General features: G+C 47.2%; 2 protein-coding genes and 2 long non-coding RNA genes across 22 annotated transcripts; 2 read left to right on the forward strand and 2 right to left on the reverse strand.

Annotated features, from left to right (window-relative positions):
• Positions 1-523: 523 nt before the first annotated feature.
• Positions 524-11,358, forward strand: PCDH12 (protocadherin 12). Its single transcript, XM_065690900.1, has 4 exons — positions 524-3,600; positions 4,168-4,262; positions 5,439-5,590; positions 10,526-11,358. Exons 1-4 carry the CDS (start codon positions 730-732, stop codon positions 10,888-10,890), a joined length of 3,483 nt encoding a protein of 1,160 aa, XP_065546972.1. The 5' UTR covers positions 524-729; the 3' UTR covers positions 10,891-11,358.
• Positions 8,546-34,411, reverse strand: DELE1 (DAP3 binding cell death enhancer 1). Its single transcript, XM_065690901.1, has 12 exons — positions 34,069-34,411; positions 33,820-33,931; positions 33,522-33,642; positions 33,014-33,157; positions 22,741-22,796; positions 21,088-21,181; positions 20,225-20,367; positions 19,305-19,463; positions 18,324-18,416; positions 14,860-15,016; positions 14,255-14,519; positions 8,546-10,902 (listed from the first exon to the last, which is right to left on the reverse strand). The coding sequence occupies exons 1-11, from the start codon at positions 34,173-34,175 to the stop codon at positions 14,263-14,265; spliced, it is 1,443 nt and encodes a 480-aa protein (XP_065546973.1). The 5' UTR covers positions 34,176-34,411; the 3' UTR covers positions 8,546-10,902; positions 14,255-14,262.
• Positions 33,573-74,217, forward strand: LOC136020147 (uncharacterized). Of its 19 annotated transcripts, XR_010615222.1 has the most exons (17): positions 33,573-33,823; positions 38,481-38,548; positions 39,243-39,482; positions 39,605-39,958; positions 40,702-40,813; positions 41,365-42,852; positions 43,741-43,816; positions 44,740-45,004; positions 45,405-45,516; positions 54,434-54,556; positions 62,714-62,817; positions 67,672-67,813; positions 68,932-69,038; positions 70,132-71,004; positions 71,747-71,811; positions 72,029-72,206; positions 72,532-74,217. It is a non-coding gene; the product is annotated as an uncharacterized LOC136020147 (long non-coding RNA). The 19 variants fall into 19 exon arrangements; XR_010615223.1 differs by lacking the exon at positions 71,747-71,811; XR_010615218.1 differs by having other exon boundaries at positions 33,575-33,823; positions 70,132-71,811.
• Positions 67,905-72,145, reverse strand: LOC136020148 (uncharacterized). The gene is made up of 3 exons (XR_010615224.1): positions 71,976-72,145; positions 69,392-71,850; positions 67,905-67,982 (listed from the first exon to the last, which is right to left on the reverse strand). It is a non-coding gene; the product is annotated as an uncharacterized LOC136020148 (long non-coding RNA).
• Positions 74,218-142,843: the final 68,626 nt, after the last annotated feature.

Genomic DNA, 142,843 nt, shown 5'->3' on the forward strand with positions numbered 1-142,843 from the left:
TGTCCCGCTTGGCTCTGCCTTGATTTCCCCAGTGTCACTCCTCAGCCAGCGCTGATTTTGCACCACCAAATCCTTCTGTGCCTTATTTCACAGAATCCCAGACTGGTTTGGGCTGGAAGGGACCTTAAAGCTCATCCAGTTCCAACCCCTGCCACGGTCAGGGACACCTTCCACTAGAGCAGGTTGCCCCAAGCCCTGTCATTCTATGAGGTTAGAAATCTAACCGTGTAGGGAACAAGCTAATGCAGGAGCATCACCGGTCCTTGCAGGCATCTTCCTGCAGCACACGTGAGGCTTTGCAGATGGGACAGGGGCTCCGTGCAGGACTTGTGCCTTCTACAAAGTGTGCTTTGCAGGTGACAGCGGGCAGTGGTGGTGGTCCCTGCAGGCTGGAAGCTGAGGGCACCTCCACAGCCCTCTCCCAGCTGGGGAGCCCCCACCCCACGAGGCATTGTACCAGCCCGGTCCTCCCTTTTCCTGTAGGTGGGGTTTCCATAGGAAACACGGCTGGTCCAGGGCCCGGCCCCGGCCCGGCCGGACGCTGCTCCGGGCTGGAGCTGCGGCAGCGCTGGTCCCTCTGCTCCGGGCTGAGCCGTTCAGCCCGGGGAGCCGCTGGCTCTCGGCTGTCCCCGGTGATGGCGGGGAGGGGGACAAGCGCTGGGCTCGCTCACGACTTCCCCTCCTCTCCAACCTGTGGCTGGCGCCTGCGGGACGCGGCGATGGGAGAGGATGCTGAGCACCCGCGGCGGCCCTAAGGAGCGCCGGGGAATGCGGCGGGCGGCGGGGCAGCCCTCGGCAATGCGCCGCTTGGCCAGCAGCGTGCTCCTGCTGAGCCGCTGCGCTCTGCAGCTCCCGGCGCTGTGGTGGTACCTGTTCCTCTGCGCCGATGCCCAGGAGGTGGCCACGTTCACGGTGCAGTACCGGGTGTTCGAGGAGGTGCCGCCGGGCACCGTGATAGGGACCCTGGCCGAGCACTTTGAGGGGGGTGAGAGCGGCGACGCAGCGGACACCTTCCAGCTGATGGAGACCCCCGGGGGCTTCCCGCTGCTCGTGGGGAGCGGGGATGGGATGCTCAGCACGGCCGGGCGGGTGGACAGGGAGCTGCTGTGCCGGCACAGCGATCCCTGCTGGGTCTCGTTCGACGTCCTGGCCGCCCGGAACCTGGCGCTGGTCCACGTGGAGGTCCAAGTGCTGGACATCAACGACAACGCGCCGCGGTTCCCCACGCCCCAGCTGGAGCTGGAGATGTCGGAGAGCGCATCCCTGCGGACGCGGATCCCGCTGGATCGAGCTCTGGATGCCGATGCTGGCCCCAACGCCCGCTGCTCCTACGCGCTCTCCCCCAGCGAGCACTTTGCTCTGGAGGTTGTCTCCGGGTCCGACGGGACAAGGCATGCGGAGCTTGTTGTGGTCAAAGAGGTGGACCGGGAGCTGCACTCCTCCTTCGACCTCGTGCTGACAGCTGCTGATCATGGGGAGCCACCAAAATCAGGTACCGCTTTAATCAAAGTCATTGTCCTCGACTCCAATGATAACAGCCCCGTCTTTGCAGAGAGCTCTTTGACAGTCGAGGTTCGGGAGGATGCTTTGCCCGGGACCCTCCTTGTGACAGTCACAGCCACCGACCCCGACCAGGGTCCCAATGGGGAGATCGAGTACAGCCTGAGCAAGCACGCACCCCCGGAGGTGCTCAGTGCCTTCAGCATCGATGCCCGCACTGGCACCATCATCCTGAGGCACCCGCTGGACTATGAGGAAACCCAGGCCTATGAACTGGACGTGCAAGCCCGGGACCTGGGTGCCAACCCCATCCCAGCCCACTGCAAGGTGCTGGTCAAAGTCCTGGATGTCAATGACAACGCTCCCGATGTCCACGTCACCTGGGCTGCACGGGTGCCCGTGCTCTCCGAAGCCCTCCCCAAGGACAGCTTCGTGGCTCTGGTGACAGCCAGCGACCCCGATTCGGGGAACAACGGGCAAGTGCAGTGCTCCCTCAGTCACGGGTACGAGCACTTCAGGCTGAAGAGGACCAACAGCCACAGCTACGTGCTGATGACCAACGCCACTCTGGACAGGGAGCTGCGTGCCGAGTACAACCTGACGCTGGTGGTGCGAGACCAGGGTGAGCTCTCCCTGGCCGTGCTGAAGCACCTCACTATCTGCATCAGCGACGTCAATGACAATGCTCCCTCCTTCGACAAGGCCACCTACGAGGCTGCTGTTGCTGAGAACAGTGAAGCACCCACCTTGCTGCTCACTGTCCGTGCCACCGACCCCGACCTGGGTTTCAATGGGAAAATCACCTACAGCATCCCGGACTCCTCTGCCTCCAGTCTGGTCTCAATAGACCCCACCACTGGGGATGTTTTTGCCCTTCAGGCTTTCGATTATGAGCAGATGAGGAGCCTGGAGTTCCTGGTGACCGCAGAGGATGGTGGCCACCCCAGGCTGGCATCCAGCACCTCCATCAGCCTGGCTGTGCTCGACAGGAATGACAACGCGCCCATCATCACCGCACCAGCTCTGGTGGGGGGCACAGCCACGCTCTCCGTGCTGGTGAACGCAGACACAGGGTGCCTCTGGGTGGTCCCTGGGAATAGGAGCACCCAAGGGACTGCAGCGGTGACCAACGCAACGGTGGTGTCGTGTGCTGGCCCCCGTTTCCTCTTCACCATCGTGGCCAGGGATGTGGACTCGGGCACCAACGGGGCCCTCCGGTATGGGCTGGTGGGGGGGGAAGATGCGGGGCTCTTCATCCTGGACCCTCTCTTGGGGCAGCTCTTCCTCAACACCACCAACGCCAGCAGCCTCGCGGGCAGCGAGCGGGAGCTGCTGGTGCGGGTGAGCGATGGGGGGGACGTTCCCCTGCACAGCCTGGCCCGGCTCCGCTTGGTTTTCCGGAATCATGGAGCGTTCTCCAAGATCTCAGCGCAGGATCCCGGGTGGTCGAGCCCGCCTGTGGTGGTGGTGACCTGCATGGCCGCTCTCCTGGGAGGGTGCCTTCTCCTTTTGGCTCTGACCCTGTCTTTGCGTAAGAAGGAGAAGAAGGACGGCATGGCCTACAACTGCAGGGAGGCGGAGGATGCCCGCAGGCAGCAGCACCTCAAGAAGCCGCACAGGCAGATCCAGAAGGCAGACATCCACCTCGTCCCGCTGCTCCGGGGCCGGCCCCAGGATGCTGAGCCCCCCCGGCCCTGCCAGGACGATCCGCCTGGCACAGCCTCACCGGCGCCGGGGGCTCCCCTCCACCTCACCCCCACTCTGTACAGGACCCTGAGGAATCAGAGGGCCCAAAAAGACTTGGATGAGCAGCAGGAGAGCTTCGACCTGCCCATCCTGCAGCGCCGGCCCTGCCAGCCCCACCGGCAGAAGAATGCGGTGAAAGAGGAGGCACCTCTGCACAGCAAGAGCTTGGTGAAGCCACTGCAGGGGCCTGGGGCAGAGCCCCCACTGCCACCCAGCGAGCCCATGGGTGCTGGGGGCCCTGGGCAGCCCCAGCCCCACCAGCACATCCTCAGGAGCCTGGTCCGGCTGTCGCTGGTGGCGCTGGCAGAGCAGAGCCCCAATGGGGAGTTCGCGATGGAGTCACCCCCGGTGCAGGTAGGAGCTGCCCCGTGTGTTCACTCCCCCCCACACCCCAAATCCTTCCTTGCCCAGGTCTGGGGTGGTGAGAACATAGAATCCCAGAGTGGTTTGGGTTGGAAGGGACCTTAAAGCTCATCCAGTTCCAACCCCTGCCACGGGCAGGGACCCCTTCCCCTGGAGCAGCTTGCTCCAAGCCCCTGTGCCCAACCTGGCCTTGAGCACTGCCAGGGATGGGGCATGGAACGTGCAACCTGATGGCCTTTGGTTGTCTCCTGTCCCAGCAGTGGGGCTGGGCAGGTGAACGGGCACCCCAGCAGGGGCAGGGTCTCCCCACACCTCCCCTGGGTGCTGTGATGGGGAGAAGGGGACTCACCCACCCACCCACCTCCCCAGGGCAGGGCAGGGCTGGGCAGCGTGGGGGGGGCCAGGTGGGCTGCCCGGCCCCTTGTTTGTGCCGGTGAGGGGATGCGGAACCATCTGCAGGAGGAGGAAACGCTATAAAAAGGCTGGGGGGGGACGTCCTGGCAGGAAGCAGCTTGAGCGGCCACCGCCGGGGCTCAACAGCCTTTTCCTGCCTTGCAGCAAATCTCCCAGCTGCTGTCCCTGCTGCACCAGGGCCAGTTCCAGCCCAAAACCAACCACCGCGGAAACAAGTACACGGCCAAGAGCGGCAGCAGGTAAGGCTGCGCTCAGCCCTTCCCGTATCCGTGCCCCGTTCCCCTGTGATCTCTGCTGCCTCTGCTTCAGCCCTGCTGGCCCCAACTGCCTCCCAGGGCAGCAGATACACAGGGCAAAACCTCACCCTGGGTTTGCTGACCATAGGCCGGGGTCATCCTTCAGGGGATGAGCGCACTCCTCTGGTCCTGGCTCCCTGTTGGTATCCAGGGCTGCTCTTTGCCTCCTTCCTGGGGCACCTTTGGCAGCTCCTTCCTTGCGCACCTGAGCACCTCCATGGCTACAAACCACCTGCCCGTCCTTGCTAGGGGAGCACTGATGTGTTCAAGCATGATGGAAAGCTGAGCTCATGAGCACATCACTGAAGGCAGCACCATAAGGATGAGTTTCATCATTGCTCTGGGTACTTAGATACGCTGTTGCCTGTTGACATGATTTCAGGGCATCTATCTCAAGGCCAGGAGGTAACTGAGGGAGACACTGCCAGTAGGGATGGGAAGGACTGAGATATCCCAGCTGTGTGCTGAAGATGTTCCCAAAGACAAACTATGGCATTGTTATTAAATTAACGCTGTTGGCGTCTCTGGCTGAATGCTCTTGAGCACATGCTAGGGCTTCATCACTGACTTGCCATGTCCCTCCTGTCCCTACATGCCCAGTACATGCGCAGACACAGCTTTTCCATCTTCCTCATCACCACCTCCATCTGCTGAGGATGAAGAGGATGAAAAGGGAGGAAGAGCTGCACTGAGCTGTGGGGCTGTGATGCTCCTCACCTGGAGCCTGAATTCAGGTCCTCTGAGCTCACAGGGAAGAGCCAGCAGCTCCCTGTTTGCTTGGGATATCCCTGCAGAAGGATAAAACCCCTCTGGGACAAGATGTGAAGCACCCAGCACCTACCCAGGGCCCATTTTGCAGAGGGCCTGTGGCAATCCTGACCCCAGCGCTTTTGTTCATGTGTTTGTTTCTGAAAAAAGCCCATAACCCCAAACCAAGCAGCCCCAAACCTCGTTAACTGGTGGGGACGGAGGTGATCATTCCTTCTGCGCGAACGATGCACGGGGGGGACGCCCTCACCCCACCTTGGGTGGCCTCGTGGGGGGCAAAGACAGCCCCGTTCAAAGCAACCCCCGGGGCAGTGCTGGGGGTGGGCTGTGACGGGCGCTGTGTCCCCGCAGGGCGGCGGGGCTGGACGCTGACTGCCTGAGCACCAAGGACAGCGGGCACGGAGAGAGCGAGGCCGAGGACCGCGACTCCGAGAGCGGCTTCGAGCTCTCGGTGCAGCAGCTGGTGGGAGAGGAGCTGGAGACGCTGCTGGAGCCGCAGGCGGGTGAGGAGGCGCCGCCGGGGCTGGGGCTCAGGACACGCGTGGAGCCAGGCTGAGGGCACTGGGGCTGGAGACCTCAGAGCAGCTTCCAGTGCCTGAGGGGGGTGCAAGGATGGGGGCGAGGGACTCTTCATCAGGGCCTGCAGCGACGGGGCAAGGGGAATGGCTTGAACCTGCCCGAGGGGAGACTGAGATGAGCTCTCAGGCAGAAGCTCTTCCCTGTGAGGGTGCTGAGGCGCTGGCACAGGGTGCCCAGAGAAGCTGTGGCTGCCCCATCCCTGGCAGTGCTCAAGGCCAGGTTGGACACAGGGGCTTGGAGCAAGCTGCTCCAGTGGAAGGGGTCCCTGCCCGTGGCAGGGGTTGGAACTGGATGAGCTTTAAGCTCCCTTTCAACCCAAACCAGTGTGGGATTCTGTGAATCACTTATGCTTTTGGTACCAGGTAATTTACAGCAAAGGCACTTGCTGAACTTCACCTTGGGTTTCATGAATTTAATCCCTCTTGATAGATCTTACCTCCTGCGCATGTATCATGAATAGGGATGCTGCGGAGGGACTCTTCATTAGGGACTGTAATGATAGGACAAGGGGTAACGGGTTAAAACTTAAACAGGGGAAGTTTAGATTGGATATAGGAAGAAGTTCTTTACTGTGAGGGTGGTGAGGCACAGGAATGGGTTGCCCAGGGAGGTTGTGAGTGCTCCATCCCTGGCAGTGTTCAAGGCCAGGTTGGACAGAGCCTTGGGTGACATGGTTCAGTGTGAGGTGTCCCTGTCCATGGCAGGGGGTTGGAACTGGATGATCTTAAGGTACTTTCCAACCCAAACCGTTCTATGATTCTATCAGCTCCTTTCCAGCTGATTTGTGAGGCTGATCTCTGTTGCAAGGGGGTGAAGTGCAGCTTATGCACCTTGTGAACTGCTTCCTTCACTCACCTGAGCCCCTTTGTTTCATGGTCTGCTGGTCCATGCAGAGTGAGAAAGGTGAAGCTGCCCTTGTCAAGCCCCTCGAGTTGTTACATGCCCTTTGAGCCCCATCAGGCTCCTGTTTCCGTCCAGGTTTGCCTCCTGTCACTGGCCCATTACTACTTTTAGTGTATCTTTATTGAGATGCGGTGACCAGAACTGAGCACAATGTTCAGGATACATCTACACCGGTGGTATAAGGAGGTCTTGTTGTTTCTGCTTCATTCCTATCCTGCTTGAGCCCCATGTTGTTACCAAACTGTTTGTGTAACTCACAAATCCCTCTTCTGCGTGGTGGGAGAGTCATCAACACACGGTGTGCTGTTCCATGTGGCAATAATCCAACAGCTGGTGCCACAGGAACCCACCAGCCACTTTTTGCTATGGCACTCAGTACTACTAGGTCCTTCAGCAGCCCTCTGCTTTTACGACGCTGGGTGTTCCAGTGGCATTGGGTGTTTTAGTGGCCTCAACACCAGCGCCATCCACTTCTCCACATCATTTATCATTGTGTTGAATGGATACTCTGGGACTCTCCTAATGACCTCCCTTTGAGGGAAACATTTATTCCTACCCTTGCTTTGAACACGTATTAGCCTGTAATAGAAGCTGGCTGTTAACGTAGAGACAGCTCAGGTCCCTGTGAGCCTGGCTGGTGCAAGCCCAGGTGTCCTCTGTCAACCAGGACTCTTCATCCACCTCTTCCAGAGATGCCAACAAATCTGCAACTCCCGCACCTTGCAAACGTCGCTTCAGCTCTGGTCTGAAGAGCACTCAGCACTCTGCTGCGTCTTGCATGTAACGATTGCTGTGATTCTGCCTGCGCCACATTCACCTTCACGCGCTTAAAAGCTCCTGTCACAGTTTTTACCTTCCCTTCCTCTGATCCCGTATTCATCTGAAGCAGTAGTTAACCAACAGCAGCTAATAAAGCAAGCAATTTCATATCTGAGTTCCTCTGGCACTCTGGGGTGAATCCCATCTGGGCCTGACATTTTCTACATGTTCCTTTTATTGATTTGTTCTAAAAATCTCTTCCACTGGCATTTCAATTTGAAGGAGTTGGGCTGACTCATGTCCTGTAGCAGGAATTTCATTGTGGAGCCTCTGTGCTCCTCCACAGCAACAGGAGCTCATTGAGCTTTGCTGCTGTGGTTGTTTTGATGGCAGAGCTGGGCATTTTCTGTGCTCTTCATAGGAGAACCATGCTGCTGCTCTCTTGTTGGCCTTCCTGCTCTTTTATTCTAACAAGGAGCAAATGAAGGAATGACTGGGTCAAGTAAGAGCTACCAGCTTCCTTGGATTTAAACGTCCTGTAGGCAAAAGCAGGGAGCAAACAGCTGCCCTGCTCCATCCCCACCACGGGTGTATTGACGTACATCAGTCCCACTAAAGGGACTGGTGGATCTGCTCAGCAGATGTGGACGGATCCAGTACTGCCCAGACAGGTAGCATCCCACCAAATCTGTGCTCCAGGGAGGCATATCCATGAGCTGGCAACTCCCATGCTTTTTGGATTTGATAGAAAAAACCTTTGTGACAAATTGCTGGACTTTCACTGACCACCAGTGCTGAGGCTGTGCCCTGTGGCTTCCTGCCCGTGCAGTAGTGCTGGACATGACAGAAGCCCTGGGTTAGTGGTGAAGAACCTTAACCATGAGCCCAGATGTTCCCAAAAAGGCAACAGAGCGCAGACGATGGAGCTGCAGGATTCCTTCCTCCTCTCCCAAACATAAACAGCGAAGTGGACTTGCATCCTGAGAGAGGGAGGAAGGAAGCATTGCTTGCGCTCTGGAGGACCAGAGCAGCTGGCTGAGGCTGTCTGGGCCTTTGTGCTATTCTCAATGGGGGGAACTGCACGAGTCATCTGTCCCAGCCAGCTCTTGGCTTGTTTATGCTGCAAAGCATCATGCTGTGGGGTGAACTCTCAGCACTCAGTACCATCTATTACCACCTATCCCCTACCAGTGAAACAGAGTGTTCACAGCAGCAGATGAGACAGAGAACTTTATTGATTATGAAAACAACCCCTGCCCACAAAACACCACTAAAGTAAGGCAGTAAAGTTATTGGTCTTAACATACCTAATGACAAGGTTTCATGGTCGCAGGACCGTGAGTCCTGACTCTTCCCGCAGTGAGCAGTCTACTGCTGTGCCCTGCACCAAAATATTCCAGGAACTCAGTGGCTTCTTGCAGACTGAGAGAACTGAGGGCATTTTAGAGGAAAACCATGGGAATTCAGCTTGGGAGATCTCTTACGGAACAGTCACTGCGACTGAAAGAAAACAGTGAGATTGCAGAAAGAAATCCTGGAGTTAAGCAACACAAAAGAATTCGGGGGCTTCAGCTGAAACACAATCTAAGCAATGCATCTCTCCTTCCTGGGTCTGAATCCCAGCTCTCACCCCCATCCTGCCCCAGGACACAGTTGTTTTTCAGAGAAAAAAGACTAATGACATAGTTGGCTGAGGAAGGACACTTGTCTCAGTGATTGAGCAGACCCAGACCAAGGACCACACGTCCCACGCTGTGGAGGGTATTGATTATCTTCTGGAAGCAGCACGATAAGTGCATCAGGATGGGGCCCCTCGTTTCAGAGGTCACTTTGTAAGCCAGAGCCACACAATTATTATCATGACACCTCCTGATTTGGACTGCTGTGCTTTGCAGACACCAATGCCTTGTTCTGCTGATCTTTGACTGTCTCACAAGCCTGGAGGTCACTTCAAACCTCCCAGGGGTTCCAGGTTACACGTTGGAAATGCAGCAGTGTGGGGCTGGAAGGTAGCATCTGTGCACTGTGTCACGGAGTCTTGTTTACCAACTGCAAAGCTTTACCTTAAAAACAAGAACCCCCATTTCCTTCCCTGCTGTCTGATGAGGAAGCTATTCCAGGCTCACCCTGCTATGGGGTCCTTCCTTTAATTTCCCAGTATATGTTTATTAATGGACAGTAATAATCACTTCTTCTTTTGCCAACACTATTTTAAGCATAGAGATTTCCTTTGTTGGTGCTTAACTCCTCAAAATACTGATAGGTTACAGTCAGGTCCCTGGTGAGCTTCTGTTTCCTTAGGCTAAGCAACCCCTACCTCTTGTGGTCTCAATCACGTAAGCCTGAGCTCATTCCTGTTTTCATCTCAACAGTTTTCTCTGTGCTTCAGCCATTGCAGATCCTCCTTCCTAAGGATGGATAATCAGATTTCTATGTAATACTCCTAACCAGGTCTTGCCAGACCTATTAACAATACCAGGGCTGTGTCTTCTTGCCAATAGGGAATATCTTGACCAACACACTATGATTCTGGGGCAGAATCACATTACTGGTACACTAATGAGACTGCAGCCACCACCCACGCCAGCTCCCACTGCTCCCCATCTGTTTCCAATTGAGGAACGACTACTTTATAGCTCAGTTTTCTGTTCCTAGTCTTCAGTCATCCAGCTGTGCATTTTATAATCCAGAATTTCATTCTACTTCTGTTACTGTTTTCACAATAACCCGTTTCTTTTCAGTCTCAGTATGCTTGCTTAGCAGCAAATCCCCACCCTAGAGTGGCCCTTCAGGGAAGCCCACAACTGACCTTCTCTCTGGCCAACACCTCCCCCTTGAAAGCTTTCTGTTGTTGTCCCCCCTTTAGCCAGTTCTAACCTCACTCTGCTAACCATTTAGTGAAGTGTCACTTGAGGCTGCAACAAATGAGAAAGCAAAGTAATCCTAATGGTTATTATATTAAAAAAAAAGAAACAAAAATCCAGTAGATAGAAACCAGTTCTGGTTGGTTTGGGTTTTTTTAGCTGCTGGTCTGAATGATGCTGCTGGTAGCTTATCTCTGGACCTGTTCACAATCAGTCTTCCCACAGCTGGTTTCAGGAAGTCTCCTTATTTTGCATTATTATTCCCACCCCTTTTCTCCCATGGTCTCCTCTACTCCACGTCTCACCAGCAGTTCTTGTTCTCACTCCCTGCAGAGCTGGCCCTCAAGAGGCTGACGGCTGCTGACCCAGCATGGGTGGCTCGGCTCTCCTTGCCACTCACCAGCAGTTACAAGGACAACGTCTTCTCCCCTGACTCTCTGCATTCACAGCAGGATGAGGAAGCTGTAAGGGAGGAGAAACCAAGGACCTTTGAGACCTTTGGCAAAGGTGCTGGGGCTGACTCGAATGCTGCTGGGACAAGGCTGGCCAGCACCTTCCTTTCAGAAATGAGCACCCTCTTTGAAATGATTTTGTCCCAGAAGGTCCAAGTCCACAATGAAACAGGCTCGGGGCTTCTGCGGCAGCTGTCGGCACGTGGGAAGAGCCTTGGACTGGAAGATGATGCTCCTGTTCTGTAGGCAGCTTGGTGGCTGTGACAAGGAGATAAAGATTAGATTCTTTCTGCATGTGGGGTGCACATGTGGGCTTTGACTGTGTCACTGTATTACCTGTGTCTACACTGATCACAACAGGCATATTTCTTCCTTTGCTTCACCCCATCGAATTTCTCTACAACTGATTTCACCTTGTTTAGTTCCCTTCTGTCATTTCCAGCTTTCCTCCCCTTTCATCCTCATTTTACACCTTACCATCACATTCAAGTCACACAACAGCAGGAAGACCCTTTCCTCCCAGGGCAGGCTGACTGAGGGGATGGGCTTGTTAGTTTAACCACAAGCACAACCCAGTCAGCTACATCCATGTGATCACAGACTGTGCACCATGGACGATGAAATATTGCAGTCCTGGACTCTGCAGCATGCTGCAGAGTTGGGCTCCAGGATCTCAGTTTTTATTTAAATAAAATGGTTGGTTTTTAAACACTACCACCTCTGGAGCAAGGTGCCGTGTATCTGACATGATGATGTATCTGCAGAAAGCCTGCTACGGCAGCTCAGAAAGAGGAGATCTGCCTCTTGTCTCCCACTGATGTTTTCAGCTTTTGTGGTTCTACAAGTGTGAACTTGGCATTCTGTAAAATGCCCCAAAATCGGCACTGGCATCTCTCCTATGGCTGCGCAAGGTGCCTACAGCTTCTTTCTCCGTGCTCTCTTTTGAGGCCATTGGATTGCGGAGCAAAGTCCTTGCCCAGAAGCAGACAACAGACGGCTGGAGTCTGCCAAAGGTAACCTGGGAAAACGGAAGCGTGCAAATGCTGTTTTGGAATAGTCAAGTCACAAGTTTCAACCATACTACAGGTTTTCACTTTGATCTATGTGTATGTGAGCTATAAGACAGATTTAGGCTAATAGAATGTGTAGGAAAACTAAGGTACAGGTATTTGTAACAACAGAAGGAGCACGCAGGTCTTGTTAACTATGGGGATTTGTACTTGCAGAGGTTGGAAAGACAACATAAGCATCTGGAGTGCATCTGCAGGCTTACACAGCAGTGCATGGATGGCAGGTAAGTGCTTCTGGATCACGCACACATGGCACTCTCTTCCGTACCACAGTCTGTGCCTTCCAACTAGGATACAAACCACCAGAACACATCTGGGGTGTGCTGGCAAAGCAGCTGCACAAGTGAGAGGAGTCAAGCTACAACAACGAGGGTAAGCCATGGCAGCAGCACACAACAGCATTGCTTGCAGAGTGACTACAAAAGGGAGGCTGAGAAGAGCTTTCCTCCACCACAGCGCAGGGCCAGCAGTGCTTTATACACACTACTTGCTTCCTTCACCAGCTCTGCATTGAAAATACTGCCCTGGCTTCTCTACAGATGCTGCAGTTCACAACACAGGTTTATTCAAAGCTGATCTGCTTGTGGTAGGGATGCTACATCAGGTGTCTTTGGGTGGTATTTTTGGCTTTTGTTTTACTGTTAAATTTAAAAAGAATAGGAAGCACGACACAACAGATGTGATCCTGGAGCATCTCAACTGTCCTACCTGTGTTTCTTTCCATGCAGCTAGAGGTGACAGTCCCTTTCTTTTAGTGTGGACAAATATAAGCCACAGCAGCAGACAACCATACAGATAATTTAAAGAAGAGGAAAGGGGAAAGTTATCCTTTCCTGTTGCTCTTGGGACCAAATGACAAAAGCAACAGAGTAAGATTTCCCCAGGTAGACTTTTAATATCCCAAATACCCACTGTTGTATTTAGAGACTCCAAAATGATTTACAGATCACCCCATCTTTGGCAATAAACTACACTGATGGGTTTGCCCCAGCCTGCTTATGCTGCTGCGCTGCTAACAGAAATACCTTGCTGTTCTGTTTCACAAACAGAACAGTGCACCAAAACAATGACAGTGAGCCAAATCCTAACTGAGAGGCAGCTGTGCAAACCACAAGGGAGGCAGATCTGTGACTGTGAGGAGCTGGAGCCCTGTGGGATTCCTCTGCATCTTGGGAACACACACAGAGGACAAACACACTGCACAACCTCACATATTCCTCTGGAAATTTACTTTGATGTGCCTATTAAAGGACAATCTTTACACAAAAATACACTATAATAAGCAGGCTAAAAAGGAGACAAATTCCTCTCTCTCGGTTCAATTTCCTGATTCTGCAAACTATTTTCAACCCCCTACACAACCCTTACCCTGTCCTGACCAATGCGTAAGCATGCTTGGATTATCACAGAATAGGAAATCCACCCGAGGAATTTCCTGCTAATTGTGTCCTGCTTGATAAAGGAAATGGTCTAAGAAAGTTTGGTCTGAGCAGAAAGAGAGACCAGACTAGAAGAACAATCAGATGTGTTGAGCTCTGGCTGTGCCCCTCCCTCCCTTTGCTGAATGGAGACCACAGCAAGTTCAGGATGGGGCCATTGCCTTTGTTTTTCACAGCCTGATCTACACAAAGCACCAGAGCACCGTGGCTACAGGAAGCTGGACAGTTTGTACAGATGCCCTTGAACCAGTTTAAACTGGTGTGGACAAATGTCTTTTTCCGGATTCAGCTGCCCCAGCGGAAGGAATTATCATACCAGCTGCTTGCCACTGTCTGCCTGACAGTGGTGGCTGCCCGCTGGGAGCATCCCTTATCCACTCCAGTGAAAATGAGCTGGCGTGCTTAGCAAACACACACAATATAAATTCTGAAGCAAACCTTGCTTGTTGTGACTCAAAGGGGTGTACCCATGGGAACAGCTCACTGCCAGAGCTGAAGGAATAAGAACTGGGGACCAAAGGACACTGAGAACAGTGCAGGACGGCTGAGGACAGCCAGTACACTCACCAGTACAGGTGGATCCATAAGCCATATCCCATGAAATCCTGTGCCCTAATAATAATTCACTCTTGCTTGCACACGTCTGAAAGCAAATTAAACTGCCACAATGGCAATATAGAGAGAATCCCAGACTATAGGAATAGCTAGCCTTGAAGTGAGATCAAATTGCCTCAGAGGGTGCAGGCCAGGCCCATCACAAAGTTAGCTGCCAGCAACACCATATGGTGGCTTGTAAATCTCACTGGGGGACTACGTGCAATATTCACAGGGCTACTGGAATGCCAGCCCTAGACCACAACACTGTGGGATGGTGGAGCTCTACACAGAAGTGTAAGAGCATAAAAAATGTCCTTGTATTGGAAGGTAGAGAGACAAAATTGTGGAGTAAGAATATCACAAGGTTTATTCTCAAAACCCTGTCATTTAAAATTGCCTCCTGCTCCATTAACAGCCTTCTCTTTCCACTCACTGCTAGACTGCTTTCAGCTCCACACAGACTAAGAAGGGCTGCCTTCCCTTCTGCCTGCTTGTTTCACTTACCTACTGCACTAGTAACAGCAGTGGTAGGGCTCCAAGCACTGCAACTCCAGTGGCCTTGCCCTGTTTCCGAGGGCACGGCTCCATCCTGCACCACTGAGCATCATCATGTGGAGTCCGTCCGCGCTCCATGAGTGGGGCAGGGTTAGGGCAGATAGTCTTGGCTGGGTGGTGTGGTGGCCTACATGCACAGGCTCAATAGCCCAGAAACTGGGGCTAGAGGAAGAGGCTCTCATTCCAGAAGGGAATGGATGCTTTGTTTGCACATCTGAAAGTACATTAAACCGAGATATTAATGACACATCATTCTATGGGAATGGTTTCTCCATAGAAACTTAGAATATCAGGTTGGGAACCCAAGGATCACCTAGTTCAACTCTTCTAGGCAAAGCATGACCTAGACTAGATGTCCCAGCATGCTCCACTTCAGCTCAACTTGGAAATAGCTGGTAAGAAGAAGAATGAACTGAAATTGTTCCCTTCCCTTCAGCAGAGGACTCCTTTTTGCCATGGTTCTCTGCTACCCTTCCTCTGGCAGTATTGGCCCTTTTTATGGGTCACTTCCCCATGCAGTCCCGCACACCCTTGTCCCCTGCTGCCCCTGGTACCTTCCACCTCCTCTTGTAATACTTGAAGTCTCTCCTGAGCACTCCTGTTCCCTGCAGCAGCTGACTGCTGGTAGTGTCTCATTGCTTCCGCCAGGTTCTGCTGCACTCCAAGGCCCTTCTCATAGCAAACACCCACGTGGTACCTGCTTTGGGCATCCTAGCCACAGAGATAGCACAGCAATCAGCCCCACACGATGGAGAAGTGATGACAGCACATGAAAAGAGAACAGAGAGTCTTTAACACCTTCTTTAAAGTTTACTCCTTTATCCCTCAGACCGTATCTTCAGTAATTTAGTCCCTTCTCTGAGCACACAGTGAAGCAGAATTTCTTACCATCTCTCTCTGACTCCACTCCTTCCTATCCCTTTCCAAAGGGGTTTAATGATTTCCCTTCCACATCCAGGTCTGTGTCACAGGAACAAAGGAACAGCTGCCTCTGCAGAGCATCCCGATTGTCTCAGGGGTCAGAGCTAAGGGGACATGAGCAGCCTTGACTGCACCCACATCCTGATCACACCCAAACTCTGAGCACACCCTGCGGACAGCCCAACTACAGTTCACACTGAAGTCTTGTACAAACATAACAAATGCCACAGAGGTACTTGCTGCCAAGGGTTGAAAGATTCCCCTTGGTAGTAACAGGTCAGCAGTGCACAATAGTGCATTACTGTCTGGCTCAGCCCCACCTGATTATATTCCAGAAGAAATCTCAAGCAGCAGAAATGAAGTCAAGTAAATAAGTGCTAGAGAAAAAGCACCTAAAACTACTAAAGACATGTAACTGCTGAGAAGGAACTAGAAAGTAGAGGATGTCACTGCAAGTGTGTCAGTGAAGCCAAACCCAAACCTGTGATATGTTTACATATTGGCTGTGCACTTCATCTTTGAGACCCAGTGGGAGAAAAAGGATTTCAGATAGCATGAAAGCAAGATGATGGTCCTGAAGACACTGAAAAGGCAGCATGGGCTAGTGGTCACAGAGACCTTTTCCAGCAAAAAGCCAGCAACAGAACTTAAAGTATGTGACTGCCAGAAACATGATCTAAGCAAGGCTTTGCAAATAAAGAAGGAAAAAAAGCAAGTAGCAAGTTTTAATAAAGCCATGAGAAATGAACATATTGCAAGTGTTGCTGTCTGAGATGGAGCTCGTAGAGGCAAGCGGAGAACTCAGTGAGTGGGTGCTTTGCAAAATGTTGCAAGTCTCAGCTTATGACAGCCATAAACTTCTCCAGAGATGAGATAAACACGTTGAAGGATTGGCACTTCAGATGTGACAAGAGACAGGGTGAAATAAGAAGCATTCCAGTAGCCGTCTCTCAGATGACGAACACCTCTAAGAAGAGACCACAAGGAGAAGAGATCCCCAGATTAGCATGGCATAAGTGACTGTGATATCCTTTGACATCTGAAGGTCAGACTCAGTTCTACAACCCTTTTCAATATGTTTTTCTATATTCTATGGTTGCACACATAGAATAAGGGAGGATAAGAAGTGGTAAGCAAAGTAGAACGCAGCTCTCTGAAGCGCTGTTGTGTTCGGAAGAACACTTGTCAGAGCTCTCAGCTCTGAGAACAACAACCTGAAAGAGAAACACTGAACCCACAACTTCTTGTGCTTGTTTTCCCTCTCTGGAGTCATAGCTGAATGGTGCTGTCCTTGCTTCACCCATATCCAGTGTTCTTTTACCCAGCTAAACATAAACTCCTACTCCAGGGTAACAGGAAAAGAATGTACTCAGGAACTATGCTCCCAGCAGAATGTGTGGGGGGGCTGATGCATAAGCGTGTCACCAAAGATGAGGCTGTGGTACATCCACAGCCAGCATCCATTGGGAAGCAGAGACAGGGAAAGACGACTGGGTTCTGAGAACCATCATGGCTGTGATCAAAACATTGACTTACTGAGGGATACCCCTGGGACCTGCAGTTACCTGCTAGATTTCTGTTTTATTACAAGGCCTTCAGTAAATGACACTTATTGTTATATTGAGCAGCATCCACATCTGAGGTCAGGCTGGAAGAAAGGTGTCAATGATGCAGATTATGAGAGATCTTTAGCAGATTTGGAATTAAATCTTGTTATCACGGTATTTGAGCTGCTGTGGCTCGTCAGGCCTAGTGCATTCTGAAAAGTGGGTGAAAACTGATGTGGCAAAGTTTGCAAGTGACGTAATGTCACTCAGAGTGCTCAAACTTACTGTCAAGAATTAATCAGAGAAGATCTCACACAACTTAAGAGTGGACAACACAGTCACAGAGGAAAACTTACTGTTGACAAATGCCAAGTAGTGCTTATAGAAAGAAATTTGTGAGTCACTGTGATAGTTCCCTGAAACCATCAAATCACCGCTCAGTGGCAGGCAAAAGGGCCAATAATATTAGGAATCATCAGAAGGCTATGCAGAACAAAGCAGAGGATCTCATTATGTCAGATCCCTGGCATACCTCCATTCTGAGTCCAGCTTTAGTCCAAGCATCTTAAAATGGTCGAAGAAGACCAAAGAAAAAATAGGAAGACTGACAAGCACAATGAAACAGCTTAACTACATGGAGAGACAAACTAAACTAGCACTCTGCAGCCTGCAAAAGAAATGACTTGGAGAAAATATACTAAAGGGCGACAGAACCACAAGTATTAGCCAGAAGAAAGAATAGCTGTTCATTATTTTCCATTGCACAAAAGCTCTGGGAACTGAAGTTAAAATGACCAATTCTTCAGAAAAACCTAGCTATTACAATGCAGTGCAAGCTGAAAACGAGTGAACAATGTTGCAGTGCTGTAAAGAAACAGAATTATGAGACGCAGAAACCTGGCTGCAAGACGTGGGATGTCATTCTGCTGCTCCCCTAAGTGCTGGTGCAGGTTCAAGAGCAGGATTATGCCAAGACTGTGCCACTGCCCATCAAAAAAAGAAGCCACCAGGGGAAAGTGCAAGCGAGAAAATGATCTGGGATCTCTACAACACGAGGTGTGAAGAGAAACTGCAGCAATGAGGGAAGGCTGAATGGAGATTCAAGTATGTTAAAGGCTCCTGCAAAGAAACAGCAATAGTCTTTTCATCCTCTCTGCAGAAGGCAAGAAATAACGGGCCAATTTTGAAGAACAGCTTTGAGATAGACACAGCAAAGTTCTCCAAACGATACAATAGTGCAAGAATTTGACTGAAGAGGGTGTAGATGCTCCATAACGGGAAACCTGTAAAATTATGCTGGATGAATACAAGCACTGGTGCTGTAAGAACTACTCCAACCCAGTAAGACTGTTCTTAAATTCATGTTTTGTAGGGTCTGCGCCCCAGGGCCTCCTTCCTCTGTAAGATGCACCAAGGCTCCACACTGTCTTTTCAGACTGTGTAAGATCTTGACACTTGCTCCCATTTCCAAGAAGCCCTGAAATCTGCCATCTGTAACCTGCAGTGATCCTAAACTGAGAACAATCATAGCTTGTAGAGGGATTACTTACACCGTTCTTCGCTGCCAGCAGCAAGTACTTCAGACCTCTCTTTTCCTTAGGTTGCAGCCCCCTCATGTAGAATACTCCAAGATAAGCCTGTGCCTGCAACAAAGCCACATGGCAGAAATCAGATGGGATTTCCCCCCTTCATTTTCTTTTACTGATTTTGCAAGTTGCTCAAATGCTGGGTTACTGTGGCAAGATGAGTGTGCCAAGTACCCTGCTTGCTGCAGAGCCTGGGGAGAGAAAAGGTGACTGTCCTAGAAAGAACCAGTCTGACATGGTCAACACAAAAAATCACACTGTATGTACAGAACTGCACTACAGGTGCAGTTAACATCACCTTAAGACCCAGAATCTAATTTCAAACTGTACTGTGGAAGTCAGAGCCAGAGAACAGCTCCTACTCGTGAGCTGTCCGTAAGAGACAGCAGATGCACTTCCTGGAACAGTGTGCTACATGAGGTACAGTCACTGCCAGAACGACTGGCGTTCGCCACACAAGATGGCACATGCCTAAATGCATCTCCTAAAGAGTGGGAAAGGAGGGCAGGCATATCCATGCAGATGAATCATCTTGACAAGTCACAGACACAAAATGAGGACCTGTTCTTATTTAAAGCATCTCATGGAAGTTCCTCCACCCAAGCAACCTGTATTCTCAGAACTGAGAGGAGCTGAAACACAGAGCTACATTTGCAACTGTAGGTCAGTCTTCCTAAGGCACTCGTATGATCTAGGTGTCTGATCTAAGAGCCCCATTAAAAAGCTCAACAGCAAAACAACCAACACAGCTGACACAGTGGGTACCTAACTGCCCCCATGTGTAGGCAGGGCTGTCTTCCATACTCTACTAGAAGTGTAAATATATTGGAAGGATTTTGTTTCCACTCCCACAGATGCTGCTTTCTAGGATGTCTAGGTTTAAATCCTTTAAACAGGGATCTCTGCTGGCTCTCTCCTATGAACTCCCATACTGTAGACACTAACCTCTGTAATGCCAGCCATTGCTGCTTGCTCCAGGAAAGTCACTGCCTTCTGATGCCTGTCCCACTCGTTTTCAGGTCTGTGGCGTAAGAGGTATCTCGCATAGCGGTACTGTGCCATGGGGTGACGGCTGCTGGCTGCGTGGTAGTAATATAAAGCTGCCTGGAAAAAGATAAACATACTTGTGTGTTTATCAGGTAATACATGCCCTCAAACATGACATGACTCCCCTCTGGCCAGGACGAGCTTAACCTCTCTGTCTAGATCTATCACCAGCTGGACACACTTACCCCAGCAGCTCTCCCACACTTCCCTGCTGAAGAGCATAAGATTGTTCAAGTGAGACAGCGAACTGCAACTATCTGAGAGCCCTCTAACCACACTGCCTTCTCTAGTCAAAACTCCCCGTGTTGAAGAGGCTGGCACTGGGTCAATAATACTCAAGCTTACTGTGTGCTAAGGGGGATCTGCACAATTACTCGAAACAAGGCTCTTTTGCAGATCTTCCCAGCTACAAAAGATGCTGAGTACAAGCAGCATGCACTAGGTGGCAGGCTCTAGTTAAGGTACCCAAAAACGAAGGCTCAAGATGTAAAAATCCCTCAGATGTGGAGTGGTGTTTTAAATACAGCAACATGACAGGTTTCTCCTTGGTACTCTTCTGGGTGTTAGTGGCATAGGCTGAGTACCTATGAGAAGACCTCAGCAGCTATGAGAAAGGAGATTTCAGGAGCACATCTCTGAGGGGATCTGTGATGCTGAAGCCAGCACTGCAAACCTATACTCTGTATTATTTCCAGCATTTTCTAACAGACTTCAGAGGCTGTCAAACCCATGCAAAAGGAGAAGAGTGCCTGCGTACCCAACAGAGACCACTCTCCTGGTCTGTGCCGCACATACACAACCCTACAAACCGTGGATACCTTTTCCAAGTCCTTTTCCGTGCCTCTGCCATGTTCGTAACACAGACCCACATTGAACTGGGCTTTGCTGTAGCCTCGATCTGCTGCCAGTTTGAAGCAGGTATAGGCTATCCTGGAATGGCCAGCTCTCATGCTTTCAATCCCTGAGAAGAGCACCATGTGAAAACAGGGGAAAAGAACATGCACAGAATGAAGCCTCACATGCAGCAACCTTCCCCACAGCTACTTGGTCTTCCTTTGCCCATGCCAAGTGCTCCTGGCCATGTCCAGCTGGCTCAGCCACCCTCATGCCACAAAACCAAAATTTCCGTAAGAAAAATGGCAGCATTGCCTTTCAGGAATTTTTCTAGGCTCACTGCAACAGAGGATAATGGGCTAACACAATGTATGGTTTGCACAGAAGCAGCTCACTTTTCACTGCTGCTGCTACTGGTGTGTATATAGGGCAGAGCCTTTTTTCTTAGGTCACTGCATCTTCCTTCTTCTCTTCTTAAGAGTTGCAATTCTGCAATTGCTTTTTCAGCTTGCCAGGGAGCCTGAGATCTCAGACAATAAAAAAGGATAAAAGGAGATGACATCTCATGTTGCAAAAAAGACAGAGATGGCTTAATTTCCAACTACAGATGTCAGGACAACAGTGCAGGCTTCAACCAAGCCTGGATTTAAATATGCTGACATAAATCAGGTGGCAGGACAGGACAAAGGGCAATAAATCTCTCAAAGCACAGTTGAGTTTGCTGAAAGGAGGCTTCAGCTTGGGTATAAGCCATCTCTGCCTTCACAGAAGACCTGCAACAATCTGGAGGTCCTCCAAAAAGAGAAATGTGTAGTTTAAGGACACAACAAATCCAAGTCCACATTACCGAGGATATTCAATGCAATGGAAATGTCAATCCGGAAAATCTGCTGCAACTGGAAAGCAGCTTCCTCCAAATGCCCTCGCTGGGCTGGGTCACCCTGAGGAGTTAAAGCAGCAAGCTGTTAAGACAGCAAAACCATACAAACCCTGTAGGAGATTCTTTCTTAGAAACAAGCAGTCAGACACATTGGTACTGCACTGTAGTTATCAAGAGGGTGATGTAATCTGCTGTCATGTGTCCACAAAAAAACCCTCCGCGTCCTACACAGCCATCTAGTTAGGGAAGCTGTATGGACACTGCTTACCTCCCCTCTGGCCAGGGAGCTTGGCTTAGCCTCTCAGACATCATCAGACCTGTTAGAATTCAGCAAATACCTGATATCACTCCTAACTCCCCTCTTCAAAAGTAATGCTAACCCTTGTTTGCTCTCCCACATCATGTCAACAGCACAAACAGGCACCAATATATCTGTATATGCTTTAAACAATTCAAGCTGAGCCCACACTGTCAGCTTACCAACCACTGCACACGCCTAATGAAACCCTGCACAGCAGAGACAATGTCTTTTCTTTCTCAGTAACGAACAGTATTTTCTACCTCAGCACAGCTCCCGGAGGTGGGAGGAGGATTAGCCTGGCTGGAGCTTCCCAGCTTGCGTACAAAGGTAGTGCCATCGAGCGGCAGCAGCGCACACTACACACGTGCTGAGGTGCCTCCGCGCTCAGGATGTCACGCAGCAAAAATGCCCCTTGTCACCCAACAGCTTTACTGCTCACCCAGCACTCAGAGTTGCTCACAAGAGGACAAGACATGGACCAACTCCCCTCCCCTCTCAACACCTGCCCCACGACCTACGAATGAGCTACAGACTCTTCCTAAGGCCCTGCAGAAGTGGCACCTCCCAGGATGGGCAGCTCGATGGCCACCCCCTCAACAGATCAAGCAAATGCCTTTGTGGGGTGGGAGCAGAGTCACTGCGCATCTAAGTGAGGAACTCTGTTAAACACTGGATTTGCTCCCTGCTCTGTTCACTGTGTCCTTGAGCAATAGCTCAGCTGACTGATTTGTAAAATAAGGATTGTCTGTACCCAAGACTGTGAATTGCAAGGAATTAGCAGGTTTAATCACAGCAGGAACAATAACATAATTTATGGCCTTGTGACTCTCAAGCTGATGCACCCTCTTCAAGCCCGAAGTGTTTTCCTCTCTATAACAGACAACAGCCAACAGCCAGTACTGATTTGCAGCTTTCGGCAGAGTGACACTACCTTCTCCAGTCATGGGTTGTCTGGTAAAAACCAAAATAGCAACCACATGTAATCACCTACTGAAAGACTGCATCAAAATGCAAATACACAGGAACAGACTGGTGCTGTTGGAAAGGGGTTTTCCATTTTGTTTCAGCTCTTCTCTACTAGCAGCCCTGTTACACAGACAACTTAAAAGGATGGGGATGCCAGTTTGTAGCTCCTGGAACTTTGCTCTGGCTAAAGCAGAGGGCAGCATATCACATCCTCCTTTCTCCTGGCCGCCAGCTGCACAGGGCAGAAAACACTGAGTGGATTGCTCAGGCTGTGCTGTGGGTCACACTGAGATGGCTTTCTGTAGGGAAGGGGTCTCAGATACAGACAGAGGGTGTGAAAAATCAAAGTATACCTTTGCACAGTGGAGAACTGGCCCCAGACTGGAGCTCTCAGGGATGTGGAACTCTCCTGCATTAAAAAACAAACAGAAAGAACATCAACAAAAAAAAAAGAGCAGGGTTAAGCAATGCTGTACCTTTGCCTCTTCCTCCTCTCCCCATCCTCTCTATTCCACAGCTCTTTCCTAGAGGACTGATCACCCACTCAGTCAGGGGCACTAAGAACAGAAGGAACACCAACGAATTTGACCTTTGTACCAAAGCAACCCAGTGCTACATGATTACAGTCCTATAGCCTGCAGCAATAATACACCTCCTCCAGAAAGGCCCCATTCTTTTGAAGCCACCAAAAGGTAGAAAATCTCCTGCTTCCCCTCAAAGATTATTCCAGGAACTTGCAATTGCTGCTTAAAGCTCTGTGCTTCATTTCAAATTAAAATACAACTGGTTTTCACTACCAGGCACTGGCTTTTCTAGGCTTTTTTTGCTTTTACTAAAAAGACCATCCTCCTTTCGAAAGCCCTGATACGACTAATCAATCCCTCTTGATTCTTTCTGGGATTCTAAACAGAGCCTGCCCTGTCCATGTCTTTCAACTGAAGTACATTTCTGCCAAACTTGATGAATTTTACGACTTTCTGCCACTATTCCTGGAATTTTTGACATTGTTACTGAAGTGTGAACCCTCTCCCCAGTGTCACAGGAAGAGTAAAACTGCCTCCTTATTCACGTTCATACCTGCCTAGTTTGCATCTATCAGAACTGTGCTCCAATTCCCATTGCTCAGGGCATCGTACCCGTAGGTGCTTTGCCTCCCTAGCTCCTCTTCCAGGTAATTTCTTTCCAGGTACAGTTCTGCTTGTGCAAGCAGATAATCAGATTCTGGATGCACCGGATGCAGGCTTGGGTTATCACCTCAATGTTCCCCACTTGCTCATCGCTGCCCTCTCAGATATGGTAGCACAGCCACGTGTTCAATCGCTATCTGACCAGTCTCAGATAGAATTATCTAACGAAAACATCTCCAGTAAGAGCTAAGCCATCTTGCTCTTAACAGAATTGGGCTGGAAGTGATTACACAGGCATTTACATCAGCTACTGTAAGAGGATGGTGACCTCCAGCAAAGAGGACAAACAGGCGAGAGCTGACTGAGGCCAATTATTTTTAACCTGAATCACCATAAGGAGCTGGATCCCACCAGGCACCTAACACCAGGTGCTGAAGCCTGGACCACTTCAAGCCAGTGCTGCTAACACAAGAAGTACCTATGCTCTCCCCAGGTTTCCCTCTCAAGCTGTGTGGATGTAGAGCAGGGACCAAATACGAATAAAAACCCATTATCAGTCCTTTCAGGGGCCTGACCCCTTAATGCCTGGCACTAAACGGCTACACAAGCACTTGTGCTGGCAGAAACAAATGTGCAACAGGCAGGGTTGCTTCTTGCAGTGCCTGCACCTTCTTACAATGCACACGAAGCTGTGGCCTATGTTCCAACTGCAGTCTCATTATTCCCAGATAAACAATTCCCCTTTGGCTGTATTAAAATGTATGTTATCTGAACAAGCCCCACTCACCCAACAAGCAAGGTCGCTATGGCAAGCATGATTTCTATTCATAATTCCACCAAAAGTAATGTAATCTGTGAATTTATTAGTTATGCTTTACATTTATTTTCAGACCAGGCATACAATTATCTGCTCCTTCTCACTGAAGGCTCTACCTCTTGCTCAGTTATCTCCCTCATGATGTAATTTGTGTTCTTTTGCTATAGGTACAACAGCAAATTCCACGAATTTGTTTCAACAACATTAGTACATTCATGCTTTCAAGAAACTTTACTTTTGGCACAGACACCTTCTTCTAAATCAGAGACTCCTCAGTTACTGAGAAAACATGGTGTAATTTGGACAAACCCCATGAACAATAAACAGAAACTCATTCTAAATTCCATCAGCCTGTGGAACTGTCTCATCTCCCTCTACCAGTGGAACCTCCTCCTCACCTTAATTCCAGTGATCTCCCCACATTATGAGTTACCAATCCCAAAGCGCATAATCATTTAAAAGAAAACACAGGGACCAACTGGTCCTGGCACCCAGTCCCATCTCCTGAAGGAGCAGATTAGTGAATTTGCTCAGAATTCACCTTTGAGGCTGAGCAAGCCACAAATCAAACCTCTTCATGGATATTGTGATATGTAACCCTTGCTTGTTTCAGAGCAGCTGCCTCAATGCCAGACACAATATAAACACAATGCTTAGGTTCCTTCAGTAGGAAAGAGAAATAAAAGCACCCCCCCCAACAGCAAAGAATCTCACTGCACTTCAGCAGAGTGCAACAACTAGCTTAGACTATAGAATCACCCTAGAATCCCAGACTGGTTTGTGTTGAAGGGACCTTAAAGCTCATCCAGCTCCAACCCCTGCCACTGCCAGGGACCCCTTCCACTGGAGCAGCTTGCTCCAAGCCCCTGTGTCCAACCTGGCCTTGAACACTGAAAGGGATGGGGCAGCCACAGCTTCTCTGGGCACCCTGTGCCAGAGCCTCAGCACCCTCGTAGTGGTGAAAATTAATCTACAACCTAACGTTAGTTAATACCAGTTCACCCAACTGTTTATTTCTTATTTCTCTAAGAATGCTCAAGCTTCAACACTTCATAGGAACCAGTCCTTGAACAAATTCATTGCTATACTGCACCCACAGAACCACGTTCAATTATCCTTAATACTGTATGTTCAAAGCACACAAAAGCTGGGAATACCACAGTTGGAATTTTCAGTGCAACTTTATTTCTACTTCTTCAAACAGATGCTAGGATCTCACATGACTACACATCCTTTTTTCCATGCAATCTTACAGCTTTCAGTGTACTGGATGCCCAATGCGCACATATTCAGCAGCTAATAAATATTTTGTATTTCCCCACTGTTCATCCTGGACTAATCAAATGTTGCTCAAAGCTAGCTCCAAATGAGGAATTAATAATCTTCTCATAGCCAGTCTAGATTGCTCATCCCAAAACATCCAAACACTTCACAAGAAGGAATTCGCAACAAGAGCTGGACTAAATCCAGGATTTCTGCCTCACGGAAAATTTTAGTGTTTCCAATTGGTTTTCATTGTGCTTTGAAATGAAAACACACTTGTGCAATGTCTGTAATCTCAGAATTGAAATAATGAATTTTACAGTTCTGCCAGGGGTAAAATACAACTCCCCAGGGCAGCATTCAGCTGCTGTAACACCGAGACTGGCTGTAATCACCTGTTTGCTCACTATGTGCCTTTAACTTCTGGCAAAAAAGCTTTGAGAGAGGCAGAAATTGCATGAAAAAATAGGATATGCTCATGCAGACAAGGACTTGCTGATAGTCATATCCAGGATGCTATTTAAAGCAACTTTTAAATGAATTTCCCAAAGTTTGCTCTTTTTTTTTCACACTAAAAGTAATAGATTCTATCATATTGTGTTATGTTAAAACTGGAACAGCTCATCTGCAATGCTGGGATGTTTGGATCCATCACAAAGATCTTTGCCACTTGAGGTAATGAAGTAGCTGACAGCAACAGCAGATTGTCACTGTATATGTAGACCAGCACAAGCAAGCCGGGAAATTAACTGAAACACTGAAAGAAAGGGTGAGGACATGGAATTCTCTCCAGAAGGTCCTTTTGCCATTGCTGGCAACAGCAAACTGGAGAAGTGAAGGTACATTCTGCTCCATTCCCAGCTCTGGAGGTCTGTTCTTTAATGGCAAGACTTTGCTATCAGATTCCCCTGCATCATCTGCCAGGTGTCTGTCCTTCCCTCCCTTCTGCTCACGCCAGCTTCTTGCTGCATTCTGATTTAGCCAGTCTTATTCTCTTTTGGTTGCTAAACACCAGCAAAAAGAAATCCTAAACCTTAGGCAGCTTTTTCTGTAGAAAGCAAAACACACTGTGAGAGAAAGGAACTCCACTTTAAAACTTCCCTTTAAAACTTTCCATGGGAAGATTCCCAGCACTTCCCACATTACACAACCATGGATTTTTTGAGGCTCTTCAGTGACCATTACTGAATCTTTTCACCCTGACTTTCCTCAACAAATTACCACCAAATGGATGCACAGAATAATGTGAGAATGTAACCTGAGGACTTATGTATTGAGCAAAATCAAATTATTTCTGACATATATTATCTCTGACAACTGACAGCTGTAGATGCTTGGGCGGAAAGGGTAAGGAACAGGGATTATAAAGTCACGCTCTTCCTGGCAGAACTTTCCAGCAATCAGCTGTTCTGCAATCTTCTGAGCAGGTTTTGGCTGGACCAATTAAATCGAATTGGAATCTGTAATTTTACCTAATCATTTCTTGGAACCCATTTATACTTCTGGCCTGGAACAATGAGTTCCACAATTTACCTGTGTACTGGCCAAATGTGTGCCATCTTTTGCCTCTTTTCAGACTTGCTACCTGACTCTTTCTGTGCTACCTATTAATATGTGTAATATGAAAAATATTGCCCCATTTTACCTTCCCACAACACTTTTACTTTCACAGAGCACTAGCACACCCTCTGCCACTTCTTTTTTAAGAAGAGTCTGACTCTATTTGTGTGTCATTGTCTCCTTGTCATCATTTTCTATGCCATTGTTGCTACTGTTTTTAAGACACTGTCTTTTCCTTAAGCATTCAAGATGTGGCTGCATCACAGACTCACTCAAACCTACAATACTGTCTTTCCTCAGTTCCTTCCTTTACAATAATTAACATTTAATTGGCCTCACTGCTGCTGAGCATTGACTTAACCTTATCAAAAACGTATCCATGGTGTCTTTAAATGTTCCCTCTGCAATATAATTATTAACTTGACACTCCTCATTCTGTATGTGTATTTAGAGCTACACTCCCCTGCGTATCCTAATTTAACCTACCTTGGGATTAGCCTGGGTTTAGTTCTCGTGCAATTTTTTGCTCTGCCTTTCAGATTTGACTGTCCTGAATAATTTTGTACCATTTGCTCCTTCTGTCTCCTCACTCATCACCTCTTTTTTTCCAAATCACTGCTGACTGCTGACCAGGTTTAACCAGTTCTGTTCCAGTTACGGTTCTCCATTGTGAAAACTATTTCGTGTATTTACCAGCCCAAGAGTAGCCCCCCTGTCTTCCCTCTCATCAGCTTTATTTCTCCAGGTAGCTTGATTTTAGGTCCTGGCTGAAAGATTTTCAGAAAGCTAAAAGCTGGATAATCTTGCTCCACATTCCTCTTGACTTCTCCAAAGAACTCATAATCGATTTACAGCTCTCTTAAGTCTCTGCAATGGAGCAAGATGGCCTGAGAAATGGCTTCCTAAATCCTTCCAAGACCTTTGATTCTTTGATATAGCACGCTCATCCAGGTATCTGACATTTCTATTCTACAACACAGTTTCTATCAACTTAGAATTACCTTTTTTGCAGTTCTGTGCCTCAAACAACCCCCCCCCCCTCCTTTTTAAAAGCCAGTGTCCAATTTGTCAGTGTTCATTCTTTTGGCTGTACAACAGATTTAAGCACTAGATTACATATCATCATTAGAGGCTCAATGATTTCATTGCTTCTGAAGAACATCTGAACAAAGAGCACATGGCCTTAGTGACTTGTCACTGTTCAATTTATCAGTTTGCCTAAAAGCTCTTCCTATTGACTCTCAGTAGGAAACTGCTTGTCAGACACAGACACACGTTCACTCCTGAACGTTCAGCTGTGCCAGCTGAAGGCATCACTGTCTCCCCTTATTCCCACCACTTCTCCCAGAAGTCCACGTCCAGTAATCTGCCAGTGAAGCAGTGTGTTTGAGTGCTTCTTAATATGCTCCAGGCAAAAGCAGATGGGTTAAACAGTCTAATTGGCAGTTTAGGTAAATTAACCTGGCTGTTTTCCTGGAGCTAATTAGAAAACATGGAAACAAAATGCTCCATTTGCCAACTGATGGGAATGGTAACCTCTGGCAGGCGATGGGTTTGATAAGCAGTAGTGGGCAGTAGCTTAAAACACCACAAAAGAAAGCCAAAGATCTGGAAGAAAGCCTAGAATGGGGAACCCCTCTGACCTTTTCTGCAGCATCTTACATTATGTAGCCAGTGTCTGTGGGCTGGCTCTTTTACGTGCCTCATTTACACCATGATCATATGTTGTCCCCCTTTCACAGAATCACAGAATCCCAAGGGTTGGAAGGGACCTAAAAAGATCATCTAGTCCAACCCCCCTGCAAGAGCAGGGTAACCTACAGTACATCACACAGGAACTTGTCCAGGCGGGCCTTGAATATCTCCAGTGTAGGAGACTCCACAACCCCCCTGGGCAACCTGTTCCAGTGCTCTGTCACTCTTACAGTAAAGAAGTTCTTCCTGATGTTAACGTGGAACTTCCTATGATCCAGTTTACACCCATTGCCCCTTGTCCTATCACTGGATATCACTGAAAAAAGCCTAGCTCCATCATCCCGACACCTACCCTTTACATATTTGTAAACATTGATGAGGTCACCCCTCAGTCTCCTCTTCTCCAAGCTAAAGAGACCCAGCTCCCTCAGCCTCTCCTCATAAGGGAGATGTTCCACTCCCTTAATCATCTTTGTGGCTCTGCGCTGGACTCCTTCAAGCAATTCCCTGTCCTTCTTGAATTGAGGGGCCCAGAACTGGACACAATATTCCAGATGCGGCCTCACCAAGGCTGAGTAGAGGGGGAGGAGAACCTCTCTTGACCTACTAACCACTCCCTTTCTAATGCACCCTAAGATGCCATTTGCCTTCTTGGCCACAAGAGCACATTGCTGGCTCATGGTCATCCTCCTATCCACCAGGACCCCCAGGTCCCTTTCTCGTTCACTACTTTCCACCAGGTCAACCCCCAACCTGTACTGGTACATGGGGTTGTTCTTCCCCAGATGCAAGACTCTACACTTGCCCTTGTTAAATTTCATCAAGTTTCTCCCCGCCCAACTCTCCAGCCTGTCCAGGTCTCGCTGAATGGCAGCACAGTCCTCTGGTGTGTCAGCCACTCCTCCCAGTTTTGTGTCATCAGCAAACTTGCTGAGGGTGCACTCAGTTCCCTCATCCAGGTCATTGATGAAAATATTAAACAGCACCGGTCCCAGCACCGACCCCTGAGGAACTCCACTAGTCACAGACCTCCAGCTAGATTCTGCGCCATTGACCACAACTCTCTGCCTTCTTCCTTTCAACCAGTTCTCGATCCACCTCACTACTTGATCGTCAAGCCCACACTTCCTTAGCTTATCTATGAGGATGCTGTGGGAGACAGTATCAAATGCCTTACTGAAATCAAGAAAAACTACATCTACCGCTCTACCATCATCCCTCCACCTAGTCACTTCCTCATAGAAGGCTATAAGGTTGGTCATACATGACTTCCCCCTCATAAAACCATGTTGGCTGTTCTTAATGACCCCCTCATCCTTGATATGCCTAGTGATGGAGTCAAGAATAAGTTGTTCCATCACCTTTCCAGGGATGGAGGTAAGGCTGACCGGTCTATAATTACCCGGGTCCTCCTTCTTGCCCTTCTTATAGATTGGTGTGACCTTTGCCATCCGCCAATCCTCAGGCACCTCGCCCGTTTCCCACGACTTACCAAAGATGATGGAAAGTGGCCTAGCAATGACCTCCGCCAGCTCCCTCAGCACCCGTGGGTGCATTCCATCCGGACCCATCGATTTACAGATGTCCAGATTGCATAGCTGATCCCTAACCCAATCCTCATCTACCAAAGCAAACTCCTCCTTTGTCCTGACTCCTTCTGGGGCTATAGAAATCCGGGGCCCTCGGGGAGAGTCTGCAGGAGTAAAGACAGAGGCAAAGAAGGCATTCAGCACCTCTGCCTTCTTTATATCCTCTGTCTCCAGGGCACCCACTTCGTTCAGCAGTGGGCCTATATTGCCTCTTGTGTTAGTTTTATTTGCTATGTATTTGAAGAAGCCCTTTCTATTGTCTTTAACCCGACTAGCAAGATTGAGTTCCAAGGAGGCCTTAGCTGTCCTAATTGCCTCCCTACATCCTCTAACAACTGTCCTATATTCCTCCCAAGCGGCCAGCCCCTCCTTCCATAATCCATAGATTCTCCTTTTCCACTTGAGTTTGCCCAGCAGCTCCTTGTTTAACCACGCCGGTCTCCTAGATCCCTTACTTGACTTCCTACTCATTGGGACGCTCCGATCCTGAGCTTGGAAGAAGCGGTCCTTGAATGCTAACCAACTATCTTGAGCCCCTTTACCGCCTAGTACACTTTCCCATGAGACTTCCCTTAGCAGTTGACTGAAGAGGCCAAAGTTGGCCCTTCGGAAATCCAGAACTGTGGCTTTGCTAGGTATTCTATTCCTCCCACACAGGATCCTAAACTCCACCATCTCATGGTCACTGCAGCCAAGGCTGCCATTGACCGTCACCACTTCGACCAAACCCTCCTTGTTGGCGAGTACTAAATCTAGCAGCGCTGCTCCCCTAGTTGGTACGTCCACCATTTGCATTAAGAAATTATCCTCAATGCACTCGAGGAACCTCCTAGACTGTGAATGACTGGCTGTGTGAGTCTTCCAGCAAATATTGGGGTAATTAAAGTCCCCCACGACGACTAAGGCATGTAGTCGCGAGGCTACTTCCAGTTGCCTGTAGAAAGCCTCATCAACTCCTTCGTCCTGATCAGGAGGTCTGTAATAGACCCCCACAACTGTATCACCCGTGCCAGTCAGCCCCTTGATTCGTACCCACAGACATTCCACTTGCTCCTCATCCGACCCCGGACAGAACTCAATACATTCTAGTTGCTCTCTCACGTAAAAAGCCACTCCACCACCTCGCTTTGCTGACCTATCTTTCCTAAAAAGGACATAGCCATCCATGACCACATTCCAGTCATGTGAACTGTCCCACCATGTCTCTGTAATCGCCACTAGATCATAACCTTTAGCCCGCACACAGACTTCTAACTCCTCCTGTTTATTCCCCATGCTGCGTGCATTGGTGTACAGGCATTTCAGGGAGCCAGTCCTAGTACCCTTTTTCCCCTGCGGGACAGGGTCTAAAGAGCTATCCTTTCCCACAAGTGAAACAAGAGATTGATCGTCCTCCTTAGCCCGCCATCCTTCAATCCCTAGCATGTTCCTCTTGGGCTTGTCCCCAACAGGCCCAGTTAAATCCCCTCCCCCCTTCCTAACTAGTTTAAAGCCCTGTCAATAAGCCCTGCTAACTCCTGCCCCAAAACCCTTTTTCTTCTCTGGGACTGGTGTATCCCGCCTGTCACCAGCAAACCAGGTGTCCCATACAGCAGCCCGTGACTGAAAAACCCAAACCCCTGCCTTTGGCACCAGTCACGTAGCCATACATTAACCTGCAGAGTCTTCTTATATATCCCTTCACCCTCGCTTGCAACAGGTATGGAGGCAAACACCACTTGCGCTCCAGACCCTTTAACCAGCCGTCCCAGGGCCCTGTAGTCTCCCTTCATCGCCCTTACGTTCCTCGTAATAATTTCGTCACTGCCAACCTGAAAAACCAGCAGCGGGTAGTAGTCAGACGGCTGCACCAGTTCAGAGAGCTTCTTTTTAACATCTCTAATCCGAGCCCCAGGCAGGCAGCAGACCTCCCTGTGGGGTGGATCCGGTCGACAAATGGGCCCTTCTGTTCCCTACTGGCTCCAGCTTCTAAGAGTTTTCCTGAAGCCATTATTAGTGTTTCTTCACTTAGTGAGTAGCCCATCTGATTTTCCTTGATATGACTTTAAATTTAATATGTAGGACTTGCTTTCCCAGGTTGAGACTCTCTATTTTTATAAAACTCATTTTAAGAAGAATGTCTTTGATACCTCCTTCCACTGTGTTATCTACAGGATAAGTGCTCAGAAATACATTGTCATCTTCCAGGAAGAGAATAATTCGTTTAGTTTCACACCATGTGCAAGGTCTCCCAGATCAATGGTGCCGTATTCTCCTGAATCCTTGTGGCTGCAAACATCTGTCCACAATAAGAGAACAGCAGCTGGATGTTGTAATCAGGTCACTAAGGCAGAGCAGTACTGGTAAGGCTCATGTCACCTGCAGTTACAGCACATTCCTCCCTGCCTTCAGGAGATATTTTTCCTTCTGTCTCTGGACTCCTGATTCATGTCTCTGAAGTTTTGTCTTTCCACTCTCACCTATGTCCTTAAGGGTCAATAAATGGCTCTACACTTTTTTGGCTCCTAGCTCTGCCTTGGGAAATCTCAAAACTGAGATGTCCTTTCGCCACAAGTATCCTGCCCATTGCACATACCTACTTCAGCCCAGGGCTGGCTCTCTCCTTGCCCTGAGGGGATGCCTGAGGACACATTCTCTGGTACAACCTCTGGACTTGGTTTCTGCAGGAAGCAGGACCCCAGCTGTTCAGTGGAACAGCTGGTTGAGGCTTCAGTCACCACTGTAACACAGAACACAAAAGCAATGTCTGCTTTAGGAGACAACACTGCACTATGTATCATCTACCTAGCATCCTTCTCTGCTCTGACCACAAAGCCAAGCAGGAGGGAACTTCATGAAGCAGACTCAGAAGAGAAAATAAAGGTAACGGCATGCAGGATGCAAAGTGGGACTGAATCAAATTGCTAAGAAACAGCGAGATTCCCCTGACAGACACCAGCCCGCATTCCTTCCCCCGAGAGCTTGAAAGCTGGCTCTCAGCTTCTCCCCGCAGCTCTCTTCTAGCCCGTTAAGGTACCACGAGGCAGGAGCCCTGCCCGGCAGCAGGGCCCTCCCACAACCCTCCTCACGCCGACGCCGCGAACCTGTCTGTTGGGAGGGCAGCGAGGAGAGCGGCAGAGCCCTGTGCTCCCTCCTGGCGTCCGGCAGGGACCTCAGCCAGGCGATCTGCCTGAGCAGCTGCAGGAGCAGCGCACCGAGTGCCCCCTGAGGAAAAGCAGACACAAGTCAAGGACAACATCCCCGCTCCCTCCCTCCGTCCCGTTTCCATGGGCAGCTTGTCCACAGCTCTGTGTCGGCGTGCCCGCTGCTCCCACCCCTCTCACAACACGAGGTCGTGTGGTGCCAGCGCTCCCAGCACAGGCCGGGCCCGCCGCTCCTCACCCAGGTGACTGCCTCCAGCACGGAGTAGCGGGGCACCAGGCCGGGCAGGCTCTGCCGCCTTCCTCCTCGCGCTCGGCCATCCCGGGGCCGTCCATCCTCACAGCCGGGCGCCCTACGACAACCAGGAAGCACGGTGAAGGCCGCGGGCGGCCCTCGGCACCCCTCGCAGCGCGCTGGGCGCAGGGGTCACGCCGCTGTCGCTGCGGGCCCGCACCGCGGGCGGGCAGTGCGGGGCCCGGCCGCACTCACCGCTCGGTGCCCGGGCCGGGGCCGTCGGGCGGGGGCGCGGCGCAGGCAGGGCGGGCGGGGGGCGGCCAGCAGCGGCTCAGGCCGCGGCCCAACAGCAGCCGCCACATCCCGCCCGCGGGACCATAGAGCGGGCGCGTTGCCGAGCGACAGCAGCTTCGGCCATAGAGAGTACGCAGCTACTGAGGGTATCGGCTGGTCCCGGCGGGGCAGCGGCGGTCCAGCACCGGGCGGCGCAACACCGGGCGGCGCAACACCGGGCAGCGGGGCCGAGCGGGGCCCACACGGGCAAAGAGCAGAGAAGCGGCTTCGGGCGGCCCGAGCCCGGCCGCCGGGTGGGGATAGAGCGGCGCCGCATCACGGAGACGAGCTAGAGCGGCGCCCGGCGGAGCGCGGGGATGGTGCGGCGGCCCCTGCGCTCCGGGCGGGCCGGGCTGGGAGGGGGCCGAGCAGCGGCCGGGGGAGCCCTGTGTGACGGGGGTACCGGTCGTGCTGCAGGTGCGGAGCCCCGAGGGGAGCCCTGGGGTGAGGGCAGACAGCGCGGGGCCAAGCCGGTGCTGTGTGCCTGAGCCGGGGAATACCGGATAAACGGTGCATTTTCCTGACCGAGAGCAGCTTCCAGCAGCGGCGTGCGTGGACACTGGGGTGATGGGTTGAGGAGAGGGACTTGGGGGTGTTGGTGAATGAGCAGCTCCCCATGACCCGGCTTCAGTGTGCGCTTGAGCCCAGAACCCCCCCGTGTGCTGGGCTGCACCCCCAGAGCGTGAGCAGCAGCCGAGGAAGGGGATCCTGCCCCTCTGCTGTGCTCTGGGGAGACCCCCCCTGCAGTCCTGATCCAGCTCTGGGGCAGCAGCACAAGAGGGACGTGGAGCTGTTGGAGCGAGGCCAGGGGAGGCCATGGAGCCGCTGCGAGGGCTGGAGCAGCTCTGCTCTGGAGCCAGGCTGAGAGAGCTGGGCTGGGGCAGCCTGGAGAAGAGAAGGCTCCTGAAGGGGAGACCTGAGAGCAGCTCCAGTGCCTAAAGGGGCTGCAGGAAACCTGGAGAGGGGCTTGGGACAAGGGCCTGTAGGGACAGGCCAAGGGGAATGGCTTGAACCTGCCCGAGGGGAGACTGAGATGAGCTCTTAGGCAGAAGCTCTTCCCTGTGAGGGTGCTGAGGCGCTGGCACAGGGTGCCCAGAGAAGCTGTGGCTGCCCCATCCCTGGCAGTGCTCAAGGCCAGGTTGGACACAGGGGCTTGGAGCAAGCTGCTCTAGTGGAAGGGGTCCCTGCCCGTGGCAGGGTTGGAGCTGGATGAGCTTTAAGGTCCCTTCAACACAAACCAGGCTGGGATTCTGTGATTCTGTGAATTAGACAAGAAGAAATTGTGTACTGCAAATTCCTTACAGCAAGGAAGTGATTTTAGTTTTTATCAGAAATTCACTCAGTTAATCTTCCTGTAATCACTGATGTGATTAATTATAGATGGGAAATAGGTGTAAGTGGGAAATATTTGTGAACGGGAATGTGTAAAATATGCATTAAGATGCAGTTGCAGTTTGAGCTGTGTATGAACTTGCCCCCACCCGTCGGTGGTGATCGGTGTTAACCCTGTGACTGCCTGTACTCCCAGAGGCCTCCCTTGGCTGTATGTATGTCCGTGTGTTTCAGTGGCGTTGCAACAGGAGATGGCAGAGTTCCCAACCCAGAGCATGCATGCCAGCATGAGAAAAGGATAGACTTCATATTCTCCTTTCCCTGGTGGTTTCCTTCAGAAGTATGACTATTGCCGGCCCTGTGCTCATTCCAGCTGAACAGTGTGAATTTCTTGGTCATTTCTTCGTTCCACCAGCACAGAAATCCTTGGTCATTCCGGCAGTTCGTTTCTCTTTGCAGAATACGGTATTCTCTTTGCTGGTAATTCCTGTTAGGAACTCGTAGTTCTAGTTCAGTATTATGTATGTTTTATGCTTGAATGGCTGCAAGTTTGGCTCCAAGTGTGGCTTTCCAGGAGATCTGTAATCATTCTCTTTCATCAGACTGAGTGCTTGCTTCAAACTGCCAGATTTCTTTTGGTTTTCCATAGCTTTTATTTTGTTGTAGTGTCATATGGGACACAAATCCTTTATCCTTTTCACCCCAGATTTGGCTTAATACCTTAATTACAAAGTCATTTAGTTGTCTCTTTTAGTAAATGTGTCTCTAATTGTCTCGTGTTAGTAGCCTGGTATTTGCTAAGCTACTACAGTTTGTTTGGGGATGAAAATGACATGCAAAATAGAAATATCAGCATCTCCACTCTATAATCTTGCCTTAATTTTCTTGCTCATCAAGTTGATATCAGTAATTAATACTCCAAAAACTAACACTGCATTTGTTGGTATTGGTTCATCCAGGATCTTCTCAGCTAATCACTGTATTTTTAATGCTGTTTAGTCCTGATTTCCTTCCAGGGCCCCAGCCGTTTGGTGCGTGAAACTCTGTCTTTTCTGCAACTGGCAAGTCAGTAGCAGAGCTAATCCGGTTTGATTCATATCATGAGGGTGCCACAGGAGTTGAGCAACATCTGTTGAACCACTGCTGCACATTTGTGTCTTTGGAGAAGAACCAAATGCAGATGAGATGGGAGGGGATTTCTGGGACATGAGGAAGATGACTGTCCAGAGCAAGACAAGTTGAGATAGCAAAGATCAGAGATCTTCGTTGTGGATCTAGGCTGTTGTGGAGTAACGTGACTGAGGGAGTAAATGTCACAGAGAGAAACCACTTGAGCTATGCAGGCAGGAGGACAGTAAGTTCTGCACAAGGGCTGCTTGTTGTGGCATTCCAGCTTGGCTAGTTTGTGTCCTATCAGCTTGCAGTCAGAGGGTGGAAAGGATGTTGAGAAGGAAGAAGCGATAAGCCATGAGGAGTTACTGCAGGTGCAGAGGGCCTTGCTACAGCTTTTCTGACCAGGCAGATACTGGATTGGGAGCATCCCTGAGGAGAAAGATTCTTCCCTGTGAGAGTGCTGAGGCACTGGCACAGGGTGCCCAAAGAAGCTGTGGCTGCCCCATCCCTGGCAGAGTTCAAGGCCTTTGGATGGGGCTTGGAGCAAGCTGCTCTAGTGTAAGGTGTTGCTGCCCATGGCAGGGGATTGGAACTGGAAGAGTTTTAAGGTTCCTTCCAACACAAACCTTTCTATGATTCTATAAATCCATGACTATTGGTGGTGGGATTTTGCTCTGTGCACCAAGGGTGCTGGGGAAGTTGCCGATGTCATTGCAGGGCCACTTTGGAAGGTTGCAGTAATCAGGAGAGGATGGTGATGACAAAAAATGTCAAACCTCACACACTCATTCATTATTCAAGGGTAAGAAGGATTGGAGAACTATGAAACCCTCTTATTTAGCGTGTGCCTCTGGGAGGTGGTGGCACACCTTCTCCTGGAAACTTTTAAGTGTGTGAAGGACAAGAAGGCGACTGGGAAGAGCCAGAGTGGATTTGACAAGGGCAATCATCCCTAACCAGCCTGATTGCCTTCTGTGATGAGACTGGCTCGGACAACAAGGGGAGAGCAGTGGGTGGTGTTTACCTTGTTGTTAGCAAGGCCTTTGACATGTTCTCCTATAGTATCACCTCACTAAACTGGTGAGGTATGGATTGGGTAAATGGACTATAAATTGGATGGAAAATTGCCTGGGTTGTTGGGCTCAGATGATGGTGATCAGTGGGCTGGCACACAGAATGTACGAGAAGAGGCTGAGAAAACTGTTATCACACAATAATTTTAGGAAAACAAATACTTTGTGCCTTAGGGGAATAAATACTGTGTTGCTTAAGAAATAAATTTACTTTGGTGGAAAGAGAAAATCAGACTGGTTGTAGAAAGCAAGTTATAAAAAAACATAAATGACTTGAGAATGTATATAACCTTCTAGAGCTTTGAAAAGCTTGCAGTAGAAGGCACTCTGTTATTCACTGGTTTAAACACCCATTAATGCCAGTCCCCCTGAAAATCCAGACAAAATCAACATATTTTCCAGTTCTTGATTATTGCTTTGAGGCACATAGGCCCCTGGAACTTTGTTCCCTGGGCGCTGGAGCTGTTGCCTCTTGTCTCATAGTGGTCTTTTGGTAACTTCAGTTTTCATCTGTGATTTTCTGTGTCTTGAACAAAGTCACTTGGTGGAACCTGAAAGCTTTGACACACAGCAGGGTTTTTAATAAAGCCATAAATTTATGGCTACAAAACTCAGTGTACAACTTTGATGAAGTAGACTTGAAACACTTGTAATTACAGATGATCCAGTTTCACAGCTCGCAGACAAAAGAAAATGTGTTTGTTTTACTTTATTATATTACTTCTAATGCGTTCATACAAACCCAAATGTGCAAATACACACTTTGTCAATACTGCCAACTGCAATTTATGAAGTTTTATAAATTTTTTCCGCTAGGTCACTGTATTGGGAAACAGACAACAAATGCAGGATCAATGCTAAAGATGGGAAAGCTGAATTTCCAAGTAAGCAATCTTGTAATTTCTCTTAATAAGTTCATAAGGGGCATTTTTAAGGAGGTCTTAATTAATCATAGGCCTAAACCCTCTCTTAATGGGGTTGTATTTTTCTAACAAGGAAGTAAGAAAAAAGAGGTATTTGCGCATAAGCTGTAGCTCGAGCTGCCCTTTCACTCTCCCCTGACTGCTGCAAAGCCCCTCAGTCAGTCATTGTAATCCAGATCTGGAACTGGGAGTGTGTTTTGGGGATATATCTTGTTGCTTTGTGATGAAGGCCCTGGGAGAATCTCTTGGTGTTGACAGCCCCTGACAGTAAATGTCACATGAATTCGGAGGGAGCTCAGGGCCTTCTGGTGACTGCTATGAGAAGAGACATGGTGACAGAAAACCTGATTGATGAGCCATGCCACAAATAGAGGGAGCACTGAGTGGTGATTGCCTATAATTGAATGGTCCATGGAAGTTATTTCTGGGGTTCCTATGAGTGGTGACATGCACTCCAGAAGTGTTTGCACAGGGAAGGACTGCAGATTTTAACCCTGGTACTCAGCAGCTCCTTGTTAATGCAGCATTAACAGACTTTAAAACTTTAACGGGCTGCTTTAGCTTCATGCCCAGCATAGTAATGAACCAGTCGACAATCAGAGATGGTCACTCAAGCAATTACCTTTACAAATGTTCCTTTGCCTCCTCTTTTTAGTGCTTTCTCCTCATGGCTCAGCTCTGTGATCTGACAACATGGAGACGTTGATTATCAAGGTTCTTCCTGACTCTGACAGTGCACTCTTCTGACATGGGCTTGTCGCAGCCATGTTAAACTGATGCTCCTGGCATTAAATGGGAATGGGAGATGTAGTAGCCCACTTACCCAGCAAAACATCTGCTCACACTGACCAATTAAATTGGCTTCTCTCTCATTAAAACCCTTGTGCAGACTCTGGTATGTCACAGATCTTTAAAATCTCCATTATGAATTCCACTTTCTTTTGGGTATTTTTAGCTTATACTTGAAGAAATGATTATTGTCTCTTGCACTTAAACATATCAATTTTGGCTCCACAGACATCTCCTCTGGGCCACATTCAAAGACCTGAGCTGACTCCAACTGCTGAATCTGTAGGGAGGTTTTCAGCACAGCCTGAAGCACTTGGACATTGGAGCCGGGCAAGAAGGAAGAGGGAGAGAAATTCAAGCCCTCTTCGCTTCCCTTTGGTAAATCAGGAGCACATCCCTTACAGATTTACGTGGTTGTGCCAATTTAATGTGATTTCTTCTGAGGGCCAGGAATCACTCAAGGAAGGCTGACAGGTTTTATCAACAGAATGGAAACTGAAGTGATAAGGTGAGAGTTACTGACCTGATAACTAACAAACAGAAAACTTCAGCGTCCCTCAAGCTAAATATTGCACTCAGCAGGTAAGTAAAAGATGGCAACAGCTGTGGTCTTGTCACTGAGTGAGAGTGTGGTTTAGTGTAGAGGAGCAGGAGGTGAACTGTGACAACAAACACATTCAGTTTGCTACAGACTATTTCCCTCTATTACTTTTAATGAGAGCTAAACTCCAAAATGCACAATGGGACAATAATATTTTAGATAGAAGGAACTCTTTGTACAGCTCTTAAATTCTAGACACCCGGTTGCAATTAAAATCGTTGCTTGTGTATTATTAATAGCTCACCAGTAGTTTAAGGCTGTTATCAGGTATGGGACCAATTGGTGCTGGCCACTGCACAGCTGAATGAAGAGTAGTGCTGTCCTTGAAGGAGCTGAGTTAACAACCTGAACCCACAGTGCTCAGAGGAGTTTGAAAAATGAGAGGAACGTGGACAGGAGCTGTGTTGAATGCAGCACTGTGGAAGCTGGCAAAGCAACATGGCTGGGTTGCTGTAGTCAGATGTTAGTGAATGCTGCCTAAGTGGGGTTTCATTTAGTTAAATTCTGAAATTGCAGTGTGGGAAGGGCAGATTGGAAAGGAAGCAGAGACCTCTAATAAATGCCGATTTACAAGTAATGGGCACAAAAAGTACTGCAAGTATGGTAGTCCATTGTTCTTGCTTTTTCCCCTTATATTTTTTCTTTTCCTGAGAACATGCTGGGGTTGTATATGAAACCTAGTTGTCACAAGTCTCACACATCCCTTGAAATTCCTGTCTGACAGAATATGAAGGCTGCAGCAGCTGAACAAAAAGGCGCACGACAGAGCTCTTGTATGATGTCCGTCTCCCCTTTCTGGCACCTGGCCTGCTCAGTACAATTGGGAAAGACAAATGGCAAGTGATTGCTTCCTATTCAACTTCTGCAAGCTAATTTTGTTTTTCACATGGCAGCAGTTTTGTACTCACCACGTTTGTCATTCTGCCATGTATTTTTTCTTCGCCCTGTTACAGTTCCTTTCCTGTTACAGTTCCTTTCCTTTATAAGGTAAAGGCACCAGAACTACGTTTGGTATTTGAGAAGCAGACGCACCATGAATTCATAGAGTGGCAAAGTCATACTTTTCTCTCCTAAGAATCCTGAACTTTTGCTTTTCTTTTTCTGCCTGCTGTTGAGTGCCGAGGTGATATATTCATAGAACTAGCTATTAGAATGTCAGGATGCATTTTCTAAATTGTGCAAACCAGTTCAGAGCCCATCATTCTGTGTGTAAAGTGAGTGTTGCTTTTTGTGGATAGGTAGATTATAGCTGTCAGGGCTGAAATTTATCTCCCACTTTATCATGAGGCTTACTCAATGTCATGAGATCTTTAAGGTTTGGTAGTAAATATTATCCTAATTAATTGATGTTTTCTCAGAAATCTTCACTGTTCCACCTACTTTCCAGGTCATTTCTGAACACAGTGAACACCATGGACCTTAATCCCCATGGGATTCCACTGATGATCATCCTCTACTGTGAAAACTCATTCTACAGTCTAATCTTTTTTTTCCCCAGTATTATTTAACTCTGTGAGGGCCTTACCTGCAGTCCCTGGCTTTTTAGTTTATTTAAAAGCCTTTGATGAGACCTTCAGTGCCTGAAGTTTCTGGAAGCTTGGTGTGAGCTGGAAATGCAAGGGAAATTTCTCAGCTGGATCTCTGTTATTTACATGCTTTTGACTCCTTCAGAGAATTCCAGCAGATTTAGGAGGCTTAGATTCCTTTCACAAAAGTCATGTTTACTTTTCCTTAATGTGTTACTTTTATGCATGTATTCAGTCATTCTCTTCTTTACTAGAGCTTCAGCTAATACGACCAGTATGGACATTAGACTTAGTGGTCTGTGGGTTCTTGAATCACCACTGGATTTCTTTTTAAAAACTGATTTGTTATTAGTTACCTTCCAGCCCTTTGATAATCGCAGCAATTTTCAGCAAAAGGTTACATACTGAGGGGATTAGCTCAGATGATTCATATTTGACATTCTGTAAAGATCTTGCATGAATCTCATCCACTGATACGTTGTTATTCAGTTTGTCTGGTTGTAATCTACACTTAACAACCTTGAATTAAGACAAGCCTGTTGTGAATGTCTTATAAACAGGGTCCTGGCCTCAGAATTTCTCTGGGGCTCTCCAGGTGAAGAGAGATGTAAAAAGAAGAGTTTGTAATCTTTTGCGATGGCATTATCTTTTCTGAGTGCTTCTCTCATACGTGGCTCTTGCAAGCTTCATGCTCTTGATGTGTTCCAAGAAGTATTTCTTGGTGTTTTTCTATTTCTTTAGCAAATAGCTTCTAAATTCTTTCTCCAGTCTATGTTATTGTGCTTTTACATTTAGTCTGCCAGGATTTATGTTCTTTTTAGTTTTCCTTTTTCAGACACCACTTCAGCTTTTTGCAGCGTACGTTTTAACTTCCAACAGCCTCCCTGATCCTGCTGTTTTATGCTTTTTGTTTTTCTCTCAAGTCTTTTTTGACAGGTTATATGCATTTGCTTTGAGCCTCCAATATAGAATCCTAAAATAGTCTACCTGCCATCTGAAAACATTTTACCTTTCTGGCTGCCACCCTGAGTGTTTGGTTTTTTTAAACAAATTTCCCCATTTTTGAATTCCCATTCTCTGGAATCAAGCACAACCACTGCATTTGCCAACATTTCTTCATTTCAGAATATGTAGTCATGAATAAGATAAAAGGATTAAGGGTCTGAGCCTAGCCCAGTCTCTAGGAAGCCTGGAGATATTAGTCATTAACTTTTCACTGATGTTAATGTCACTAATTTCATTAACTGAGAAAAAGGGAAGGAAATGGCTTTGCCATGGCTGGAGATGGTGGGAATTCCTGCCCTGGAACATCAGCTGCTTTCTCCAACCTACAACTGAGAAAATGACAGGTAATTGGAAAATAAAGCAGTCTGGGCTGATTTGTGCCACTGCAGTTTGATGCTAACTAGGTGGGGTGGTTCGGGCAGAGCCCATCTACACTGTGCTGGTCGGAACCAGAGTGCAAAAGTCGAGTCACAGGGACAGTGTCCAGTTCCCACATTAACAGATGCAGGATTGATCCAATGTACCAAGAAATCCAGCAGGACAGTGTGTGAATGCAAGTAGCTCTTCCTGTGATAATGTCCAGAGCATCAAGAGCTTAGACTACTTCATTATTTCAGTCTGCATATAACAAAATCTTGGATAAGGTCTGACCAAAAAAGGACTAAGACCACAGTTAGTAGAGCCTGCTTTGGCAGCTGAAAGTACCTGTAAAGCCAGAGTGAACCAAATGATGCTGGCTACAGTGCAACTGCTGCCTAGCATTGACTGCTTAGCAACAGGGAGAGTGATATGGATGCAGATGAATTGAGTGTTTTCTGAGCAAGCTGGGTAGGAACAGAAGTAATTAGCTGCTAGCTGATGAAAAGGCATGCTTAATTATTAGTATAATTATAGATATAATAGACCAGGAATTATTCAGTAAAAGTAAGAAAGCCAATATGTTACAAAGAAGGTAATCAGAATGGGAGAGAAAATGACAGCGGTGTGAATTCTGGAGAAGAAATGTAATGGATTAAGGTGATAAATCTGGAGTCTTTTGGGTTTCCACTCTCTGAGAGAACCGAGTTTAACAATGGTGTAGGGGTCTACAGAGCTAACAAGGTGTGTGGCTTGTATTATTTCTGATTTTATATAATGTTGATTTATCTGATTGTATGCCAGTGAAATTGAGCTGTATTTTCATAAATCTCCAAACCTGCACAACTTCACAAAGATCTTTGTTCTCCTTCCAGCAATCCTGGAAGCACAACCATTTAATTTGATGGATCCTGTCAGAAGCTCAGCTATAGCTGATTCTGCTCAATATTGGTAATTGATTATAATTATTTGAAAAGGCAGCATTGCTTTCCCTTGGCACCCTGAGAAGTAGTTGTGACTAAGAAGCGGACATGCTAGCCAGCTGCCCTGCCTGGCCAAAGCATCTTAAATTGTTTTCAGTGCCTGCTGGGGAGATGGCTGGAGATAACAGGCTGAACTGTACTAACAGAGATGTTAGCAAGATGATGGATAATCACTGAAATGAATAATTTGGGGAAGGTTTTAAGTACATCTCTTCCAATATCAGAACGGATGTAGTTAGTGCTGGTCCTGCTTTTGTGCCAGGGCTTGGACTGGATGCTAACAGCAGCAGTAGTGATCTGACATCTTCTATAAGGATCTGGAATGGAGAGGTCCAAGATATATACAATTTTGTCTAAAGTTGTAGTGGTTTCTATGCAGTGGAATGGGTGACTCTGGCACCAACAGCTGTAATCTAGACTCTTGAATCTGAGAGTGGTGGTGCCAAATGATTACAAACCCTTTTGCCCACTGCACTGGTTGAAAAAGAAAATCAAGATAGAAAGATTTTACTGAATTACTGTTTGAGGACTAATTATTAAAATGGTTTTTGATTAATGAGTTGTGAGGGAAGCTGGTTTGGCAAATAGCATTTTGATAAGGTATTTGCAAGACAGATAGTCTTAAGATGGCACGATGAACGTAAAACACTCTAACCTTAATGATGATGTTAATGCAGAAATGATGTAAATGTGCATGAGCAATTACTGTATGAAGTCACTGGGGTACATCAGGACAAATTGAGTACAGACAAACTCTAATCAGCACAGAATCATTGCAAAGTGAAGCTGGAAGCAATCTCAGGTAATCAGTTGTTCCATCTCCTTCTTTCATAACAGAATCAGATCTGCTCATAACATTATTGGCTTCTTTCTCTTCCATTTTTGTTGCAGACTTTTATCTCCTCCAAGACTGTTACTGCACCGATCCCGACTCTGTCAGGCCTGCTATTGCATCTCTCCGTGGTCTTCTCTTTTGAGCATCTCCTATTCTAAGTCTCTTGATTCAGGACATGTTTTCCAGATCTCTTAACTGTTACAGTTTTTCTTGCTGCCTGTCAGCCTTTCTTGAGGAGCAGTACCAAAGACCGGATGTTCCTCTGCACTGAGGCGTTACTAATACGGAGTACAGCAAAAGGACAGGCAAGATGTCTTGCAGGTAATTCTTCTATTAATGTTTCAGTGTGGTGTTTTCTCTTTGCTCAGGACAATAACCCCGTTCAGCTTGTGATCTATTAGAACCTTCAGATCTATTTTTTTCCCAGACTGCTTTCTGCCCTGCTTTCTGTCCTCTATTTGTGCGTTTTACTCCTGCCTAAGTTAAAACACTACGCTTTGTACAATTGAAGTGATTCCTGTATTTATAGACAGCTTGTCCAAGTTGTCAAAAATTTGTAATACTGCTATCCCAAATGTATTTGTAGCCACTCTTTTCAGATTTAAGCTTGGCAGATTTAATAAACACACAAACCATTCCTTCATCCAGGCTATCAATAAAATATTGAATGGAACTTATGAACAGCTGAGTAACCATTTAATTTGTCCTCTACATTTCACAGTGAACCATTGGAAACTACTCTCAGAGTGTGGATTTCAGCCCGATTTGTGTCATGACTTCAGCCAGGGCATTCTTGCACTCATCAATGTTGTGTGGGCCTCAGTGACATTGAGGTATGTGATATCTGCTGCTGCTTCTTTATCTGCAAAGTGTCATCCATTGGAGAATGGAATTAGATTGAGTCAGCTTGTTTTGTTCATGAGGGATTCATGTTGACAAGTACTCATTTCCTTAGTTTCTGTGTGCTTAGAAATCATTTGTGTTCTTTTGGTGTTTTTCTTTTCCTGGGTGTTAAATCTTTTGATATCTTCATTATTCTGTTGGGCATTAAGATGACTGCTGGTGGTTCCAGTTGTTTGAAAGTGTAAGGACTTTGTGGACAGTTGTGAAGGCAACAGAAACAAACCTTTCAGTAGGAGAAACCCTGGATCAAATGTGACCTTCCTGTGACAAAGCACAGAGACACAAAAGGTTCTCAGCAGAGTGGTGGAAGGAATATTTTAACAAAAAGAAGTGATTTTATTTCAGTCTGAGAACTTAGGATGCAAATCAGATGTATTTAAAAAACAGATTTCAGGCCAGCTTGAGAGAATTCTGAACAGTTTGAACTACAAGTCTGAGCAGTCTTGTAGGAATGTGGCCAGGGTTATGTGGAAGAAGTTGGGGAAACCTCAATTTTGGGCTGCACTGACTTCATAATAGATGGGTAGTGAATGTTTAAGAAAGTAGGAATAGAGATTAGACTAAATTTCATAACCTTTTAACCCAGAATGCCTGGATCTCCTCAGCAAAGGGTTTTCTGAACTCTAATATATGCTCACTGTTGACACGGGCTTATCCACAGAACAGAATGACCTTTGCACAGCTCAATGAGAAGTGCGTGAATGCTAAGTTTTAGGATCTCCTGTTCACTGTGCCCGTGTGACTCTGAGGTTGATCTTGCCAAAACAAGGTATTAGACTTTGTCTTGTAGCCCGTCTGCTGGAGTGTTTGATACTGCGTGTATAGGAAGTGTATGTACATTTATATAAACACTCCAGTGTGTGAGTCAAGAAAAAAAGAGTATACATTGCATTGGTATGAACGATTTGCTGTTTTTCAGAAACCTTGATTTCACAGAATCTCAAACTGGTTTGTGTTGGAAGGGACCTTAAAGCTCATCCAGTTCCAACCCCCTGCCACAGGCAGGGACACCTTCCACTAGAGCAGGTTGCTCAAAGCCCTGTCCTAAGTTTTGCCTCAATTAAGAATTCTAATGGGTGAAAATATACCACTCTTACCTATGCTGTGTGTTAACAAGCCTTTGGGTCAGTGCCACTTCCACTGTGCATTTTGTTATGTAGAATTATCACCATGGTTGTGCCTTGAACTGTTTGAAGATTGGACTGCTGGCAAATAAGGGAGCTCAAAAATGTCACCAAACTCCTAAATAGAGGCAGATGTATTATTCTATACTGGCTGCAGGGATTAAGTGTGAGCAAGGGGCCCTGGTATGACTCTTTCTTCTTTCATCCCTTTTTTTCACCATCTTCTGCCATATAGATTCCCTTCTACTTCCTGGTCCTTTACACTTAAGGAGCTGTGAACTACTCTAGGAGTCATTCGTGTGTGGATGCATTCTTGCTTTCTGTTATCCTTTGGTTTTGTATGTACCCTCCACAGGCAGGGGACGAAATGTTCTTGGTGATGAAGCAGAGACACATGTGTGTGTACCGAAGATGGTGTGCCAGGCAGTGCGGTACAGATTTTATAACACCCAGTGAGTCATTTCTTAATAGTGAGGAGTTCTGAGTATTAACTCTAGGTGACTTCCACCACAAGGCAGCTGTTAACACATTACTATGAATTTGTTGTGGGGGAAGAATAAAATTGCATAAGTAGCTACATTTTAAAGAGACAGAAATAATAATGACATTAAAATTGGCTGAAAAAGCCTGAGCTACTGTAACAATGGAATGTTTTAAAAATAAATGGGTAGCTAGGAAGGGGTGTAGGGAGACATGCTGCTTGGAGATCACAGAGGCACCTAAGCTTGACAGTTTCTATGACTGCATGAAACAGAGAAACACAGCCAAGCCTCCGCTCTCTCCCAGCATATTCTACTGCACAGCAATCAGGTTTAGTAACACATTGCTGAGAAAAAGACTCCCACTATTTAGTATTCATTATAGATGGCATTTTTCAGATTGCAGCTCAGCAGTGTAAACAAGTCACGCTGGAGGAAGAGTGGAGAACAGCATTTCTCCAAGCTCTGATTTATTTCTTGTTGATATTCACTAACTACACAAACTTATGGGAGCACCAATTTTTTGGAAGGGAAAGTAACTCTCAAACCGCCACCATTTTCCAGCTTTCGTACAGGAAGCCAACACAACAGGAGGCAAAACACAATTCCTGCAGTAGGACAGGCGTGTGGCTCCCTTGTGAGGCTGAAACATCTGGCAGATTTGTTTCTGAGAGTCGTGGGTCTGCAGGCCTGCCTGGATTCTGCCAGCTGCCTGCTTTAGATTCCATATATATTGCATTTTGTAAACCTTGTCTGTGTGAGGAGGGAGCCTGTCCCCATGTGCAGGGTGCTGCTCTGCTGGGACACCTACATCTATGAGCAAAAAGCTTCGTGGACTAACCAGTGTCCTAACAGGGACCAGCATCCTAAATATCATGGGGCTGACCAGCCTGTGTCACGTCCAACAACAGCCAGTGACATAGCACCCAGAGAGCTGTCCTGCCTGCATGCTTGCCCTGGCAGAGAGGTGCATGGCCCACACTGCATCCCGTGGGAGCTGGGCCCTCTTTTTTGGGAGTGAGGTGCCTTTTTTCCAGATGAGCTGAATGCCAGCCACCCGGAAAAGCGACACAGCTTTTCCATCATCCATGAGTCATTAATTCCTGTAAGCCACAAGGATACCAAGCACTGCAGCAGAGGTGGGAGCCGTGTGTAGGGAAATGCATAGGTGGGAGCCGTGTGTAGGGAAATGCACATGGGCTTTCACCCTGAGCTCCCCATGGTCTCCCCAGAGCTTGCCTAGCAGCAGAAAGATCTGGCATGCTGAAGAAAGGCTGCGTATGACGGCTCTGCTCCATCTGCACCGCCTGCATAGAGAGCCTGTAATAATACAAGACCTTTCAACTCCCATCTCTGAACGAGTGAGTTCACATCATCCTGCTGACACAGGTACAGTCTTACTTTTGAATGTGAATCCTCTTTTGGGAGTTGCTTCTCCACATTCCCTACCTGTCTTTTACCTGGCCCTGCTACAGCCTCCTCACAGACCCTTTTGAAGGCTCGGTGCTAGAGATTCCTCTGCCCACCTCACCCAGCATCCACTGCCATGGCAAGGGCCTCCCCATCCTTCCCCTTCCAGCTGGAGGTGTTAGATGTACTCTTTCCTCCAAAGCCTCCCTTCTTTGAAAACACCTTGGTGAATACCTGTATTTTTTCAGAGATTCATGACAGAGTATCTTAGGAGTATTTGATTTTTCCCCACAACTATTCACAGTAATACCTACCTTAAAAATGGGACCTATTCAAAAGTATGTGAGCTTCTTAAAAGGAAATTAAAAGCAGCTGCTATAAGGATGCGGAAGATGAGAAGCTGGATAAAACCACCCTATCTGAAGCTCAGAGCAATATATCACTGAGTGAAATAATTCTACAAGGGACCAAAACGCAATATTCTAGCAGCAGAATGGAAGAGAGTATTCGAAATTGGGGATTTCTGAGCAAATAAAGAAACTATTTAAATAAAAAAAAAAGGAAAGAAAAAAAGCATTAACTGTGAAGCTAAATCTGTAGGGCAGGCAAGGGAAGATTTTAAGGTGCAAACTCACTAAAGGAATAGTAAAAGTACTAGTAAAAATGTTTTCAGAGTTGCCAGGATAAGGTACTTTTAGCAGAGGTTTGATCAACAGATGACCAATCTCTACAGGGGTTATTGTAAGAGAGGAAAGTTGCTGTTGGAAAGTAAACTGAAGCTTTTTGTTGGTGCTCTCTGTGGTTGAGATAGGTTATTCTCCCGTGAGAGTCAAACTTATGGGGACAAGTGTAGGGAACTGTCTCAAATTAAATGACAATAAAATGCATTTTAGGACTAATTGATAAGATGGAAGAGTCAGAAATTGCCAAGACCATATGGTAATCACTCAAGAGCTCTGGAGGAAAACAAATATGCAATTATGGAGCTACTATAGTATGTGACCTGTCACTTAAATCAGTCTCTCTGCAGGAGGGATGGAAGATGGTAAATGTGACAACAATCCCACAGAAGGTCTCCAGGAGCAAAGTGGAGAATTGCAGACTGACACACTGCAGTCTGTACTCAGGAAGTGAGGAGAAATTATAATAACGATGGAACGGATAAACCCCAACATTTTAGCCTGGATTCCAGCAAACTGTCTTCACCAAAAGGGTTGTCAAGCACTGGAACAGGCTGCCCAGGGCAGTGGTGGAGTCACCATCCCTGGAAGTATTTACAAGATACGTAGATGAGGCCCTTAGTGACATGGTTTAGTGGTGGGCTTGGCAGTGCTGGGTTAATGGTTGGACTCGATCTTAAACGTCTTTTCCAGCCTAAATGATTCTGTGATTCTTTATCAGGGAAAGTTTTTCTAGTGAGAAACCACATTTCACAAACTTGATGGAGCTCCTGAAACAGTCTTGAAGATACAACTAGGGTGGGGAAGTTGGGGCTGTTCAGCCTGGAGAAGAGAAGGCTGCGTGGGGACCTAATAGCAGCTTCCAGTGTCTGAAGGGGGCCTATAGGGATGCTGGGGAGGGACTCTTCGTCAGGGACTGTAGTGACAGGACAAGGGGTAATGGGTTAAAACTTAAACAGGGGAAGTTTAGATTGGATATAAGGAGGAAATTCTTTCCTGTTAGGGCGGTGAGACACTGGAATGGGTTGCCCAGGGAGGTTGTGAGTGCTCCATCCCTGGCAGTGTTCAAGGCCAGGTTGGATGAAGCCTTGTGTGGGATGGTTTAGTGTGAGGTGTCCCTGTCCATGGCAGGGGGGTTGGAACTAGATGATCTTGAGGTCCTTTCCAACCCTAACTATTCTATGATTCTATGATTCTATGGCCTAGTCATAACAACATAAGAAAGACTCTAGTGGGCTGGCCCAGTGGTCCGTCTGCCTGCACTGTCCACCTATTGTTGCTGTGACCATGATTTTGTAAGTCTCACTCATATTCCCCTTGGTGCCTTCTCTCTGAATTGAGAAGCCCCTTTAAGTGTCTCTTCCAAAGCAACAACTAGAAATCAGTTTAATCTGGTTGATGGTTCTTTACAAAGCTTGTAATTGAACTGTAAAATCCTGTGCCATAGGATATTATGGATGCGCAAAGTTTACTTGTGCTCTGGGGGTAACAGGAGAAGTTAATGGAGAGAAGTTAAAGCATAACCTGTTAAATAGTAAAACCAATGATTGTGACTCAAAAAGTCCCAAGACACATATTGTTAGAAACCAGAATAATATTCCAGGAAGGCACCACTGCATACCTGGCATGTTCTTAAACTCCTTCCCCAGGCATCTCTATTGAAAACCAGATGCTGCAGTAGAGGAACCTTTGATCTGACCCAGTGCAGTTTGTGTGCTTCGTTATGTGCTGTCAAAAGCAAATGAAACATGGGTATGAATGTAAACACTTTTGATGGCACCGCTGAACGCTGAATAGTGAACGTTGAACTCATCTCCCTACTCTACAAGCAAACAATGAATTTTTATTTGAATGCTAATGAAGATCTCACCACGGTGCTGCTGGGTCTCATCTAGGAATATAAAAAGAAAAGCTGGATGGCGGAAATAAAGAAAGGATCTTTAGAAAGGGATGTAAATGTATTGCAAATATTGGTGTCATTAACCAGTCACAGGTCAAAAATATACTTGAAGCTACTAATGTAATATGAAGTAGATAAACAAGTAGGAAGAAGAAAGTTCTCTTACAATTAGTGCATTTGTTCTGAACTGAAAAGGAGAAATGTGTATTTCCTGTATCACTTTAACTCCAAATAAGCCAGAGTTTGTAGTCAAAAAGCAGATCTTCCTACAGCCATCTAATCTATTCCTGATCTCTTTCAGTTTTTGAGTCAGAGCTGAGGCAAGCTTCTTTTACAAATTGGTGTTGCAGTCTTCTAAAAGAGCTGTTCCTTGCCAGGAGAATATTACATAGAGTTCTGAGAAAAATGCGGGGAGTCAGCTTGTTTGAGAGCTAACTGATGCTTACTCACAACACTGATAAGCCTGACATTTACGGAAGAGTGCCACAATTCTCAGTCCAATGAAAAATCCCAAGAGGATGTTTTTTTTTTTCCTCAGTGATGCTTCACATTCTATTGACTCAGGATAAACTGGAGTTTTCTCAAGTGTTTTACTCAACGAAAATAATAATGTGGAATCTAACTCCTCCGCTTGAATTACGTGTAGATGTACTGGCTTTCCTTGGCATATTTATTAATGATTGTGGTATGTTTAATGATGCTCTACAAGATGTCAGTGCCTTACGTGTCATATTTCATTCCGGTAGCATATTAAAAGCACTTATGCAAGAGTTCTTGGTGCCTTGATTGCAATTACAAAAATCATGCTTGGAATAATGCCACTTTGCACTTCCATAGGAAAGCCAAAGCTTGTAGTAAATACCTGTTTAGGCTGTTAGTGGTGGTGTTGCATGTTGGTCTGTGCTTCGCCTTCCTGTAGCAACCATAATACCTGTCCATGCAGGATTCTTCAGGAATGGGCCCTGCCTGAAGAAGCCTGTCAGAAGGCTTTTGAATGTTCAAGTAGATTATGTCAAGCAGTTCCCTTTTGATCATTATTATAAAGATATGTTCAAATGATTCTGAAATATTAGCGATGCACAACTTTCATTGCAGACACTGTGATAATTAGCTCCCACCGTATCATATTCCTTATCTAGGAATTCTATTATTCTTTTAATTATCTTTTTGACCAACTCTCAACGTGCAAAGCTTATTTCTCTGTGGCTCATCTTTTAAAATAGACAAGAAACCCAAATAGTGGCTAAGAATTTTCTGACAAAATTGTTTTTCGGGGGGAGGGAAAATTCATCTATGAAAACTTGAACTTTTCACAGAAACATATGTTCCAGATGTCAGGAGTTGAAAAATCCATCACTTCAGGTGGTAGTTTCTTCCCAAATTTAATCATCACTGCTGTTAAAAAATGTGCGTTTCATTTCTGGTTTGAATCACTTTCATTTTTCAGCCCTTAGTCTTTCTTCTGTCTCTGCTAGATTAAAAAGTGCTGGTTGATATTTTCCCCTTGTGAAAGCATTTATGGAATCGGCCCACAATTGAGCTGTTTAAGTTTCCCAGTTACATGTTCTGCTCTCCTCATATACTTTTTTATAACTCTTTTCTGCCCCCAATCTAATCTTTCAACAGCTTTAAATGTGAACATCAGAATCAGATATAGTAGTGGTTTCAGTGATGCTGTACCCAGAGGTTGAACGGACTCCTTATTTCTAATCACTTCTCCCATTTTATCACACTTTTACATTGAGCATTTGTGGTGAGTTCCTTGACCATTAAGACCTCTGAAGTCATAACCATTGCACTCCAAGATAGAGTTTTCTGTTCTGTAAGAGCAGCCCCTATTCTCTTGTTGGTTCACTGACTACCTCTTCTTGAACTCACTCCTCTTGTACCTTGTATAATATTAAGTAGGGAACAGCCTCTCTCTTCTTTGATGTTCAGGATCTAATACTTCTAAAAGCAGTCACACTAGCTCCTATAAATTGGTTCTCTAACTCTTTTTTTCCTTTGTGCCATTATATCGATTTATTTATGAATAATAGAGGTCCCCATGTTTAGTATTTCCCCTCTCAACATGAAGCACTCAGTCTTTCTCTGGTGACTGATGGGATAACTTTACTCATGTATTTACATTCTTACTGCTGGAGAGGTTCAGTGTGTTGTCTTTTTCAGTAAGAATTTGAGTCTGACTAGATTCCTTACAACATTTTCTTTGATATTAAAAAAAAAATACTTTTATAATTTGAACTATCTTTTCTGTAGTTTGTGGCCACATATTATGGTATATTATCGGTTCTGTTGGGTTTGTTACTGGGATTTACTATTTTCTGCTATGGCAAGATGTGATTTTATTACCTGGGTTTTTTTTAATTGACACCCCCCCATTTTATATACATGTATTTATAGCTCTTACTTTGAGGGACACCTTTGTTTAGCTTCTTAGTCCAATGTCATTTTGATATAATAAGTCTTCACCTCTGAAATGTTGCTATCGCTATTCTAAGCTTTTTCTCTGAACTCGCTGGATACACAGAGTGTTTTTGTTTTACCAACCCTTAGCAATCTGTTTGCCTTAGCTCATGACAGATTTCCCCCAGCTCCCACTTAATTAAACACATCAGATATGTTTTCCTTGTGAAAAGTCTGATTTCACTTTTGACTTGTGATGGAGACCATCACCTCCAGATAGCATCTTCTTCCCCTCTGCCTAATTAGAGTTGTGTGTATAACTGGAAGGATTTCATAGAAACTGTCAACAGTACCCCGGGGCTAAATCTTCTAACCAGCAGTCTGACTTTGCCTTCCAGGATTCTTCACTTGCATTTCCCTTTAAAATCTGTGACATGCAATAAGACCTCATGCTCCTCTCCAGCACTTTCTAGCATCCACCTAGGTGTCTCTTGAAAGACCCCTTCATATTCTGCCTGTAAGTCAGCAAATCTGTCATCACATGTGTGGCTGCCGGTATGCTCCTGGTATTTAAATTCCCATCAGCACAGCAGACCAAAAGTTCTTGACTGAAAATGTATTTTCAGATATAGCCTTCCTAGAGTTGTCAGCTTGCTTTTCCTCAGCTGGAAGGCAGCTTCCTGCCATGTTAGTGGTATGCTGTGTGCTACACTAAACTACCCACTGCGAGAGGAGGCTGAGCCTCCTCAGAGGTGAGAGAAGAGCAAGCAGTCTGAGCTTGGTCTGGTCCCTTTTGTCCTTTTACACTGTTTTTGTGCCTTATGTTTGTTCTCTATTTGTTTCTCCAGATTAGAAGCTCTGGCCTCAGCCTGCTCTGGGTATGTGCTGTGAGAGCTATGTGGGCAATGAAGACAGTAGCTGAAGCAATTACTGAAGCATTAGTGATTACCCTGGAAACTCTCAGAAGGCAGGTGAGATCACTGAGTATTACAGAAAGGCAAACACAATTTACTTTTTTGAAAAACAGAAATTGGGGAATTAGAAGCCACTGTTCCAGCCGTAAGTCTGAAAAAAACCCCAATGATCAATTTAAAGCAAATAGAAGCTAAAAAGGAAAAAAGAAGGGGAAAAAAAGGCATAGATTTACCAAGAATTAATCGTGCAGTCTTACTCTAATTTCCTTCTTTGAGAAAATAATGTCTAGTAGATGAAGAGGAGGCAGCAGATGGGACATATTTTGCTTTAGGAAAGCTTTTGAAACTGTTCCACATGATTCTCTCAGAAGCAGACTAAAGAAATATGGTCTAGATCAGTGTGCCCAGTATTTCTGGCTGGGTGAGACACTTACCTTGTTTCTGTATAAGGGAGAGACCATCTGTTGCAGCCCTTCCTCTAATGCATAACTGTATTGTGCAAGCATAGAAAAGCCAGTGCTTCCTGGGCCAATGAGATTTATTGCATATGTGCAGACAGGATCATATACTGCCATGATCAGGGGCAGTGAATGTGCTCCCAGCAAAGGTGGCCCGCAGAGTTCTCAAAATAGCCCATTCAGTGGGCAGCCTTCCTCCCTGTGGACTCTAGTCTGGATCCAGAAAGGAGCGAGGGAGACCACAGGCAAATTTATTGTTGTACAGTTCATAGCTTGAGGTTCATCATTTAGAAGGTACATGATATTGCTGTAATGTGGGTGGTGATGGTGCACAGTCAGATTGGGAGGTTATTTCGACTGGAGTCCTGCTGGTGTATGTCCTGGGCCCAGTTCTATTCAGTTTTTTAATTAATGACCTATATGGATTAAAAAAGAACTCACACATAAAATATGTAGATAAAGCAAGATGCACTTGGAAGGTCAGGATCAGACTTGTGATGATCTTGAGAAACTGGAGAAAATGATCCAGAAATCAGCAGCATGAAACAGAAAGAACCAAGTGCTGTGTGGCATGTTTATGAAAGAGGGAGCAAATACCAAGATACAAAAATAGGTATAACTGACTGTCTGGAGCATGCCAGGAACAAGATATGGGAATTAGAGAAAATAAAAAATTAAACATGAATGAGCAATCACAGAAGACTCATACTGGGAGGTGTTAATGAAATGTATTATTAAACATGGGAGGAAATCTCATTTTCTGCACTGCTGTTGAGACCTTTGCTGGGCTTTTGTGTCCAGCCCTGGTGCTAGAGGGAGCTGGTGGTGTGAATGATGTGGGTACTGACCGCAGAGGAGTGAGTAGGAAAGACATTTTGAGAGTGGCATCACAGTGCTATAAATTGTCACAGTACCAGACTAGCAGATTTTTAGTGAGCTAGGTTTTGCAAGAAAGATAAGCTTTATAAATCAATGTGAGACTAGATTGCAAACTAGGTTTTAACATTCAAAAGCAATGAAGTATTTTTATAGTTTACTTTCCAAACTCACCAAATAAGCAACAGCACATGGTTCAAGAGAAATAAGAAAATTCTTGTAATTTAGAAAAATGGAAGGAACTGAAATCAATAACATTGAGGAAGGAAATAGCAAAGAATGGTTTCAGCAATGAAAGTCCCAGCTAAGCAGGCCTTGTGAAAAATGGGCAACGAGATCAATAAAAAATGTAGAAATATACCTATACAAATGCTGCAACTCTGAAGCCTAAAAGAGGTGAACTAGACTGTCTGATTTTAAAGGAAGTTATTGATATAATAAATGCCTCAGAAACTTGGCAGAAGGGTAGGCAAATGGTAATAATAGGGAACCAATTATTGAGGAAGGCTGGGAGGGGCTACATTAGTGGTGAAGCAGTGGAGAGTATGAGGAATTGTTCCTAAATGAAGTTTCTGCAGAGGACATTTTGGAACAAATCGATAAAATGAACAGTAAGAAAGCAGGAAGATAAGATGATACTCAATCTAGTTCTGAAAGACTTCAAACACTAGATTAAGAGAAAGCTAAATGTAGCATGAAAAGTGTCATTTAAGTTGACCACACTGCAAAAGGGATAGAAGTGGCAAATGTGTCTTCAGCCTTGAGAAGAAGGCCTCCAGGACAAATGTGGAGACCCACAGATCAGTAAATCTCACTCCCAAACTGGTAAGTGGGAAAAACCTACAATAATAAAGAAGAGAACCAGTAGACAATTTCATAAATGTGATTTATTTGGTAAAAGTCATTACAGTTCTTGCAGAAGGAGACCATGTCTCATAAATCTATTTGAACTCTTTGAAGATGTCATCAAGCTTGTAGGTAAGGCTGATCTAGTTGATAAAGTATGTACAGACTTCCAAACAAATGTCAATAAGTCTTTCTACAAAGACTCTTAAAGTAGTTAAGCTGAGGTAATAAGATGTCCTCTTGTAAGTAAAGAAGATGGAGACAACATGGGACAAGAAGTGGGAGAAAAAGGAAAAAGATCAGCTTTTCCAGTGAAAGGAGCTCTACAGTTTAGTCACGCAACTGTTTTGATTTAGGACCTATTTGATATCCTTCTAAATGATGTGGAAAGGGGGGTGAATATTGCAGTGGCAAGGTTTGTGGATGGCACCAAATTAACTGAGAGTATCAAATCTGACCCTGAGAAGAGAGGCAGATGGTTCTCATGGCAGTGAGGGACTATATCAGAAATGGCATGTGAAAGTCAATGCTAATAAATGCAAATTAGCTTGTCTGGGAATATACATATTCAATTATATGTTATACTTACTCAGTTACAGCTTGAATGTTATATTATTATCGCTCAGAAATAGAATTGTGGTAGGATAACTCTGTGAAAACACTGATGCAGTGACCACAGCAATACAAAATTCAAACTGAATGAGAGAAATTTTTAGGGAAGGGGAAAAAGGAAAAACGTGATTATGTGATTATGTCACTGTATAAATGTTTGGCAAACCCACGTATTGATTAATATGTGCAGTTCTGTTCATCCAGTCTTCAGAAAGAATAAAATAGAACTAAAAAGGATGGGTAGGAGTTGTTTGGCTCAGACATCTAAATTTAGGTTTCTACCTGTAGATGTCAATCTGTGAGGTAGATATCTAAACTCCAACACAAAATCAAAGCTTTTTAATGTGAACTTCACCCTGAGGAAGTGGATGAGGACAGAATGGTTTTCGTATCAGGACAGAAAAGATAGGCATGGGACAGACGTCTTGAGATCTCCTAGCTAGCTAGAAAACCATGAAGAGGGGGTGACTATTATTTTTAAGAACAGGAGATGTTAAGATACCCCATGAAATTATGAGGCATGAGGTCTAAACCAGAAAGTCATTACATTCTCATGGAACTTCTTATTAAATTGTAGAACTTATTGCCAGAGGCTGTTGTGTAGGTCAAAAGCATAAAGGAGTAAAGAATTTCTGGAAGGCTGATGGGAAGTCAGTGTCCTGCCAGACAATATTATGAAGGCTCATTCAGCTGTTTAGAGCCAGGCAGAAGTACAGTGGAAGGACTCCAAGGCAGCTAAGTAGGACAATACAGGCAATTTCTAGGCCAGAATGGAGACCATGAGTGAGAAACTGGTGTGCACCCCACCAGTGGGGTGATATTCTTGTGGTCAGTGGGCCACCAAGAAGAGAGAACCACAACTGGGATCTTGAGAGCTCAAAGTGTGGTATATTCCAACATAGACTGTGGGGGAAGGAGGGAAACTGGGGGAGACTGGTGATAGCCATACAACAGTAGCTGTTGGCATAGGTAATGCCCAGAATGTGGAAGTAAGGAGGAGTCTTTGCAGCTCATGATCTTCAGCACCTCAGAGGTGACTGAATGAAGAAAACCCAAGAAGCCATCAGCAGTACAGCTGTTCCCAGGCTGGTAACACTCCTGCCTGGCTTGAAATGTACATCCTAGAATTCATTTGCTAACTCTAGGCTTTACTAGAGCAATGCCTTAGTGGTTTTTGAAGACTTAAATTGCTAACAACCACATTCAGCCCAGTTCTGTCCAAACTCCCTGGCTTTACTGAGTCGTTACTGAGGTTGCAGATGGGAACCTGAATGATCAGTAATGACCCAAAAGTGGACAGTTTTAATGGTTTGTCTCAGAGGAGTAGCTATGCAGGGCTGTGGAGGGTAAGGCTGGAGAACACCTTGAGCTCTTCAGTATGGGGGAGAACTGAGTTATGAACATAGCTACCGCTGTAGGTAAGTATAGTGTAGTATAAACTCTGTATAGAGGTCCCAAACTTTCCACTTTCAGTCCTGCTTTCATTTTCCATTTTGTTTGGATATATTTTCATCATTCATTCTGTGCTTTAGGAAAATATTTGTTTCTGTTGTGTATTACTCTGCTGGCTGTTCCCAGGGTGTTTCCACCTGGCTCTGAAATGGTTGCAGGTATTTTCTGTGTGCTTTGGCAGCCATGAATTTGGCTCCACAGGCCTCAGAAGGACTCGGAGTTCTCTGCAAAGCAGTACAGCTCATCTGCAGGGTGCAAACACAGAGAATGATGATTTAATGAGATTGGTAGCACTACTTCAAAGCAGAATTGGAATCTAATGCAGCTGTCTTTACAATACACTTCAGTATTACATCAGAAATAATAGCATCAGAAGTGGAAACCTTTAAATGAGGGTAAATCTGATGGCAACTTTTGCATCCTTTATTGTAAAGCATGCTGAGCTGCGGTATACTAGAATCCATTAGTACTTTGGGGGTAAAGGGGCTCAAGATAGTTGGTTAGCATTCAAGGACCGCTTCTTCCAAGCTCAGGATCGGAGCGTCCCAATGAGTAGGAAGTCAAGTAAGGGATCTAGGAGACCGGCGTGGTTAAACAAGGAGCTGCTGGGCAAACTCAAGTGGAAAAGGAGAATCTATGGATTATGTAAGGAGGGGCTGGCCGCTTGGGAGGAATATAGGACAGTTGTTAGAGGATGTAGGGAGGCAATTAGGACAGCTAAGGCCTCCTTGGAACTCAATCTTGCTAGTCGGGTTAAAGACAATAGAAAGGGCTTCTTCAAATACATAGCAAATAAAACTAAAACAAGAGGCAATATAGGCCCACTGCTGAACGAAGTGGGTACCCTGGAGACAGAGGATATAAAGAAGGCAGAGGTGCTGAATGCCTTCTTTGCCTCTGTCTTTACTCCTGCAGACTCTCCCCGAGGGCCCCGGATTTCTATAGCCCCAGCAGGAGTCAGGACAAAGGAGGAGTTTGCTTTGGTAGATGAGGATTGGGTTAGGGATCAGCTATGCAATCTGGACATCTGTAAATCGATGGGTCCGGATGGAATGCACCCACGGGTGCTGAGGGAGCTGGCGGAGGTCATTGCTAGGCCACTCTCCATCATCTTTGGTAAGTCGTGGGAAACGGGCGAGGTGCCTGAGGATTGGCGGATGGCAAAGGTCACACCAATCTATAAGAAGGGCAAGAAGGAGGACCCGGGTAATTATAGACCGGTCAGCCTTACCTCCATCCCTGGAAAGATGATGGAACAACTTATTCTTGACTCCATCACTAGGCATATCAAGGATGAGGGGGTCATTAAGAACAGCCAACATGGTTTTATGAGGGGGAAGTCATGTATGACCAACCTTATAGCCTTCTATGAGGAAGTGACTAGGTGGAGGGATGATGGTAGAGCGGTAGATGTGGTTTTTCTTGATTTCAGTAAGGCATTTGATACTGTCTCCCACAGCATCCTCATAGATAAGCTGAGGAAGTGTGGGCTTGACGATCAAGTAGTGAGGTGGATCGAGAACTGGTTGAAAGGAAGAAGGCAGAGAGTTGTGGTCAATGGCGCAGAATCTAGCTGGAGGTCTGTGACTAGTGGAGTTCCTCAGGGGTCGGTGCTGGGACCGGTGCTGTTTAATATTTTCATCAATGACCTGGATGAGGGAACTGAGTGCACCCTCAGCAAGTTTGCTGATGACACAAAACTGGGAGGAGTGGCTGACACACCAGAGGACTGTGCTGCCATTCAGCGAGACCTGGACAGGCTGGAGAGTTGGGCGGGGAGAAACTTGATGAAATTTAACAAGGGCAAGTGTAGAGTCTTGCATCTGGGGAAGAACAACCCCATGTACCAGTACAGGTTGGGGGTTGACCTGCTGGAAAGTAGCGAAGGGGAAAGGGACCTGGGGGTCCTGGTAGATAGGAGGATGACCATGAGCCAGCAATGTGCTCTTGTGGCCAAGAAGGCAAATGGCATCTTAGGGTGCATTAGAAAGGGAGTGGTTAGTAGGTCAAGAGAGGTTCTCCTCCCCCTCTACTCAGCCTTGGTGAGGCCGCATCTGGAATATTGTGTCCAGTTCTGGGCCCCTCTGTTCAAGAAGGACAGGGAATTGCTTGAAGGAGTCCAGCGCAGAGCCACAAAGATGATTAAGGGAGTGGAACATCTCCCTTATGAGGAGAGGCTGAGGGAGCTGGGTCTCTTTAGCTTGCAAAAGAGGAGACTGAGGGGTGACCTCATCAATGTTTACAAATATGTGAAGGGTAGGTGTCAGGATGATGGAGCTAGGCTTTTTTCAGTGATATCCAGTGATAGGACAAGGGGCAATGGGTGTAAACTGGAACATAGGAAGTTCCACGTTAACATCAGGAAGAACTTCTTTACTGTAAGAGTGACAGAGCACTGGAACAGGTTGCCCAGGGGGGTTGTGGAGTCTCCTACACTGGAGATATTCAAGGCCCACCTGGACAAGTTCCTGTGTGATGTACTGTAGGTTACCCTGCTCTTGCAGGGGGGTTGGACTAGATGATCTTTTTAGGTCCCTTCCAACCCTTGGGATTCTGTGATTCTGTGATTCTGTGATATATTTATTTGTTTTTAAGTTGGGAACTATTCATTAGCTCCAAGTGAAACTTACTGTAAGAGTCATGCAAATCCTGGTGGGAATTGCTCTTGCAAATGGAAGAAGTACCGTCCTCTCCCAAAGCACCAAAGGCCTCTCACGTCTGTGATAGCAGCATCCCACTCCTGCAGGAAATTCCTGCTTTATTAAGCACCAAAACCAAAGACCATGACCACGATGAGTCTGCCCAGGAGCTGGGACAGAGAATAGGGCTGCCTAAAAAAACACATACGCCAAACCTTGGGTTATGCTTACCTAGGATCCACCTTGAGCCACTTTTGTATGTAGCTCCAACACAGTTGTACTGTTGCAACTGTGGGGCTGTCACAGGAGCTTCTTATACTGCCACAGCCTCTGAAAGGAAAAGATTTGTAATTACAGGCAAAAAAGAGAGTGCTCTGAGTAATCTCAGGGCTTTGGTATGCATATGTATGTTCTTCAGTCTCTGGATAGGGATGATCTCCTTTACATGAGTGCTTGTCACCACAGCAGGACTTTGAGCTTACTGCCTGATGCTGTGTTTGAATCCTGTGACCGCAGGACTGTTCCTAGCATTTCTTGCCTTTTCTGACCTAGAAAATATTTACGTATTTTTTAATAAATCAAAACTGCTATCCCTGGAAACATTTAATGAGGTGTTTTGGTGCCTGTCAGGGAGTTGCCAATGAAAATCAGGGTCAAAACAGTAGCATGGTTCTGGACTTAATTAGATAGGCTGCTTTTTGGGGGAGAAGTTAAAGAGTTAGACACTGGGGAATTGTCTGCATTGAGTTAAGAAGAAAACAGCTTTAAAATTTGTTTCTTCATTTCCTAGAAAATGAGTTTTCTACACGGTTTTGGATTGTTCTGGCAAATGTCTCTGTATTTTCATGATATGTTTCACAACATATTTGTTATGTCCAGACATAGAATGTTAGAATTAATCAAAACTGAAATATTTATGGAGAAAGCCATTTCACGTCCATCTCTGTCATGAGACTGGCTGCTCTGATAAGGATTAGAGGTTGTTACGCTAATGACTTAGACTTTTGTCTCGTTGCCAGAGCAGTTTCCCAATTTAGAACCTTTTCTTCTGATTAATATTTGTATTCCTCCCACAATTCCTCTTCTTATAGGAACTCGTACTGGGAATTATTCCAGACCTACATAATGTCTCTGAAATCTTTTTATCCCTCTGTTTGCTGATCAGTGGAAAGGATTTTAATGCCAGGTTAGGTAATCGAGATAAATCCTAACTTCATCTAACTTTATCCCTCGACCATGTCTTGGATATGCTAGAAACATTTTTTGTGATCCATAAATAAATTCACATAGGATTTTGATTAATCTTTTTTTTTTTTCTTTTCTGTTGTCAGTGAAGCCTCATTACATTAAATGGGAGATCAAACAGAGTGTATTACAACTTCCACTGTGTGCTGGTTTGTTTAGTGCATCACTTCTTTGCAGGTTGAAAACATCGGTAAGTTCCAAAGACATAGTTTTGTGCACAGCTGGGCATGTATAACATGTTTTGATAGTAGTCTGAAGCAGTAATGGCTTCTAGTATCTGATAATGCTTTCTAGCCCCATTCAGTTGTTTGAATTAGCTTACATAGTGGTGGAAAGTATACACTGATTTAATTCACTTCACTTCTAACTGCAACTTGTTACAAAGAAGAGGGAGTCAAGCATGTTTAAAGTAGCTCTCTTGCTGGCAGCTGAAGCCAGCAAAGGCGTAATGCCTGTGTGGTTTGGGAGAGGTAGGGCTCCTGCGCTCCTGAGTGCTGCTCCCTGAGATTCTGTGTGCCCATCTGGGTCATTTCACGGCCACAAGCCAGACGTTTCTCAGGCACAGTCACTGAGGGAAGTACATACCTAAGGAAAAGCTTCACAAAAACTACATCCTGGTTTGAAAACTGCCTGACCTGATATGTGGGCAGTAACAGAAAGCAGGGCTTGAATCCATGTCTATATCCTTTTTCATTTGACTTTGAATTCCAGCAAAAGGTTTCAAACTAAAACAGAAGTCAAAGTTTTCTTACCAAGAAGAAAGAGTGACAAGTCTGAACCTCAGAGCCATCAGGTTAAATGAGCCTGGGAAAGATGGTGCCTCCAGTTTGTTAAGAGAAGCAGACTCCATGTTACCCTTGACTGTCCTAACGATAGATGAGATGGAAAAAAGCCCTCTCTTGCTTTGACCCAGAGTTGCTCTTTCCTCTGATGGTTCATTGATTCCCTTTGCTTCCCTTCTCATTTAATAGATTTCTATAAGTTGGGCATTTACAGACCTGCTGCTATTAACATTCAATGTTAGTGGACCTGAGAGCTTCTCTGTCAACTATGCTGGAGCTTCTGAGCCTGCCGATTTAAAAATGTTCATTGCTGATAGATTCTAACATCTCTCTCAGTTACTAATAGACTGGAAAGTATTTCATCATCTTCAAACAATGAAGAGCAAATCATCCGTCTTTCCAAATACTAAAAGGCTGTTTGAACACTTCTGCATTTTCTGCATAATCCTTCACAATTCTCCTGTCTGCACTGAGCAGTGACCCCACACCATGGCTGGGATTTCTTTTGCAAACACAACTTTCTTGTGCTAAGCTCTGTCAGCCATGGATTTTATTCTGAGGCTGCTTTGTTTTGTGGCTCGTGGTTCTTATAGGTCAAGAGTTTGCCTGGCTATCGATTTACAGCTAGTTATATGTAGTACTAGTGTTTGACATTTCTGTCTTTGTTGTTCTTTGCTGACATCACCCCCAAACTTCAACCACGCCAGTCAGTTGCTTTAAGATTTCATGGTGAGTGTCTGACTCAGTTTGACATTTTTCACAGTTTTTAGTGTTGGGTAAAATGGCAAAGGGATTAGGGAGATGAGACCATTTCCCCAATGTTTTAAATGCGTATATATTTGTAGTATATGTTTAATAATGAATATATACTTTTTATATAAAACTCCCAATAGCAATGCCTTATAGCCCACTTTTGACAAGGTAGAGTCTTAATATTTGAATGAAGGGCTTGAAATTTAGGAAAGGACTAACCCTGGTGAAAGATGTGCATTTTTTCTTTTCCTTTGAAATCTGACATGTTCTGAGTCCCTCACCGTAACAGTCTGTGTATGTTCAGCTGTGACTTGCCTGCGTTCATGTATGTATTCCCCAGAGACCTTGTCCAACAAGTGCCACTCCTGGCTTCAGGAATGAGCAAGATTTTACCTGCACAGCAGAGGACATGGCAGACCTCAGAAGCAGGGCAGGTGGGAGGGCTTAAAGGGAAGGGAGGACGAGAAGCAAAAGTAGCTGGCCAGGCACTGGTAGGGCCAGGGAAAGTCTAGAGGATAGAGGTGGAAAGATAGGTGCTCCTTCAAGTGTGTTGTCTCTTAAGGACATGGAATGGATCTGAGCACCACACGGTGCCTCCTGTGCAGGTCTGGCAGCCGCATGTATTATTACATGGAATTACCTGCACAGCGTGTGTGTTCAGACTCAGTCTACTTAAGGTCTTTGTAAAGGATGACAATATCTTACTGTGACCAGTAACCACATTACTTGTTGGTACCAGGCACAGAAAGGGAGGAGGGTACCAGAATGCTGTCTTCTTCAGTAGTGGTATCTGAGGAAAAGCTCTGTCCTGGCAGGGCTACCTATGCTTCCTTTATCTGGAGAGGCATCCTGACTCAGTATCAGCAGGGCTGTAGGTAAGGCAGTAAAAGAGGGCTTACAGATTATGGCCTGATCACTGAAGTTCAGGTGCCAAATCTCTCTTTTTCTGAAGTTATTCATGCTCCCCAGACACTCGTATACCTTGTGCTTCACTACCATATGTCAGAGTTCCTCATTCCTTTGTCAAAGCTCTTATCTGTTGTTCACATCAGCCTCCGCACACCACTGTGCTGTCCCTGAATGGAGTATATGGGCAGAGAAACATGCAGAATACGTGCATGTAGTGATGTATGCATACAGCTTCTCCTACATTGACTAAGGAAGCCCTGCCGTAGGGCTGTATCCTCTCCCTCTGCTCACTTGTGTTTGTTTTGGACTATAAATTTCAGTGAGCACAGGCTATTAACTGACAATCCAGAAAATTATCTGGGAAAAGAATATATATTTATTTTATACTGTAAAGTTTTCCCATAGCACCCACTACAGGTCACAAGATGTGAGCAGAGAGAGTCCATGGCACTTTGATTTGTCTGAATAGGATGGCTTTGGTGTTCTTTGTACCTTAAAGCCCAGTGGCTTTCTTTTTTTATAACTATAGTTGCAGTACTTTAATCTGAAGGGCTTTTCCTTAGTGAACCTTTCTCTTGTACTCGCACCACTGTATCTCTTCATTTTCATTATTAGCAGATGGAGCATGAGTCCCAGTTCTTTCTTTCCATCCTTCCTGCCAGGAGATCCCTGGTGCCTCGGCAGATTTTTGTGGATACTTAATCTTGTGCTGCTTTTCTTCCAATGATTTTGATTAATTTTATCCATGTACATAAAATTATTTTGTGAGTGACACTTTCCATTAAAGAATGATGTTGGAATTAGGTTTTAGTTCCCTGATTCCAGTGAAAACATCACATGCTTCCTTTTTTCAAGTCTGAACTTCATGATTATTTTTCTGTAATCCACTTTTAATTGTAAGTACCCAGCATTCTGCTGGTTCATGCAGTACCAAATGACACAAGGTTGCTCTGGAGTGCTCCAGCGAGTGTCTTCTGGGGAATATTGAAATTCCATGGAAACAACACGAGAACCATTATCTGAAACAGCCTCTTCAGGCAAACCATATGGGGTGACATATTCTGCGCTGCTTCGATAATCCAAGCACAGATATGTTCACTGGTAACTCTGCAGTAAGCATCAGTCATTTGCTTTGTCTGTGCAGTATTAATGAGCCATTTCAATAGACAGCGGGTTTCAACTATATTTGCTGCATATTCATGTTGCTTCCTTCAAGTTGTTTCAAAACTCTTTCCACTAGATTAACTTGGAAGTCTCAGTTATTCCATCAGGTGCTGGTGTACTGAAGATATGGACCATCCTGTCCTTTCCAGTCTTGGCTGAGGAGTGGGGCTAATGTTTGGAAGGGGGATGGTGTTCTAGGCACACTGCCTTTGCTGAGCCTCCCTCCAGCAGGAAGCCTTTGCTCCTGCTTCCAGCACCGATTGCTGGGGCATGTAAAACCTCCTTATTCCTTTCTGGTTCATCTGTCATCCGAGGGTTGTGGTTGCTAGCAAGCAATGGAGCTTTAAGACACTTTTTGCAGATGGGCACACATCATTATGGTGGAGTGAGAATGTGCAAAATCCAGAATAGAGTGCACAGAGGGAAGAGTTAGATGTTTTGACTAGGCTGATCTGTGCTGTGCCCGTAAGCATCTCTGTGTGATGCTACTGTGATATAGTCAGGGGAGATTAAACACTCCAGATGTTGGTCTAGGTACCTACAGAGCCTCCCCTTGTCTGAATACAGCATTTTCCATGGGGCATAAATATTCAGAAAAATTCATACACAGGTTTTAAAAACCACAAGAACCCTGGAGAGGGGCTTTGGACAAGGGCCTGTAGGGACAGGCCAAGGGGAATGGCTTGAACCTGCCAGAGGGGAGACTGAGATGAGCTCTCAGGCAGAAGCTCTTCCCTGTGAGGGTGCTGAGGCGCTGGCACAGGGTGCCCAGAGAAGCTGTGGCTGCCCCATCCCTCGCAGCGTTCAAGGCCAGGTTGGACACAGGGGCTTGGAGCAAGCTGCTCCAGTGGAAGGGGTCCCTGCCTGTGGCAGGGGCTAGAGCTGGATGAGTTTTAAGGTCCCTTCCAACCCAACCAGTCTGTGATGAATACAGAAGCCTCTGGGGTTTGGCACTGAGAGCCAGACAGAGGGCTCTGGTTCATCCTGAAAACCACATGAAGGTTTCAGGGGCACCAAAAGTAATTTGGCATTTAAGAAATACTATAAATGGCTCCCTTTTCTCTTTGTGAGCATGCAGAAACACAGCCCTTCCTTAGTCTGAGTGTCTGGTTCTGATAGCTATATGGAGCTTAACCTGGACAGCAGCTTAAAAAATCGGAAATAGATTAGTAAGGTTACTTACAGGTCTTCCTACGGAAAGACACTAACACAACTCTTGAATAACCACTTCCCAAGCAAAGGAACTCACATATTTAAACAGAACCACAAGGATAATTGAAAGAGACTGGAGATTGCCAGGACCAAAGTGGGTTGTTTGAGGTGCTGGTAGGTGTGAAGGGGGGGGAAAAAGAGGGGTTTTAAATTTCAGCCCATTGTTTTTATGCTACAGCTGGTTTACCTTAAAAGAGTAGAAAGTGAGCACATGATTTATCCAGCAGGATGGAGCCAGTGGTGCTGTGGTTGAGAGAAAGTGAAGGACACAGCTGAGGACGGGAGGCAGCAGCCACATCCTGGAGCAGTTTGTTGCTGTGATTGTGCCAGGGCTGCTGTGCCTCTGGAGCTGGAGGAAGAGTACAGGTGAGGAGTGCTTTACCTTCTTTTTTTTGGGAGCAATCTTCTGAAGGGAAAAAGCACAGACTAATGAACAGCACAGATGTCTGTACGTCTGTCCTGCAGCCTTTCAAGTCCTTGTATTTCCTTTCATGTGTTGTTAGAAGTAAGTTTTATTGTATTGCCGTTTCCTTTCCTGTAAAGAATGAACCAGTAACATTGCACTGTCTCACCTCTAAGGCCGTGCCTGCTCGCTTCTATTCTTACATCAATCGATGCCTACCCTGAGTTCCCAATGCCCCTCCGGAGCAGGTACAACATCAGGTGGCTGTGCTGGTCCCTTTCTTTCTGTCTCTGGAAACTGCAGTAATTTTAAGTATCTCCCCTTGGAGCTGGAGCAGCTTCTGTATTCCCAGGGGCAGACATCCCCCTGCCTTGGCACAAGCTCTTCCTCAGGGCTGTCAGGATAGGAGAGCTGGGCTGGTTCAGCCTGGAGAAGAGAGGGCTCCTTAAGGGGAGACCTTAGAGCAGCTCCCAGTGCCTAAAGGGTCTCCAGGAAACCTGGAGAGGGGCTTTGGACAAGGGCCTGTAGGGACAGGCGAAGGGGAATGGCTTTAACCTGCCAGAGGGGAGACTGAGATGAGCTCTTAGGCAGAAGCTCTTCCCTGCGAGGGTGCTGAGGCGCTGGCACAGGGTGCCCAGAGAAGCTGTGGCTGCCCCATCGCTGGCAGTGTTCAAGGCCAGGTTGGATGTGGCTTAGAACAACCCTTCATGACAATCCTCCCTGAGCGTGGCTTCTGGAGGAAGTGCAGAAAGTTCATGCCTGCTCTTGTTGTGCTTTGGGGGTGATTTGGGGTCCCTGCACATGTCCTCCTTGGGTGTGTGTGGGGCAGGTGTGTGTTAGGCAGGCAGCTCTGCTCAGAGCACAAGAGGTGTGCTATGAGATGGGACATGGTGCATGGTATTCCCTGTCAGGTATGGTGTTTTGGGAACCTGTTGGGAATTGGGCTCTTCCTCTGCAGTGAGCCAGCTCCCTAATAGCATTTAAGTTTGTTTGCAGGGCAGTAGACTGACCTGGGCTGTTAGAAACCTTTGTTGGTCTGATTGTACCCTCATTTACTCACCAGGAGCTTTCCTTTCAGCAGAGATGATGCTGTTTTGCTGCAGTAAAACATCAGAAGTCCCTGGTGAGTAGCACAGCCCTGATGCTTTGTGGACCAAAGGAGAATGTGTGCATGGGAGAAGATGTCAGGTGAGTGCTGGGTGATCAAAGCTAAGCCCCAAAGAGGCTTTGGCATTTGGTACCCCATTCCTGGTGGGTTGGTTGTGCCCAAAAGGTCCAGGCAGGGGGCCTGGAGGGGATCCCTTGCTGCTAGCCAGAGGTGTGGTAATCCCAGATGATCCTGCAGGGTCCCCCGTGACTTAGGTGATGGCAAGGGGCTATTTTCAGGGCTCTGCTGTGAAAGCAGAGAGCTGCTCTACAGAGGCAGAGCTGGACCGTGCTGTCCCCATAGAAAAGGCTGATGTAGGTCAAACAAGTAGGAGCATGTGTAAATCTGAGCTGAAAAGTTTGTTTGAGGAACACTCAGAAGACCTGATGCTTACCTGAAGAGGTAGGAGGTCTGCAGTGGTCAGCTGCTGAGCTGCGGCTGTTTGGAGTGGGTAGTGGCTGGCTTTTGGACTGAGGTCATCTTCATGGTGCTTGGGTTGCCTGTGGGCATGTTCTATAGGGCTGTCTGGGACTGAAGGTGCAGCTGATTCAGCCTTCCCTTGTCAGATGCTCTTCATTGTAGATAAAAGCTTTTCCTGATCATTCTAGTTCCCATGGCTGGGAAGGGGTTTATAAATGGCAAAGGCTGTCTTGTGGGTCAGCGCTTTGGGAAGTCTTTCTCATCTGTCAATCCCAGGAGCAGGTTGGCAAACCATCCTCCTTACTTAAATATGCTGGCAAGAACAAGTGTCTCTGTGCTTGAACTTCAACCCACTCAAGGTGGCAGTTCCTGTGGCTGCCCTGTGCTTTTGGATGAGCTTTGGCATTTGCCCAGCTGTGGCTGAAGCTCTAGCTCTTGCTGGGTGTAGAGAAGCGAGGCCCAGCACTTGGCTGGGAGCTGCACAAATCTAGTGCACACATCTGCATGCCTGACCCTGCTTGGGTGAAAGCAGGGGGTTGAGTCCTATTGTTCGTAGATAGAAGCTTTCTGTTTCTGCTATTTCTCTGTTTTCCTAAGTGCTTATTGCTAAGAATAACTGCTATTTCACCTCTTTCCCGCCCTCCATCAGCTGCTTGGGGCCACCATTTTAGACATCATCTCGAGCTGCAAAGAGTAGGTGATCTTGTTTTCCAGAGGCCCTGTTTGAAGGAGCAGGAACTGGATTTTGCCTTCATTTGCTCTTCAAGGAGCTGCCACAGGAGGAAAGGGCCTATGTTTGCCAGTTCCTCACAGTCCTTGCTGAGGAGCTGCACCACAGCAAGCGCTGAGAAGGAATCAAGCATGCTGGCATCACACTGGGTTAGTTTTCCTCTTGGAAATCAAAAGTGGAGCAAAGCCACAACTGAGACAAGGTGACTTTCAGTTTATTCAATGCATTGCTTACCTAATGCCTAGTAACAGATCTCTGGAGCACACCTTGCCCTGCTCCTCACTCTCAGCTTGTCCCACAGCTCCTGCATCAGAAAGAGCTTGTTACTATGCTAGTGGAGCTAAAAGGGCTGTCTTAGTGTTGCAACTCTTATTTCGTTGACAGGGGGCAAGTGCCATAAGGGGCTGTTTCTCTGCCTTTGCAGATGCTCCATTCAGCCCAGCTTGCTTTTTACTCCATTTCAGCAAGGGCCCACACAGCTCAAGGTGGGAAAATGAGATGTGAGGGCTCCCAGGTTCTTCCCAGCAACCTTCTCTGCTAATAACTGCAGGGAATCCAAAACAATACAAATAACCTGGCTTTGGCTGCTAAAATCCAAGTAAAGCAAAGAAGTCAAAAGCTGTGATAGAGACCATGGAGATCCTTTCTCTCTTCCTTTGCTCTTGCACTAAACCAGGGTCTGCCTTGGGCTCTGGGCCCTGACTGGGGGAGGCAGTTTCCAAAAGCGGCACAAGGGAGTTTTATTTGTTCTTTGCTTACCACTTTCTCTGACCTCCAGTGCTGGGCTGGAAGCAAGATCTGTACCAGGAAGGATGTAGGCCCCAGAGGGTCATGGCAGAGAGCCACTGGCATCTGAGGTGATTTTTAACGCTAAACTGTATGATTCACTTTGCTGGCACCACCACTCCTTGCTGCAGAGCAGAACCCTTCACACCAGAAGCGGACTGATGCACCATCCCTGGGCTGAGTCCTGATTGCCCTCCCCTCCACCAGGTCCAGCTTCATCCTGCCCTTCTGCTTCAGACTAACTTACTTACTGGTGAATGGCTTAAGATGGGCCCCTGCTTCCCATCCCCATGCTGATGGCTGTGAGACTGTGGGCCCTGTCCTTGCCTCACTGCTGTGTAATGGGACTGATAGTCCTGAGAGCACATGGAAGGCTCCTGGGGGCACCAAAGTACACAGATTCCCAGGGCAGAGCACCAAACAGCAGATTGAAAGCTCTGGGGCACCCCCAAAAAGCACACCAAGGCCCTTGAGTACACTGGAAAAGAAACAGAGGGGCCAGGGGTACCCCAAACCACCCTGAGGAGCACTGTTGGAGGACAAACAGAGCAGTGCTGGTTTCCCTCTCAGCTCTCCAACTAGCTAGGAAACCACAAAAGCAAACCAAGAGGTTGAGAAAACCAAGGGGGAGACACAAGGATTCCAAGGACTGAGAAGCAGACAGAGGCCTTTGAGGGACCTTGGTAGCACCAACGAGCATATGCAGGGGTGTGGGGGGCAAAATACATGGACCAGAGCCTCTGGGGACACTGAAGGGGCACCAAAACCAAATCAATTACTTATGTAAGTGACCCGATTCATTTTTCTCAGCAGAAGGAGTCCTATGTCTGTCCTCTTGCCTCTGTGTGCTGGCATCCAGGCTTCAGATGAATTTCATGGTCTGTAATCATCCCGGGAGAATTTCCCTCTTGTTCATCCTACGGAAGAGAAACTCTCCCATTTCCACTCAGATCTTACAATAGCTTGTCAGTGACAAAACATTCCCAAATCCTCTCATTTATCAAATGGCCAATCCTGTTAACAGCTTAAGAAACATAATTACCTGCAATCTCTTCTGCTATTCATTTTATGCTTACACTTCCCTCTCTCTGGCAGCTTCCCAGCAGGCAAGTCAAGAGCTGAAGCATGGCTGCAGCTACCAAGTGCTTGAGCAATGCAATTTCCTCTAATCACCTGCACAATGATAGCAGGAATTTTGCCTCCCTGTTTGTAGCAGCAAGGAGCAGGTGAGGAAGGCAGGCACAGGGCCAAAAGCATCAGCTGACAGTTGTGGGTAAGTTTCCAAACATGGCTACAATTTAAGTGCTGTATGGTGGGAACATCATTGATTAGGGTTTACTTTTAGGGCACAAGAAATCACAGCCACACTTACTCATCTGGGAGGTCCATGGGCACAAGTGGGCTCTGACAGAAGCAGCCAGAGAGGCTGATGCAGGTTTGGGTGCTGGAAATGGCTGTGGTAGCTTTGTCAGCAAGAAAGCAGGGCCTGAAATATCAGTGAGCTGGTGAACTAATGGGGAAATTGGGATCAGCTGGAGCCAGTGTGAGCTCCTGATTGTTGCATTGCTAAAAGAGGCTGATTTTGTCTTATTTCACAGTGTATCTACAGCTTGTGAGAGACTTTGGCTCAACTCTCAGGGAGGATTTACAAGAGCAGTGCTTCCAGGCTGGAGATCTGCTGGCTTCCTGAATGTTCCTGGAGTATTGTGTGCAGTTCTGGTGTCCTCAACATAAAAAGGACATGGAACTGCTGGAACAAGTCCAGAGAAGGGCCATGAGGATGATCAGGGGACTGGAGCACCTCCCGTATGAAGACAGGCTGAGGAAGTTGGGGCTGTTCAGCCTGGAGAGGAAAAGGCTGCGTGGAGACCTCATAGCAGCCTTCCAGTATCTGAAGGGGTTCTATAGGGATGCTGAGGAGGGACTCTTTATCAGGGACTGTAGTGACAGGACAAGGGGTAATGGGTTAAAACTTAAACAGGGGAAGTTTAGATTGGCTATAAGGAGGAAGTTCTTTCCTGTGAGGGAGATGAGGCACTGGAATGGGTTGTCCAGGGAGGTTGTGAGTGCTCCATCCCTGGCAGTGTTCAAGGCCAGGTTGGGTGAAGCCTTGGGTGGGATGGCTTAGTGTGAGGTGTCCCTGTCCATAGCAGGGGAGTTGGAACTGGATGATCTTGAGGTCCTTTCCAACCCTAACTATTCTATGATTCTATGTTGGGTATGTACAGGACAGCTTGATCCAAAGAGAAACCCGTAGGACCACCGTAGCCTACCCTAGAACCTGGGAACTAGAAAATTCCTAGCTCTGTTCTATCCATGCTGGCTGCTGAGGAAGCTGCCTTTGTGCCTTAAAATCTTATACTAGCCTGACATTATCACTGTGCGTTTAACTGGCCAAGGCATGCTTCAGCCTACACTCTCCAGTTAGACCTGCCTTCAGTATGGAAGGGTTTTTCTTACACCTACTCTACTCCTCTTTTCAACCCTATCAGCTATTTTGGATCCTTAGGGGTTGGGATAAATGAGGTGCATTTCTTCTGACACCTTCCAGTGTTATTTTTAAGCGATTTTTTATGCTGCTTGCCAACACTTTATCCTTGCAGTTCTTGAATGTTGTATTAAAAAACCCTATGAACAAGCTGTATACAAATCAGAAGTTTGGTGTTTGGTTTTTAATCAGGCATCATCTTAAGAGATTTGGAACTTTTTGATCTTCCTAAGATACTGAATACAAGTATATTTTGGTCACTATCATAGAATAACCCTTTCTTTAATAGCAGTTTGAACCTCAAATGCCAGTTTTGGCAACTACTTTTCCCATTGGAAATTAATTCACTTCTCAAAATAGAGGCACCTACATTGATGAAATTTCAGTGTAACCCAAATGCCACCCAGACCAAGGCACCAAAGAGCTTTGATGGCTCTGGGCTACATGCCTGGAGCTGTGTGCTGTTTGGGAACAGCAAGGACTCAGATATAGAATAATAGAATCCCATCCTGGTTTGGGTTGAAGGGACTTTAAAGCTCATCCAGCTCCAACCCCTGCCGTGGGCAGGGACACCTTCCACTAGAGCAGCTTGCTCCAAGTCCCGTCCAACCTGGCCTTGGTGTGAAACTGTGTGAGTGCTGAGGAGGGACTGAAGTAAGCTGGCTTCTTGTGTTTAAGAAGATATAATATATACATAGGGACAGTAAGGACTGCAAATGAAGAAACTGTACCTAAAAGAAAATGAAGACTGCTCCAATAAAAAATAAAATAGGACAGACATGCTTTTATACAAGAACTTGCTATTTCTTTTATGATATTTATTTCAAATCATGCAAACCCTTCAGAGCAGCCCTAATGCCCAGTGGAGTTCTCCAACCTAAATGTCTCATCATCAGTGCAAGAAACAAAGATAATGTAATTTGAATACTGGATGCAACAACGTAGGCTGCTCTGGAGGCAGATTCTCCTTGCTCCAAATGGGAATGATGGCTCCAAACAGACTCACCAGAACAGACTGAAAAGCAGATGTCTCATTTGTGAGGAAATGGCCAATCTCTCAGCTGTTTTTCCCCCTATTTCTTTCTTCCTAGAAAGGAAAAAAACCAAACCAGTTGCATAAAGATGCTGCTGTTTCAAAGCAAAATTTTGAACATTGCTGATTTGCAAATGGCATTTCAGCATTTTCCTGAGAATAAAATGCTGCTCTGATGCTGTGTTTAAATATTTCATTCCAGCTCCCCGAACAAACTTAAAATCTTATTATAAGTCGTTTTGACATAAAAGCGCGCTTCTCGGAGGTGCCCGTAGCTCAGACATCTCCAGCTTCAAGCGCAGCTGCAGGAGCTCTCCCTACTCATGGCTGATCAAAGACAAACCATGCTGCCACCCACGAGCTGCTGCTCATCCCCAGCACCCAACCCAGGAGGAAAAACGGATCCTGAACATCCCGAGTGCTTCTTCCTGAGGGGTGACGCCGTCTATGCAAAATACACGTCGCTGTCGTAACCCTACTGTGAAAAGGTGGAGGGAGTTTAGCAAACAAACATCCTTCGCCTTGCTTTAAATCATGCTGAAATAAAACATCAGCTGGTGCTGGCTGCTCAATTAAGCAGTTTGTCATGCAGCCGTTGGAGAGGAAAACGCTGAGAAATAGGATTTCACGGCACATGCGTATTGCGTGGAGGAAACATTTCCCGAGAAGCTGTCCAAACCTCCCTGCAATTCCCATGCGCTGCCATTCCCTGGCATGCAACACGTGTGTTGCCCTCAAATTTGGAGGATGGCTTATGGCTGTATGTACCTGTGGTGTGATGACCACCAGGATGTGTCTAGGTCACAGCCGGTATATGTTTTAGTTAATTTCACGTGTAGTCCTGATGTGGGAGCAAGGAGCCATTGTTCCCCTCCTAGAGGCTTGAGCACATCTTTTTTTTGGGAAATGTTGGATCTCCTTTTCCTCAGCTCTTAGGCAGAAGTTCTTCCCTGTGAGGGTGCTGAGGCGCTGGCACAGGGTGCCCAGAGAAGCTGTGGCTGCCCCATCCCTGGCAGTGCTCAAGGCCAGGTTGGACACAGGGGCTTGGAGCAAGCTGCTCTAGTGGAAGGGGTCCCTGGCAGTGGCAGGGGTTGGAGCTGGATGAGCTTTAAGGTCCCTTCAACACAAACCAGTCTTGGATTCTGTGATTCAATGAAACGGCGATGCTGGCCATGCACCAGGACTCTTAGTCTCTTGCCCTCCTTCCTTTGCTCCTCGTGGTTTTGTGCCATGCTGGTTTTGCTGTGTTTGAGATCTGCAATGCCACCATTGTGGCAGCTCTCCTGGGGTCTCTGAGGACCTGTTTTGGGACTGAGAGCATCCTGACTCCATTTCCTGACCATGGGAACCTACATGTCCACTCGATGAGACACATGGTTATTTCTTCTGGTGTTTCTGCCCTTCATAACACCTTGGTCCATGGGGTGTGTGTAGGGCTCAGCCTGAAGAAGCCCTACATAGCTGTGGGTGTCCCAGAGGACACATTATAGGAGAGGACAGGAATACTTGCTGTCTCACCATATTGCTCCCCCCAGCCACCAAACATCCTTAACAGGCTGTGTACGCAGTAGCGTGTTCTGCCTTTCCATCATTCTCGCTGAGTAGCTTTGATGGCTCTTGATGCGTGTGAGTGAGGCCCCATCCAGCACGAAGGGAGGGAACAAGCAAGAGGGGCTTATGTTTTCCACTGATAAATGTATTAGTCTTTATAGCAGAATTTAAACTACAACCCTTTTTCAGGCACCTCAGCACTCCGTTATTTTGCAGGCCTTGTAAGGGAATGTGATTTTGCCTTTTAACTGGAGTGTATCTTATGCTAAGCAGGGAGATTAAGAGTAGGGATCCAAAAGAAGTTGCTGAATGGCAGAATTGCCTTTATAAATAACATTAATAATTTATCCGATCCAGGGGTTTTTTGGGTAAATGAAATACCTGCCTCTGTGTAAAAGCCCACTGACTAGAAACACATCTCTGCTTTTACGAGGCTTGGATTAAAGAAGGAAAATGCTAAGGGGCTTATCTTTGCTTCAATTTGCAGCCCTTCCGGCTAGTGGCAGACTCATTTAAGAAGCTCCTGTGTTTGTGCCAACTCTGCTTTTGTTCTCGGTGCCGGAGCTTGGCTGCATTTCTTGCCACGGCACTGGAGAGAACAGAGGGGAAGCAGTTTGTTTTTTTGACCTCAGATTACCAGACAAAAGCTAGCAAGAATAATTTTGCTTGGAGCCCTCCCTATTATGGGTTGCTTAAAGCATCTGCGAGGCGGCTGCAGAGAAGCTGGCGGTCCAAGGAACCCACGTGTGAAAGAGGACAGGGCTGGTGGCTGAGTGGAGATGAGTCGAAAGAGCATCTGTCATCTTTCTGCTGGGATGCCTGTACCCTCCTGCATGGGCAGTCGTGAAATGGCAAAATTCATCCTCTGCAAAGCCCACGAGCTGTCGCTTCTCAGCTCTTCTTTGCTGGTAAAAATCAATTGCTTCAAAGTTCACTGAAGGTGAAGGCAACATTTGCTTTCCATTCAGTGCTAAGCGGGCCGTCTTGGAGAGCAAATGCTCCCGAAAGGGAGAATAGCAAAAATCAGCAGAAAAATTCTCTGAATAATTTGGACTGGGAAAGGAAAAAGCAATTTACTCCCAGTTATTCCACAGACAAAAGTATGAATAAAAAAATCAGGAGCTATTTACCCTGCCTGGACTGTTTGCACGAGGTTTATGCTATTCCAGTTTTGCTTCATCAACCCCCAAAGACCTTATCACTGGATCCTCAGGCACTTCAGGAAAGCATGCTAGATCAGCAGGGACCAAAAGCAGAGAAAACAAAAGGGGTCCTAAATCTGAACCATGCTGTTGCTTGTGTGTGCATTGACCTGAATCACAGACCCGGGCTCCGGCCAGCCAACACTACCAGTAGTATTACAAGCTTGGGTGCTTTGTATTCAGATAGGAGGCTGCGGCAAAGGCAGGGTGGGTATTTACAATCTGCTTTAGAAAAACCTTGTACATGTTGTTAGCTGTTCTGTTGTAAAGGCAGTTTATGTTCCCCACATCTGCTGCTTTAGGTGGCCCAGCCAGACAGCTGGCACAGCTCAAAATGCCAGAGACAGTGCTGCTGCAATGAGGAGAAGAAAAAGAAAGGAGGATGAAGACCTCATAAGCTTTATCAAAAACCACCAAAAAGTCGGGAGATTTGGGGATTACACCGTGTAATTACATTACCTTAAGAGAAAAGTTTACTGAAAATTCCCTGTTTTGTGTTGCCAGCGCTTTTCAGCCATTAGTAACACATAACTTCTCATTGTCTTTTCCCGAGGCACAGATGGGCTAATTTTCAGCTACCTGATAATTACACATTGTTTGAAACGGTATCAAAAGCTTCTGTTCCTGCATCCCTTCAGCAGCCGTTCTTACAGCTCACAAAGTCCCTTGTCTGGAGCTTGCAAGGGTCCCCATCCATCAGTTCATCCATCCATCTGGAGGGCTAAGAGCGAAGGGGCAAAGCCTCCGTGCTCACACGCAGGCTTCACAGGCTGCTTGTACAGATCTGCACCATTTCCAAACCAGGTGGAGAAACTGAAGCTCCACCAAAAGCATCTTTTCAGCTCGATGCCAGTATCCGTTTGATACGGGATAAAGCTGCACCAAAATGTTTCTGCTTAAATATGCATGGGGATGCTGATGTCATGGGGAAATTAAGGATAAACCGACACGAGATGATGGAAAACGGTGTAACAGAGGTTTAGTCTCAATTTCCCTTGGGAAGGGAGCTGTCCTTGGGCAAAGCTGTGGTTTGCCAAATTGGAAAAAGGCAGCTCATTGGCTGTGTAGAGAGGAAAGCTGACAGTGCCTCCTCCAGAGCCACACTGGAGGCTGGAGAAAGAAAACTCCTTCTCCCTCCATTCCTCTTCTTCAGGAGGGGTTGCTCTGCCTGTTGAGCTCTGATTGGTTCTGGAGGGTGTTTTCTTTTTTGTTTGAGGCTGTCCAGAGGGAAAATCCAAAAGGCCTCACTCGTGTTTTCTGCTCTCCCCATCATCCGGGATGCCTGTTACCATAGGAACAGTCACATTTGGTTGTCATGGTTGAAGGAAGTCACATTTGGTTGACATGACTGGTTCTTGACAAACCCATGTTCTTTGCTTTTATTAATCATCACATCTTACAAGTTGATCAGTTAAGACTTTCTTCCAGCCTCTTTAAGGGAATTGAGATTAAGATGATTACTCATTTTTTTAAGCTATTCTCTTATACAGGAGGTGCTTCTCTCACCTCCAGGGACCTCTACACCTTCATAAATCTTGAAGACAACCACCAAGGGTTCAGTGCTCTTGGGTGCATTTCATCAGATCCTCTTAATTTGAATACATTTGACATATCCCAATGGCTTTAAACTTCATCCCTTATGCTGGTTCTTCTCGACAGTTCCCTTCAAAGCCTGTTTCATTAAGTTTCATTCACAATTAACCTTTTCATAAAGACTGAAACAAGGGTGACAGGGCAAATTCCTGCTTTGAGCGCTCAGTCTGTTCTTCCCCAGATGCTTGCATCCCTACACATCTTGCTGTTCTCATTTTACATCTATTTGCAGACCCTTGCTGGTTGCCTCCAAAACCTTGTGCAGGTGTAGCTGTTCTCATGCTGTGAACCTGTATTGTTCCTCTCTTCTCCCTCCAGGCACGTACCTGTTTTGACTTCCCATACAACTTCTTTCCAGCTTCCAGACCCTGCTGCTGCTGTAATGCCATCTAATTATGCTTCTTATCTGCTTTCACAGAGGAGCACTTTGCTGTTGTGCACCATCTTTGGTGCCTTCTGGGAACTGCCAGTTCTCATGTGTTTCCTTACCTTGTATTTCCATCCAATTGAGCTTCTCCACCGCTTCCCTGATCTCTGTCAGATGCTCATTATTCTGTTATTTCTATTCTTCTGTCTTACTGTGCTGGTGGGAAACAGACACTCAGGTTATATATAGCGTCTCCTATTCCCAAATCCCTCGGGACGTAAGTTAAGGACTAGCCTGATAAGGCTGCAAAACTGAAAGCTCCTCAAATCCTCCTGGCAGTAGTCCCAGGTGGTCCCAGGTGGAGCTGACTGGGCATGCTGTGGAGAGGCTGTTGCTTGGGAAAAAGAGATCCAGAACTGGCCAATTGGTCGATGTTGGACGGTATGTGGGAAGCGGGGCTCTGCAGCAAGACTCCCCCGGACCGTGGCACCTCCCGGAGTCATTTCTGATGTTCTCCATGTACATGCGGATGGGATGACAGACTGGGAAGGATGGGATCCAGAGGGACCTGAACAGGCTGCAGAGGTGGGACTGTGCGAACCTCATGGAGCAAAACAAGGCCAAGTGCAAGGTCCTGCACATGGGTTGGGGCAACTCCAAGCACAAACACAGGTTGGGGGAGACTGGACTGAAGATGATCTTTAAGGTCCCTTCCAACCCAAACCGTTCTGTGATTCTATGAAGAAGCAGCTCTGCTCATACCTGACTCTTCAGGCGGTGTTCGTATCCTCATGAGGCTCATGAGGACCAAAGCATTGCCCTGTTTCTGAGTGTGTCTGGCTGGAGCCTCCATGCAGAGGCACTGTTCACATGCCTGACATTAACTGTGGGGGCCTGAATATCTTCTTATTTCCGTGGAAATTGGAGTCAAGTGCCACTGGAACAGCAGCTCCTGCAGGGAGGAATCTCAGGTGCCCTCGGGGACATTTCGCGTTCAGATCGTAGAGAGCAGTTTGGTTTGGGGTTTTACAAATGCTCTTGCGCTCGCTTGCTTGCCTCAAGTAATGAAGCAGCGAGATAAAAGACAGGGCCACGGAAGGTTGTTAAAAAATTACTTGCAAATTAATATGAGGACAAGGTGTAGGAGTTAATATCTCATAAAGACCCTTGAAATCGGCGTACATGCGTGCACCCTCTGAGCACTGACATTTGCAGGCACTACTACACTGGTAAAGCGAGCCCAAGGGGCTTGATTAACAGGAAATTTTCAGAATGCCAATTAGAGCAAAGTTTACTGAACAAATTGTTTGCACTTGTACCCTAGAACCATCATGAATTTTAATTCAGCATGGATTTGTGTGGCTGAAACAATAATTAAAGATACATGAATGCCTCACGTTCTGGAGATGGCCCTGTGGCTACGCTGGCATTTTGGGTGAGGAGGGGGGGGATGAGCCTGTCTGGGCAGGGTTTGCTCTCACTTGGAAGGACATGGGGTGCAGGAGGCTTTTCCCCATGGAGATACAAGCGGTTTCCCGAGTACTGAGCTCACTGATTTGTGCTGTGTTTAGTCTTGGATTTCCTTTTTGTTTTTTTTTCCCCCAATTCATTTACGTAATCTGACACAGAATGATCCGTGCGCTGTTTTCTTAGTAAAAGGTGGCTTGTCTTTTCCTGCCATCCTCTTCTGGTGGCTGTGAGATGTTAAATCATCTCCTTGGGTTCCCCAAGGCTGTGCTTTCCCTGCACCCCAGGAGAGGACACATGTGGATCCCTTCTCTCCTTATCCCTGCTCGTGCTTGGCCAGTCCCAGGTTTGGAAGTGGGGAAAAGCTTTGCATGCCACAGTCCCACAGGGAGCAGCTTTGCTGGAGGAGAAAGCAGTGCTACCACAAAAGTCCCCATCCAGCAGCGCGATGTATATGTATGTTGTCATTTGAATTCTCTCCCCATGCTGGTAAATAAGTTACACATATTTTTAGAAGAAGTTATTTATTTTCTGTCACTGCACTTTTAAATGTCAGGCTCCTGGAGAGGAGTCTTCAAGATAGTTTAAGGTCAGTCAAGCTTCAAGGAAGGAATACGCAGGTGGGGAAGGAAAGTGGCTATCGGGCTGTGGTCCAGCCTAAATCCAGGCTGTGGTCTGAATGATGGGCAAGTACAAGCATCCCTCATGGAGGCCACGCCCCAGGGCATTGACCTCCCTGTACCTCAGCAATTGCCCTCAGTTATGGAGTAACTAAAGACTTTGACAAAAAAACCCAGTGGCTGAAAATTCTCTGGCCCATTAGTTCAGGAGTACAAATGAATAATGCATACATCCAAAGGTTGGTTTACAAATGATTAATTAACCTTAAGAGAGGTTATCCTCACTGGCAACATCCATCGTCCTAAACAGCTTAATCATATCTGCACAGAACAGTGTATTTTAAACACTATTATTTAAGAAGAGCATTAAGGAATCATGGATCAAGTGCCGGATACTGGCGCTGATCACTGCAGAGTCAGGTACACGCCAGGCACAGGGAGGGCAGCCAGGTCTGCAGGCTTCACTGTGCTATGTATGGTACAAGACAGGCTTGAGCATCACTTACCAGAGCCCAGCGCCTGCTCGTGCTAAGGCATGGCTGGGAGGTGCAGAGATTGCGCCTTTGCTGTAATAAACAGTTCAGGCATTTGTTTTCTCTGCTTTGATGTAAGAGTGTGGCTCTGCTGCCAGAGAGAGCTGCTCCCAGTGCCTCCCGCTGCAATGAATGGCCTTTAGTCCCACGGCTTTTTGCATTTGTTACCAGCCATTTGTTATGTGTGTCTATTAATAAAGTGCTCCTAAAAAGCACTTCCACTGTCTGGAGTCGTTTCTGGCTGATACCTGGATGCCTCCAGCATGCAGTGTCTCTGCTAAAGCTTGCTCATCTTCTGCAGGGACCAGGAGTGGTCAGTTCACTCCAGCGAGAGCTTAACCCCTCTGCCCCTTATTCAGGCTTCAAGAGAGCCCCCAGCTCCAGGCAGGGTCACTTATAATGATCATGATTTAGTTTTATTTTGGCAGAGGCATGTTTGGCTGCAGGCTGGCCGCTGTCAATACCTCTCACAGGACAAATAGTCTATGGGAGCCATGTCTACATCAGAAGATTGCTGTTCCTCCAGCTCCTTCTTCCTCCTACCCATTCTTTCCCCTTCAAAACCAAGCAGGACAAGGAGCTCACCATGGCCTTCTCATACAAAGAACAATTAGCCCCTTTCCTCTGACAAAGCTAGATGCAGCTGAGTTGGTTTCTTACCTCTTTTTAATCCATGAAGCAGCAAAAGCAGTGCGCATTCACACCTGAGTACCCATGGCCTGAAATGTGTGAGGTTCCTGAAGTGTTTCAGCTGAACTTCAGTGTTTCCAAGAGCAGAAGGGTCACTCGCAGCGGAGAAAGAGAGAATCTGGGAGGAAAAAACCCCAAAATACACATCCTAAGCAGTTGGGTTTGCTTTGTCCAGCAGGTACAAACTCCACAGAGGTGTCTGAAGTACAACTCTGGGGAGGGGTGTGAAGCCCAAAACTGAGTTCTGTAACCCATAGAAACATCTACAGGCCTGGATGTTTGTCCTGGGTTCGGCAGTAGCAGTCATTTTTCTCTCTTAGTAGCTGGTGCAGTGCTGTGTTTTGACTCTCAGCCTGAGAACAATGCTGATAACCCCGATGTTTTCAGTTGTTGCTCAGTAACGTTTACTCTGACCAAGGACTTTGTGAGCCTCATGCTCTGCCAGGGAGGAGGGGAAGCCGGGAGGAAGCAGAGCCAGGACACCTGACCCAAACTGACCAAAGAGGTATTCCATACCACAGCATGTCGTGCCCAGGATGTGGAACTGGGGGCAGTTACCCAGAAGGGCAAGGTCACTGCTCAGATCGGGCTGGGTATCGGTCAGTGGGTGGTGAGCGGTTGTATTCTCTTCCCTTGTTATTTCCCTTATCATTATTATCGTTGGTGGTAGCAGCAGTGGTTTGTGTTATGAGTCAGTCACTGCGCTGTTCTTATCTCAACCATTGGCAGTTACATTCTTTCGATTCTCCTCCCCATCCCTCCAGGAGCAGGGGAGGGGAGAAAGGCAGGGGAGTGAGAGACTGCATGGCTGGGTTTAAACCATGGCAATGCTGAAGGTCCCCATGCTCATGGTTCAACCCAGAAACGATGGGGAGCCCATGCAAAGCTTGGTGCCAGCACTAAGGTGGTGGACCACTGAGTTTTTCCCACCTGTCTACTCATCTCCCACGTCTCCTGGCTGCCACATCCACACAAAATCATTCCCGACCTGCTGGAAATGGGAGCAGTGGGATGGTGGAGACGATCAGAGCGATGCCAGAGGGATAGCACCCGCTGTGTCTGCTCTAGCTTGTGCTCCTGCAGCTCAGGCATCTCCTGGAGCTACGGCTTTAATACACATATTTATGCATTTTTATGTGAGGTTCTTTTCATAAGCATGAAAATGATTTACAATGTTTCAGATTTCATTTTTTTAATCCTTTAAAGTTAAAACAAATCTTTTCCCTGCTTTGCCCAATTTTAAGGCATCCCTTTTGTTCAGCTCTTGCAGAAAAATGTGGATGGAAGAAACTCCTGAAATCCCCAACCACTGGCAACCAAATTGGTATTTTACAAGTTAAGTGCTATAACAGAGGGAACATACATGTTTAATTTGAAAATGTTGATTCCAAATGGATTTTTGTTTAAAAAAAAACCCCCACAAAATACTACCTTCCCCCAAGCAAGTCAATATTTGTAATCAAATGGAAATTTCCTCTGGGAATTATTTATTTTCATGAGGGCTAATTTTTGCAAGGGAAAATTCTACACAGGAAGGTTTTCAGTTGCTTTAAACCAGCTTTAGGAATCTGGGTGATGGGAGGGGGCTGGGAAATCCCACTCATGCTGAAGCTCAGTTGCCTTTGATGAGGGTGAGCTGATGAAAGAGTTTAAACTGATTCTTTCCACTTTGAAGAGGGTAAAGAGTGAGCAGGAAGGAAGGAAAGGGAGAAATAGGAAAGAAGGAGGCATTCAACACCAACTCCCTGCTTTGTTTTTCTTGAGGATGTGGCAGCATGGCATGGGATTCACCCCTGGCAACATCAGACATCAAACTGAGGCACCCCAGCTGGCTACTTTAGGCTTCCCATACACCAGAGGGAACACACAGCACTTTGGGGTGCTGCATCATTCACCTGCGTATATCTGACATCCACTGCAGGGTGAGATGGGTTGTGCACTGACTTCATCTGCCTTGAACAGACAAGGAGCTGACGGTGGCAGGTTCACGTTCACCATAGCCCAGTGTATCCCATTTGAGCTGCCTGACCTGCTGTTGATTTACTGGTGGAGCAGGAGCACCTCTGAGGGTACTGCAGCCCCTCCATGGGTAACACAGTATGGCCCATGAGGAGGAACAGGCACCTTATACTGCTGTTAGTGCATTAACAGGGCTTCAAGCCCCAAGAGAAGACACACACAGCTTTCAGCACCCATAGGGAAGTCCTTTAGAGCAAATCGCCACAGCTCAACCTTAAGATAATTTTCTTACAGAATTTGTGTCCATTTTACCACAACAGTTGGGGTTAATGATGTGCATAATTTACATTACTATGCCTTTTATTTTTGTATTATGATAAATTGCCTACCTTCGTGTTCCTCTTTATTATGATGTGCTGGGAACACAATATAGCAGTAGGAAAACAACAGTATAGCGCTGCACTGCCAGCCTCCAACCCAGAACCAGCACACCCAGGCTGCAGCCATCCCTGGATGCACGGCACCGTGTCAGATGATTAGCTCCAAGGCAACTGCCAACGTGCGGTTTTAGTGGAAATGAAAACAAGGCAATTCAAGATTTATTTTCTCTCTAAGAAAGCTCCAGGAGGCAGGAGCCAGCCCCCAGCATCTCCCATAAAATATCCCAACACGGGAGCTCAGCCTCTGCCTGTGGATCTGTGAGAGACCTCTTCAAAAGGAGGAGAGTTTTCCTCCTTGTCCCCACACTGTACCCCAAGGAGAGTGCTGGAGATGGCTGGACTCTGGTTCCCCAAAGGGAGATAAGCACACCCTGTGTGGTTTTATCTCTAGGCGTGCCTCCTGGGTGGCTCCTAATCACCCATCCTTGTAGCTTCAGAAACATATCCCGATTATTTTCCAAGTATTCGTTTACCTCCAGACCATTGCTGTCTTAGCCCCCTTTCTAATGGATTAGGGTGAAGAATCAAACAAAGCTCCTTATTAACAGTTACCTACCATGCCCAAGTACAATCTGTGTCTGGACACTGATACAGCCATACCCTGTGGCCAGAGAAGGTACCTGCTGAAAACACTTAAGAACTGGGAGGAAAATGATCAGGATTAGTGGAGCGCTTAATTCAGAGTTATTGAAGACCATCCTTTAAAGATGCCCTAAAAGTGTTAAAAAAAAAAAAAAAGCCACACTGATTAAAAAAGCGGTGATAAAGAAGTGCCGTGGTGAGATGAATGGTGAAAGCAGCAATAAAACCAAATAAAACCACCTATATGATAAATGGGATGAGAGCAAGCCAGCAGCAACAGCCATCGGTCAGAAAGCAGGAGATGCAAACAGGGCCTGACAGTAACTTGTGTCATGAAAGGACCCTTAATGGAGATGGAGAGGTGGTTTCCCAGTCCAGGTGTTTGGGTTCGTGGTTCCATTGGCAGTCAGGAAGCACGAGAGGGCTGTGTCAGAGATTTTAAATGGAGTCTTGCTGTCATCTTCTGGATGATCCTGAACTGGTTATGGAATATTCCTGCCTCCGCTCGGATACAGGCTCTTTCCAGAAATCAGAAAACCAAACTGTCCTGGGTTTACCAGGAGCCGTTTTGCTCCTTCTTAGTAGCTGGTGCAAGCTCTGTGTTTTGACTTCCAGCCTGGGCAGAGAGCTGGTAACACCGATTGGTTTTAATTGTTGCTCAGTAATGTTTATTCTGGCCAAGGACTCTGTGAGCCTCATGCTCTGCTGGGGACGAGGGAGGCCGGGAGGAAGCAGAGACAGGGCACCTGACCCAAGCCAGCCAAAGAGGTATCCATACCACAGCACAGCATGCCCAGGGAGGTAACTGGGAGTTACCCGGAAGGGCACGGGCTCTCTTCAGGGGGGTCGAACTCGTTCGGCGGCGGTATCGTATTCTCTTGTTATTTTCTCTTATCATTGGCGGTAGCAGTAGTGATTTGTGTTATACCTTAGTTACTGGGCTGTTCTTGTCTCAACCCGTGGGAGTTACATTCTCTTGATTCTCCTCCCCATCCCTCCGGGACCGGGGAGGGTCGGGGACAGGGGCTGTGGACGAGCTGTGTGGATCGGTTTAAACCACGACACAAACCTCGGACACCTAACTCTTCAAGTGAAAATGCAGAAAAGCTTCTGTTTGGAGCTTCTGTTCAATATGTTCAATGTTCAGCGGTGGGAGATTCAAACCGGGCATCACCAACCGTTGCCGGTCAACTGCTGAGGTGAGCAGCTCGAGAGAGGACGCCTCTAACACCGGAGCGGGGGAGAGATCAGCGTCCAGGAGCCTCAACTCAGAGCAGCCAGAGCCACCGAGAGAGCCTCAAGGCCTCGACAGGACCTGCCCAGGAGCCGGCAGCTCCGCGGACGTGAGCAGGGACTCACGGAGCGGGGAGCCAGGAGCAGCAGCACCAGCCCTGAGGGGGTAAAAACCTGCCCCGGGGAGCGCGGCGAACAGAGCAGGATGAGGCAGTTCGCGCGGGCAGGCGAGCGGGATGGTGAGCGCCCGTCCTATGGCCAGGGCCCGCTCTGGGAGCTCTGCTCTGGCTGCCCCGGCGGTGCCCAGCGTAGGCACCCAGACAGAGCCGAGGAGAGGGGAGGCTGCAGCGCAGAGCTCGGGGTGTAGAGGATGCCCGCACTGGGCTGGTGAGGGAAAGGTGCACGATGGGCAGGGCTGTGCTCGGTGCTCCCTGATGGAGGCCCTCCTGCAGCAGGGGCTGAGCTGCGGAATGCTATTAGCAGGCTTCAAGATGTCAGGGTAGCTGAGAGGAAGCAGGGCTGCTTGCTCCAGCCCCAAACTGTGCGGGGGCCTCAAGTTTCCCCTCCAGCTCATGAAGGAAAGAAGGAGGCCACCAACCCAGGAAATTGGGAATTGGTGACAAGGAAAAATAACAAAAGAAGGAGGAAAAGGACAGTTAAAAGCAAGGAGCTTCCTCCTAAATCTGTTGTCCCCTCCCAGAACCGCTTTGCTGTCCTGCAGGAGACTAACGAGGAAACGCACTTGCACCACAGACAGCCGGATTATGCACGGGTAAAGATCTCTACTGGCGCTACAAAGAAAAAGCGGCGGGTCATAGTCATAGGGGACTCTACTTTGAAAGGGACGGAAGCACTCGTCTGTCGGCCTGACCCCGTCTCGAGGGAGGTGTGCTGCCTACCAGGGGCACGGATCAGGGATGTTACAGAGAGGCTGCCTGCTCTGGTAAGTTCCACGGACTATTACCCGCTCCTGGTGATCCATGTGGGTGCTAGGGATATAGATAGTAGTAGACTGGGGACCATAAAGAAAGACTACAGAGCCCTGGGAGAGGTGGTTAGGGGCTCCGGTGCTCAGATAGTCTTTTCATCAATTCTCCAGGACATGGGGAAGGACCAAAAAAAAGCTAGGAGGATTGGCCAGGTCAATAGATGGTTAAAAGGGTGGTGTCATAGTCAGGGGTTTGGGCGTCTTGAACACAGGACTGAAGTTAGTAGGCCAGGTCTACTGGGGGCTGGTGGAGCTGCTCTGGTAAAGAAGGGGAAGAACAGTTTTGGTAGGAGGCTTGCCAGACTGGTCAAGGAGGCTTTAAACTAGATGTGTTGGGGGAGGGGGGCATCATTCCGTCCCAACACACCCAGTCAGTTGCCAGCACCTATAATAAATGCTCAGAACAATGTACATACATTCTGGCTGCTCCAGCCAACGAGTCAGCTTCAATTGGAGCTCGGCTCAGATGCTTCTATACAAACGCCTGTAGCATGGGGAACAAACAAGAGGAATTAGAGATGTGTGCACATCTACAGGGGTATGATATAATAAGCATCACAGAAACATGGTGGGATGGCTCCTGTGACTGGAGTGTTGGAATAGAGGGTTACAGGCTCTTTAGGAAAGACAGGCCTGGCAGGCGGGGAGGTGGAGTTGCTCTACTATCACTCTTAAGGACACAGAAAGGAGATCTTGCAGGGTTTTCAGGTCTTCCAGAGGACTGACATCACCTGCAGGACCTAAGACCTGATGTGTTCAGCATGCCAAGGTTGGACATGGACAGTTGGTTTGTAGCAAATCTGACATTTCCTGGGGCAGGAGACACAAAGTGCACGTGCAAGACCATCACGGGTGTTGGAAGGCATCCATGCACCTATGCTGGTAACTCCAAACCCCAATCCCTCCTCCTGGGAGCTTTTGTCCTCTGTACATGCACAGAGGAGCCAGGTACCACAGCAGGCAGCAGTGGGAGAGATTGCTGCTGTGAGATCTGAGCACAAAGTGGCTTCAACGACTGCTGGCATTGGCACAGCGAGCGAGAAGACATTTACTTCCAGGAGCAAACACAGGGAGCTGCCAATTGGCCAAAATCAAATAAAACATGACCTCTGATGAACTGGAGTCGTAATACTTTCAAACAACCCTGCACTCAATATTGGCAATGTAATAGTTTACCTTTGAGACACGAGGGCTGAGGGAGGAACGACACCCGCAGCTCCCGGAGATGTTTCATTACCATCATTGCTATTACTGATAACAAGGCAGCAAACCCCCCCGAGGTCCCCGCGCTGGGCTCCAGGAAAGCATTGCCTGCACCTCTTCCCCAAGGGAAAGCACAAACCCCAGGAGCTGGGTTTTATGGGAGCACCTGAACCTTTTCAATTACAGGAAATACAGAATGAGGCAGAATAGAGAGATTTCCTGGCAGCAAAGTCCTTCCTCTCAGCTTTTGTTTTCAATCCTGCAACCTGCCCACTACTCCCTGGGTAACCACGCACACACTCAGCCTTGCTGGCTCCTGGAAAAAGCCCCTTTTAAGCAGGACAGGTACAAACCCTGAGCTAGAAATAATGGGAACCCTTTGGGGAAGAAGTAATAAAACAATCTGAGTTTGATTATTAAGCACAAAGCAAGAGATGGCAGCTGATGTGCAGTACACACCGCCTCCCAATCAAACAAATACCCAGAGCGCAGTCCTGTCCAGAAGCAGTATAAATATCTCAGCAGCTTATTACCTTGTTTCCTGGATCACCGCAAGCTTCTTGGAACCAGTGTGAAGCACAGGGAAATCCATTAAAAAATTGAATTTTGTTATTTCTCTTCAGCTGTCTCTGACTTCAGTCACTCCTCTCTTACCCTTTGGCTGCAGTAAATTCACCCTCTGCCTTTCTTTATTCCCAGCAAGGTGTTCCTCGTCCTGCCCTGGAGCCTCCTGGCGTCACCAAGGTGTCAGACCCAGCTCCTGGGTACTGGTCTATAAACCTCTTTCTGCCTCTGCCCCAGGATAAAACAGGCTGCTGCAGGCCATCACAGGCAGGCGGCTTCTCCCTGGCTGTACCTACACCCCAGACCCATGGTGTGGGGGATGCTCCAGGTTAAACCAGACTAAAGCTCCTTCTGCCAAAGTCTCGGGGGTCAGCTCATCTTGCCATGAGGTTTACCCGGAGCCCCTGCAGTTCCCCATCCCACACCTACAACCTGAGATCTTCCTCATTTGAGCACTTCAAACCCCAGCACGGGCACACAAATGGAAAGCAGAGTTGGAGGCGGTTTGGGCAGGATGGTGCACTTTTGGTTTCCCTAAAAGCTGAAGGCAGGGGAAGCAAGAGTCTATGACAACCTCTGTGGCCATACCCCTTACAAACCTTTCAGCAAGCCCCTTTTCAAGGCATGTAGACATTTATAACCTGCTGCGTTAGGAGGAATGGGGACACTACATGGATTGGACATGGCAGTAGCATACGGGGAGCCATATGCTCTGCCAGGAGAGAAGCATACGGAGATTAGCAGAGAGGCTGACCCCAGGCAGACACGTCTGGGGTTATGGCCAAGGCTGCCACAGACACAGGTCCTGCTCCCTGAGCAAACCATGACCCAGCACAGCTCTTCTCTTCCCCGTGGGCCAGCAATGCCCATATTACCTTTAGTGGAAGGATTACATTAATCCACAGCCCATATGCATAAAGCAACCGAGATTTTACCACAGCTATAAGGGAGGATCTTGCCCCATGAAAATAATAGCTACTTTGCACCCTTGTACACAGGGTACCTGCCCCCTGGCATCCCCAAAACATACAGCCAGGGCCAGGGGAAAATGCACGTCCCTGTTGTGATTTGATGCCCCAACTGCAATAAGACCATTTGATGACCAAGGATTCTTTCCTGCAAGGTTCATCAGTCAATAAAGATGTCAAATAGGCAGGGCCAGGAGCTAGTTTAGGATGTAGCAGCACAGAACACCTTCTTCCCCAGCCACCACAGCATTCACCCCTCCACTGCTTCTCTGGCAGCACAGTCTGTCTGCAGGTCTGGGCAGTGAACTGCATCACTGGCACAGCTGGAGTTAACGCTGGTGTTGGGAAGAGGGATTGTGTCCATACACATGCACATACAAAAACATGTACTTTTAAACCCAGGAAGTTCTCGTCACCTCCCTGGGGTTCAGCTCCCTGCTGCTGCATGGCCCGGTTGGTGGCTGCAGGGTGCAAGGGCAGGGCTGGGAAAGCAGCAGCACCGGGGCTCACAGCCGAGGGAAATGCTCCCCACAGCAGCACCCTGTGCTCTGGGAGGGTCACAGGGATGCGGGTTTGCAACCCCGGGGTTCCTTGTGTCCATGTCTGGCCAGAGAGTCACCCCTGCAGCACAGCCTGGGTAAAAGCCCCTGCATAGCTGTGACCTGCTCTGCTGCAGACAACAGCCACAGCGATGCTGAGCCTGGGGGCCTCACTCAGACACATCCTGCCCTGTGTGCAATGCAGCAGCCGGTGTGCTGAGGGCTGCAGTCACAAAGGGAGCCTGTAACCCCCCCTGACCAGAGCTGCCCTTTCTTCTGGGCATGGGGCACTACACACGTCCTTGGGTGCTTTTCAGCTGAGGAGCTGAAAGGAGCTGGCCAGGAGCCACCCAGCAGCACTGCAGGAGACACGCAGCAGGACTTGAAATGCCCCTGAGCTGGAGGGTTGTATGTGCTGCACCCCTCTCCTCCTGCGTACCTTAACAGCTCAGTGACCTGAGCACCCCTCCTGTGCCTAGGGAAGGGATACAACTGACGGCATCCCACCCAAGCCGGGCATCACCTCTCCCTGTGCCCAACAGGAGGGCAGCAACAACACCGGCTCCTCCACTGCCACTTGCCAACAAGTCCGGGCTCCTGCAGCCCTCTCGAACGCAGATGCAGGAAGAACCTGGAAGATGACAGAAAGCTCTCTCATTCCTGCTGTAATTAGTCCCTTTGGAATTCAATTAACAAACTCCCCGCTGCAGCTATCAAGCCATCATCAGTTGGGCAAACAGGCGTACAAGCCAGGCCAGGTCCTTGTGAGTACAGCAGAAACATTTCAGCATGTCCAAGGGGAGCCTGTCCTTCCATACCCTCTGCAGCTTACTTTAAAGTACTGCCCTGCTTGTGGGAATTTCAGGGCTCTGTTGATGATCAGCAGCACCTGTGCCAGCTCACCATTCCCAGCTGGAGAGCATCCACCTTTCCCAAGCAGTGCCAGGGAAAAGCATCATCCTGGTGTGGCTGCAGCATCTCAGAGCTGACCCTCGTCTGGCACTGTTGGTGCTGTGCGTGGTGTGAATATGCTTCAACTCTGCTGGCCTTGTATGCTAGCATGGTGCTGAGCATGTAGGCAGGCACTGAGTGTGATCCCTTGCCTGTCTCTGGGGCTAAGATACACAGTCGTGATGGTGAGTAGCCACCATTACAGCAGGGTCTAGATAACTTCTAATTTTTATGGTTTTCTGGCTTTTTTCTACATTTCCATTTGGCTGGAAATGGGGAAGCTGATGTTTCCTGAGCTCTTCTGGGCTTCTGGAAGTGGGGCTATGAGGGCTCAATTCAGTCCATTTCTTTTCAAATACAAGGCGAGCAGAGTTTGAAATAGAGCTTTAACCTTGGGGGGACTCAATGCCCATCTCTCTCCAGGTGCAAGTTTGGAGCCAGGGAATTGGAATGCTCCATACCTGGAGGGACACTGGATACAGCCTTGACTGGGTCTGCTGTAAAAGCATTAGGATGCGACACCCTGTGCTGGGGAACAGGGCCTTGCACAAAGGTCTGCAAACCTCCTCTGCACCACCAAAGGCTCCTCTCTGCCTTCAGTGCAGGAAAACTCCTTTGCCTGCTGTGAATGATATTTCAGCTTGGCAAACTGTTCGAAATGAAACCCACTACGGCAAAGGAAGAAAAAACTCCCTAATGTTTGTACTGCATCAAACTGAGCGATGTCACGTGTCTGGGCTGCCTTGGAAAGCACAGAGTTGCCAAAAGATGGTGAATGTCTTCAATATGAAGTGAGAGGGACCAGAAGGAAGCTGCTAAAGCCTATAGAAAATTTCCAGTCACTGCTTCTGTTGATGCATTTCTCTTCAAGGAGTATCCTCTGCTTTGATTTAAGGGTGCCCTTACAGCACTGGAGACCCGATAATGGTGGTGGTGGCCACCTGAGATTGATGCATGGACATTAACGCCAGTGCCTCAGGCAGCATGTGCTAAAGCATTGACTTCAACACATACATCCCTGCTCCCATCTCTCCATCACGCACCCAGGATGAACTTGCAGCTCAGGCTCACCTACAGCCTCAGGGCAGATGTAGCCAGGAGCCTGCTGGCTCCATATAACCTGAATTAGTGAATTTCATGCAGTGCCTGTGCCAGTGGGAGAGGAGCACATGGTGTTCCAGCCTAGAGCTCCCCGCGGCAGCCTTGTGCAGCAGTGGCATTGTCCTAGGAGGATGTTTTATGTCCTTCCAGCTATTCCCACTCTCATGTGGTGTTACAAGCCAGGAACACTGCTGAGCAAAGCCCTGCTGAGGTACAAGACAGCCAGCAATGCCAAAAGCCACTGGTTCCAGGGTATGGATGCCAGTATATCCCAGTGGGTGTTCATTCCTTCTGCAGCAGCACAGAGCCCCTTCCAGCCCAGTGCACTGCCCAATTAGGCTGAGATTAGGCAAAACTTAAACATGAGCTACCTGTGGTAGTTTGGCTCCAAGGAATCACGTTGGAAGTCGTCACGGGATGGTCTGGGCTCGCTCAGGCAGAAACAAAGCAGCAACAAAATGCTCCTTCCCACCCCAAAAAACTGCTCTAACAAAGCCAAGCCCTGCCAGCAGTTTATCATCCCTTGCCCATAGCAAAGCCTCCCCTGCCTGCCCAAACAACAGAAGTGATGTGCTAAAGAGAAGGACAAGGCTTGAAGGAGATAATTCTTAAAGATGCACTTTTGGAACCCACATCACCTGGTTTTCATTTTCATTTGCTCATCGTAGAATCACAGATGGTTTGAGTTGGAAGGACCTTAAAGATCATCTTGTTCCAACCCCTTGCCATGGGCAGGGACACCTTCTACAGGACCAGGTAATGCAGTAGAGGTGGAATGCATCATTTCCCTGGATAAACATCAGTTCCCTTGTATTGCTTCATGATCTATAACAAAATAAGGGCCACTTTGCAACTACTTTGCCGATATTCTGCTTGAGTTGCAGTGATTTAACTGAGAGCAAATCTCTAAATGTCCATAATAACCCGCTACTCTCACAAATCACGACCCAAGCCTTCCACGTCACCTTCTACCTGCTGTGAGCCAACAAACTACAAGGGCTCAAAACTTTTCTTCTGGAATAATAAGGACAATAAACTCCTGCTTCAAAGACAAAATCCAGGCTCACAAGATGCTTCTGGAAACACATTTCTTTCCCAGCTTATAAAAAAATACTGGATCTTTGATGCTGAGGAGGAAACAAAGGGGGGGGTTTATAGTGTAGACTCAAGCATATAGGGGTGTTTGGATGGAGGGGAGAAACCTTAGATGACAGTGGCATACCCCGAGCTGGTGTCATGGGGGTCGATGATGCTCCATAGCCCCAGTTTTCACTCTCTTCTCAATACCACGGTGACAGCAGCTTTATTCTGTCATTCTTGTAAAATATTTAGTGCTTTTCTCCACAAATGCAGCAGCGAGTTGGCCACCTCGCAGAGGAAAAGTGGTTTAAAAATTAATTGAAAGCTTTTAAAAATTAATAATTATTTCAGTTAATTAAGGTTGCAGCTCAACTTTTTGTTTTTAAACTGTTAACAATTCGGGAGCTGCTGTGCAGTCACCGTTGGAATAGAAAATGATGGGTACCAAGAGCTGGAAATGTGCGGTCTTCTTCATTTCACAGAGCAGGTTTTTGGTCTCTTCTGCACCATCTGCATTGTTATTGATGGCATTACTGCACCTATCAAAAAATGGATCCATAACACTGTAATTTTGCTGGAATTTCTTTTGTTCCAGATAATTTAAAATGCTTTCCTGTTGTCCATAACACATTTGGATATGGATTTTTTTTTTTTAATGGATACTTTTACTTCTCAGATCCATTGTTCTTATTTCATAGAATCTGATTTTTAATCACAACTATTATCTTCCTCCCTTTCCTGATTTGTTACTTATTATCTGTAGCTCGGCTCGCTCTTCTTGCTTCCTTTTCTTTTTTGCCAGGATTTGTTGTGTTCTCTTCTTTGTGATCATCATAAATACGCCTGTCAAGTAGGAACCGAAACAAAAGGCATTTATTTCCCTGAGAATCTGAGAAATTTCTGTTTTCCAATGAATCAGTGCAGAGAGCTATAAAAAAAGTGCTGCATGTGTGAGAACTGGCCAGCAGATTTTGCTCAGGGCTTCTGCCTAGTTACTGCATCCTAATGGGATGGTTAATTCCTGAGGCCTCTTGCACAGATGCAGTACCCAGCAGCAGGAGCTGCTCTGCACCCTGGTCTGGTCTCAGCACCAAGAATTGCCTTAGTTTCCTAAATCGTGATCTACGGTGCTTATAAATTCATAAATCTGACTGCGTTGTCCTGCGGGGGTGGATGCAGAACAAGTTCATAGAACCCCAGACTGGTTTGGGTTGAAGGGACCTTAAAGCTCATCCAGTTCCAACCCCTGCCACGGGCAGGGACCCCTTCCACTGGAGCAGCTTGCTCCAAGCCCCTGTGTCCAACCTGGCCTTGAGCACTGCCAGGGATGGGGCAGCCACAGCTTCTCTGGGCACCCTGTGCCAGCGCCTCAGCACCCTCACAGGGAAGAGCTTCTGCCTAAGAGCTCATCTCAGTCTCCCCTCGGGCAGGTTAAAGCCATTCCCCTTGGCCTGTCCCTACAGGCCCTTGGCCAAAGCCCGTCTCCAGGGCTCTTGTTCAGACCCCACAACTCCATACCTAGAGCACTGATGCAGCAGGCCATGGCAGAAATTCTGTGGGGTGTGCAGGAGAGGCTGATAAAACAAAAACATGCATTTTAACATCCCATGGACAAGAAGTACACACCAGAAACCTTGCCCTGGTGCTGTGTAAGCCCGGCTATCCTAGCCCATTTCCTCACCATCACCAGCTGCATCGCGCACCGAGGTTGCTCTTGATGTGTTTACATTGATTTTAGAATATGACTTTTCATGAAATAAACTTCGATTGAGAAAATAAATGATGTTCTCAGGGGGTGCAGGCAGGCAGCTGCTGCGCCGGGTGTGCGCTCCCAGCCCTCACAGCCTTGATTCCCCATTACAAGCACATCATCATCGAGGCCCGGGCGGCTCAAGCGTTCCCATTCAAATGCAAAGTATTCAAAACTTTATGTATTTCACTTTTCATGCAGAAAATCTGCCTATTTCTACTCAGCACACGAGGAACTTTCGTTGGCTGGTTTAACCTTGAACAAAATGTGGTTTAACCATTTTCAGGACAGGAGAATGACAAAACTCGCATCCAGCCGCCGTTCTGCACCGCTGCTCCGTGGTTGATGGGTTAAACCTGAACGCAGCAGAACTGCAATCTGTAAGCAAAATATGTATTTTTATCATTATTCTTTTGCGGTGCTGCCGTGGAAACGTGCTTTGGGTCCTGCTTCGTTTTAGAAATGGGCTTTGAAGCTCTGCCCCGTTGTTCTCTTTTTCCTGCCTGTGTTTGATGACCTGCCAGCCTTCAGCTGGCACCGAGCACAACTCTGCTAAGGATCAGATGGGGAGCTGTGGCGTGGCCCTCATCCCAGAGTTGTTCCTTCCTCCGTGGGTGCAGTTACACTGATGCGCATCTGCTCGTGGAGCTTTCCTGGAGCATGAGATGCAACAAATAGATGGGCTCATGATCAAGAGGTGGACTTAACAATGGACGCTATTACCCAAGTTATTCCTGAATGTGAAACGCGCTGTAATTAAGCAAGCCAAGCAGTTAAAGCCTCTCTCATATGAAGGACAATGGCTAGTACAAACATGGGGAGGCCTGGCAGATTGACTGTATCACACTCCCACCCACCCCCAAGGCAAAAGCCTACAGCACCCAGGATTCCCAGGCAATCTCCCATCCAAGTAATAACCGAGCATCTTCCTCAAAGGCACTCCAAGAAATTAAACAGTCATCCGGATTCTCTCCTTACAAATAATGGAAGGTGAGCATGAGGTACAAAGTGTAATCCACTCACAAAAGCAGCTGGATGTCTTCTACATGGAGGAAGACGGTATTTCAGGTTGAAACACACCATGTTCTGTGCTAAAGGCTGGACTAGCTGTGCAGAAAGATGTGCATGGAGACACCCCTCATCCTTCTCTGACCACAGATTAAAGCTTGGCCCAGGTCACCTATTTCAGGAGTTTCCTGATGGATTCCTACATGAAGCTTAACAACCAGAAATGAAATTAAGTAAACCATCCTCCCTGGGGGGGTCGGTGCTGTAAGGCTGATGGGGCCCAAACCATCTCGTGCATCTCCCAGTGGATGCTCTCCCTGAAGTTGTTCAGTTACCCTGCAGCCCATCCAAACCTTGCAACAACACCCTGGGGGGTAGAACTTCAGCTGTGCAGGATATGAGAAAATCATTTTTCCCTGCCTGTTTTGAATGTCCTGATCCATACTTTGATACCCTTGGTCTCTGTGCTGCAGGGAACTGTGAATAATCTCTCCCGTGCTGCTCCTCACTGCACAGCCCATCACTCACACTTCTTCCAGCATGAAGAGCCTCAGTCTGTGTAATCTCTCCACCTGCAGAGCCATTCCGCAGCCCTTATCTTCCCCACCTCTCTCTGCATCTCTTCTACTTTCTAAGGGTTTTTTTCTGTCTCTTTTTTTCCCCCCTCAAGTGAAGGGAGCAGATTTCCAAGCAGTATTCATGTAGCAGGGGAATTATTGATCTGCACAATGGCAAATTGATCTTTTCTGTTTTGTTTAACACTTTTCCCCTAAAAACTTCCACACTCAATTTACTTTCTTAGGATACCAGAGATCACTGCGGTGATGTTTGTGTAGCACCACCTGCAACATGGATATGCAAGGATAAAAGTTACCTTTGCTGAGCAGTAATAGCTCATTTAAGGGTCACGACTGGTTCAAGTGCAAATGGACAGGATTTTGCTGCTGAATTTCCCTCTTGTTTTACTGTCCAGCTGCTCAGCACTGAGAGATCCTGCCACAGCTCTCCACCATCAGCTCTGCTATTGAAATATTGTCAGCAGCTTCACCCCCTGACAGCTCTCCTTTCCTTCTCCAGGTCATATCCCGATCTGGAGCTGACGCTCCCCACAGGTCCCCGGGTTCCTCTCTTGGCACATGTATTCCACCGCAAAATCTAATTTGTTCCTAATTTGTTTCATACTCTCATGCAGTTATTAGTCAGAGCAGGAACTTCTGCTTTACACAACAGTGATTTAATATCTTTAAGAGCCTCTGATGAAGACAATTTCTTTCGCTGAATGCACCCCCTGCTCTGCAGGCCTGCTGGCTCTCCAAGGGCTCGCAATGCATCCTTCTGCAAAACCCGCATCAACTCTTCCCCACTATTTCATCTTAATTCTCGTGCCTACTGACACCTTTGTTACAGTCTCCTGACTGTTTGCCATGTGCAGGAATTGACTGGGCAATCCCCTGGGTTGCTGCTGGGGCCCTTTTATATAGCATCGTGTTCACCACCTTTGGCTCCTTTGGCACCACAGTTAAACAGTCCCTTGTGCACCACCGCTAAAGGGCTATTTCATATTCTGGCTGAATACCCTCTACTCCTGATACTCTTCATCTCCCCACTTTACTCCCCAACCTCCAGCTGATTTTGGGATGGTGAGAAGAGCCCTGGAGGACTCCACAGCTACTGAGAGGTCTGAGGAGAAGGCTTCATTATTCCAGTTTTCCACCTTAGAAAGCTGCTCATAAAAAGAAGGTTCATCCCCTTTGTCAGAGTTCTATGCTTAATTTGTCACCTGGCACTCTTTTTGTAATTCTCCTCATTTGAACATGACTTTTACTTTTTGAAGGATACCATTTTACCTCTGACAGGCTCCTTTAGTCGGTTCTTTAATGAGAACAGCTAATTTCTTCCCCTTTTAAAGTCTCTTCTAATAACTGTATAGATTTGCTCTCATCATCTAATTGAAGATCTTTAAACAATGTCTATGTCCCCTGGAAAAATTTTACCCTTTTGGTGGCTGCTTTTAATTTCTTTTTAACAAGCCTCTCCACTTTTATGTGGATCCCCTTTCGAAATGAAGTCGCAATGAACTTCTTCAGCTCTATTTTTAAACCCTTACAATGTTACTGAGTTTAAGTACATTGCAGATGCATTTATAGAGGGGCTCTTCAATTACAACACTTTAAATTAGCCCTGTAGCCTGCTCAGGATCTAATCTAGCATTGCTTCTCCTAGCTGTCCTGAGAAGGAGTTGTTTTCTATGTTGTCTCCAGACATCTATTCGTTTCTCTATGAACCATCTATGCACCAGCCTAGTGTTGGGCTGGTTTCCACCCCCTTGGTCCCCCCCATCTTCCTGATGGGTGTTATGGTTAAGAGTCGTATGGTTGGGTGATGATGTAGCCTCAACCTTTTGCATTAGCATTGCATTTAAACCCACAATGGGTTTGTTATTTTCTAACATTTATTGTCTTATTCCACACTAATACCCAGCCTCCCCCTCCACGTGCTCCACTGGAGCTCACGCTTTGTCCTGCTCTGGTGTGCCTGCTTTGCCAATGCTCTTGTGGTTCAGGGTCTGCAGGCACCATGAAGGTCACCCTGCCCCTCAGATACTCACTGGAAACCCATGGGCCGTGATAAAACCTCAGCAGTGTCCCACAGTGGCCTTCGCTGGACAAAAGGGACATTCAGTACACCCCTTCCCCAAAATAAAGGTCTGGGAGAGCTGCCCACTTCGGCTGAACTGCTGCTCCTAAAGATGAACACGTCTATGATCCTACAGTGTTACCTGGGTTCATACGTACTGGGCGGCTCAAGAGCGTGTTACCAGGCTGGACCCACTCACCAGGCTGATTTTGTAATTTCTGTTGAAATAAATATTATTCCAGAGAAGTGAAACAATGTTAAAAATCAATCAAAAGCCTCAGGTTGTGCCCGAGCAGAAAAAGTAATATAAAATTGTCCAAGCACATTTCTGACATGCTCTAAATTAGAAACCAGTCCCCTCCTCCCCACTTCTCAGTTCACAAAATATGAGCCAGGGCTGTCATTTCAAGGGAATATCTGAAATAAACCCCAAAATGCAACTCTGTGAAGGATGTAGAGTGCTTTTTAGGTTTCTTTCTGGATCGCAAATTGCCATCATGTTCCGTGACCAGAAATACTGTCTGCAAAGGCTGCTCCGACCCCTCACATCCCCTCTGCCACAGAAGAGCTGTGTGATGCCATCCCTGGAGACACTCAGCCCAGGGCTGGATGTGGTTCTGGGCAAGCTGCTCTAGTGGAAGGTGTCCCTGCCTGTGACAGGGGGGTGGAACTGGATGAGCTTTAAGGTCACTTCCAACCCAGGCTGTTCTGTGGTTCCACGGCAGGAGGGAAGGCTGTGAATAGCCGGTTGCCGTTCCCATATTTTGGGCTGAAAGCAGGATCGCTCCCAGGCCTCATCATTTCCTCTGAGCTTTTTATCACAGCTAAGAACTGCCAGGAACATTCGACAAGAGAGGAGAGGAAACGCAGCCGCAGAACCCGGGTAGCGCAGGCAGCAGGCGCTTCTCCGAAGACAGCCGGCAGGATCCGCCGTCTACCCTGGCTAGCTCTGCCTGAAAACATTTGTAAAGCAAGTCTGCTCTCCATTAAGACAGTGGGGAAAGCCTTGTTCCTGCCAGGAAGATTTGTCCTGGCAAGGTCTGAAGCAGATACACTTCGCTTTAAACTGAAAAGCGGAGCTGGCAGCATTGACTTTGCTTGTATCACAGGAGCCGTGCAGCCAGCGCCATGGGGATGAGGGTGACTGCACAGGTTCAGCTGGTTTCTCATTTTTGTGTGATCTCTTAGCAAATGCAGCATGCCGCACTGCCCCATTTCTACAAACCCCAACCCCCCCCAAATCCTCATCATCACCCCTAAGTAAAGCCAGGCTCATGAGAGCAGGCAGGTTTCCCTCCAGGTGAGCATGGATAACATTTCCCAGGCATTTTGATTTTTTTCTGTTTTAACATACAGAGCCTGCTTATTCATTCATAGCTGTCACAGTTTTGCATCTTCCCTGTTCATGCCTCGAGCATCACTTCTCTTCCTCTGCATCCAGAGCCTTAAATGCCGCCAAGTGCGTCTCCCGTTGGCCAGCGTACCTGGTTGTTGCTGTGCAGTGATGTGCTTGTCTCGTACAGCTACAGCCACGTGTTTCCTTGTCTCCATGCAATCTCCTCCCGGAGGCTCTGGAGGATTCTGTTTGCACTGCACAGCCTCAGACCCTGGGCTTTAGGGATAAGCCAGATTTTCTTCTGATTAAAGACTTCTAGAAGATTAAAGATACACAGCCGGGGCCCAAGTCAAAGCTGCAAAGCAAAGATCATCCTGCAACTCCTCTGTCTGTGATTTGATTTTTGTGCAGTCTGTTCTCCTACATTTTTTAACATGTAAATTGGAAGAGGCAGTCACCTACCACAGAGCATCATAATGCTCATGCTCCAGAGCAGGGCTGAAAATGGAGAGCCGGAGTCTGGTCAGTCCCTATTCCTAAGGGCTTTCACCCTTCCCCGGTGTTTTGGCACAGCCAGTCTAGCTTTTCTGGGTGGTTCTCCCACTCCTACACAGCCCAGGCTCCTGCTTCCATCTGGCTTTGTTGTGGTCTGCCCCGCTGTCTCCTTTCCTCCCATTCCCAATACTTGTCTCCATCCTACATGTACAACCCTCCCCATCCTCTTCCATAGCCTCTTCCTCAGCCTGGATGACAGCAAAGGTCCCTCCATCTCCCCCTCCAAAAGATTTTTTTTCCCCCAAGGCCGTGAGCAAAACATCCTCTTCTCATGCACCAAAGCAGTTGCCCATGGAGCATTGGACCATTTGGTAGCATCTCCCCAAAGTGCGGCCTGTGCCATCACCCCCAAAAAGGGCTCTCCAGCAAAGAAAGGATGTGCCCAGTAAAACCTTGCTTTGCCTATTTCTGTTCGTCTCACTGAATGCACTCATCAAGTCACCTTGGCACCAAGCAAGCTCCTGCTGGAGCCCCTGCATGATCCTTATGTGGGACAGTCTAAGCATCCTCCTCTGCTTGCTTTGTGCTACTGTGTGGTATTAGCTGAACAGCCAGGAGCCATCTGAGCAACATCATCCTGTCCCAAGCTGTAAAAGGATGAGCATGAAGCAGTCCAGACAAGCATCCAGCTCTGCCCCAGTACATGTGTTGGGACCCAAATGCAGCGGAGGTACCTGTGGGAACTCCTGGTGACACTGTGTGGCCATGGATCATCCTGCCCCACTGCCACCATGCTCATCTGTTGGTCCCAAGGAGAGAGCAGGTACCTGCAGCACTGAGGGAAATCTACCCAGTTTCCTGCATAGAGAGCAGCCCCATAAGGCTTTTAGAACAAAAAGGACCAGTTTTGCTTGACTAGATGACCTTTAAGGTCCCACCCAAACCATTCTATAATTCTATATGTTAGGATACTTTACTTCTGAAATGGAGATGCTCGAAGTGGCCAAGTCAAACAGTAGAAAAAAAGAGCTATGAGTAGAAATAAGGGTTTATGAGCAGCTTCCCCACCCACCACATCCCTGCCAGCTGGTCCTTCCGCCCAGCCCAGCTTCCAGCCGACAGTGACTTGCAGAGCTGCAGCAGCCACAGCATCATCCCTGCTGGGCCCTGGGCCGTTTGTCCTTCCATCACCCACCACTCCCCTCCACAGCCACCGGGCACAGGCTGCAGGATCCCAGCTCTGCTCTTCCTCACCTCCTCCTCCTGCACGCAGGAGGCTGGTCCAGGTCAGGGCCGCCTTCTCCCAGGGGCAGGAGCAAGGAATGGCAGCTCCTTCAGAGGCATCTGCCTGACTCCAGCCCTTCTATTAGAGAAACCTGACACACACACACACGCCAAGAGCGCACGCAGATCAAACAGATGCTGTCTGTCACAGAGCTTAAAGCCTAATTACAGAAGATTACAGAAACTATTTATAAATATTTATATCCATTTAAATATATTTATAAACGTATCAGGATTGGATAAAAGTGTCTATTGTTACTTCAGCTTAAGACATAACCAAGTAGCATTTATACAATGCTCATACAGTAATCATTTATTTGTATTAAGCTTCTTTTTGATTTAACATGGACAGCAGCTGTTAACATTTGAATTGCTGTTATTAGAAAGCAGGTTGGCACCCACTGAGGAGAAGGGGTGGGTAGATGCTGGGAAGATTTGGGGCAACAGAGGAAGTATACTATAGCATAGAAAACTGTTCCCCTTCTTAGGCAGAAACACTCCTGGTTCACCAAGAAGGATACTGGAAACATATAGCTAAGTTATAGATCCTCTTTCATCATTAATCAGCAGATTTACCATGGCAGCACACTGCCTGCCTTCCCCCATCACTCACTTGCATTGCACCTGGGGCAGCAGCCATCTCCCACAGCACAGCTCCCCAGTGCTGCTCATTTCACTTGGGTCCTCTACATGTGCAGCAGCACTCTGCAAGTAGGACACCTAAATCACAGCTTTGTGTCACCCAAAGGTTGTCTGACCTCACAACTCACTGCTTTTGAGGGATGCTTTGGAGCAACAGCCTCCCCTGGGCACCTCCTGATGCACGGCAGAGTTGTACTTCTCACTGTGCAGCAGCTTTGTTTGTCCAATGCTTAGGAAGGGCTTCAGCAAAGGCATTTGGAAAGTCACCTGTGAGTTCTTGTCTTTTCTTTTTCCAATTTGGCTTCCTAAAGGAAGCCTGTGTAACTCAGACAAGAGGAGCTGATGGGGCGAAGCCACAGCTAAGAGGGAAATTTCTGCATATTAACACATGCATAGAAGTTGTGTGAAAGGCAGGAGATGAACCTTTGTGTTCCTTTTGCAAGCACAGTGGGGAAGACTCAAGCCTTACCTGTGGCATTCAGCAGCTGATGGGCCACCAACTTGGCTGGAGGTCTGGACTGGCCTTCACGATGGCTGCAGGTGGCTCTGGATGGATGTGGGGGTACTGGAGGGCAATGATGGTAAGGGATGGGGATGTGGAGGAAGAACTGGCATGGCGAGCAGTGGCAGATGACAGGATAAATTTGGGAAGCACTGAAGGGAAGGCAGCCTGGAGCAGCAGCAGGGAGCCCAGCAAGATGCTCACCATGTGAGCTGCTCCCATGGTTGGACCTCAGGGGTCCCACAGTCCCTGTTCAAGAGGAGGGCTCACCTGGGCTGTGCCAGGCACTGAGCAGAAGAGATGCTGCCTGCCCTTGGTCTCCATCACAGGCACGGTGCTGCGTGGTGTGGCAAGGCGGCTTATCCCTGCCTCCTTCCAAGCAGTTCTCTTTTCCCCCCTCAGGAGAAGACAAAACAGGAAACTTGCTTCGTGCTCCCGGCAGGGTGGTTTCGAGCAGGACAATCCCTTCGGTCAGGCATCAAATACCAGCATGTGAACCATCTGCTTCTTTGACTAAAACACCCAGAGAAAAGCTGCTGGATTGGAAAGAGGATATTAATCTGAAAAGCATACAACAAAGCAACGGCAGGGTGTTTCCCCCCCGAGCCAGAGCGAGCGAGGGAAAGCTGATTACCATGACACACAGGAGCCCTGATCTAATATTCCACTTCAAGATTTGCAAATAATGTGCCCATTAACATTCATTAGCTCTTTAAATAATACCTGCCAGACCTTCCAGGCAAGGAGGAAAGGCTCCTGCGCCCAGGAATCAATCACAAAACAGCCCCTAATTGTGCTTTTTCCACAGCTACGTGAAGTTTCAATAAAAACAAGGCAGGACAGAGCAGCAGAGCCAGAGCTGTCACTGCTGTGTGCAGAGCTGCACAGAGACACCCTTTCCACTCCCAGCTGCAGTGCGAGCAGCTTTGCTAATCAGTGGGCTTTTGTCCAACAGCTCACCCAGGTTCATCAGAGAGGCTCCCTGCAGGAATGTGCCAAGCCAGCCTTTCGCCACCCAAAATAGCTTCTGTCTTCTTGCTCACCGGGGCAGCCCACAGAGATAAGTGCCATGGAGAGAAAGAGGCTGGTGTCATGCCCATCGTGTCCCAGGAGATGAGGCTTGCTTGAGCTTTGGGAATCCCACATTAATACCCAGCTATAGAAAGGTTTGAGGAGGCCTCCTGCAGCCCCAGCTGAAGAAATACCTTAGGAAAGGTGGAAAAGTAAAGGTCTGATACCAAGGCATGGCCATGAAGCTGTGATGCTACCTACAAATCTCATTGCTGTTTATCCTCTGGATTTTCTGCCTTCCCACCTTCCCCTTCAGAAAGGGCAGATCCTTTACTGAAGGCAAAGAGTGATCAGGGCAAGAGATCAAGCCATTCTTTGGTCATGTTGGTCTTGGATGCCCAAACCAGCACCTTCCCACAAGACCTGATATGAAGTTTCCTGGCTGTTGACTGTGAGTTTTCTGCACTGAAAATTGACCCAGCCAAGAGTATCTGTGTTGAGGCTCTGCCAGGACTTTGCTGTCCTGTCACCACTGTGACTGCATCCAAAGTGGACCAGAGGGATGAGTTAGAGGGTCCACCAGCATGAACAGAGGTCATAGGCAGTGATAAAACCACGGTGCTACTTTTATTCTTGGAATCCCAAATCAAAAGCATGGGGACATGTCCTTACAGAATTATGAGTTACTGGAACTATGGACTGAAGATCCCTTGGGCATGTCATCCAAGGTTTGCCATTGGAAAGTGGCTTCATGTGAAAGGTCTAGGTATAGAGCAGCAATGCTACTATCACATTCTCTTTAGCTGATTCATACTAACGGACACAGTCTGTGTCACTTACCCAACTACCAGGACGATCTGGCTCCCTCTTCTCTACAGCTCCAGCATCGGTTTGAGCATGGGCTGAGCGGCCTGGACACACTAAGTCTAAAAGAAATCAACCTGCCCAAGGGTAAATAGCTTCTCAGCAATGTAAAAGGTGTGTTCTAACCCTTGTATGCAGCAGTTCTGATCAAAACAGGGAGCAGGGGCAGTGCTGTGGTAGACACAATGGCTTTCTGGGTTAGTCATCATCACCCAATTGGAGCACACTGAATTACCCTGCTAGCACTCAGCATGCAACTGCTAGGCACTGTAAAGCTCAAATTAGCTGTCTGCACAAGCACACTCTGGAACTTGTCTGGTGTATTTTAGTGCTTTAAAAATCACAGCACCAGATAAGTAGGTCCCTTTACTAAAGGCCACAAGCGAGCCTAGAGGCATCTTGGGGTCTGTAACACACCATGTTCCTTAGCAAATGGCTGTGTGTTGTCACAAATGCCACAGTCTAAGCAAAAACACTGGGAAAGGCACACTTTCCTTGAGAAAGGCTGTGCAGCAAGGAGATAGCTGCTTACAGCTGCATTTATCAGCCCAAAATGAGTTTGAGTGGTTAATAGACAACCTGGACTGACCTGTCCGGTCCAACTAGTGAGGTCAAGGAAGGGCAGCAGCAGAAGAGCGATAGGTGCTGCGAAGGGTCTACATGTCTGCAGGGTTAGTGAAAACTGTGCTCCCCAAAGAATATTCTTGAGCAAAGAGGACTGAAGAAATTCCTTCAAAGAATAAAGGTGAAATACAAAGAGAAATAGTGAACAAACTTGTTTAATGTGTGAATGGTAACAGTGCAATGGAGAAGCAAAGAGGGAAAATCATAGAATAGTTAGGACTGGAAAGGACCTTAAGATCACCTAGTTCCAACACCCCTGCCATAGGCAGGGACACCTCACACTAAACCATGTCACCCAAGGCTCTGTCCAACCTGGCCTTGAACACTGCCAGGGATGGAGCACTCACAGCTTCCTTGGGCAGCCCATTCCAGTGCCTCACCACCCTTACAGTAAAGAATTTCTTCCTTATATCCAGTCTAAACTTCCCCTGTTTAAGTTTTAACCCGTTACCCCTTGTCCTGTCACTACAGTCCCTGATGAAGAGTCCCTCCCCAGCATCCCTATAGGCCCCCTTCAGGTACTGTAAGGCTGCTATGAGGTCTCCACGCAGCCTTCTCTTCTCCAGGCTGAACAGCCCCAACTTTCTCAGCCTGTCTTCATACGGGAGGTGCTCCAGTCCCCTGATCATCCTCGTGGCCTCCTCTGGACTTGTTCCAGCAGTTCCATGTCCTTTTTATGTTGAGGACACCAGAACTGCACACAATGCTCCAGGTGAGGTCTCACAAGAGCAGAGTAGAGGGGCAGGATCACCTCCTTCGACCTGCTGGTCACACTCCTCTTGATGCAGCAAAAATAGTTGTGTTAAGTATATCTCTGTAGACATTGCGAAGAATTGCAAGAGTAAAACAAGTTTATGAGCATACTTAAAGGGCAGTGACCTCATGAAGAGGGAAATACAGAATTAGTGTCCTCTCCTGGATTTCTTCACAGATTTACCAAGGAAGATGTTGCCATATTGCTCCACATGCATGGAGAAATTAAAGAGCTTCCAGTTGCAGATTGGAACTGTGGATGTTATCATCACACTGACGCAAAACAGACTGTGGCCACCATTTCATATGTAGGAGTCGTCTTTAGTCTAGTCCTTCCTCAGCCCCAGCTCTGTTCCCTTTGCTGTTAGGTCTCCCCAGGCTTGTTGGGTAACAATTCTCACCTCAGACCTGATCTACATTATTGCTTAAAGTGCTCACTGATCCTCCCTGCTCTTGTCAGCTCCTATCTAATTTATCCTACCAGCTACCACAAACTAATCTAAAACTCCTTAAAAACAAGAAAATAAATCTGGCTTATGCTATGTACTCTATTCCCTCATCCAAGACCTGTGTGAACATGGATAAAGTCACTATTTAATAGTGCTGGTCAAACCTTGCTGCTTGTTCCAAAGCCTCATTTTCAGCCTGTTTGGAACAGCTATTAAAAGTTCGTATGAAACTTGTGAACATGTTCTCGTAGTACACAAGGATTAAGGTGTCTGGCACACAGGAACAGCCTGAGAGCAGACTATCAATATTATACCTGGGGTTTGAGCACTGCATAGGAGAAAATATAGAGACAGGGATTCACCCAACAAGATGTTGGAGTCTGTCAGAGGAGTTTCCTGTGTTCCTGTTATATTTGGCAGAGATAAATACAAAATGAATTGGGGACACAGAATCCCAGCCTGGTTTGGGCTGGAAGGGACCTTAAAGCTCATCCAGCTCCAACCCCTGCCATGGGCAGGGACCCCTTCCACTGGAGCAGCTTGCTCCAAGCCCCTGTGTCCAACCTGGCCTTGAGCACTGCCAGGGATGGGGCAGCCACAGCTTCTCTGGGCACCCTGTGCCAGTGCCTCAGCACCCTCACAGGGAAGAGCTTCTGCCTAAGAGCTCATCTCAGTCTCCCCTCGGGCAGGTTCAAGCCATTCCCCTTGGCCTGTCCCTACAGGCCCTTGTCCAAAGCCCCTCTCCAAGTTTCCTTGTAGCCTCTTCAGGCACCGAAGCTGCTCTAATGTCCCCTGGGGAAGCAGAGAGGAGTCTATCCTCTCTAGAGGTGGGAATAGCTCAGCCTGGATAAGTTTCAGGAAGGTTATATTTATCCTATAACAAGTACTTGAGTAGTTTCCAGCTCTCCTTCCTCACAGTTGCTTTTTTCCTATTCCTTTTTCAGTACCTTGGATCACCAGCCTCTAATTATTGCCTGCAGTTATAAACATGTACTTCTCCCTGGAAGAAGTCCATTATTTCTTTTTTACCTAAAAATTGAGGGCAGTTAGCAGATGCTCCAGTAGTGTGAACACACTTGCAATTTATTATTAAAACAAGCCCCCCCCCGCTTTGGAAGAGTTGCTAACGCTGCTTTCTGTATCAGGGTTGTGAGAGTTTCTGTAATCCCAAGCAGACAGCACCCCTTAGTCTGAAGTACAGACTATGTAATGGGCCTTCCTAGCATTAAAATCAGGGAGTCAGTGGGAATCTCTGTGCAGTGCATAGCTGTAGATAAACTCTCTTGCAGGCATTTATAGCAGGAGTGGAAGAGCAGAGACATGAGGGAGCCCTTTCAAACTCCACAATTAGATCAATTGAACTTGGTCCCCAGGGAGCATCTGCTAACCCTGGAAACTCAATGCCCAAAAGAGAACTTCAGGCAGCAGCCAGCTCCGACAGTGTCCTTACGCCTTTAAAATCTCAGTACCCCTCATGTTTAAAAGCTCAGACAGTGACTGGATTGAGCCACCTGTGACAAATCATCCCGATATCATTTCAGTGTTAACATTCTTTGTTAGCTGTCCATAAATAAAAAGTTGTAAAAAAGTTACTTTGAAACCAAGAAGCCATCATCATGGCTTTCCTCGATTAAATCCTTAAAGCATCTAAAGAGCCCTATTCCAGTTTAAAGCTTCATTTTTAACAACATAGCTTTTCTTTTAAAAGCTACCTGGCTCTAATACTTGGTAACTCAAAGTGCAGGAAGATAAAATGCTTATATTAGTTTCTCTAACCTATATAATCTATTAAATATAAGCAACATAATGTTAAAATGAACTAAAATTAATACTATATTATAAACATAAGGAACAATACCCAAAGCAGCACTGGGTATTCATGAAGCAGTAAAAGTGCTTGTTTACTACATTGAGCCTCCCATTAACTATTACTAGTGCTGCTGCTACTGAAAAGGCCAATTAGTCTTTTGCAATGCGATTTTCTCCACACAGAGCCCAAGAATGGTGGACTTGTGCTTGAAGGTGGTGGGACTTGAACTCCCCTTAGCCCATGATTTTAGCTCATTTTGGCTGCTATCACCACTGATCAGTGGCTATTGCCTGACTTGTTCCAGCTTAGCTCTGCAAATGCTTCATGAAGATGCAGCAAACCTCAGGGGTAATCACATAACAACCGACCCTTTGCATTGAGCCTGCGGGGGGTGGGCTTTTTGTGCAACTTGCAAACCTCCTTAGTGATGAGAGCCGCTGCATTAAAAGGAGGCATAAAAGTAACAGCAAGTACCCTGGGGAAGGGTCCTTGAAGCCACCTCGAGCTCAACCTGGTGAAGGGCTTGACATGCCATCAACCCCTTTGACATTCAGACTCATTTTCTGCTCCAGGAGGACCAGTGCCACCAGGCTTAGGAGCACCAGAAGGGTGAGCATAACCTGAGATACATACCAGCAGGGTTTTTATGACTATGTTATTAACGATGCTTTTCCATATTTATTCAGAATGTTGGTATTACTGTAACAGGGATAATAACCATTTGTTATATTTTGATTGGACTGTTAAGGCTGTAATTAGACTAACAGTAAATTCATAGCTCCACAGAAAAAGTGCTCCCATTTTGCATGTAATGACAATTTGGGTCTGACAGGCAGGTGAGGCAGGGTGAAGGGGCAATGGGGCAGATGCAGCTCCCACTTCCCCACCACCAACAACATCCCTGCAAGCATGGAGAGAATCACCAGGGGATCTTGTTATGGCTTTGAAATGGAGCTCTCCAGCCAGTGCTGATGTCAGAACACGCTGGAGGAGGGTGTTTGAGGACAGCTAGGGATGGCCTCCCAGTTAGCAGGTCATCGACTCTGTACCTTGCACAGATCGTTATTGGTCAGTGTCTCAATTAACAGCCATCCCAGGATAACTTGTAGCTGTACCATTAATTAGAGGTCAGAGATGGCTGGAGCTGTCTTACCCTAACTGGTAGGATGCACCTCTCTTTATATTCCCAGAAATGCAGAGCAGCCAACATACAGAGTATGCTCCGTTTGCTGCCTCGGAACTGCCAAGAGAAGACTTGTCTTGGGTGGGCATCTCCTAATTTTAACCAATCTTATCACTTTCTGATGAGCAAGTATCAGCTTTGTCAGGAAGAACAACAGACATTGCCCATAAGAGACTGAATAAAGCACATGTGCTTTGTTCCTCACTCCTCTCCCTGAAGCAGAAAACATCCCAATGAAAGCTGAGGGCAGGGGGAGCAGTGAGAGGTAGCAGCCATCAATCCATCTGGTAATGCCTTAAATCGCATCCAAGACGAGCATCCCATTAACTTTGTTTCCCTGAAATCCTATTTAGGGAAGCGGCTCATAAGATGTGGAGTAACAACAATGTGACTTTCATATCACTTTGAGAGAAAACACTTGAATGCACTCTTAGTTTATCTTGAGAAACCAGTCATTGCAACTGCGAGCCGGAGCTGGAGAACTCACTTTCATGCTGGTTCCAATTGATAAGCCCCGAACCGAGCCTGATAGTTGTGTCTTGTTTACCCAAGTGACAAGACGACTCTTTGTGTCCAAATACTTCTCTGAAAGCACACACCTTAGTTAAAGCCTTGCAAGGGACTTCAGCTTTGAATGCTCTCCTTGATTCACAAGGAGAGGAGCGGATGCTGCATGGGAACAATGCCGATGCGGAGAACAACCTGCAAACATGAAGCCTGGCAGCAATCACATCCTCAGTTTGCCTGGTTTTATCTGTTAATAGTTGTTGCCTGCTCAGCACACGTTGTTCTCAGTAGCAAAAGCCTGCTTTTATGATAAAAACCCCCCTTGCTTTTCATGGAAAGCTGCTGCCTGACATGACACAGCAGTTAAGCTGTGAACAAGGGGAACCCCCACAATGCAGCCAAGAGGTCCTGGCCCTAATAGGTAATCCCCCAAGGGCCCCAAACCAGGAGGAAAGCCCTGAAGAGAGGCAACCCTCTTCAGTCCTATCTGACTTTAGGTGCTTTATTAATCACCGCTTGCAAGCTTGCTGCAAAACATCTCATCCAGGGAATATCATACTGCCTGTAGGCAGAGGATGTTTGTGCCTTCAGGCAGGAATGGGATTTACCCTGTGCCCCAAACAAGTGCTCTGATTACAGGATTATTTCAGGAAGTGTGGAAGAGATGGAGGGATTCTCCAGATGTGGTCTGGGAGCACACAACTGCTGCTGGGTCTTCTATGGAGAGCTATTATGCGTACTTTGCCAGACTTGCAGATTAGGTCCTATTGGGGCAAAACTACAGCTTTAAGGGCACTTTGACAACAAGCTGGCTGCACAGCCCAGGGTCCTATCACTCTAGGCCCCACTTCCAGTACAAGTACAAAGTGGGACAGGGCATACAGACACAGATGGTCCTGCAGACAGTAAGCCCACAGTGCACTGGTGAGGGCTCTGCACTCTTCCATAAGTCATCTACCCCACAAGCACACTGCAGATAGAGCTTTCTCTGGTGATGCAACTGTAGGATCACTTGGACTGATTTAATTCATTATGATTCATCCCTTTCAACAGCTAGACTTAAAGTTATAGAGGCATAGAATGGTTTGAGTTCGACAAAACATTAAAGATCATGTAGTTCCAACCCCCTTCCACGGGCAGGGACACCAGGGACATCATTTTACATATGCAAGCATGATCTAGTGGCCTGTGCTTTGTTCATTGTAACTTCGTATTTTCTTTGTTAATTCTATTTCATCTAATAAAGTGCTTTAATTTACTCTAATTTCCATATTGCACTGTAGCTAAAGAACAGAGATAAAGAGAGCTACAAGAAACTTCAACTAGATAATTGGTTAATTAAAACAACTTAACTGGTATGTGGTTTATAACATATTGTTCTTGTAGAAGCAACAATATGGTGAACTGCTTTGGAAAGGTAATTCCAAGTTTCAGCTGCCTTTTATGAGTGTATCCTATAAAAGGGCTGGTAATTATGAAATTCAGATCATTAGGCTCCCTTTCTCAGGAAGATTTGAACTGCTTTGTATTAAACCCTTATCCACACTTGTTGTCCCCCCCCCCCCCCCCATCTGTTAAAGGCAATTCATAGTTGTCATGGGAATTTGCCCAGCTACACCTACCCACTATCACAGAAGCAACTTGGGTGGAGAAGACACATTCACAGCCATTCCCCCTTCCTAAAAGAACCTTGGATCAGGTGGGACACCCTGGAGGGAGAGCAAATGACTGCTGAGCCTGCTCCAAGCAGAAGGTGCTGAAGAGGGCAGGATGGGTGATATCAGGGTTGGCCTTGGGCTGGGAACATGCAACCCAGTGTCAGAGAGCCTCCAAGGAGGGACAGGGATCAAAGAGCCAGGCCTAGGAGAAAGTGGAAAGGGAAGACCTGGGATGAGAAGTGGCTGTGCAGAATTTGCTGCAGCCCTGAAATCAATGGATCACTTACTCAAATCGAGTCCGGAAGCAAGGATCTGCCTGTCAAAAGCTGGGGAAGAGCTGTTAATAAGCCTTAAATGTTCTCTTCTGTCTGGTCAGCTTATGCCTTTGGGTCACTTCACTAAGACCTCCCAAAACAGTTGGTCTGAAAGTGCCAAGAACATCCCTCTCACTTGGCTTCAGCAGGAGAAATGTGGCCCATATAGAAGGGGGGGGGATGGGGGTTGAGCTGGAGATTAAGGCACTGAAATTCAGCTTCTGATGTGTCTGTGTGCCCTGTGAATCCTACTGTGGTCATTTTAACAGCACATCAGGTACCTAGATCATGTAGATACCTGCAGTTATGTCCCAGTTTAAGCTGAAGCCCACCTGCAATGAGAGAGTACATGGGACTGCCCATCTCCATCCGGATAGCAAAACCAGGCATTAGGCAAGTGCTTCCTAGAGGAAGCAAAAGAGGACCAAAAGCTCTACTCAAATAGAAAAAATGATAACAGGGAACTATTTTTTAGTTCTCAGTTCCAGGTAATTTAAGTAATTGGAAAATCACAGTTGTGAAACTGCTCTTTGCAGAGCATCATAATCAACCACACAACTCAGCAGGGCCTAAGTGCAGCTGAGTGGTTCTAAAGACCCCTTAAGAAATGTGCTTTTCTGGGGGAGACATCATTTTGAGATGGCATCTCTAGGAGCAGCAGATCTTTCAGAAAGATGAAGTCTTCAGGACCATAAGGATGCAGTGATTTATGTAACGTTTATTAAAAGACTTTAGCCAGCTTGCTGACAGACACTATCATTCCAAGGTCTTACTGCTGTAAGAATACTAACTGTAAATAATGTGCAACTCTAACAGTGCAAAGAAAACTCTGAGCACTTGGAAGATCATCACCTCCAGTCTGGGAGACATAATTGAGGAGAGCACCACCGATTTGGAGAAGGGAGATGACTGCTCACACAGCTAAAGCCAAGCTCGTGCTTGCATACCATGCTCAAGTGATACCTACATAAGGGCTGTGTCTTCCCAATGATGTATTCAGATCACGCATCCTCCCCTTCACATTATTAAGTTTGACTCAGTGCTTTGAATTCTGCTCCAAGCAATCCATAATCTCCAACCAAATAATCATAAGGGCCCTGCTGGCCTTAAAACATATGTCTCTGACAATAGCAATAAACCTATTTATTACTATTGTGACCACTGAAGAAAAGTCCATGCAGTGAGAGCATCACATCATCCAGATTTATTTGTAAAGCAAGCCATAGCCAGCATTTACTAAAAGGATCAGATAAAAATATTACTCTTAAGATCTACTGATCATGTATGTGGGCATTTAGATAGAGACAGTTACCACTATAAAGACTGGGATAGGAAAAAAGACATAAAATGAGATTAAGACAGAAGGATATAAGCTATCATAAAAGTAACTCAATAAACAAAGCACTGAGCTCAAGTCTGTACCATCCACAGCAGCATCCCACCACTAAAAGGCAGGGATGCATTAGGGTCAGGTTAAAGAAATCCAAGGAAGGGAAAATGTTTCTTACATAGACACAGGTTTTGCCCAGATGCCCCAGACAGTGTCATATGAGAAAGGGCACCTACTTCAAAGCTTTAGGACTAGCAAGTGTCTATCTCTGGTGCTCGCTAGAGCAAAGCGGCTACTGCCCCAGAGGTTCTGAAGCAATAAATGTATTGACAGAATAATGATAACATGTTTGCAGTAGAAAATTGCCTATATTCAGGCAGTGTCATGCTGTAACTCTGCAACAATAACAGGCAGTCTAAGAAATAGGAAGAGAAAGATTTGGAGATATTTTCAGCTTTTAAAGAGAATTAAGCAAAATGGAAATCACTAGCAATACATGCACTAAAATAGAACTGCACACAAAAACAGAGGCACTGTAGGGGCTCCACTGGGGTATCTTTACATATTTAAGAACACAAATGTCTGCAGGACCAAGCAAGCTTTACAGCCTTCACTTCCCTCCACTGATACATAAAAAGCAGGAGACTTGCAGAAATAGAGTTAATTCACCATTGGATATGCAGAGAGAATAGCTGTAATAAAAATGAATGTGCTCCTTGGCTAGTATTTATTTTTCAAGTGCTCCCACTAAAATCCTGGGTACAATAGAGGCAGAAGAGCAAGAGGACATTTCAGACTTTTATGGGTAAAACAACCCTCAATCATGAGCGGGAGAGCAGGGGAAGTGAAAGGAATGTCATTCCCCCATGTAAAAAATATATATATGATCAAAGCTAGACTAGGAAAGGTTTTCTGGTGCTACAGATTATAACACCAGTTTTAGGAGCTTTCCCCCTTCTCTACGGAGTAACTTTGGAGCTCGTAATATGTCTGCAGCTGGAATAGGCTCTTGTGGCTGCTCTCAGAGCAGCTGATGTCAGTGCATATTAGTTGACTGGGAGCCCTCAAATCCCATTTTCCCCTTCAACCCCCTGTCCCTCACTTCATGGGGAAGATAAACAGCGACACAGAAAGATATTTTGAATCCTAAAAGCAAGGAGAGTTCTGACAAACAGAATAACACACCAGACTCTGTACTTAAAAATATCCGTTTATTGGCCAGCAAACAGCCTTTAGTATATATATGTATCTATAATTTTATTTGCTTACTTCCTTCCATAAAAGTTTATTCTGCCTAAAATACTCACTAAGATTTTATCAAGGGTAATAATACTGATGTGATATGAGTGGATCTATAATGCTTCAGGCCCTACCTATTGCCACCGATGGCAGAGGGAAGCAGCTTAGATTTTAAAAGGATGAGATGGGAAGCCTCTGGCACCAGCAGAAATGAAGCACAGAAGGGAGAGTGCAGCCCCTTTTACAACAGTGTATCTGGGATGTTAAGAGTGACTCTTCAGCATCAAAGCTGTCCTACTTCCAGAGCCTTATCATATTTGCCAAAGCACAATTCAGGGAAAAGGACTTCAGCAAAAAATTACATTCCACGGGAAGACTTGGTAATAAATAAATCACATCCCACTTCTAGAAACAATTTCCCATGATCAATAATGAATAAAAAAAAAAGTGAAGTCCAAAGAAGTGTTGTGACAGCATGACATGTAAGTGAGTGACAGCAAGGATTTTGCTTTAGCAGAGAAATCAGTGACTGATAAAACATCACTTTCCCCTAGACTAGAAAGGTGCTGCAAAATAGGAAAGAAAACTCAACACACCCAACAAGGGCCCTGCAGCACAGCCCAAAGACAGATCAGGTTCTGAATATAAAGCTACCTGCTGCACTCAGAGTTGCTGCGCTGCACAGACAAAACTTGGCACCAGCACACAGGTGCAAAGATAGGAGAGTAAACTGCTTGCACTGAGGACCAGGGCAGCTTCAGCTTTACACAAAGGCTGCTGAGACCAGGATGATGATAGAATGTTTTGTAAGGGACCTTAAAGCTCATCCAGTTCCAGCCCCTGCTATGGGCAGGGACACCTTCCACTGGAGCAGCTTGCTCCAAGCCCCTGTGTCCAACCTGGCCTTGAGCACTGCCAGGGATGGGGCAGCCCCAGCTTCTCTGGGCACCCTGTGCCAGCGCCTCAGCACCCTCACAGGGAAGAGCTTCTGCCTAAGAGCTCATCTCAGTCTCCCCTCTGGCAGGTTCAAGCCATTCCCCTTGTCCTGTCCCTACAGGCTCTTGTCCAAAGCCCCTCTCCAGGTTTCCTGCAGCCCCTTTAGGCACTGGAGCTGCTCTAAGGTCTCCCCTTAAGGAGCCTTCTCTTCTCCAGGCTGCCCCAGCCCAGCTCTCTCAGCCCAGCTCCATAAAAATGCTCCCTAGTCATCACCTGTATCTGGCAGCAGCCTCAGCTGACTGTTAGCACAATGTGGGATTACTGATCATCAGGTGCAGCACTTGGGGGGCATAACCAGAGATGGGATCTCTGCTGCCAAACAGCAGCAGATACCCTGGTACGCTGGTCCTTTACTATCTCAACGCCTTCTGACATGCAACCCATCTGCCATCTGCATTCTGGGGACATACAAGGCTTTGAATTTTCAACTGCTAAAGGCGTTTTCAACTTGCAGCTTACACATACCTAAATTTCCACTCTTCCATCTGTCTTTAGTGGGCTTAATACAGAAACCAGCAACACCTATTTCCCTGCAACAGCAAATGAGAATGGGTGTGATAAGACACTGCAGTCCAGAAAGGTTCTGTGAAGGATTCACACTGAATGAAAAGCCTGTGTCATGGGGAGGAATGACTCTAATTCACATCTGAACAGCCTGTACATAAACTATTAGGAGGTCCAAATATCCCTGTGCCTCTAGAGACATTAAGGCAGAGCTATCATACAGGGGCTGGCCTTTTCCTCCTGTAGAAAAAGCCCTTTTGTCTTCCGAGGATAATCTTGGGCCTTTCTCAGACACAACCAAACCTACTCTTGGTCAGTAAAACCGTGGAGCTCAATTGCTGGACCTGCCACATTCATGAGCCAAGACCTTCCTGTTCTGCTCATCTCCAAGTGCTCTCATGCTGCCAGTGCTCAACTAATCCTTGTGAGCTCAACTGATTATTATGAGCTGTCACTTAAAGTAAGGAGTGTCATGTCCAGCTCCAAACCTGACATCATCTCTACAGATAAACACAAAATCACAGAAGTGAACATTATTTTTGTGACCACAGATTCCAGTTTCAATGACCGCTACAAGCGGAAGGATAAAGTGCAAATCCATCCAGATAAGTATTTACTTAAAAGCCTTGTAAGGACCCATTTCACATAACTGAGAACACTTTGGCACCAACTCTCTGGGAATAAAGCAAATATGAAAACAAACCATAAAGAAAAGGGAGCATAATTGGGAATTCTCAAGAATAGTTGACATGATGCCAAAACCCCACAGTCCCATGACTTAAAGAGGAGCTGTGCTGCTTTAATAGCATTCCTGGTGACTGTCGCAGCCTGCAGCAGAGCTGGCTCAATGTGTGGAGGACTTGCGAGATGAGCACATGCCCATCAGTTATCATTCCCAGTTTGCACCCACGGGCCAGATTCGGCTTCAAGGCTTCCTGATAAACTGAATCCTGATCAGAATCTGAAAATTAAGCTGCCTGAGCTCGCAGCTTCCCTTCCCCACTCCCCAGCAGTGAGTCAGACAGCTTTGCAGAGCAGCGCTGCACTGAAGATCAAGAAGGGAAATGGGATGATGAACAGGCAGCAGCCAGCTGCTCCTCTCCCAAACACAGCAATAAGCTTTTCAAGTCCTTCTCTCTGGTTTCTTGGTAATCCAACCATGACACCAGCTGAGGCATCCTGCCTGCCTCTGAGGACACTGTGACTGGGGTTACAGCTGCCATGAGCTGGCACCAAGGCACCCATGCAGTGGCTGCTCTCATCTACCCAGCACTTCTGCAGCCCAGGCAGCACCAAACCCATGCCACCTCACCCCACACAACTCCCTTCATCTTTCACCAGCTCTTCTCCTCCTCCAGACAGGAGATGGTGAGAAACTGCCACTTGTGATAGGAGGGCTTGAGTGTACACTTTCTTGGTGTGTCTAAATAGGGGATGCAAGGAGATTTATTTAGTATGCCATGCCTAGGCTATATATAATCCTGTAGTCCTGGGGATCAGGAAGAATTACTAGTTCTGCCATTTGATGTGTAATTTAGGGTCTGGGTTTGCTTGGCTTTTTGCTTCGGTAGCATCAGCAAGCAGCCACAGGTAAAGGTAAAGGTGGATTTGGAGAGGGAAGCTGCATCCTGCTCCCCCGCACAGGATTAACCTGATCACCAGGGTTAGGATCAAGACAGAGGTTTTCCTTAAACCAGGGATCACAGGGATGCCTTTATAATTTTCACCTTCTTCTACAAGATGGCATTACAGTACCAAAGGCCACCTGGCCATTTTTATTGAGCCAATACCCTGCTGCTGCAGGAATCCACAACACTGACAGCCTTGACAGTCTCTCGCTTTCTACCTGACACACTGGTTTCTGTAGTATTTGGTGTTTTAGCCTTGAAGTTAAGTACATTAAAGTATCCTGGAGGATTATCTGTGGCTTTTGAAGCTCCAGGATGTTCCTCTGAACCCCTGGATTTAATTTCTATTTCAGAGTTGTCTGAGCTCACTGTGGCCCCATGCACTCCTCCAGCCTCCTCTTTCACCAGCTACATGGCACCACACATAGTAGAGGTACCCAAGAGCATCATTCTGATTGTTATCCTTCCTGATTTACAATCATTTACCGGGAACACTCAGAAAAGCCTGCTCAGGGGCCATAATACACTATTATAATAATGTTTTATTCTCAATTAATTATTAGCTATATCTTTTACCAGCTGTCCTGCTATTTTACGCAGGAACAGCGTTCAGCAAAATAACTTCAGCAATTTCATTCTGTTCTTTGTTTTGAGCCAGCGTTCCCTTCTCCCCACCCTCAGAAGCTTTCTCAGTATTTCACATTAGCACAGTACATGTTATTAAGCCCCAAGTTCCCCAAGAGTTTCTCCAAAAACACTTGGAAGCCCATTGCACAGCATCCCTAATTTAAATGCATTTGACTCAATAACACAATTTAATAACCACCGTAGTTACAGTTTAGAAAGAAAAATATCTCATTAGCTCTGCAAATTTGCAATATATTGCCCCCCTCCCTTTTTTTTAATCACCAAGCAGAAATATTTGGGGAACATATTTGACTTTTCAATAACACTACCATCAATTTTATCATGCCCAGTTAGTAGCAGACCTTATACCAGCATTAGATTCTTTTTAATTCCAAAAATTGGATTTCTTTTAGTCTTAAATTTTTATTTTCTTTTGTTCTTTCCTTCCCTAGCCAGATACTGTCAAATACTACAATAGCTCAGCTTAAAAGGTAAAACCCAGCTAATTAGGGCTGTATTAATTATTCGCTCTTCCCTTCTTTATGTATTGCATGCATATGTCTGCACTAACAGCCTCTGCCTGTCACCTACACTTAAAGAAACATCTTTACCTCTAACAAGCAACACTATTATTTATGCATGTATATCATTCACATACATTTACTGTCAAGACACTGGCAGCCGTCCAGCTGCCAACCTTATCAATATAAGCAGAGAAACTGGAGAAGGGGCAGCCAGTGATTTCAGTGTCGTTGTTGATTTGCAGACCAAGTTACTCCTTTTTGACAGGACAGGGGTTGGGCTGCTGCATTACTCTAAGGTACAAAGCAATTTGTATTTGCTTATTTATTCTACTCAGCTGAATCACAGGTGTTTGGAATCCACTCAAACAAGCCAAAAAAGCCCCTCTCTGGGAACAAGCAAATTCCTCTGTGTTTTCCCTCTCCACCAGTTTTGCTCAGCATTAAGGTTGTTGAGAGAAAGCCACACAGCATCTCCCTACCCTGGTCTCCCTGTTGCCCCAGGCCTTGCCCATTCCTTCCCCAGCAAAAATAAGAGGAGCCACTTGTGTCCACTGTGACAAAGCAGGGTCTAGAATGACATCAGGCTGGTACCCACCTGTCCCCATAGACCACATCAGCCTTCCACTGGTGCTACCCTGACACATCCCTCCCAACCATGCCCCAAGGATGGCTTCAGCTTACCAGAAAAGGGCACACTAAAACCAGGGCTTTCCTTCTCACTGAAGAAAAAGAAAAGGAATGCTCTTAGACCAAGCAGTTCTCAGGGGCAAGGACAGCTTTTAAAGGCTGCAGATTTGCCACAGCTGAGGGCACTCCAGGTATCAGCCTCATCAGCTCCTCCCTGGCAATTGGGCTCTAACAGCAGCCATCTGGATCAGATCAGCATCTGCTGGTCCTGCTGCTGTACTGCCCCAAACCACTGAGTCTGCCTTTCCCTGTGCAGTCCCAACACACAGAGGGACAGCAGAATTCATCTGCAGGGGAAGGCAGGGTTGCTGGAGAAGCCAGGTTGGAGTGAAGTAGGTGGATTTGCACAGCAAAACTGCCAGCAGGCTTCAGAAAAGCAAGAGCATCTTCTAGGATGCATAAAGGATTCAGTGTGTTCATCCAACCATATTGAGGCATTGATTTCATAAAAGCTGACTTTATTTTGGATTAGCTCCCTTGTGATGCTCTCTATCCTGCCCTGCTGCATTACCCCCTTGCCTGAGCTCCGCAGTGGGGACAGAGGAGCTCTGTGCAGAAAACCATGCTGCTGGTTGGAGGGGGATGGAGGCAGGAGCAGAGATGCTTGGGGACAGGCCAGACAGGCTGTGCACAGCCTGTGATTGCTGTTCTGGAGGCTCAGCCAGACCTGCGAGCTGCTCTGCCCCTCCCCAGTGCCTCCCCCCAGCTCTCTCTGCGCTCCCTTCCCTGCCCTCGGGTTCTACGGCTATAATCAAATCATAACTTTTATTAAATTTGAGATTACTTTTTAATGGAATCAATTTCTTGCGTGGTGCTTTTCCCTTCTGCCCCACGGCTCAGCCGCGCTCTGCACTGCTGTGGTTTTACTCTGGCTTCTATCTCTGCTGCGGCCCTAATGCCGAATGCCGGCTGCGTAGGGGAGCACCCACACCCCTGTCCTGCCTGATGGACAAGATACGGTGTTTGCTGTGAGACGATGCTCACCTCTTCTGTCACTGGAGCAGACATCCCTGCAGAGATGGGGCAGGGACAGCAGGATTTATCCCATGTTGCAGGTGGCGACATGGATGGTGTTAGCACCTCTGGGTTCAAGAAATTATCATAGAATCTCAGACTGGTTCAGGTTGGAAGGGACCTTAAAGCTCATCCAGTTCCAACCCCTGCCACGGACACCTTCCACTGGAGCAGCTTGCTCCAAGCCCCTGTGTCCAACCTGGCCTTGAGCACTGCCAGGGATGGGGCAGCCACAGCTTCTCTGGGCACCCTGTGCCAGCGCCTCAGCACCCTCACAGGGAAGAGCTTCTGCCTAAGAGCTCATCTCAGTCTCCCCTCTGGCAGGTTCAAGCCATTCCCCTTGTCCTGTCCCTACAGGCCCTTGTCCAAAGCCCCTCTCCAGGTTTCCTTTTAGCCCCTTTAGGCACTGGAGCTGCTCTAAGGTCTCCCCTTCAGGAGCCTTCTCTTGTCCAGGCTGCCCCAGCCCAGCTCTCTCCACCTGGCTCCAGAGCAGAGCTGCTCCAGCCCTTTGATCATCTTCATGTCCCTTTTCTTTTCTTCCAAAGGGAAGGGACCCTTCACCTTTCGCCTTGGCTTTGCTGCTGCATTGGAAACCCTGTGCTAGACCCAGTTGCTCTGAAGCTCCTGAAGCTCAGACAGGCTGAAGGCACCTGACAGGGCCTCCCATCGACCTGCTCATGGTGCCTGCAGAGGCTCTGTGAGGGTGCCTGCTCCAGGACTGCCCCACAGGCAGGCTCTCACCATGATAGAGTGGACCACATGGATGCTACCAAGCACAGCAGCTCAAGCCCAGGCTTCCCAGCCCTCAGGGGTTTTCAGTTTCCTAATAACCATATTGCCCCAAATAGCTTCAACTGCACAATTTTATGTAACTTTGCAGTCACCTTCCCCACCTCCCCTTCTGCTTATTCTTTTCTCTTTCTTCCTACAACACCTACAGATTGTATTATACCCTCTGATGCAAAAATGCCCATTCTCCTTTCACTTGTAACCGTATAATGACAACAAGAAAAATAACAGTGACAGTTTTTATTTGGTCCTTCTCCTGCTGATGTTCTTGAAAAAGCATTTTAAGATCCTAACTTCAGCTCTCATGTGCGGATGTTATAGGTCTCGCAGCTTTCTCGGTTAGAAACTCTATTTTCTCAATTCTCATTTGGGAACAGCGGGTCAGGCTGCCTCCTCCTTGTTTCAAGACCTGGCTCTTGTCCAACCATCTTTCTCACAGAAACTTTCTCCCACTTTGTAATACCTGAGTTTTGAAAAGATGGATTTAGCTCCGGTCCGAAGGCACGCAGCGCTCCGGCTCGTGGGCTTTGTGCTGTCTATTAGGTAGTTTCATTGAATTTCTGTGGGAATTCAAATTTAATTCCTCCAAAACAAATAAAGATGTATTATCTGGAGTGGTTTCTTCAGATGAAGCTGGAGTAGCAGGTACTGAGCACAGCGATGTGCAGAGGTGCCCTGAGGCTGCCCCAGCCTTTCCCAACCTGCATTCAGCACAGCTCCATGCCCAGCCTGCACCCAACACGTACCAAGGGGCCAGTCAAGGTGTATCATGGGGCACAGACCACACCAGTGGTTAATTATTCAAGACAACAAGCAAAAAACTTCCCTAGCCCAACCTTTTGCTTCCAGCAGCCTGTCTGATGTTCATGTCACACTATAAGCATCCTAAATATTTGTCCTAAACACAGTGCCTGCTGCTATGTCCATACCACCCTGTACCTCCTCTCCTCCTGGAGAAATAAAGCTGAGGTCTACTGTCTGATTTGGTCAATAAGAAACAATATCATTTTTTTCCTTCACTCTCTTTAAGTTTAAAGTAGAGCATAAGATAAGGGGTTTCGTGTATCCGCTCTCTTTGGTCTCCCTGAATGCACTAAAATATCTTCCATGGCTGAGCATCCATGTGGCCAGAAGTGGGTACTCCATAATTAACACATCCCTGTAAGTGTTCAGAGCATTTAACTACTTCCAAAATAGCATAGAATGTCCCTTTTCATTAAGAATTTGAAGGAGATTTTACACTGTTCTTTGCATCCTTCCTAAGATAGGAATCCAGAGCTCTTTCTTCTAACTAGAGAAATATCTCATGCCGTGACAACAGGATGAGAAGCCCATAGTCTGTAGTTATTCAGGTAACTTTCTTCTTTCTCCTTCTTTCAAAGTCTAACTTCTTTTTTTCAGCCAAGTCCATTCTGTGTGTATCTGTGCCTGCGAACAAAAGGATGTTATTCTTTGAGATTCATTTGAAATGCTCTTCCATGGTCATTTATGAAAGCATAAAAATAGATTTGAGTCCTGAAGCATGAGACACATTACCAAAAGCTATATATATATATGAATAGATATTTGTTTGTGTGTGTGTGTGTGTGTGTGGTTTTTTAAGGACTACGTTCCCTTTTTTGGCTGCGCATATGGGGTTTATTCCTGCAAAGGGCGAAGTTTTTTCCAGTCTCGCACAAATCACCAGGACTGAGGGAGCTGCAGCTCTGCCGTAACTCTGCTTGTAATTAATAAATCATCTAAAGAGCAGAGAGTAACAAGTCCACTTTGAGGTCCAACAGGAGACTTCCAAGTATAGAAGTCTTTAAAAAGTGAAAAACCACCAAAGTCAATTTTGGTGTCTGCTATCAGCTCCTCTATTGCTGTTGCTGGGATCCATGAGGATGCTCCAGTTCTGTAAATATGAGCACTCCTGCAGGTTTAGGAGATGGGAGTGGAAGTGGGCTACGGCTCCAGTTGCACTGAGCTCTGGGGTGGACATGTCCCATTTCCTGAGCATGGGGAAGGATGGGTTTGGTGTTATTGCCACAGTGTTTTCCGTGCTCTGTCAGAGCAGCCAGGCCAGTGAGAGCAGCATTTCAAATGCTGACTTTCTGGCTGTATTTTAAGCCTCAGGTTGCAATAAATAATTAGCTCTCTTTCTGTTACCCTCCTCAATCAAGCACATAAATGTCAGCCTCTTCTATCCAGCTGTATTACGTAAAATTTGACCAGAAGACCATCTCCTTCAAAACCAACGTAGTCATCATGTGGATGTTCATCAGCCTTGGTGACCTGGGCAACATTTTCAGTCTTTTCCTGCCTCCCTGCAGGCTAATATCTGCCTGACAAAAAACTTCCCTACCCTATGCCCTGGCTCATTCAGAAATACACGTCATTGTGAAACACACTGGGGGTACTTGCCCCCAGCATCATCTTCTTGGGGCTGATGGCTCCTGTTCTCGGCTATGCCCCCTGCCTGATCCCACTTCTCTTGGGACTTGCCTGGAACAGTTATCCCCACTCCTTCTGGACTGGGACATGCTTGGGGAGGTGGTGGACACAATTCTGTACCCGTGGTGCTGTCCCAGGGCTCACATTTTGCTGGTGAATGTCTCACCAAGCAGCCTCTGGGCTGCTTATTTCCCACTGAATGAAGAATACAAATCTTTCCCCGTCTCTGAGGGAAACACATTTTTCAGTGGCACTTCCAAGAGGACAGCCTGTCCTTTCTCCAGAGCCATCACAGCGTAACACCCCAATCTGCAGGCAAACATTATGCAAATGTCTCTTCTGCAGACATAGTCAGAAATGTTCCTTTTCTTGTGCTTCATTAAGACACCGGCATAAAATGCCATTGCAGCCTCTGAGGTTTGCATTCTTCCCATCAGACAAGACTGTTTTCTAGTTTATGTCTGGTTTCATTTCTGTAGTTATTAGAAGCCTGGTCTTGATCCTTGCTTCTCAAAGGACCCCACTGGTGGTCCAGATCTCCGCATCCAGTTATTTACCAGGTTTCTTTGTCTCCTTCCCAGTAGTCCGTGAGCCATCCACACCTCCAGTGAAGCTGCATCTGGAAGAGAGGAAACAGACCTGAATGGAGTCAGCTCTGGGTTGGACCTGGGTATCACACCATCTTTAGGCCCTTACTTTTGTCCCCGTGGTGGTCCCAGCTCCCTTCCTAGCTGATACGGGCTCTGCTTGTAGGTTGCTCCGGACTCTAAGCTACAGGGATAAGAATGATGTTCCCAACATCTGTCAGCCTGCTCAGGAAAGACCACAGCCCCTGGGAATGTGTTCATCTCTTTCAAACAATAAATGCACGTAGTACACTCCATGTAGCAATAAAAAAATTGAAGTTTTCTTAAAAATGAAGCTTCCTTGCCAAAAGTCCTTGAATCTTGATCTAATAACCCTTATATCCTGCTGTGGATTGCTTTTTTCCATGGGTGCTCACAGGATGTGGATTTTTATGTGGGTGTTCCCATGCTTATGGACATGCTGTTATGTGGTGCTCTTACACATGTCCTGTGGCCGCTGCTATTTCTGTGTGGATTTCCTTGAGCTCTGCTCCTGCCTTGCTTGTGGTTGAGCTGTTCCTCCCAGTCTGCCCAGTCCAGACCAGCCACAGCAATATGTACTGCGTCCCCATACTGCTCCACTCTTTACTGGGTTGGTCACCCTTTAGCTCCAGCTCGTGAGATCTCTTCCCTCAACCTTTGTCCAAGCCATTTGCACCCCCAACCCATCACTGAGCAGAAGGATCATGGCACCTCTCATTTGTGAGTAATTCCCTCACATTCCTGTACAGGGAAGAAGAACAGCAATGACAATAAATTGACTTTTCAGTGGTTTGCTTGAACTGGCCAGTTCCTTTTCTGTGCCTGAAAACCTCTCTACTCACGGCGTGAATCTTCTAATATCTTAAGGTAGGCAAGGTGACCCAAATGCTTCCCCAGATGATAGGAATGGGCATTGAAGAGCAGATCTGATCACGAGCTGAATTGGATGCTCTGGATAATGCTTCTCCTGATGCAATGTACCTGTAACACTATTTCCTTGAAATATAAAAAGTGGAGGAAATAGATAAGTAAATATAGTGGCTATATAGTAATAGGCAAGTAAATATAGTGCCTATATAGTAATAGATAAGTAAATATAGTGCTTACTTGGAGAAAAGCAGTGATGGAGTATTAAAGGTGAGTTCTTTGGTTCGACAGAGTACACTGTGTCCCTGACTTTATTACTTGGTTGGAATATATACTGCTTGAAGGCGTTTTGATAATTATTTATGTCATTTATTCATTCATTTATTCATTTATCTGTTCTCACTTTCAGCAAGATGAGGTGTGCTACGTATTTGGAAGAGAGATGCTCACAATAGGGTATTTGTGTAGGAAGCTGCAACGGTTTCTAATCGTGAAATGGAAATAGTCCTAAGAACTTGGTCTCTCTTTAATCCTGAAAATGAACACTGGTAATCACCCTTCTACCAAGAAGCATCTTAGCACATTCCTGCAGACTCTGCTGAAAACAAACACAGGAAATTTCACCCTTGAAAATATTTTGCAAAAAAAAATAATGAACGAACCCGAAAACACTAAATCGATTTTTTTTGCATCCTTGGCAGCGAGCGCCTCACTGAAATTTCTATTAAGCTCTGGGAAGGCTGTTCTGTGTCAAGAAGAAAAACCCAGCCCCTTGGATTTTCTTTAACAGATGCAAGCCTTCTAATGAAAAACCCAGATAGCAGCAAGCCCTCGCTTGGTTTTCCTCACAGGTTTTCAGAGGGCTCCTTCTGTACAAATTGGTAATTAAAAATTTGGAGGCAAAAAAAAAACAACCCAAAAACCTAAAAAAAGATGTAGGTTAAAAATATAGATGAAATCGGACAATCTTCCCGGCCCGTGGGTGTTTAATAGCCTGGGAAGTCACCAAGGCATGTCTCTGCAGTGATTTCTCTGCAGACCATACAAGCCCAGCATGTGGGGTGCACTTCCTCATGGCTCAGGCTTGCAAAGCAGTTTCCAGTGTGGGGTGCAACAGAGGTTGTAGGATGGCTGTGGAAATTAGCAGCATTGGCTCAGGGTTCCTTGCCCACAGATCCTGGATCAGCAGAAGGTATCGGTACAGGGAACTAGAACTAACACAGCTTCTGAATCAAAGTCAATGTAAGCAGCAGGTTTGCATTTCCCAGGTATTGGGACACCGTGGAGGCAGTGTGGGATGCTGCAGGAGCAGGCGTGTATATTGGCACCATTTATTTTAGAAATACCTGTTATTTTCTTTTTTATTTTGACTAGTAGAAGCTATTTCTTTAAAGCAGGCTGTGTGTGTGCATATGTGGTGTATTTGTGTATGTATATGTGTGAGTGTGTTGGGAAAGCACTACAAGCCTTTAATACTCACGTTTGGCGTGGCTTACACATCCACAGCAGGGCACAGGAACCTGCTGAGGTCCAAGTGCAAAGCTCCCAAAGGCCAGGGAGGATACAGATGGGTCCCTCTGGAAGCTGTGGGCGCACTATCTACAGCAGTCAGCCTCAGACCATCATCATGGCAGGGGTACCACTGGGAGAGGCCAGGCTGTGAGAGCCTTCCCCTCCATCAAGCTCCCACGTGCATCCAGGCTGGAGCACCATGGGGTGGCAAGGTCCACGCTGACATGCTGGTAGTGGGTCTGGCTCCTCCAGCTGCGCTGCTCCAGGGCTTGAGGGCATGCTGGTATTGCCTGTCAGGGAGATTGGTGGGATCTGAGCTGCCAAACTTCCTGAGTCATTTACAAAGCGCTGTTTGCCCACCCCTGCTCGGCGGTGATGAATGGAGTTATTATATCTGCACAATCTTATCCTGCCCCCCAGCAAAACTCAGTGGTGAATTGAATGTTGCTGGGGAAGGCTAGTGAAGCATATGGAGCAGTGATCACATTTGTCTTGCAGGGAGAGGAAGGATTGAGGGCTGCAATAAGCAGCACTAAATAGCCAAGCACGTTGGATTACAGTTCAACAGCTCCCTGCCTGCTGTGGTCTTCCAGTGAGTTTCCATTGTCTTCCGATCAGCTTGGGCACTGGGGAGTGGTTGCTGGGGCTCTCCTCCCATCCTCTCTCATGCCTCTTGTGCATCTCAGGTGGCAATATTTACTTGGGTGCTCCTGGTCTGCAGTGGAGTTACCTCATCCTGCAGGAAGGACTCTACCCTGTTTGAGTGGACCAGTGGATGCTATTCAAGGCTCTTTCCTCTCCACCCCACAACTTTCCTGCTTTGGGAATGTTTTCTCTTACAGAACAGGCAAGGTCTATGGGCACATGGTGGGAACGACCTTTCCTGCATGCAGATTATAGCACTCTATCACATGCTGACCAGATGGGGCTAATTAGTGAGTATGAGTTAATACTACTAAAGCACTTATAAACCATGAATCACCACTTGCTGAACCCACTATTCCCTCTCCAGCTGTGGTCAGGACGGACATTTCTGGGACAGAGGAGTCACCGCCACTTAGCATGAAGGTGCAACCCTGGAAAACGGCTGGCAGAAACTGGTCTGGGACCCCAAGCGATAGTACATGAGCTCCTGTGGTCCTCCAGCATCCATATGGATGGACTGCACAGTAGTGCGTGTGGCGGTACAGGTGATGTGCAGATCAGGATTGTGGCTGAGGTTGTGTGTTTATGGACAGAGGAATGCTCATCAGGTTACGAAGGTTTGTCAGAGAAGCAGTCAGCAAGAGGCACTGGTCCCCCAGTAGGTGCGTGTGCACTTGTGCAATGTTGTGGATGCTAAGTGCACACTGGTGTAGAGGTGATAATGAAGTGGGTGGGCAGAGTTCCACCAGCATGGAAATGTTTGGGGAAGGAAGGGTGCTGGGCAGTTTATTGAATAGGAATGTGGACTTTCTTGCAGTAAAGCACATGTGCTCTGCATTGCAATCCCCCAGACACCCTGAGAGAGCTGCGGGGTTGGCTCAGGGGCATGGCTGCTGGCACAGCACCTGCAATCAGGGCTCACACCCGTGCTGGGGCCAGTGGAGAGCAGAACCAGGGGCCTGATCCCGGCTCTATGGGGATGTGTTTGGGGTCTGCTCATCCTACTCCCCCCCAGCATGGGCTGTGGGAACCACTGGCCCCCATCCACCCATGGGGGCAGCGGGTGGTGGCAGCCTGCGCCCTGCACTGGGGTCATGGGTAGTGCGATGCTCCATGGAGCAGCGCTCGGGGCTCTGCTGAATCCCAATGGAGGGTGAGTGTGGGAAGAACTGCTGGGAAAGTCACAGCCTCATCAGTCCCCTGGAGCTGGGGCAGAGAGGCAGGGAAAGCATGAGCCCCCTGGGAATAGCAGAGAGGGGTTTAACTCTGTGTGTGCTGCATGATGCTGGGGTTGCAGCGCAGGACATGCCTCCGTGACTGCTCCTATCTATTCAAGGGGCGCTGTGGACACCCTCACCCACAGGAGCATCCTTGCAGCATCAGCTATGTCCACAGAGAGGCAAGTTCTGGAGAGGGGTGGAAGGGTGGAAGAGGCTCTTGCTATCACATCAAGGTGGGATCAGAGACTGGAAGATGAATGAGGTAGTTTCTTATCACGTAAAACCACCATCGGCCCCTGCTCGTGGCCCAGCAGCGCAGAGGTGGTGCAGACTGACAGCCCTGCCAAGGCACTGTCACAGATTTCCTAGGCAGTATTAGAGGAGCGGGGGGAGATCTTGGAGAATTTGCATTAAAAATGGTCACATTGGCATTTGCTTCTTGCTGAACATTTCTTCTCTTCAAAGAACCACGTATTTTCACAGGAAAAAGGAGAGTAAGGAGCAGACTGTCCCAGGTATCAGGCTGATGCTTTTGTCCCGAGCAATTTTCATCTTAAGAATAAAAGAGCTGCATAAAAGAAAATACTGCTGAGCACACTTGGTTTGCAATTTTCCAGCCTTTAAAGGCTGGTCCCATCACTTTCCTCCCAGTGCGGCTTGTTCTCTGGCCCCTGAGGACACTGTTTCCTTGCCAGATACTAATTTTCAAACCTCAGCTCTTTCAGATTGTTCCAATAAACATCACAAGAATGTTTCTAAATAAGGAACATGCATTTTTTTTGTTCTCCTTAAGCCTTAAGAAGGAGGGAGAGATTTTGTGAAATGTTTGAAAAGGATTATTGGGCAATGAGGCACCCTTTGTCTTAAGCGTTGGAGGTTTGGAGAGGTAATGAAAGGTTAAACCTATTGGAGTGGGGTACGTGGCATTACCTGAGGCTGAAAAGTCAAGGACTATTGCCCTGGCAGTGGGGTGCAATGAGAGGGCTGCTCACTTTTGTGTGGGCACGAGTGGTGTGTACTGTGCCACTCTGTTCCTGCTTCAGCTTGCTCTTCACAAGGATGGACAAGTGATAGGATGCTGAAGCTTGGCTCTGAAAAGGAACGTTATTGTCGGGTTGTTTCAGGCAGTCTGAAGTTGTTTCTCTTGCTTGTCCTTTCCTTCATTCCAGCATCCCTGGTAAATCACAACGAAGCCAAGGCAATGGCTTTAGACACTGGGAGCAGGCAATCCTCTGAGACTGCCTGAAGAATGCAGGCTGCTTCTGCTAAGCTGCCAGACTTATTAGCGATTATTTTAATTAAGAGGAAGCTTACAAATGGCTCTGTAAACAAAGAAGCTGCTGGAAAGCTCACTGCCTCCCAGTTGCGTTGTGCCAGGCACTCGTGGGTTTGTTGTGATGACTGTCTGTGGCATCACCTACTGCATCTGTGGTGGCATGGGTGAAAGCCCAGCTTCACCAGCCACATCTCAGCAGCTCTAGGATGGCTTGCCAGCAAGCTGGGGAACAGCGTGGGTGCTATGGCAGCTCCGTGGGTGAGAAAGTTGACAGAAAGATCCACTAAACAGTTCAGTGTAACCCAAACAGAAACCAGAAAGAAAACCAAACCCAGAGTAGAAGATGTTGCAAGAGTGTAGTCCTTTACCATCTCAACAGGGAGACTGAGAGGAGAGTTGATTGCAGTTTGTAAATGCCCCAGTGTCTGCAAGTCAAATGCAGACAGATGAATTGTATAAGATCAGTGCTTTTCTGGGTCCTGTGCTTTAGCCATAGGTATAAATTACCAGCTCCTTTCCAGCTGATCTGATGAGATTTCCTGCCTGTCCTCTGAATCACTAGAAATGATGGGAAGGTGTCCCTGCCCATGGCAAGGGGTTGGGTCTGGATAAGTCTTTTTCAAGACAAGCCAGTCTGCGATTCTATGGTTCTAAGAGAGATGTGGGCATTTTGACCACCAATATATCTGCCCATTCCAGCAGATTTCAGAGCCTAGAAAATGTTTCTGCTCCTTACTTCCCCATCACAATGTTGAACCTCATTTAACTTACTGGGGCTTTTCTGTTTGTTTTCCTGGCAATCCTCTATTTGCAGTTTTAGTCAGCCAGCACTTGCCACGCATAGAAACATCCCTTTAACTCCCTTTCCTGGATGTAATTTCTTTGAATTTTTGTGAAATCCATCTGCATGCATCCCTGCGCATACAAATCCAATGACACTATTATAATAAGGCTTAAATGCGGCAGCAGCCCGCTACCATTTAAGCTAATAGCTCCCAGCAGGCTGGGACCAGCCCTCTGGGGAGCCACATGGAACAGCTTGCAACAATGGGTTACGCATTAGGAAGTTGCCAAACTTTACTTACTGCATCTTCCAGGGCCCTGGGATTTGGAGGGGTTTTTAATTTTCAGTTTAAGTTTTCCTCTAGTTGCACAGCAGAGGTTTCTGAGCCTTGGTGGGTTTCTGTAATATGGACCTTTCACTTAACAACTGCTGCCTCAAATTCCTTGGATTATTGGTAGTCACCTGTGTGTGCATCTGGAAGTGCGTGTGCTGAAACAAAAGAGATCTTTGATTGTGGTTTTATTCAGATAACAAGCAAAAGGGTGAACCCGAGGGACCCGCAGCCTGAGAAATCCCAGCAAGTCCTGGGGATAAACACGTGGGCCTCCAGGTGGGGAGGTCTGAGGCAAAATCATTGGGAAATGCCAAAGGGTTGCTCACACGTTTGCAAACGGCGCTGCTTTTGTTTAAAGGAGTTGATATTTATTAGGCATGCCAGTAGAATAAAAACAAGCACAGATGGAGAATAAATCTTCCTGAACAGCCAGCGCAGTATTCCTTGATCATTCAATAAACATCATATTTTAGCACCTTTAGTCCTTCCCAGGCAGCTCTGTACCTGATGCAAGAGGGGCTCACTAAAGATTAGTTGCCAGCTCCTGTTCAGCTACTGCCTTTTCCATTTGCTTTTAATGCTTTGAGGCTGCCTCTCTGACACTGAGATTTTTCCACATCAGGCTCTGCTAAAAGGGCAAGTAGAGGTATTCCGAATGAATGGAAAATATTTCTGTCATCGGAAGTCCATGAGTACCTTGGGGAGTGTCAGAAACAGGTATTTCATGTTACATTTATAGTCTACAACACACCAAATGCAAAAGCTGATTGGTGCAACAATGGGTACAGGTGTCAAACTGACAGATTCCAACACGGGTGGTATGTTGGTTGTTTGTTTGTGGGGCCCTGAGCATCTGGGCTCATCACCTGAACAGCCTGGGAGGACATGTCTTTCCATTTTGCCTTTATGTCCTGGCCACCCAGAGACTTTGCTTCATCTATCTTTGATTGGAGAAAAGCTCTGGTAGCTACAGCTGAAAGCCCAGAGAGTTTACAGTCTCTGCAGAGGATCTGAAGTATGGCTGTGGCTCAGTATATAAGCCCAGCTGCTGAAGCCTACATTTACCCCGGCTCTTTCCAGAGCTGAGGGGGGAAAGGAAAAGGGATATTTTAACCCAAATCCTTCCTGACTACGGACTTATGCATGACAGAGAAAAAGAGATCTGAGCATTTCACCTCTAAAAACAAGTTTTGAAGCCTTGGATTTTGTTGCTGTATGGTTTTCCTGATGGGAATGTACAAAGCAGCCGTGCAAAACAACCAAGCTCCCTCAGGAGCCAGGAGAAGCATCCAAAACCAAGTTCCCTTTACTGAATGAACTTGTTTCTTTGAAATCCCCTTCCGGCAGCGATGAGCTGCCTGTGTGCCTGAGATGGATGTGTTTGGATTCATGGGGATCAAAGGCAGAACCCCTGTCTGTGGGCTTGCAACATGCACCCTTCCTCAAGCAGAGATTTGTGCACTGAGGGGGAATGCAGCTCCAAGCTCACATGTTCTTCACTAGCTCCAACTCTTAAGTGGCCTCCAGATGCACTCTTGCTATGGAGTTACACTAACCCTGGCTCAGAGGACAAAGGTGGTTGATAGCAGTGAGATCTCAGAGCACTGGAAGCAAATTGTTTTGGTGGGATTGGTGTGCTCAACCCTACTGTGGCTATTCCAGGAACAGCTGATCCCTGGCAAGGATGGTTGGTCCGCATCAGCTTGTTCCTGTGCTCCCTGGTGAGCGGCTGTTACCTAACAAGGATTAGAGCTCTTGAAGTTATTACACAGAAACACAGAGCATTTAAAACCCCCAAACAATACGTAGGCTGCAAATCAATCACCAGCAAGGTGGGACACGTCCCAGTTAGGGTGTTTCGTAAAGCTTTAATGCAGCCCCTTGTGTGTGTGCACCACACCACAGCCTCTGCTTACAAACTCATACTGCCTGTGTAAGATGCAGCCTGACCCTGTGCTGGGATGAATGGCATACACTTAACGAACCATTACTCAATATCTCACTTTAGCTTTATTGTTTGGTGTGGTCCCTTGTCTTATATGCTGCTGGCTATACAAATCTTCTTCTGGGGACAGAATTATTCATCTCCTTGGCCTAGATAACATTAATGGGACGCAAACTAATGGACTGATTTTTTCACAGCACTCTCTAAGATGAATGAGCTTCTTAATCTTCATTTTACCAGTGAAGAGTTGAAGCATAGAGTATTTAAGGTCCAAAGATTCCTCTCTATGTGGTTGTGCAATCCTGAGACTCAGAGGACCTGCTTTAGGTGGTGCTTAGTATTCAATGGATGGATTACTTAGCATTAGACGAGCTAATTCCCCCCCTTGCAGTAGCAGCTGTGGGATATGAGATCTCTAGGCGTGCAGCCAGAGCACTTTAGAAGAGCCCACAGATGGTGCCAGTGGCACCTCCATGAGCTCTGGACATCATTGCCACCTTCCTTACCAACAGACAGGAAAGAGCCCACCTCTGATATCAGGAGAGCACAGAAGGACAGAATAATCCCTAATTATTGATCGCAATTGCTACTGGTTGGTTGTTGTATCCTTCTGCCCCAGGGTCCATGTACATGGGCTCCTCCAACCTCAAAAACGGATCTCAGTTGTTCAGTGAAGGAGATGTAGCTCTGGAGCTGTGCTTGCCGCAGGTAGTTTCTTACACCATGGCTCAGCTTTAGCTGCTAAACAGTAAGGTTCCTGCTTGGCCCTGAAAGGAGGCAGATACAGATCTGCAAATGTTACCAAGTCCCTGGGTGGTGTTTAAACGTCAGATCCCACAGGGATCAGTGAGTTTTTGGGATGTGATGGTGCTGTACACCGCCTCTGAGAACAGCTGGCTCTCCTGGCAGGTCTTTCAAAAAACCAATGTTGACCTACAGGATGCTGGTCCAACCTGTTGAACCAGAGCATCTGCTCCCCATGATCAGCTCTCTTTGCTCCTCCACTTATCTGGAGATCCCTGGGGCGGTGAAAACTCTCCCGGGGCCCTTTTGCTTTTAAAGCTGCTTACCTGCAAGCAAAGTACTGTGGTTCACCTGGTCCTAGGGCCTCTTCTACATCCCACCACACTGGTCACCTGCACCTTGCCATCTGCCTGCCCCAAGGTTAGCCCACTTTACCCCTAATTTTCTACTCCAAAAGCCCTGGCTCCAAACCAAGGCCAGAGGCTCCTCTTCTACATCTGCACACATGCTTTCTCTTCCCATCCTATCCAGGGTTATCCCATCCCAATCAAAACCAGGACAACCCCATTTCTTTGTTTTCACTAAATGCCCTTTGTTCTCTGGAAAGGAAAATAGTGCCTAATGCTTATATATGTAACCCCATGCTTTGTTTATCATTTGCTTATTTCCCTTGTGCCTAGCGTCTTCCCTTCTGTGACTCGTCTGCAAGCTGACCTCGTGTCTTCTCTGAACCATCTTCCAGGATCCTAGAAGGATTTTTCCTCCCTCCCTGGGAGATTACAGCTAATTCAGTGCCCATCCATGCATGCAAAAATGTAAATAATAAATCACGTCTCCCTGCCAGCAAACACCCATGCACATGGATGCAAACCCCCTCTTCTTTCTGGCAAAGTCGGGCTTTGTCTCAGCCTGTGAACAGCCTTACCATTATTTTTGTTAAATTACTGGGAATTGCAGGCTTCGGGTGCTTCCCACCTGCCTGCACACCCCCCCTCCCAGTCACATCCCTGCTTGTTTTGGCTCTGCTCAGAAGGAAATAACTGCTTTGGGATGCTCAGAATGACAGGGAGGGGGAAAGGGAAGCACAGAGGAGCCGTTACAGGGTGAGGGATGAAGGAAGGCACCACAGAAAAGTGGGAGTAGAGAACAAGATGTGGGGTGCGGGAGGCTAAAGGAGCTGGTGTGTGACCCACATGCACAGTGCCAGCGTGCTAAATTCCCTTCTACAGCGACGTAAAAGGTTTTTATCCTTTAACTAACACAGTGCTGAGAGGTTTATTCAAGTAGAAAATTTTTAATTGCATTCTCTTGTAGTCAAATATTAATGGAAGGACCTTGTACAAATAAAAGTGAATAATGCAACAGCTTAGCTGACAACATTGTTTCACATTCATTGCAGATTGTGAACCTTCATTAAAATGGATTATTTTTGCTTTGGAGATTTAACCAGCAACATGACTTTCTCCTCTCACTGGCCCTGTTATGCCTGAGCCCGCAGAGAGCTCGGTCCAAGCAGGAGCTTGCAAAATTAATTCCAAAATAAGAGGCTGAAACTTCCAGGACGTGAATTCTTCTCGGCCCTTTGGCTCAGAGGAGAGCTCAGTGTGGAAATCGTTAGGCAATGAGTTTAAGCAGACCCCTACAATAGAGAAGGGCTCGGAGGAGATAGGCATGGTGGTGTACTTGGGAAGCGCTGGGAGGAATATAGGTAGCAACCTGTTGTAAAGAAAGCTGAGCTTATCCCAGCACCAAGGTGCCCAAGGGGTGGCCTTTGCTTTAGGTCAATGGCTCTACCAGTTGGGTGGACAACTGGTACTTCTGATCCAGCCAGACCAGCATGGGGGGGAGCAGGGAGCTTGGAGGAGAGCGATGGGCTGGAGCTGGCTTTGAACCATGTGCCCCTTCCTGGTGATTGGGGATGTGAGAATGGGGACACCAGTGATAGGCACTGGGGCAGTGACGGGTTTGCCTCCCCAGACCACCACATCTCATCTCAGGACCCTGAGCAGGGTTGTACAAGGACATGCTGATGCTCCAGGGTAGATGCTGTCAAGCACCCTCTGTCCTTTTGGTAGATATTTGAAAGCATCCTTTGAGCAGGACCAGCAGCCCCATGCCCTGTGCCTTGTGCCTGTGCCACGACAAGAGTCTGCTTCACTTCCAGCTCTCCATACTACCTTGCTTGAAGCTTTGATGCCTCCATACATGCAACAGCCATGCTCCTCATGAAGCCGTGGGTCCCATGCCCATGCCCATCTGCATGATTCCATTGCTGTCACCCTGAATGAGCGCAGGCAGCTCCAGCAAGGAGAAACTCAGCCCATCTGCTGAGGATCCAAGAACCGCAGCAGCTCTTCAAAACCACCCCACTATTTTGGTCCAAGCGATGGGGGCAGCCTCACATGGGAAGCATGAGGCAGCAGCTGGAGTGCAGCTCCGATGCCCCAAAGCATCACTGTTCTACAGAGAAGCTCACAGGATAAGCAAGCCACAGGGATGCAGCACGGGTGCTTAAGTGGCCGTGTGGTTATGCTCACAGCATTCCAGTGTTTGTGGTCACAAATGAGCTCAAGCAAATTTTCCAAGGAATTTCTCATCACTCGCTGCACATTGCTTGGGTGGGAAGTTAAAGCTGTTTCTGAGCATTCGCTGCGAATCTCTCCAGCTGCACGTTTGCTTTCTGCCTAACCCAGGATTAATTGGGTTTGTAGTTGCCGCTGTGGGAAAGCTCTGATGTCCTCCACTACAGATTTACTCTCTAGTTTGCTCGCGACTCTAATTCCTCGCTTACATTTGGAACAGCACTTCCGTGTTATTTTTAGCCCTAAAACATTACAAACGGAGAGGAAACAAGACACCTACAGAAGCTGCCCCTGTGCAAAATTATGAATGATTCAAAAGTGCCGTCGCAATTGCCAGCCTCTCTTCTTCTATAAAGCTTTGTGATATTAACGGTATGGGGTTGGTTTGCTCCTGAGTGGTGAGAAACGCCTGAGAGAAGTTGATTGTTGAACCCTGAATTTACCTCCCAGTGAATCAGAGAGGAAAGCACTAAGACTGGGGTACGATGAGGAAAACCCACCCTCAACCGTGTGCTCTGCTTTCAAAGGGTCCTCCTATGCTCCTGCCTCAGTTTCCCCCCTTGCAGCATGTCTGGGTTGAGCAAAAATGTTTGTACCAAAGGAGCTCTGTATCTTCTGATGCTCAGCATAGCCGCTTTAAAGGATTGGATCAACTAATTTGCTGCTGGTGGCTCCTAACACAGGTATTCAGCTTCCCACATGCATCAAAACCAGTGTGAGGACACTTGCTGTAGCTGTTGCATGGAGGAGCCTCTGAAGAGCTCTTTGGTGATGGGAGGATTTATATTTGCACAATGGCCTCACTGTAGAGTTAGACGAGGGACTGACATGGCAGTACTTATAGTCTATAAAACAGCAATTATGCTTGTTATTAGATCATCGCATTTACAGCCTGAATCCTTTGCCTATGGTGCATGCAAAGCAACCCAGTGACTCTCCAAATGCTGGGCTAATCTGTACTAATCCATTATGTAAATCACCAGGACAATAACCAGAGACAAATGGTAAATGTCTTAGAAGCACCCGGCGTTCCTTAATGAAATTTGACCCACAGAAATGATGGGTCTGGTCTGCAGCTTGCTGAGAGGACTATGTGCAGGAAGAACATCTGCACTTCACAATCTGTAGATGCAGTCTGAACCCTTGGGGCACCTCCTAATCTCAGCCTTTTCATGGGGCTGCTGCTGAATTGGTCCCTGTATGCACAGCAAAAAGCTTGGACTCTTTGAAACAGGACCCCTGTCCCCAGACAGGGTTATTTTGAAGCAGCTGTGGTCGCCTTGGGGCCATGCTCCACACACAGAGTCCTTCCAAAATGTGGTCTTTGTGACCAAGACCTTAGGGAAATCCCAGGGAGATTACTTGACTAGAACTGTTGCAGGTCATGAAAGAGTGTATTTTTACTTTCATGACATCTCTGGGCACCAGCAGCAAGCAGAGGCAGTGAACGAGGTCCTGAATGGCAAGCAGAGTATGCAGGGGATGGGAGTAAGACACCCAAACACAGGAAGAGTGGGTCTGATGGTTGTGCCTGTGTGTCCACCCTGCCCTGGACAGAACTCATCTGGCTCAGACATCTCTAAGGGTGGCCAAGGGGCTTGGAAGGTATTGCTAAGAGTCTATCCACAGTGCCTGGCTATCGCTCCTGGTTGCACCTCTTAATAAGTGTATGGGTATCGCGTATGGTTCCCTTATTATGGATTCGTCATTACCAGTTCCTTACCCCAGAACTCTTTGTTGTAGATACCGAAGAGATAACTACAGGAGGACACCCTTTTCTCTGCCACTAGGTCTGGCTATGATCCATGATGATCTGGTGTGTCCTTTGGTTTTGTGACTTGTTCTCCTGTTGCAGCAGGGGGAAGCAAAGCCACAAGGGGATGCCAGATAGATTCTCGTCTCTGCCTGGGTTTCTGCTCCTCGGGAGAGAATCTGGGCTGTGGCAATGAATATTTTAAAATGTGGGGCTTAGGAATCTCAATGGCAACATGTTTTAGCAGCACGCTTCAAAGCAAATAGAGATATGGCTGTGTGTCTGTGCTCTTCACTGTCTATCGGCATTTCCAAGCTCTGCTAGTGGAGCTGCTAGACTTTGCATGATCTGCAAGATATAGATGGGCTCTTCCTCCCCCCCACCATCTTTTTATTCAAATAAACCTTAGGATAATTACATGCAAAACTCCTATGCTACTGCAATGTTGATATTGCACATTTAGAAATCACTGCAGAGGGGATGCATGTAGGCAGAGCCATAAGGACGGTGGCAGCTGGCTGCCAGGCTGGCACGTAGCGATTCGCCGCCAGTCACAGTGGAGCCTCAATGGGTCCAGACGCTTCCCACAGTCTCACACTTTGCTCGAACACCAAATTTGCCTCCGTGTTTGAGGTACCCGCATGTGCTTACCCCCTCCACGCATCCCTGAGCAGAGGCAGCTGAGCACGGCTCAGTTATTTTAAGCCTTTGACTGGAGCAGATGAGAAGTGCTCAGGCAAACAGCAGCAGGGGCCAGGATGCTCGATGGAGACTCGATGGAGCAGCCCTGAGGAGAAGGACTTGGGGGTGTTGGTTGATGAGAAGCTCCCAATCACCCGGCTTCAGTGTGCGCTTGAGCCCAGAACCCCCCCGTGTGCTGGGCTGCACCCCCAGAGCGTGAGCAGCAGCTCAGGGATGGAATCCTGCCCCTCTGCTGTGCTTTGGTGAACATCCCTCTGCAGTCCAGTGGCTGAGTGGACACTTATTTGTGCTCTCTGGGTGCGATGTGGAAGGAGGCAGATGGGTGAAGTCACCTGCAACCGCTCTTTCAGCTCCCGGGGAGAGAGATACAGGCAGGCTGAGCAGTGGAAGGGTGTGATGGATGTGAGAAGAGAGCCCCAGGGGGGAGGCTGGGGGAGGCAGGAGAGCAACCTGCAAAAACACAGAACATTTTCATAGGGAAAAGTGGCTCCGCTATTTACGCCACTCATCAAAAAGCAATGGAGATGTGGGAAACCTGCTGTGCCATAGAAGTGGTAATGGGCCAGCCTCCCAACCCTACCTTCAGCTCTCCTGCTGGGCTGAGGCTGCTTCTCTTCTGCACAGCCAAGGGTATGTTGCTGTCATCATATCTGGGTTTGAATTTGCCAGCAAAAGTAACTTTCATGCCAGACAGGGCTCCTGTGACGATTTCCGATTTTTTTCACACTGGCCAAATTTTCAAATAGTTCTCTTACAAAAAAAAAAAAAAAAAAAAAAGAAAATTAGAAAGAAAGGAACAAAACGCAGAGACCTGTGAGAAATAACACTGGGGGCTTTGTAGTTTTGCACAAAGAGGGTTTCTTAAGGAAACAAACATCACCACAAAACAAGCAACCTAGAGCTCGGTTTTAAAATCTCTGCAGGGTTTCTTGCAGAACCCTGTAATTCTGTGCCCAAATATTTATTTATTTCCAATGAAACCTGTAACTTCATTTTTTCCTCATAAAAGCAACAGAAGATCCAAAGGAAATTGTGAAAATAATTCTCTGAAATTCCTGGAAACAAGCATTTACCATTTGCTGATGGGTTCTGTAGTATCTCCCACCAGCAGAACAGACAGACATCTCCATGGACCCAGCTCCACGCAGCTTGCAGCTGATACAGTTTGTCCTGTCTGTGGTTGATGGAATCAATAGGAATACCCCAAAATCAGCATTTGACCAAGATGGTTGCTTTGTGCAGCTGCGCCAGCATTGCCTCCAGTCCTTTCCCTTCACTGGGATTTTTCCCTGTGGTACTAGCTTTTCATTCCTGCCTTGCCTTCATCAAAAGTGTGTGAAAATACTTAAAAACCCCCAAAAAACAAATGCTGCCCGGGGTGTTTTAATAGTTAAATGAATGCAGGCATGAGGTTTGGGGTATCTTGAAGACTTCCTCTTCCACAAATAACCCATAGGGGATAGGAGAAGGAATAACCAGGAAGTGAGACAGGCTGTGGGGCACATCATTCCCGTTGCAATAACCAAAGCAACTCTGTATTAATCTACAAAGGCAGAGAAATCGCACTACAAAGGTGCACTTTGACAGCACACTCCAGATTTGGGCAGGATCCCACAGCTATGGGAGGAAGAGATGGGAGGAAGATAGAGGAAACCAACACTATTCTGGTTCAGTAGATTTATGTCAATAGCTGTTACAGATCTTTGTGCCTTTGTCTACTCTCTTTGTTGTGATACCTGTCTTCTAGGAAAAAGATGCGTACTATGAGTAAATGCTGTTGCTTCTGCTATACTGCATAAAAGCATGTTGTCCATTCATACGTTGTGGTATGTTTCTGTTCAAGCAAATTAGCACAACCTTTATAGCATATATAGGAGGGCCACAAAGATACAAAAGGATGTATCAGCTCTGCTCTGGAGCCAGGCGGAGAGAGCTGGGCTGGGGCAGCCTGGAGAAGAGAAGGCTCCTGAAGGGGAGACCTGAGAGCAGCTCCAGTGCCTAAAGGGGCTGCAGGAAACCTGGAGAGGGGCTTGGGACAAGGGCCTGTAGGGACAGGCCAAGGGGAATGGCTTGAACCTGCCCGAGGGGAGACTGAGATGAGCTCTTAGGCAGAAGCTCTTCCCTGTGAGGGTGCTGAGGCGCTGGCACAGGGTGCCCAGAGAAGCTGTGGCTGCCCCATCCCCGGCAGTGCTCAAGGCCAGGTTGGACACAGGGGCTTGGAGCAAGCTGCTCCAGTGGAAGGGGTCCCTGCCCATGGCAGGGGTTGGAACTTTAAGGTCCCTTCAAACCCAAACCACTCTGGGATTCTGTGATTCTATGAAACTGAGAAAGAAGATGTGGGACCGGATTTGCCAAGCTATAGCCAGCTGGGAGCTCATGCCTGATGCGTGAGGCTCCTGTAAACAGCCTCTGGGTATCCCCACTCTGTGCACAGAGCAAGGTCTCTGTCATATCAACATACTCTCTCTCAGTGCCTTTAGGAACACCTCTTGAAGCTGAACAAGTGAATAAAAGTTTGGGACTTTGGTGACTTGTGCTTTGATCAATGCTTTGAAAAGTGTGTCTGTGCGCACATACATAATTAGTATGATCCATTTGCATCTTTTCTGGGATGATTTTATGAGTTTCATCATACCTGCTTGTGACTTTCCTGAAGTCCTGAGCATGGTTGCGTATTTGTTGCTGTTCAATTAGCTCTAAGGAGATAAGATGGGTATCACTAACATTTAAATGGAGTGGAAGAAAACAGCAATTTACATAAATTAATTAAGAGGCTGACCTCGTTCCCCAGTACTCCTCAGAGAGCAAGTGAAAACCCCCAGTTTATTAAGTCAATACTTAGTTTGACACCTGAATCAAGCTTTCCCCAAATCAAATGACAGAATTAATCCCCGGCAAAACGCACCATAAGTCCCTTCACTTCAGTCATTTATTTTTTAAGCTATCCCAGCAATTTATTTTTAAACATATCAGTACGCTATGTTCCATGACATTTCACATCTACAAAAACACCATATGTATTGGCAAGTGATTACTCATTGAAAGTGCCGTATCATGGATGCAAGTATATCTGGCAGCCTGGGTTTTCCCCACCTCTTTTGGGTCTACGCCCTTATTGTTTCATGGACACCTTCTTATCAGGCAAATTGGCCAAGTGTCTATTTTATCCCATGCTAAAGATGTATTTG

This window comes from Lathamus discolor, chromosome 10 (assembly GCF_037157495.1).
Source record: "Lathamus discolor isolate bLatDis1 chromosome 10, bLatDis1.hap1, whole genome shotgun sequence".
Taxonomy (NCBI): Eukaryota; Metazoa; Chordata; class Aves; order Psittaciformes; family Psittacidae; genus Lathamus; species Lathamus discolor.

What these genes read in the sequence shown, in the direction of transcription:
- PCDH12 (XM_065690900.1), top strand. Translation starts at nt 730, where the DNA reads ATGCTGAGCACCCGCGGCGGCCCTAAGGAGCGCCGGGGAATGCGGCGG. An exon ending in TGGAGTCACCCCCGGTGCAG is followed by an intron (nt 3,601 to 4,167) that starts GTAGGAGCTGCC and finishes CCTGCCTTGCAG; the next exon opens with CAAATCTCCCAGCTGCTGTC. An exon ending in ACGGCCAAGAGCGGCAGCAG is followed by an intron (nt 4,263 to 5,438) that starts GTAAGGCTGCGC and finishes GTGTCCCCGCAG; the next exon opens with GGCGGCGGGGCTGGACGCTG.
- DELE1 (XM_065690901.1), bottom strand. Translation starts at nt 34,175, where the DNA reads ATGTGGCGGCTGCTGTTGGGCCGCGGCCTGAGCCGCTGCTGGCCGCCC. An exon ending in CAGTTCTCCACTGTGCAAAG is followed by an intron (nt 21,182 to 22,740) that starts GTATACTTTGAT and finishes TTAACTCCTCAG; the next exon opens with GGTGACCCAGCCCAGCGAGG. An exon ending in ATTACAAGAGGAGGTGGAAG is followed by an intron (nt 14,520 to 14,859) that starts GTACCAGGGGCA and finishes ATGTACTTTCAG; the next exon opens with ATGTGCAAACAAAGCATCCA.